Below are 121,896 nucleotides of genomic sequence, written 5' to 3'. Positions count from 1 at the left end.
TTGTAAATTAAGTCTTAAAAAGGTCAGTAAGCAGTCAATATGCAGGTTGACATTTATTGTCGTTAGGTTTTTTTTGGAGGCAGAATTTTGTGATTTTCCTAGAAATAGGCCAGCTGCAAAGTCAAAATGGGCTTTATTGTAAAAATTCATGAAAACAAGCATTTGCTTTTTGGTCTTAAGTTAGGGTTAGGCATTAGTGTGGTTATGGTTATGGTTAAGCTTAGGGTTAGGTTAAAAATCTGATTTTATGACTTTGTGGCTGTACCAGCTAGTGACAAATCTGCAGACTGCCTCCAGAACAAGATTGATGACAAAAAACTGTAACCTGCATTCAGTATGTTTCGAAATACTCTAGTTTGGTGATGATAATTTAGCATTCAATCTCTCTGAAGGATGGGTAACTGGGACACAATGGAAAATAAATCATTGTCAGACTGCTTAAAGAGATTTTATTCCACACAATTCCTGACCAAGGATAGGTACCAGGGACACAATGTAAGAGACGTAATTGTCAGACTGATTGAAGAGATTTTATTCCACACTACCACACACAGCAGAAACATGGTTTTCAGAAGGGTCCAAAACCTCACTCTTCATCAAATCCTTTCTGGATTGTCAGGGAATGTTGTAATGAAAGGAGACAAAGAGAGACAGCCAGTGAGTAGAAATTTGGCATCAAAAGATAAAAAAACATCTATTAAAATATAGTGGAAACGTTGTTTGGCATTTGCCAGGGTCAGAAACCATAGATCATATATTTTACAGAAATTCTAACCTTGGAACCAACATCACGGCTCTTGGCACGCAGCTTGTTGACCTGAGACTCAGCGATGTCGGCCCTTTCCTTGGCCTCATCCAGGTCATGCTGTATCTTGCGGAACTTGGTCAGGTTGGTATTGGCCTGTTCCTCCTGTGGTACAGAAACAAAACAAACATTATGTAGCCTGAGATAATACAGGTGGACAGTACCTCACGAATGAATGCATAAAGTCCACACTTACAGCTTCCTCTGCAGCTCTCTTGTAGGATTTTACTTTTAGCTGCAGCTTATCGGCAAGGTCTTGAAGACTGGCCATATTCTTACGGTGCTCCTCAGTCTATAAATTTCAGACAAAAAAAAGGTTCACCCCATTTGTTATCAGGTCAAAAGACTGGACAGCCAATGATGGAGTTAGTAAAGATACCTGGTAGGTCAGCTCCTTGATACGCCTCTCATATTTACGAATTCCTTTGATTGCATCAGCACACTTCTTCTGCTCAGCCTCAACCTCATTCTCCAGCTCCTCACCTGTCACAACAAAGAAATAACATTCATGTTACAGGGTGCAGTATTACTTTTTGTGTCTTCTGATGTACAGTATGTACATGTACAATATGTAATGTAAAGTTACGCTTACCCTGGCCTCCAGCTTCTGCACCTGCTTCTTGCCCCCCTTCATGGCGATTTGTTCAGCCTCATCCAGGCGGTGCTGCAGGTCCTTGGTGGTCTGCTCCATGTTCTTCTTCATACGCTCCAGGTGAGAACTGGTGTCCTGCTCTTTCTTCAGCTCCTCTGCCATCATGGCAGCATCAGTAATGGCCTTCTTTGCCTTTTCTTCAGCATTTCTGCACTCTTGCACTGCCTCTTCTGCCTCAGTCTGAAACTGGGCGGCGTCAGCCTCAAGTTTCTTCTTCTGATTCAGCAGGCCAGTGTTCTATTCATAGATTTTAAGAAAATAACTGTGTAACAATGTTCAGCTACAGCAGGAAATCCATAATTAGTGATTATACTTTACCTGTGAGTGCAGCAGCTGCACCCTCTCATTGACATCCAGCAGTTCTTGCTCAGCCAGCTTGCGGCCTCTCTCAGTCTGTTCAAGACAGGTTCTTAGCTCCTGCAGCTCTGCCTGCATCAGATTGTTACGTCTCTCTACAATGGCAATGTTCTCCTTCAGATCATCATTGGAACGGAGAGAGTCATCCAACTGGATTTGGGCATCCTAGAGAGAAGTATGGAAGGTTGGAGTTACCTCATTTTGAGCAGTATGTACTAGGCACACCATCTCACTGGGCACACCACGTCATTTCAATGTGGATAGTTGGGTAATATTCGGTTGGGATGTTGATCAGTGAGATTACAAACTATATTCACCCACTCAAAAAGACAGCCAAAAGTTAGTTGAATTTCCATGCTTTCAACCATCTAAAAGCACAACCAAATTCCAATGAAAAAACAATGTCATATTTTTGATTTATGTCTATCATGCTTTCAACCATTTAAAAGCACAGCAAAGTTCAAATGGGAATACAATGTCAGATAGTTTGCTTATTTATACAACCGATCATTATTACTGTGCTTCATCTAGTAGCAGACCAAGTGACCTGGATGGCAGTTGAGATTACATTAAAAGCATATGGTGTAAGTGATCAATGCTGTTCGAGATTCTGCAGCAATTATGAAGATCTCCACAGACCTGTGAAGGCCTATGCATGCTATCTTGAACATGCACGCCTTATATGATTACATAGGAAGAAATGTATATCTACAGTAACCTCAATGTGGCCATGGATGTGCTACCTATTTTAAGGTTGAATGTTACATTAGTATTTAAGATAACTTTAGGCTATTTACTTTATTACAAAAGTAATATTGAATTGTGGTCTGTTGTCAAAGCAACCAAATATCAACATTTGAAGGAGATGTCTTCTGCTTGGATAGTTCAATATGTGCCATTAATTAATTTGTAGACAAACTGGAATTAAAACTCGAATAATTGGCACAGATGGAACTATCCAAGCAGAATAGATATCTCCTTCAAATGATGAAATTTGGTTGCATTGGCAACCAAACACGATTCAATATCACTAAATATCGTTACATTTGAAATAGAGCTTGAAACCCTAGGTCTATTGTATTGTCTATTTTTAGTTGAATTCTGGGTTGAATTGAAACAATAGCTGTTGATGACTTTGCAAATGCTATAAAGGCCTAAATAGTATGGTGATATTTAATTTCCTGTGTTAAACTAACCTTTGGAATGACTTCTATAGCAACAGTGAATATATTTCGTTTTTATGTGGAGATCTCTCAACAATCATTCTCAAGATAGCACATTAGTAATAGTAAGTGATAATATTATAGCTAAACTTGGTTAAAACCCTGGATGAGAGACCAAAGAGTAGCTGTAGATAAATCAATGCTCAAGTAGGAGGTGCTGCCCAGCCTTTCAAGAAAATAAAGTTTTATAGTGAATATAACGTTGAAGATCTGACGTTGTTTGAAAGGTACAAATTCAACATATTTTACATGTTTGATTATGTTGAAATTTGGTTACCATGATGACATAATCCTGTGGTTGAAATTTCACCCTCAAAACTGTTTATGTTGATTACTTTTTCAAATCTAATGTATTTTCCACATAGATTCCACATCACAATATGTTGACAAATTATGTTGAAACAATGTTGATTCAACCAGTTTGTGCCCAGTCAGATGGCAATCTGTTTTAATTTACCTTCAGATGAGCATGAACGCTCTTCATCTGTTTTTGGGCCTCAGCTGCCTGCCTGCAGGCTTGACTAAGCTGGATCTCCATCTCATTGAGGTCTCCCTCCATCTTCTTCTTCAGCCTGAGGGCCTCATTCCTACTTCTGCACTCTGCCTCAAGAGAACTCTGCAGGGTATCAATGTTCCTCTGCAGGTTTCTCTTGGACTGCTCCATCTCCTCATCCTTCTCAGCTAACTTGCGATCAATGTCAGCCTTGACCTGATTTAACTCAAGCTGAATTCTGAGGATCTTTCCCTCCTCGTTCTCCAGGGAGGCCTAGAATACACATCAGAAGATTCAAACTGAAAATGACAGTTGTTGATGTAAAATGGCCAATCCAGACAGAACCAGGGAAGATTTGAAATTGCACTCTTACCTCAGCTTCCTCCAGAGCAGCCTGGATCTCTACCTTCTCTTGCTCCAACTGTTTACGGACCTTCTCCAACTCATAAATTGTCTTTCCTCCCGCACCCAGCTGCTCACTCAGATCAGTTATCTCCTCTGAGAAAAAGGTGTTGCAATGAAGAAATATGAAAACTATATTGGGCACTTGCAGAACCTTGTTTCATAAAAGAGCTGTTTGCTCTTCAGTGCATGGATGCGAACATTGGCAGAGCTGAAAACATTTCAAACAAAGAGCTCCTTGCTCACCTTGAAGGTTCTTGTTCTCCCTCTTCACTGTCTCCAGCTGATCCAAAGATTCTTCATAGGAGTTCTTTAGCTTGAAGAGTTCAGTGCTCAGATATCTGGCCTCCTTTTGGGAGCTCTCCAGCTCACACTGAGACTCCTCATACTTCTGCTTCCATTCAGCCAGGATCTACATGATATAATACATGTAGATATAATACAATTTTATTTCTGCTGTGTAGAATTCAGGAATTCAGATACACGTGTAAATTGAAGATCTGCCTGGCATACTTTGTCAAAGTTTCTTTGCTTCTTGTCCAGGCGGCAGCAGCAGCATTTGACCTCTCCACATCCACCGTGAGATCTTCAATCTCATTCTGCAGTCTGTGTTTGGTCTTCTCCAGGGAGGAACACTTAGCGTTCACTGCCTCCACAGCTTCTTCAGCATCCTGCAAGCGCTGAGCCAGCTTCTTCCTGAGTTGTAGATGAAGAGACAAAGTGGAAAATGTGGCATATCATTTCATAGCTTCTCCAAACTTCAGGCTCACACAAATACTCAAGGGATCGAGTCCAAAATAATAAATACCAATTCTTAAGTAATAGTACATTTACTTAGAGTTGGAATTTATTATTCTGGACTCGATCCATTGAGTATTTGTTCACTATCTGTACAAAGACAAATATTGCTTCTATCTAGCAGGTATTAGAATCCTAACGTATAGCACTCATTCCTTACTTGGCTTCCTCCAGTTCTTCAGTTTTCTGAATGGCATCCGTCTCATACTTAGTTCTCCACTGAGCCACCTCAGAGTTAGCCTTGGACATGCCACGCTGCAGGTCAGCCTTGGCCTCCTGCTCCTCCTCATACTGCTCTCTAAGCAGGTCACAGTCATGGCGAGCAGACTGCACTGCATGGGATAGTGCATTCTTTGCCTGAAGGGAGCAAGGACAGATGGGATTTATTTTATGACGAGGGCATCATCATTTATCAATAAGAAAATGAATGGTCTAAATTACCTTGACTTCCTCCTCCAGCTGTCTCTTTAGATCTTCAAGCTGTTGACCGTAGGAATTCTTTCCTCTGGTCAGCTGAGAGACCAGAGATTCCTTATCTTCCAACTGTCTTCCAATCTCATCTAGAAAGTAAGAGGTTGAGGAACATACTTTATCTTGTTACCTCATTCAGAGTATTTATTGCAATATCCAGAGACAAAAGTTACTCTACCTACCATTCTCGGCTTGAAGTCTGGCTTTTTGATTTGTAATGTCATTGAGGGATCTTTGGGTTTCCTCATACTTGGTCCTGTATTCATTGGCTTGGTCCTCTAGAGTTCTACTCAACTTCTCCAAGTTAATCTTCAAGATGAAAGACAAGAAAAAATCAATTCAAGAGGTTAACAGTGACCAAATGGAAAAAAACGTTGTACTTTCACTTAGATCGATTTTCTTACCTTTGACTTTGCAACATGTTCCATGTTGGAGAGGACATCATCCAGTTCTAGCCTAAGTTCGCTCTTTTCCTTCTCCAGTTTCTGCTTCACTCTCTGAAGGTTGTCTACCTGCTCCCCCAGGTCAGCCACACTGTCAGATTGTTTCTTTCTGAGTGAGGCAGCTGTTGCCTCGTGCTGCAGAGTGGCCTCTTCAAGGTCTCTGCGGAGTTTCTGGAACTCCATCTCCCTCTTCTTGTTCATCTCAATCTGGACCACAGTGGCTCCGCCAGCCTCCTCCAGCCTCTCACTGATCTCCTCCAGCTCTCTGGCCAAGTCTGCTCTTTGCTTCTCCACCTTGGCTCGGGCAGTTCTTTCTGCCTCAAGCTCCTCTTCCAGTGCCTCTACACGGGCCTAGCACAAAATGGCATCATCATGGTAAAATATACAAATGGTTGAAGAGTTAATATCGATTAAGGATGTCATACTTTTTCATTACCTGAAGCTCCTTCAACCTCTTTTGAAGTTGAATTATTATGCCCTGTTCATCTTCAATCCTACAGATAAGATTACCGGTTTCAAAGTCCTTCCTGTGGAATCAGTGGAATAATTCATTGGTAGCTCGTTTATGCATTTGTTTGCAGTAGAATGTAATATTTTGTGATGATTTTAATCTTACTTCTTGAGGCGTTCCTCTAGCTGTTGTTTATCATTCTCCAGGTCCATTACGCTCTCCTGGGACAGCTTTAAATCACCCTCCAGCTTCCTCTTGGCTCTTTCAAGATCCATTCGCACCTTTTTCTCTTGCTCAAGGGACCCTTCAAGCTTCAGAGGATAAGAAGCAAATTACAATTTCTAGCTGATTGTTAGCATTTTTTCCATTTAAAGACCATCTAATCTCTATATAGGATCTCACATCATCAACTTGTTGTTCTAGCTTAGCCTTGGCCTTGGTTAGATTGTTGACTTTGTCCTCCTCACTCTGTAGGTCGTCCAGTGTTTGCTGGTGAGCTTCTTGAAGAGCTTTCTTTTCCTTTGTCAGCTTGGCAATGATTTCATCCAGAGCTGCCATTTCCTCAATCAGGTTCTTCACCTGTGAATAGACAACATGCACTAAAAGTTTTAGAACACCTACTCAAGGGATTTCTACATTTCTACATTGTAGAATAATCGTGAAGACATCAAAACTATGAAATAACACATATGGAATCATGTAGTAACCAAAAAAGTGTTCAACAGATCAAAATATATGTTATATTTGATATTCTTCAAAGTAGCCACACTTTGCCTTGATGACAGCTTTGTACACTCTTGGCATTCTCTCAACCAGCTTCATGAGGTAGTCACCTGGAATGTATTTCAATTAACAAGTGTGCCTTCTTAAAAATTAATTTGTGGAATTTCTTTCCTTAATGCGTTTGAGCCAATCAGTTGTGTTGTGACAAGATAGGGGGGTATACAGAAGATAGCCCTATTTGGTAAAAGACCAAGTCCATATTATGGCAAGAACAGCTGAAGTAAGCAAAGAGAAACAACAGTCCATCATTACTTTAAAACATGAAGGTCAGTCAATACAGAACATTTAAAGAACTTTGAAAGTCGCAAAAAACCTCACACGCTATGATGAAACTGACCCTCATGAGGACCGCCACTGGAATGGAAGAGTTACCTCTGCTGCAGAGGATAAGTTCATTAGACTTACCAGCCTCAGAAATTGCAGCCCAAATAAATGCTTCACAGAATTCAGTAAGAGACACATCTCAACATCAACTGTTCAGATTTGACTGTGTGAATCAGGCCTTCATGGTCGAATTGCTGCAAAGAAACCACTACTAAAGCATACCAATAAGAAGAAGAGACTTGCTTGGGCCAAGAAACACGAGCAATGGACATTAGACTGGTGGAAATTTGCCCTTTGGTCTGGAGTCCAAATTTGAAGAACAAATTTGAGATTTGGACCACAGAGTGAAGGAAAAGCAGCCAACAAGTGCTCAGCATATGTGGGAACTCCTTCAAGACTGTTGGAAAAGCATTCCAGGTGATGCAGGTTGAGAGTTAACTTCCGGCGCCGACTGAGATGGCCGTCTCGCTTCGCATTCCTAGGAAACTATGCAGTTTTTTGTTTTTTTACGTGTTATTTCTTACATTAGTACCCCAGGTCATCTTAGGTTTCATTACATACATTTGAGAAGAACAACTGAATATAAGATCAGCGTCAACTCACCATCAGTACGACCAAGAATATGTTTTCCGCGACGCGGATCCTGTGTTCTGCCTTACAAACAGGACAACGGAATGGATCGCATGCAGCGACCCAAGGAAACGACTCCGAAAAAGAGGGAAACGTGGCGGTGTTCTGGTCAGACTCCGAAAAAGGGCACATCGCGCACCACTTCCCAGCATTCTTCTTGCCAATGTCCAGTCTCTCGACAACAAGGTTGATGAAATCCGAGCAAGGGTGGCATTCCAGAGGGACATCAGAGACTGCCACGTTCTCTGCTTCACGGAAACATGGCTCACTGGGAAGACGCTATCCAGGGCGGTGCAGCCAACGGGTTTCTCCACGCATCGCGCCGACAGAAACATACATCTCTCTGGTAAGAAGAGTGGCGGGGGCGTATGCCTCATGACTAACGGGACATGGTGTGATGAAGGAAACATACAGGAACTCAAATCCTTCACCTGATTTAGAATTCCTCACAATCAAATGTAGACCGCATTATCTTCCAAGAGAATTCTCTTCGATTATAATCACAGCCGTATATATCCCCCCCCAAGAAGACACATCGATGGCTCTGAACAAACTTTATTTAACTCTTTGCAAACTGGAAACCATTTATCCGGAGGCTGCATTCATTGTAGCTGGGGATTTTAACAAAGCTAATCTGAAAACAAGACTCCCTAAATTTTATCAACATATCGATTGCGCAACCAGGGGTGGAAAAACCTTGGATCATTGTTACTCTAACTTCCGCGATGCATATAAGGCCCTGCCCCGCCCCCCTTTCGGGAAAGCTGACCACGACTCCATTTTGCTGATCCCTGCCTACAGGCAGAAATTAAAACAAGAGGCTCCCACGCTGAGGTCTGTCCAACGCTGGTCAGACCAAGCTGACTCTACACTCCAAGACTGCTTCCATCACGTGGACTGGGACATGTTTCGTATTGCGTCAGATGGAAATATTGACGAATACGCTGATTCGGTGTGCGAGTTCATTAGAACGTGCGTCGAAGATGTCGTTCCCATAGCAACGATAAAAACATTCCCAAACCAGAAACCGTGGATTGATGGCAGCATTCGCGTGAAACTGAAAGCGCGAACCACTGCTTTTAATCAGGGCAAGGTGACTGGTAACATGTCCGAATATAAACAATGCAGCTATTCCCTCCGCAAGGCTATTAAACAAGCTAAGCGTCAGTACAGAGACAAAGTGGAATCTCAATTCAATGGCTCAGACACAAGAGGCATGTGGCAGGGTCTACAGTCAATCACAGACTACAAGAAGAAACCCAGCCCAGTCACGGACCAGGATGTCTTGCTCCCAGGCAGACTAAATAACTTTTTTGCCCGCTTTGAGGACAATACAGTGCCACTGACACGGCCTGCAACGAAAACATGCGGTCTCTCCTTCACTGCAGCCGAGGTGAGTAAGACATTTAAACGTGTTAACCCTCGCAAGGCTGCAGGCCCAGACGGCATCCCCAGCCGTGCCCTCAGAGCATGCGCAGACCAGCTGGCCGGTGTGTTTACGGACATATTCAATCAATCCCTATACCAGTCTGCTGTTCCCACATGCTTCAAGAGGGCCACCATTGTTCCTGTTCCCAAGAAAGCTAAGGTAACTGAGCTAAACGACTACCGCCCCGTAGCACTCACTTCCGTCATCATGAAGTGCTTTGAGAGACTAGTCAAGGACCATATCACCTCCACCCTACCTGACACCCTAGACCCACTCCAATTTGCTTACCGCCCAAATAGGTCCACAGACGATGCAATCTCAACCACACTGCACACTGCCCTAACCCACCTGGACAAGAGGAATACCTATGTGAGAATGCTGTTCATCGACTACAGCTCGGCATTCAACACCATAGTACCCTCCAAGCTCGTCATCAAGCTCGAGACCCTGGGTCTCGACCCCGCCCTGTGCAACTGGGTACTGGACTTCCTGACGGGCCGCCCCCAGGTGGTGAGGGTAGGCAACAACATCTCCTCCCCGCTGATCCTCAACACGGGGCCCCACAAGGGTGCGTTCTGAGCCCTCTCCTGTACTCCCTGTTCACCCACGACTGCGTGGCCACGCACGCCTCCAACTCAATCATCAAGTTTGCGGACGACACAACAGTGGTAGGCTTGATTACCAACAACGACGAGACGGCCTACAGGGAGGAGGTGAGGGCCCTCGGAGTGTGGTGTCAGCAAAATAACCTCACACTCAACGTCAACAAAACTAAGGAGATGATTGTGGACTTCAGGAAAAGCAGCATCGATGGAACAGTAGTGGAGAGGGTAGCTAGTTTTAAGTTCCTCTGCATACACATCACAGACAAACTGAATTGGTCCACTCACACTGACAGCGTCGTGAAGAAGGCGCAGCAGCGCCTATTCAACCTCAGGAGGCTGAAGAAATTCGGCTTGTCACCAAAAGCACTCACAAACTTCTACAGATGCACAATCGAGAGCATCCTGGCGGGCTGTATCACCGCCTGGTACGGCAACTGCTCCGCCCTCAACCGTAAGGCTCTCCAGAGGGTAGTGAGGACTGCACAACGCATCACCGGGGGCAAACTACCTGCCCTCCAGGACACCTACACCACCCGTTGTTACAGGAAGGCCATAAAGATCATCAAGGACATCAACCACCCGAACCACTGCCTGTTCACCCCGCTATCATCCAGAAGGCGAGGTCAGTACAGGTGCATCAAAGCTGGGAGCGAGAGACTGAAAAACAGCTTCTATCTCAAGGCCATCAGACTGTTAAACAGCCACCACTAACATTGAGTGGCTGCTGCCAACACACTGTCCAGTGTCAATACACTGACCCAACTCCAGCCATTTTAATAATGGGAAATGATGTGAATATATCACTAGCCACTTTAAACAATGCTACCTTATATAATGTTACTTACCCTACATTATTCATCTCATATGCATATGTATATACTGTACTCTACATCATCGACTGCATCCTTATGTAATACATGTATCACTAGCCACTTTAACTATGCCACTTTGTTTACTTTGTCTACACACTCATCTCATATGTATATACTGTACTCGATACCATCTACTGTATGCTGCTCTATACCATCACTCATTCATATATCCTTATGTACATATTCCTTGTCCCCTTACACTGTGTATAAGACAGTAGTTTTGGAATTGTTAGTTAGATTACTTGTTGGTTATCACTGCATTGTCGGAACTAGAAGCACAAGCATTTCGCTACACTCGCATTAACATCTGCTAACCATGTGTATGTGACAAATAAAATTTGATTTGATTTGATTTGAGAATGCCAAGAGTTGCAAAGCTGTCATCAAGGCAAAGGGTTGCTATTTGAAGAATCTCAAATATAAAATATATTTTGATTTGTTAAACAATTATTTGATTACTGCATGATTCCATATGTGTTATTACATAGTTTTGATGTCTTCACTATTATTCTACAATGTAGAAAGTAGTAAAAATAAAGAGAAACCCTTGAATGAGTAGGTGTGTCCAAACTTTTGACTGATACCGTATAAGTTTTGACCATGACAGTTTACAATCTAAGGTAACACACCAAGTAATTCAGTCTCCTCAAACTTTGACCGGTAGTGTAGGCTGAGCACACTGCTTTTAACCTTTTAAAAAATGTTTTGTGTTCTTCATACAGATTCAACAATTAAGAATTACCTTGTTCTCAGTGGCATGCTTTTCCTTCTCCACTTTAGCCAGAATGAGCTCCAGATCATCAATATCCTTCTTTAACTCAGAGCACTCATCCTCCAGCTTCCTCTTCTTAGCAGTCAGTTCTGCATTTATTTCCTCTTCATCCTCCAGTCTTTCCATCAGCTCTTTGCCTTTGGCCCCAAGCTGGATCTTGTTTTTGATCAGCTCCTCACATCGCTCCTCTGCATCACAGAGATTATCTTGCTCCTGCCAAACACCTCGTAAATATATAGATACAAACAACATACAAACAACATACAAACAACATACAATTGACAGCGCAGTGTAATTGAAGTTGTGTGACATGTCAGTATCCTTGCCGCCCTGTACTGAAAGCTAGCTTTTTGGTAAAGATGTATATACGCTAGATTTTGTAGTAGAGTGCTGAAGACCAACGCTTGATACAACAGTCAGCCACAACATTATAATTTTTGGAAATGTGATTATAAATGTAACTCACCGCCTGGACATGAAGCTGGAGATCATTATTTTCTTGTAGAAGCGAGACCATCTTTTCCTCTAATTCCTTTCTGCGAGTCTCAGACTTGGAAAATGCTTCTTTAAGCTTGATGAATTCTACCTTCAAGTTGGCCAACTCCTTCTCGGCATCAGCAGACTTCAGCAGAGGCTTGATCTTGAAGTACAGCTTCATCCAGGGCCAATTCTTGACCACCATGAATGCACGGATATTCCATTGGATGACAAGCAATGCCTCCCTTGAAGAAAACCATTGGTAACTTTAACATGTTCATGCATGGGACTATATTCCCACACCAGTGCTATGTGAATAAACTGAAAAACTACTTCAGATGTCTACATTTTATAACGTATCAATATAAATACCTGTGGTCAAGGATCTTCTTATACTCCATTCGTGACAGAACACCACGGGCTCTGGCTTGAATACCAGTGATAATTTTGGACAGGCGCTCATCTCTCATCTCCTCTAATAGACCCAGAAGGCCAGCCTTGAAGAACACCTAACAAAAATAATATTTTAGTGAAATGTAATTTAAAAGTCAAGAACAATGCGCTTCAGTACAACGCTCCTAGGATTTCATCCATGCCTTGCTTTGAATCTTACCTTGGTATGTCCAAACTTGTACTGCTGGTGATCGATGTCGAGCGAACCCAACAGTTTCTCAGCTCCTTTCTTGCTGTCAATGAATGTTCCCTCAGGGTTAGCAGCAGGATTCAATATGCGATATCTGTAAGAAGGAAACTGGTAAATAATATTTAAATGTGTTACATGATTAAAAGGGGATAGAACTGTATTATATTTTACAATACCTTTGCCTGAAGTCTCCATACAGGATTCTATTCGGGAAGCCCTTTCTGCAGATCCTGATTCCTTCCAGCACACCGTTACAGCGCAGCTGGTGCATGACCAGAGGATTCTCCATGGCCCCAGGAGTCTTGGTCTCATTGGGGATGATGCAGCGCACAAAGTGAGGGTGAGTAGACCTCAAGTTGGTCATCAGCTTGTTCAGGTTTTCCTGTGGTAGAGAGTGAATTCCCACAGTTACCAAAATTTTACCAGAAAAAAAATGTTAAGGGGGAAGATCAGCTTTAATATTGCAGATAGATTGTGACTTCCATCAATGTAATTTCTGCATAATTTCCAATCCCTCATAGATTTTTGGGGGTGAATATAAATACAGTACCAGTCAAAAGTTTGAACACACCTACTCATTCAAAAGTTTAAAAAAATGTTTACTGCTTTCTACATTGTAGAATAACAGCAAATACATCAGAACTATGAAATAACACATATGGAATCATGTAGTAACCAAAGAAGTGTTAAACAAATCAAAATATATGTTATATTTGAGATTCTTCAAAGTAGCCACTCTTTGCCTTGATGACAACTTTGCACACTCTTGGCATTCTCTCAACCAGCTTCATGAGGTAGTCACCTGGAATGCATTTCAATTGACAAGTGGGCCTTGTTAAAAGTTCATTTGTGGAATTTCTTTCCTTCTTTGCAAAAAAACATAAAGCGCTATGATGAAACTGGACCGCCACAGGAAATGAAGACCCAGAGTTACCTCAGCTGCAGAGGATAAGTTCATTAGAGATACCAGCCTCAGAAATCGCAGCCCAAATAAATGCTTCTGAGAGTTCAAGTAACAGACACATCTCAACATCAACTGTTCAGAGGAGACTGTGTGAATCGGGGCTTCATGGTCAAATTGCAAAGAAAGAAATTGCAAAGAAACTACTACTAAAGGACATCAATAAGAATAAGAGACTGCAGCGATACGCCATCCCATCTGGTTTGTGCATAGTAGAACTATCATTTGTTTTTCAACATGACAATGACCCAACACACCTCCAGGCTGTGTAAGGGCTATTTGACCAATAAGGAGAGTGATGGAGTACTGCATCAGATGACCTAGCCTCCACAATCACCTGACCTCAACCCAATTGAGATGGTTTGGGATGAATTGGACCGCAAAGTGAAGGAAAAGCAGCCACCAAGTGCTCAGCATATGTGGGAACTCCTTTAAGACTGTTGGAAAAGCATTCCAGGTGAAGCTGGTTGAGAGAATGCCAAGAGTGTGCAAAGCAGTCATCAAGGCAAAGGGTGGCTACTTTGAAGAATCTAAAATCTAAAATATATTTAGATTTGTTTAACTCTTTTTTTGGTTACTACATGATTCCATATGTGTTATTTCATAGTTTTGATGTCTTCACTATTATTACCTTCTTGCCCTTTGTGCTGTTGTCTGTGCCCAATAATGTTTGTACCATGTTTTGTGCTGCTACTAAGTTGTGCTGCTGCCATGTTGTGTTGCTATCATGTTGTTGTTATGTTGTGTTGCTACCATGCTGTGTTTGCATGTGTTGCTGCCATGCAATCCCTTTTGCCTTCTGGTAGGCCATCATCGTAAATAATAATTTGTTCTTAATGAAACTCTACCGGATCGGTGTCCCACCCACGGGACCGTTGAGCTAACATAGGCTAATGCGATTAGCATGAGGTTGCGTAAATATGCTAATCTAACTGCACTGTCCAATTTACAGTAGCTATTACAGTGAAAGAATACCATGCTATTGTTTGAGGAGAGTACACAATTTTGAACATGAAAAGTTATTAATAAACAAATTTGGCACACTTGGGCAGTTTTGATATAACATTTTGAACGGAAATGCAATGGTTCATTGGATCCGTCTAAAACGTTCTACATACACTGCTGCCATCTAGTGGACAAAATGTAATTTGCAGCTGGGCTGGAATAATACATTATGGTCTTTCTCTTGCATTTCAAAGATGATGGTACAAAAAAAATAGAAAAGAACAGTTGTTTTTTTCTATGTATTATCTTTTACCAGATCTATTGCGTTATATTCTCCTACATTCGTTTCACATTTCCACAAACTTCAAAGTGTTTCCTTTCAAATGGTACCAAGAATATGCATATCCTTTCTTAAGGGCCTGAGCTACAGGCAGTTAGATTTAGGTATGTCATTTTAGGCGAAAATTGAAATAAATGAGTGGATCCATTTAACTGACTTGCCTAGGTAAATAAATATATATTTTACATTAATATTTTCCCCTACCACCCCTCCCCTAATTAAGGTAAACTAATGGACAACAACACTTAGGCTTCCTCTTCCAGTTTATTCATAGTACAGTATATACATTTTACGGACACAGTATATTTTACAATAGTTATCTTTTGTTTGTTTTTAAGTCCCATCCTTCAGCTACCCTCAACCCCTCCCATCTATCTCTGAAGACCATCCAGTTTTTGATTACTGTATGCCATATATTTTTCAACTGTGCTGTGATTGTTTCACAAAAGTTATGAACCTTTCTATTCTCATAGTTTCTACAGGTTGTAAATTAAAGAAACACATTTTTTACAAGAGTTTTATTATATTATTTGTCGATTGATTATGACTTTTCAAATCACCCATCAGTGCTATTTGCATAGTTAGCTCGAGGTAAATTTTGCAATTCTTCAGCCATTCCTGAACCTGCAACCAAAAACAAACTACATATGAACGGTACCATAACGAATGATCTAATGATTCTGTCTCTGCAGAGCTGGGATGGTTGTATCCCCCATATATATAACATTCTATTGGTTGCAGGAATTTTGTATAATAATTTAAATTGAAAAACTCTAAATTTTTCATCCGGCTTCGTTTTGTGTATCAGTTTATAAACCATGTGCCATGGAGTCGGTAGATCGAAAATCTCTCCCTAACTATTTTGCAATCTATATGGCACAGCTGTCAATACTTTTTTATTTATCAGACTTTTCTTTAAACAATTTTGGTCTTTAATGCACGGCCGACTGACAAGTTCCTTACTTTCTCCCCGTTCCACTTGCCTCTTCCATTTTTGTGGTAATGCTGCAACTAGTTTGTTTTAATTTGGGGTAGAGCAGACATTTATATACATTTTTGTTAGCTTCATGTGTGACATAACTCCACCAGTCCTATTTATGATATAATTTACAAAGACAAGCACCTTTAAAAATATATTTTTTTAATCAATTAGGATATTTGAGTTTAACCATCATTTTTGTTGTAATATTTGTTCTGTCTGTTCTGGTGAATGAAACTGAAATTGCAACAATCTTTCTATAGCTTGTTTTAAAAACAGCAATAATTTGGAGATTATTTCATTTTCAAATAATATTTTGCTGTATAAAACAATGTAACTACATACCCTGTGAAGTGCTGACACCGTTTGGAAAGATGATCCCTTTTTCTTTTTCTCCTTCTTCCCACTGTCAGCTGAAGTTAGAAAATTAAGAAATTAAGCCAGAAATCAGAAATCCTTCAGTCATTCAGGCACCCATGAAGAGTTTATGCTTTACTCTTTATGAAGGTCGGTCTTATTGAAATGTGAATATCTGACCAAGTGTACAATACCTGAGTCTGCACTAGCATAATTGGCAAACAGGATAGCCAGTAACTTCATTGCAGACTTCTGGTACAGTCCTACAACAGTTTCATTTAAGGGATCCTTGTTCTTCATCAGCCAGTTGCTGATGTTGTAGTCCACAGTACCAGCATAGTGAGCCAGGGCAAAATGGGCCTCTGGTTTCCCTTTGATAAGCCTGGGCTTCTGGAAGTTGTTGGATTTTCCAAGATGGTTGTCGTAAAGCTTGGTTTTAAAGGTAGCATCGCTGGCCTTGGGGAACATGCACTCCTCTTCAAGGATGGACATGATACCCATTGGCTGAGAGGAAGAAGGTAGAGGTAAGATAGTTCACTTGACTCTACTGAGAGATTGTTGTCTGATACAATCATATTTAGTAGTATGTATCATATAATATTTAATTTGGTCCATAGATGCAGTTAACGGCTCACTTGCCTTTACAGTATTTCAGTTACCTTCTCAATAAGGTCAATGCAAGCCTGCAAGTCCATGCCAAAGTCAATGAACTCCCATTCAATTCCCTCTTTCTTGTACTCCTCTTGCTCCAGAACAAACATGTGGTGGTTGAAAAACTGTTGCAGCTTTTCATTGGTGAAGTTGATGCAGAGCTGCTCAAAGGTGTTGTACTGCAATTATAGATGGTTAGATAGTTCAGTTTTCACATAAAGGTTCCTATTGGGAATATTACTTGATAGTGTTCTTTGAGAGCTTAAATTGATATTTGATAATAATTGTCTATTTATAAACTCACATCAAATATCTCAAAACCAGCAATGTCCAGTACACCAATGAAGTACTGACGAGCCTGCTTGGTCTCCAATGACTGGTTGATTCGCACAACCATCCACATGAACATCTTTTCATACACAGCTTTGGAAAGGGCACCAACGGTATAGTTCACCTGTTGGACAGTTTGCCCCTTTGTGACCCACTCGTTCCCTACTTTGACCCTTGGGTGACAGAGACCCTTTATGAGGTCAGCAGAGTTCAGGCCCATGAGATATGAGACTTTGTCAGCACCTGGGAAAGAAAACCAGTGAGTTTACCCATGGATTCACAGAACTATTTCATCTCAATGCTTTTGGCTTTTAGCCAGGTCTCACATTCAGTGCCATCAGCCTCTGCCTGCTCCTCACGCTGTTTCTGCTTGAAACTCATGTTGCCATAGTGCATGATGGCACCAATCAGCTTATACACTGAGTTTTTCTCCTCCTGAGTAAAGCCCAGCACATCAAAAGCATTCTGTGGAGGAAAAAAAGAGCAAAGCGAGGTAGTAGTAAGAATTGGTCATTTAAAAACCCCCACTGACATTTCATGATGTAATAACCACTCTACTATAGGGGATATTATTATTTCAAACCATGAACAGGGTAGGCTGCAATGTTTACTTGACAAACAGTACCAGTCAAAAGTATGGACACACCTACTCATCCAGGGGTTTTTCTTTACTTTAACTATTTTCTACTTTGTAGAATAATAGTGAAGATATCAAAACGATGAAAAAACACATATGGCATCATGTAGTAACCAAAAAAGTGTTAAACAAATCAAAATATATTTTAGATTTTAGATTCTTCAAATTAGCCACCCTTTGCCTTGATGACAGTGTTCACACTCTTGGCATTCTCTCAACCAGCTACATGAGGAATGCTTATCCAACAGTCTTGAAGGAGTTCCCGCATATGCTGAGCACTTGTTGGCTTCTTTTCCTTCACTCTGCAGTCCAACTCATCTCAAAGTTGGGTGATTGGGCGATTGTGGAGGCCAGGTCATTTGATGTGCCACTCCATCACTCTCCTTGGTCAAATAGCCCTCACACAGCCTGGTGTGTTTTGGATCATTGTTCTGTTGAAAAACAAATGATAGTCCCACTAAGCACAAACCAGATGGGATGGCATTCCGCTGCAGAATGCTGCGGTAGCCATGCTGGTTAAGTGTGCCTTGAATTGAAAATAAATCACAGACAGTGTCACCAGCAAAGCACCCCCACACCATCACATCTCCTCTATGCTTCACGGTGGGTGGGAACCACACATGCGGAGATCATCCGTTCACCTAATTGGCGTCTCACAAAGACACAGCGGTTGCAACCAAAAGTCTCCAATTTGGAGATATCAGTGGGGGGGTTTAAAGGACAGATTTCCACCAGTCTAATGTCCATTGCTAGTGTTCCTTGGCCCAAGCAAGTCTCTTCTTATTATTGGTATCATTTCGTAGTGGTTCTTTTGCAGCAATTTGTCCATGAAGGCCTGATTCACACAGTCTCCTCTGAACAGTTGATGTTGAGATGTGTCTGTTACTTGAACTCTGTGAAGCATTTATTTGGGCTGCAATCTGAGGTGCAGTTAACTCTAATGAATTTATCCTCTGCAGCAGAGGTAATTCTGGGTCTGCCTTTCCTATGGCGGTCCTCATGAGAGCCAGTTTCACCATAGCGCTTGATGGTTTTTGCGACTGCACTTTAAGAAACTTTCAAAGTTCTTGACATGTTCCGGATTGACTGACCTTCATGTCTTAAAGTAATGATGGAGTGTTGCTTCTCTTTGCTTATTTCAGCTGTTCTTATCATAATATGGACTTGGTCTTTTACCAAATAGGGCTATCTTCTGTATACCCCCCTACCTTGTCACAACACAACTGATTGGCTCAAACGCATTAATAAAGGAAATAAATTCCACAAATTAACTTTTTAATTGAAATGCATTTCAGTTGACTACCTCGTGAAGCTGGTTGAGAGAATGCCAAGAGTGTACAAAGCTGTTATCAAGGCAAAGGGTGGCTACTTTGAAGAATCTCAAATACAAAATACATTTTGATTTGTTTAGCAATTTCTTGGTGATTCCATATGTGTTATTTCATAGTTTTAATGTCTTCACTAGTATTCTACAATGTAGAAAGCAATCAAAAATAAAGAAAATCCCTTGAATGAGTAGGTGTGTCCAAACTGGCTTGAAATTCAACAAGACAACACTTTGTTTTCCCAAATGAAAGAATACCAAAATACCAAAATTCAGGGGCCAGAGTGACGGTGAATAAGTAACTCACATCTGTTGCCATCAGTTCATCAGCGTCATCAATAGACAACACAGTTGTCTCCCCCTGGGAGATGAAGGCGTAGTCATAGGGATTAGCTGTCACCAGCAACATCTCTGTATACCCATGAGGCCGGGGAGAGAGACATAGAAAGACAAATATAGACATGCTATTACTTATTATTACACTACACAAATGAATGCAGTCAATACACCATTGTTATCTAATTATGGTACTGACCCAGTAATTCAGGTTTCTTGTTTGACAAGATCTGATAGAAGATGTGGTAGTCCCTCTCAGCCTTCAGCTGAAAAGTGACACGAGACTTCTCCAGAAGGTCTGGAAAGAAGGTGATTTAGAACAGTAGACAAATACATTTCTTACAGCCACTGTTGACTATTTCTCTCTGATTTTTCAAAGTCTGTTATCTTTGGACTTACATGTCTCAATATCAGCAGAAGCAAGCTTTCCTCGAGTGTCAAAATGAATCCTGATAAATTTACCCTAAATAGAATAGTTTTGTTAGTTTATTTTTAGGTGATTAATGCTGTATAAGAATATCCATCAGAAACTCACAAATCTTGAGGAGTTGTCATTTCTGATGGTCTTGGCGTTACCAAAGGCTTCCAGGGCTGGGTTAGCCTGGATGATTTGATCCTCCAGAGTTCCCTTAGAATGGTATAGAAACACATGTTAGATGCTTAGCTTTACAAATAGCTACAAAATTGCTCAATCATGAAAATATGCATGTCAAAGCTGTCTCAGATTGAATACCTTGTTTTGGGCGGCTGCATCTTTCTTCCCGCCACTAGCTGCAATACTTGCAAAGTACTGGATGACTCTCTTGGTGTTCACAGTCTTTCCAGCACCAGATTCTCCACTGGAAACACAGTAATCTTTTTTAAAAACTGCATTTATCACACTATCTTATGTAACATGACAGATAACACACTTTTTAAAAGCATGTGAGTAGAATGGGTAGTGGATTACTTACGTGATCAGAATAGACTGGTTCTCACGGTCTATACAGGTTATAAAAATGCAATTTTATACAATTATCAGAATTAATTATCATTATGATTCCCTTACATATTTTCTAAAGTAACTATTTTAGTTTACCTGTCAACATGTTCTGATAGGCATTGTCAGAGATAGAGAAAATGTGGGGAGGAGCTTCTTGCCTCTTCTTGCCTCTATAGGCTATGACCACAGATGGATCATACACTGGCAGCCACTTGTAGGGGTTGACAGTGACACAGAACAGCCCTGAGTAGGTCTGTAAAATATATATTCAGTTGAAAGTGCATAACATTTTAAGTGGAAGAATTAAGGCCTAACATTGGAAAGTAATTACTATGGTTTTGGTGGGGATAATTTACATAGAAAAAGTTGTCAATTTAAGATTCAAATTTCGAACTTAATGATGAAACGACTCTCATGTGCTCACATAGATCATCCATGCTGCGTAACGCTCTTTGAGGTTGTACAGAACAGCAGGCTCGTGGAGGAAGGTCAGCATGGCCATGTCCTCAATCTTGTCAAATTTGGGAGGATTCTGTTGCATAATCTGAGAGTCTTTGAAGGTGAGAGTCTGTGAGAAATTAGAGAGATTATGTAAAGACAGTTAAGCCTTGTTCACATTGGCAGTTTGAAGTGACTCATATTCGATTCAAATCTGTTATTTTTCTTGCAGTCTGAACAGCCCAAAATAAAATGGAATAAAATTTTCCAAATCGCATATGAAGGTGGTTTGAAATCAGATACAAATCTTATTCCTGTCCTGGAAAGCTAAACAGCTACCTAGCTAGTTGATGACTGAGGCCAGCCGAAAAGGACTACTTTTGAAAGTTGGATCATCTTATCCTATAATATAATAATAATAATATAATAATATAATAATATATGCCATTTAGCTGACGCTTTTATCCAAAGCGACTTACAGTCATGTGTGCATACATTCTACGTATGGGTGGTCCCGGGAAACGAACCCACTACCCTGGCGTTACAAGCGCCATGCTCTACCAACTGAGCCCCAGAAGGACCACCACTATGATTTTGAACATTCAAAGCAACTGGGAAATGTCCGTGGTAGGCATTGTTGTCACCTTAGCTTGCTACATAACTTCTGAGTTAAATATTCTTAGAAATAAAGGTGCTATCTAGAACCAATAAGGGTTCTTTGGCTGTCCCCATAGGATAACCCTTTGAAGAACCCTTTTTGGTTCCAGGTATAACTCGTTTGCGTTCCATGTAGAACCCTTTCCACAGAGAGTTCTACATGGAATCCAAAATAGTTTTACCTGGAACCAAAAAGGGTTCTCCTATGGGGACCGCTGAAGAACCCTTTTGGAAGGGTCATCCTACACTAATCAACCTCCACCACTGCCAACACACCCATCATTACTATGACAACTAGCGTAGCTATGTCAGCAAACGACTGCTGTCTGAATACACACATCTGATTTGGTCATTTGTAACTTGCTGTTTGGACATTCAGTATTCCAAAACTGATTTGAAAAACAAAAAGGATTTGAGCATTAAGGCCTGCAACGTGAACAATGATTTATTAACCACTTAATTCTGCATGATTTTACAACCTTGTTCTGTGGGGGAAAAGGGAAGCAGAATTCAACTTGGTCATTTGAAGTAAAGCACTGACCTTCCCATTCTGCGTCTGCACAGTGACCAAGTCTCCTTCGCGGCTGGTGACAGACACCTTGACAAACTCCTCCACGGGGTCTGGTACAAAGAATTCCTTCTTCATGTCGAAGGGACGAGTCTGGGCCTCCAGACGCTCCCGGTCAGATTTCCTCAGGTACTGGGCTGCCGCCCCAAACACCGCCATCTCAGCATCACCCATGGTTGCACTGTGAGAAAGAGAAAATGCCAAATTAATTCAAGGTTACTTTATGTTACATTTTACATTTCCACTATACATGTCTCATTACACCACTAATCATTTGTCAAAAGAACAGTAATAAATCCTACAATTAGATTTAAATGTATGTAATAATTATCACTCGATAATAGTTTACGGGGTGTTCATTTACCTTCAACACTGCTAAGAGGTGAAGATGAATGGAGGCTTCAGAACTGTATCCCTGCAATAGCAGAGATCATATTTAACCCCTGTTGGCCCTGCCTTAAAAGGCCAAGAACACTGTAACCCCATGACCCCCCTCCCCACAACACACACACACACATACACAATCCTCACTATCACCCACTGACTCACAAATGACTGTTGAGGGACATGCCACTCTTGCCTAGAGATGAGCATTGTTGTCTGGCTCCATTCCCTTGACCGGGCTTCCACAGCTCCATTGTGATTTTATGGGATAATGTCCAGGAATTTCAAATGTCTTTCCTGTGAGTCATACTTATACAAGCACTCATTACTAAAGCCCCAACACTTCATCTACCACTGTCAAGTTCTGTCTGTTTCATCTTCTTTGTTATCTCTTTTCAATTGGATGTAGGGTTTGTTATAATGCATCTCATTTTGGCCATCCATTTTCCTAGATTTCCATCTGTCTCATCCACAGCACAACTCCCAATTCCCAAGGGGAACGGCAGAGATTGCCATGTTCAAAGGTGAATGTGCTGGTGTAAATCAACATTATCACACTCATCCAACCATTTTTTTGATAAGGTCACATTGACTGACTGAAACACCTAGCTGATCCAACACAAACATTTGCATGAATAGTGTTGCTACGATCTTGTTATAACTCCATATTATTTATAGTCATAGGATTTGGCACATTCCTGTTCCTCTCGGAAATGTGAAATATGAAATATAATTTTGACTTTTGCTCTCCTAATGATATCAGAACTAAGTGGTTGAGCTATAACTTCAAAATAACACTCATTGTTATTACATCGTTAGCACACCAGACATAAAATCTTCAAAATCCAATCATGCCGCCAACCTGTCACGAAGAGTGCCCTTTTGTAGGAACACTCTTCATATCTTGAAAGGTTTATTATGAGTTGGTTAAAGTTTGCTTGGGTCCGATCCACCAGGGTCCGCCAGAGTCAATTCTTCAGAGACACTTTTCATTGTCCTGACAACCGCCTGTCACTGCCCCGTGGGTTCAATGTCAGTGACAGTTTCACCATTTACCAGCAGATTAAAACACTATCTGCAGTCTGAAAGAGAGACTTAAGAGACTTTGAGAATAGTTCATGTACCCCTGTAGGTACCATGTAGGTACATGATTTTGTATTTACAATATACGTTGTTGTTTTTAAAAACTTTTGTCTCAGTCATTATTGATATGTAAATGGCTGTCAAAGGTCTTTTCAGTGCACTTTGGCATGTGCTCTTAAAAATAGCATATGAGCTCAACTACCATGGTCTGCATGCGCCCTGACTCATGTGGGAATGACATGCCACATATCTGCCTCATCCTCCCCTCCTGCCGCCTCCTGTGTCCTCATTTGACAGGGCTTAGGGGACTGGAACAGGAGGACTGATCGCGTCCAGCAGTGCATCTGTTTGCATTGTCAGTCAGAGCCTTACCGGGGGATTCGAGGTCAGTTCCAGTTCCACAGCTGAATGTTCCATTCTCAAAGGCACACAGAGACTCAGAAATAAATGGATTTGATTGGGCCATCACCAAGGACAGGATAGTAGTTGGATGAGCAGTTATTATTTATTTGGAAGTTAATACTGATCAGATTCATGCTTATACTTTAATAGTGATAGTGTGTTCCTCAAGGCATGTTTGTGGTACAATTTATATATACAAAATTGAAATAAACATCACAAATACACCATACCTTTGATGAGATGTTTATGTATCTGTGTTGTCTCAATTTCCTTAAAGACCTTTTAGGCATCCATTCTTCCTGTGAACATAAATAGAACAATTTAGTGAATTTCAGATGAAGACAAAGAGACAGGAATAATCATAGGCATCATCCAGAAACAATAGCTTGGGATGAACGGTGCGAGACACCCAGTAATGCCAAGGGAGCCATAAGGGTAATATTTAGGGATGCAGGAGCCGTTATGAAACAAGTGACATTCCACACATTCTAGATTGCTGACACAATGACAAATATACTAGGCTACATCCAGCACCTCTCTAGCTCTCTGCTTTCAAAACAAACATACAGTACGTACACCCTATGTTGTTGGGGATTCTCAATGTACAACGTTGGGGATTCTCAATGTACAACGTTCATGTGTAGTGCAGCTTTTAGCCACATAGTGGCAGTAACACTACATTAATATAGGCCCATAAACTGACCCAGTTATTCTAGGATTGGGCATTGGAAGGAGCAATGGAGCAAAATGCAATGGAGCAAGTTAGAATAAACCTTTCAGCTGCAGTATCTTTAGTACGTGTACATAAAACATGTTCTTTACTTGTTGGGAAACTACCAGCAGGTACACTCATTCATAGAATATTACAGGAGTTGCCAATAAGACTACGTGGGGAACATTCCCCTGGTAAAATGGGTATTTTGCTGTAGGCCTACATGGTGTGATAAGGGTAATGTTACCACCCAGTGGAGGCTGGTGAGAAGGGCTACAGGAGGATTGGCTCATTGTAATGGCTGAAATGGAATAAATGGAACGGAGTAAAATGGGTGGTTTATATATGTTTGATGTGCTTGATACAGTACATTCCATTGATACCATTCCAGCCTTTACAATGAGCCCATCCTTCAATAGTTCCTCCCACCAGCCATCATGATTACCACCGCCAACCTTTGAAGAGACTGCTCTTTTGCCTGTGGGTGGAAGAAAACTTCACTGGTGTTGATGTTGATTTAATTTGAATAGCCGGTGGACTAAAAAAATGTTTCTACCATATATTTTCATTGGCCATTTCCCATGATTGGGTCATGCTAGTGATACTAATGATTCTTCACTATAACTATATACTCTGTTATTTCGATGCAGGTTAAATGTCATGTTTTGTATCAATATTGGCAAGTGTTAGTTTGTTTATGATAGTTCCCTTTAAGTTTAACATTTCTTTTTGATACTGTCTCAAAGCTAACTAAAAAAAGCACCATTCCCCAGGAGAGGATTAACTTCACATCAGCTCTGATGAATTCATGAACTTCTGAGACAAAATAATTCATTATCATAAGAAAGCAAATTACGAACTCCTCTTTGAATCTGAGTATTTCACCAAAACTCAGTTGTCCTGAGTCAATACAGAACTGCCAGGACCTAGGATCAAGGGAGACACTCAAGTGTTTTAATCCTGTACCTCTCGACACATTCACGAAAATAGTCATGGCCTTCCAGCTACCTACTGGACCCTATTCCAACTAAACTACTGAAAGAGCTTGCTTGGCCCTCCTATGTTGAACACAATAAACGGCTCCCTATCTTCTCACTTCTCACTTCTCAAACTCACTAAAAGTGGAAGTAATAAAGCCTCTCCTGAAAAAGCCAAATCTTGACCCTGAAATTAAAAAAAAAAACTATAGGCTTATATGGAATCCCCCTTCCCCTCTCAAACATTTTGGAAAAAGCTGTTGTGCATTAACTTACTGCCTTCCTGAGTATAATGTATATAAAACGCTCCAGTCTGGTTTTTTACCCCATCATAGTGCTGAGACTGCACTCGTGAAGGTGGTAAATTGCCTTTTAATGGCGTCAGACCAAGGCTCTCCATCTGTCCTCGTACTCCTAGACCTTAGTGGCGCTTTTGATACCATCGATTACCACATTCTATTGGAGAGATTGGAAACCCTAATTGGTCTACATGGACAAGTTCTTGCCTGGTTTAGATCTCATCTGTCATAAAGATATCGGTTCATCTCGGTGGATGGTTTGTCCTCTGACAAATCAATTGTATGTTTCGGTGTTCCTCAAGGTTCCGTTTTAGGACCACTATATATTCTACCTCTTGGTGATGTCATTCAGAAACACAATGTCAACTTTCACTGCTATAATGACAACACACAGCTGTACATTTCGATGAAACATGTTGAAACCCCAGAATTACCTACTCTGGAAGCCTGAGTTTCAGACATAAGGAAGTAGATGGCGGCATTTATTTTTACTTTCAAACTCAGATAAATCAGAGATGCTAGTTCTAGGTCCCAAGAAACAAAGATATCTGCTTATTGATCTGACAATTAACTTTACTTGGCTCATTGCACTCTCCTTGTGGCGGGCATGGTGCCTGAAGCCTGGTTGATTTATTTAGATCCCAATTAGCCAATGCCAATGGCAACAGACAGTCTTCCTGGGATCTGACACATAATGAAAAAGAGATTACAGACAAAAGACTTTACAGTACATACATTTAAAAACATGAACATGTAGTGTGTAGTGTGCATCTATCAGTTACACATACATGTCAGTACATACACACAACAAGTACGTCACATGAAGGGGTATTGCTTTATTTGTTTTTTGAAACAAAGTTTGCTGTTCACTTGTACTACATAAGATCAAGATAAGAATAAACTAGAGCCTGCAGGACTTGCTTTGTGGAGTGTTGTGTCAAAAAAGCAGAGGATCTCTTTATTAGGGACAGACCTTTCCCCATCTTTACAACCATTAAATCTACAGTACCAGTCAAAAGTATGGACATTTCTTCATTTTGTACTACATTGTAGAATAATAGTGAAGACATCAAAACTATGAAGTAACACATATGGAATCATGTAGTACCAAAAAAGTATTAATTCAAGGCACACTTAACCAGCATAGCTACCACAGCATTCTGTAGCGATATGCCATCCCATCTGGTTTGTGCATAGTAGAATTATCATTCATTTTTCAACAGGACAATGACCCAACACACCTCCAGGTTGTGTTAGGGCTAATTGACCAAGAAGCAGAAGCAGAGTGATGGTGCCGCATCAGATGAGCTAGCCACAATCACCCATCCTCAACCCGTTTGAGATGGTTTGGGATGAGTTGGACCGCAGAGTGAAGGAAAAGCAGCCAACAAGTGCTCAGCATATGTGGGAACTCCTTCAAGATTGTTGGTAAAGCATTCCAGTTCAAGCTGGTTGAGAGAATACCAAGAGTGTACAACGCTATCATCAAGGCAAAGGGTGGCTACTTTGAAGAATCTAAAATATATTTAGATTTGTTTAACACTTTTCCAATCCATGATATCTCAGAGGTTCAAAAGCCATAACACATATGTTTTCTCAACAACAGGTTATGGTCAATAATATCAAAGGTTTCACTGAAATCTAACAACACAGTTCCCACAATCGTAAATACTCTGCTTCTGGGTCTGTAGTATTGAGATTGGAATCTGTGATTGTGGGACACAGAGAGAGACTTGGCCAAACTCCTAATCCTGAAAATGTGAGAATTAAACAATATTTCTAGTTTTGAGAATGTGGGAATGGTCAATGGACACTTAAGGGACAGTCATGACGAGTGTGTTTAATTTGGTGATCTCATACATGTGGATGATCTTCTTCATGTAGTGTTTGTAAACACCCTGCTAGGTTGATTAATAACCTGAACCAGATTACAGGCACTGGTTACATTGAAAAGCGTCCTCTTGAGCGGACAGCTTGATGAAAACCAGTCAAGATTCAGGTACACTATCAAGCATTTATTTAGATACTGACTGTTAGCACTTGGTGGCCTAGAGCAACACCCCAAAATAAAAGGCGTTAGATGTGCCAGGTGAACCTGCAACCACAACACTTCAGTAACACTTGACATAAGATCTTCTCTAAGCATTACAGGGATATGGCTCTGAATATATACAGCAACACCTCCCCCATAAGCATTTCTGTCTCTTCTATTAATGTTATATCCTTGTATTGCTACTAATGTATCATCAAATGAATTATCCAAGTCAGTCTCAGAAATGGCAAATATGTGAATGTTATCCGATGCCTTTTTTCTAAGACTACATATATTAATAAGGGCTATTTTCATACCTTTGCTGGGTGGCTTATCAGAGATAGACATAATATGGAAAAGAAAAAACAAAGCAAGTGAATTTTCTTTATTTTCAGCAGTCCATTAATCAGTTGGTGTGTTTGTATGTGTGTGTGTGTGTGTGTGTGGGGGGGGGTTTAAGCTACGTGCCCATAGGCTTGGTTCTCTCAATGTAATGTCTATACTGAAGGGATATCATGAAAATACATCCTCTCATCACATATGCCTAAACCTCTAGATTTCAAAGTGCAAAAACATGGAGAGATGAGTGTCTTCTTACCAATAGATAAAGTTCTGTGGCAAATGATTGATGCTGAGAGAAGGATGTGCAATGATATAATGGGCAAGACAAGTCGACTACATTCATTGGCATGAATAAAATAAATCATGAGCCAGGGGGAATTTTCCCCCACAAGTTACATGTTAGATTTAGACTCTCTGTATATAGGCATAAAGAGAAAATATACAGTGAGGGAAGTCAGTCAGGAATACTTGAGCTAGAAATTTCAGAGTTGGTGAGTGAATGATTGAGATCCAGCTCACTGATTGACAGAGACAGGCTTCTAGGCCTACACCAACAGCTGAGTCTAAGAATGGAGAGAACATCCGTGGATGGGATGGATACAGTACAGAGATTATATATATATATATATATATATTAATAAATAGAAGATAAATGGAGGAGACCTAGTTATTTAGAATTCTACTGACATTTACAGTAGAGGGTTAAAGAAAACAAAATGCACTGTCACAGAACAGTGGGCCAACCATTTCAACTAGGACAATCTTAAGCAGCTCTTGCGCTTACATGAATCAAATATTGTTGCACAACTTCACACTACTTGCTGACTCACTCAATGCATTCTGTAACCCCTGAACTTTGTAAAGGTAATGTGACACCTGCAGCGTGGGGGGAACAGACCAAAGGTGTGAACATATGTCCCACTCTGTTGGTGTTGATGAAAGGGTGGTGAGATGGGAGCTGAAGGCATGGGGGACAGGGGAACTAACTTCAGCTCTAACAGTTTGACTTCACGGTCTACTTTATTGTGGATGAGCAAGTGTTTTAATGCTGCATGAGTAAGAGGTGACTTCAACAATAACAGAACGAACCATGGCAAAATTAAGGAAGTAAATACAGAGTAGTAACTTAGTCAAAGTCAGGATTAAAAGATTTTGAAACGGCAGAAAATAACAATATTTGTGGATACTGAAACTGTGTTGGTTACAGGAGGTTAACAACTGGATTTTACAGTATACATTCAAATAAGTTAGTTTCTGAAACGTAGGACACCTGCCACTATATTCAAGACATCTACACAAGAAGAGTTGAAAGTCACAAACCTGCAGAGGATTGCATCTTGATTGAATTACCAAGCCTTTGGACTGATTCTATGGAAATTGATTTACATCAACTGCAGGTCTTGGTTTATAACATGCAGGAATGGTCACTCCCACTAGCATAGTAAACAATACCGAAATAACCTACAGGATCATTGGATACACAAATAAACTATAGGGGGGTATTTTGTACCCAGTGGAAGAGATATAGGCTTATTTCCTGTCTCAGTTGAGGCCAGATTGTAAGTTGAGATGTTTCTCAATAACTTCCTGGTGGCTGTCGGACTCATGGGAAGTTCGAATTTCACCTGTTGTTGTCATGTCTGATCGTGTTTGGACCCGCCCTGAGCATGTGGGTTTCCAAACACAGCATCTTCACCAAAGGGACTAATTTTCTTCACAGGTGAGAATTAAGACGGGCTCAAACAATAATACATAATTGCCTTATTGGTTTCAAGGCCTTTTCCTCAGGTACGTCCAGTCTGTTTGCATTTTAATTTTTTTAACCAGGCAAGTCAGTTAAGAACAAATTCTTATTTTCAATGACGGCCTAGGAACAGTGAGTTAACTGCCTGTTCAGGGGCAGAACGACAGATTTGTACCATGTCAGCTCGGGGGTTTGAACTCGCAACCTTCAGGTTACTAGTAAAACGCTATAACCACTAGGCTGCCCTACCTATGCCAATCAGCATCTACAGCTGAATTAAAACCACATTCAAACCATCTTGCTATTTGTTCATTATTCAGAGCGTTCTTGCGCTCAGGCTGGGGATGGACCTGCATCTTTGTTGGCCTCTTCTCCTCAGTACACAGATCCCTTTCTGCGACACCTCTCTCGGCTGTGGGTGGGGTTCCGGAAGCTCCTTGATGTCCTTGAGAACTCTACAGGGAGCTGCTACGAGTCCTTCCGTGCTGTAGATGTCCAGCCCTACTACTACAAGAGGCAGCAAGCAGTTGTATGTGGGAAAATGCTATGAGGTCTCCGATGACATCTTCTTGCGGTGTCTCTGCTGCCTACTGTTGGCCAAGGAGGCCGTTCTCAGGCCCTACCAGATTCTGGGTGGGCCTTCGGGGACTCCACTGTAGCGGCTCTTCTTGTTCTTTGTCATCCTACTGGGCCTCTGGGTGTTCTTGCTTCTCAGCGTTCCACACACAGATCCTAGGAGGGGCCCTGAGGTGTCTCAGCTAGAGGGCCCTATATCAGGACTGGTACCACTGTAGACCCAGGTGGTATTGCCATGGACTCTTAACCAAGAAAGGAGAGGGTTAGGCCTGAGTGAAAGAGGGGGAGAAATGGTTGGAGCCATACACACATCTCAAATAAGTGTAGGCATGATTTTTCCTTTGTCCTTTTCATGAAATATAACTAATTAAACCATATTAACAGAATTTCAAGACCTTTTTAAACTGTCAGTTATCTACTTATTGTACTTAAGACATTTATGAACTAGTCTACAATCAGTTTTATAAAAGGCTTCATAAAATTAGTTGGCTGCCTTTCAGACCTGAACATAGAGCACTGATTACATAAGGCTGTTTATTTTTGAACATATGCATGACAGTGCAAGTAATGTAAGTAAGAAGTTCAATTGTGGTTCTGAAAACCAGACTAAATGAACGTGCGCTAAACTTTGCATAAGCACAAATGTTGTGTCACATAATTGGATAATACATACCAAACAACTTCACCATCCTGTCCCCCAAGTCAGCTTTAATAGAATTATTCCAAAAGCTCCAGGCAAAAAAAACTAAAATGAATTACAAGTCTAAAACAAAATGTATATCATGAGAATGAATGAAAAGGTATCCACTGCACTATTGGAGCTAGGAACACAAGCATTTCGCTATACCCACAATACCATCTGATAAATATGTGTATGACCAATAGCAATTGAGTTACCTTTTTGCGTGTCACGACCAAATTCACATAGAAATATGAGTTAGAGCCGTCACTCATTTAAAGCAAGCCTGATGTGTAGATGCTTCACATTTAAGTTTACTTTAGGTACATTAGCTTCAAACACAATATTTTTGGTTATTGAAAATATATTTCACAGCGATTTAGAGGGTACAATGATTCTCTACACCATATATAGTTTGCTTAATTTCAGTTTGACAAAACAAGCAATTAGAATTTTAGCAACCAGGAAATGGCAGACCAATTGCAGTATAATGCAACTTTTAAAATTAAAAAAAGATTAAGCACATGTAAAAGGTGTGATACAAACTGTTGAAATACAAGCTTAAATTGAAGTTTTTAATCTGCAAAAAATAAAACGAGTTACAACTAAAATGTTCTTTCTTCCTGAAAATAAATACAAACAAATCATGTCTGGGAGATGACGACCATTGATTACTTCATTTAATCAAATAAAAAAAATGCAGTTTCTGAATCAAACAAACACACTGCCAGAAAGACTTAGCTATAATTTAGAAGGAAAGTTTAGTGCACCCCGAAAAATAACATTACTTCCATAAAATAAAAATACAAAATGGGAAGGATGTCAACAATATATACAAATGGCAAAGGCAGTAGTGAAGAAACATGCTGTGTGTACTGGTGATAAAAAAAACAAGACATTTTCTGCGCGACTTTACCCTTTTATAGAAGATTAATTTCATACTAAACTCAGAGGACAAGTTGAAACAGATCAGGAAGTGGAAAAAGGCGGGATTTCTGATGTGATGGTATCCAGTGGCTGCCAGTGACAGTTCATGAGAGAATCGTAGAGCTCCTCGCTCCTCTCCATGTATTCTGTGTTCAGTGCATCCACATCCAGCTGAGGGTTGGGGTCTGGCAGGGGGGAAAAAAAAGGAAAAAAGTAAATAAGTAAATAAGCCAACAAGCCAAGGCATTGGTCACAGCAGGGATCTTAAAGGCATTCCTTGTCAATCACCAAACATTACTGTAAAAAAGAAAGAAAATCGATACACTACCGTTCAAAAGTTTGGGGTCACTTAGAAATGTCCTTGTTTTGAAAGAAAAGCAGATTTTTAGTCCATTAAAATAATATCAAATTGATGAGAAATAGTGTAGACCTTGTTAATGGTTGTAAGTGACTATTGTAGCAGGAAACTGCAGATTTTATGGAATATCTATATTCCATAAAAGCTCATTATCAGCAACCATCACTCCTGTGTACAATGGCACATTGTGTTAGCTAATCCTAGTTTATGATTTTAAAAAGGCTAATTGATCATTAGACAACCCTTTTGCCATTATGTTAGCACAGCTGAAAACTGTTGTTCTGATTAAAGAAGCAATAAAACTGTCCATCTTTAGACTAGTTGAGCATCTGGAGCATCAGCATGTGGGTTCGATTACAGGCTCAAAATGGGCAGAAACAAAGAACTGAAAAGAAACTGAAGATCTCGTACAACGCTGTGTACTACTCCCTTCACAGAACAGTGCAAGCAGGCTCTAACCAGAACAGAAAGAGTGAGGCCCCGGTGCACAACTGAGCAAGAGGACAATTACATTAGAGGGTCTAGTTTTTGAAAGACACCTCACAAGTCCTCAACTGGCAGCTTCATTAAATAGTACCTGCAAAACACTAGTCTCAACGTCAAGGAAGAGGCGACTCCGGGACAGGTTAACCTGCTTTGGCTGCGATATGACAGCTACTAGTGAAAATAGAGGGCGCCAAATTCAAACCACAGAAATCTCATAATTACAATTCCTAAAACATACATGTGTCTATCATTTTAAAACTATTCTTGTTGTTAATCCCACCAAAGTGTACGATTTCAAATAGGCTTTTCAGCGAAAGCACTACAAACGATTATGTTGGGTCATAAGACAAAAAGTGCTTTTCTTTCAAAAACAAGGACATTTCTAAGTGACCCAAACTTTCAAACGGTAGTGTGTGAGATATAGGGTGGTAAGTGCACTTCATTCTTCAGTCCTAGCACAGGGAAGGCAAAGTGATCCCATTTTTAATCACTTCATGTGACTGAAAGTAGAACGCCGCCTATCCGGCAGGCCAGGAGGACAAATCAAGTACACCTATAGGCCTAGGCCAATCAGATCACCGTGTCTGCAGTTTCCACGAGCCATAGACTAAAAATAAACCTTGAACGCACAGAAAAGTTGATACCGTGAGATAAAACTTAAAAGCATGACTAACGAGAGACTCAATGAATATAGCAAAGAGCTGCTATTTTTATGGATGGTTATGGTTAAGTTACTCAGCAAAGTGAACACTTATAAGCAATAAAATGCACGTTCTCCCAACTTCCTCTCGCGCTACAACCAGCACTGCAGCCACAATGAATAAGTATAGCAAAGTGTTCCGATAAGCTTGGATTATTATTAGTGCCTTGTATTTTTCAATGTCGAGGAATATTTCACTTTCTCCAGTCATAGGATTAACATGAATTGGTGCATAAGGCAGAAATAATGCAGTGTGACTTGAGTGGAGCATTCAGCTGGAAGACTGTGCCCCCTTTTCTCAGCGGAGGGAGAGCCAGAGAGTCAGTCAATTTCAAATTATTTTCTAACGGTTTGAATTGATGTGTACTGCCTTATTAATTGACATAGAAGTCGTCCATTTTAGCGATGTGGACAATTTATGTTTGAGGCTTTACTGAGCCAGATAAACTTCTCTCTTCGAGGAGAGCCCACCGCACTTCACTCATGTTAGCGCAGATAAAGTATGCATATATTTGTGCAGTCCTGCAAGAAATGGAACACTTTCTTGCTTGCGCTCGCTTTGCATTCCTTGTTGTTTTCCTTATACATAATAACCTTCGACATGTGTGCATTCCTTATTTAAGTTCCTTATTTTCTGTATATCGTGTTGTCGTTTCTACTGTTGGCACATACAGTATGTATGGAGCATAATGTATTTACAGTTTTATTCACGTTTTTCAATTACTGGTGACAAATAATGTATTCCGATTATTGCTTATATTGTAATGGACAACTATGATGTGTGTAAAACACTTTTTGAAGGTTGTACTGATTATAATGAACTAAGCCATTTGCCAGCTATGTGTTGCGCCATGTTTGTATACATTATATAATGCATTCTGGGTGTCACGTAATCGGTCAGACCAAAGATGGTATAATGACTTGAAGGAATGGTTCACTCATCTTTCAGGTAAACTTCCGTTAGTGAATGAAGGAAATGATCGTAGACGAGACACCCCCCTTCAACATGCATACTATAAATAGACCAAACTCATCTGGTCTCCTCATCTTTGGCTGATGCGAGAAAAAAAAACAAGCATGGCGGCGCGCACAAACTAGCCATCGTCGGATTACTTTCGATTTCTAGAAAGTGTTTTACTCAATTATTTTGATCAATGGTGAGCTCACCTGTGATGTGATTAATTATAAGTAGTAATTGCTATTAACTAATTCATTTTGTAGTTTGTCAGCCGAGAGTTATAAAAATGTGACTGGTTGTGTTATTTCAATCTTTCCTCAGAAAGCGCTAGGACAAATGTAGCCCACATTTTTCCGGTTTGGATGATTGTGTTAAGCTGTAGCTACTTCTGTGAATGTCTGAATATTGTATCCAAAAATAAACTGCTCACATTCTGAACATAACTTTGTACGGACTGTGTTTGTGCAAAATGTTTCTGAAAAAAGTGGCCAGCACATCATTCGAAACTGGACGTTCTAAATAAGCGTTCTAATCAGTCTGATCATACGCTACAGGGACCACTGTAGAGCGATCACACCTGTGTGTTGGAACGTGTGAAAAGTTTCAAAGAAACAAATAACTTATCTGCAGCACATTGCATTTTCCTTTAGTACATATAATAGGATAGTGAGGACTTACCTTCTGCTGCCTCTTCTTCAGGCTCATCTGTGGACTCCTGTGTTTGCTAATGGGAAGAACAAGACAACTGAAATTAATCATTGTGAACCGTTGAAGATGACTGTTAGCAATCATTTGACACATTACATTAAGGGATAAGGTACGGGAGAAATTATGAGGGTAAGATCCCAGGAGCTTGTCAGGAAGCCTTACCTCGGAGGAAGTCTGCATGTCTGTGGGCATGGGGGGCATGCCAATGGGAGGTGGGGGTCCCATCATCCCATGGGGGCCTGGAGCAGGGTACCCTCCATAGGGACCATAGCCACCATAGTTATAGCTGTTGTACTGGTCATAGCCCCAATGAGGGTAGTAGTTCTGGTTGGGTTGTTGATAGTACGACTGTTGGTAATTGTTGTGGTAGGAGTTGTGGTTCTGGTTGTTATAGCTGTTCATTTTATGGCTAAAAAGCAAGGAAACATGGGGGGGAAATTATGTTAGGTTCAATTGATGTCAAGTTAGGAGGACAATCATGCATATGAGATCAACTTTCAACAAAGAGTGACCGGCATGACACTAATCAAATAATTTCAACAGTAATAGAACCATACCTCTTGTTCACAGCTATGCTGATCCTGATTGGTTTCGTCCCCAGGCCTGTGGCATTCTGACACTCATCGATGGCTTTCTTCTGTTCGTTCTCGTCCCCAAACTTGATGAAACCATAACCTCTGCGAGACAAAGCACAACACTAAAACCCTGAGAACACATTCTCTCCGGGCTCACCTTATCATGCTTATCAAACACATAATTAATTAGAAAACAAAAATGGTATGGTAGAACTGAAACTTGTTGTTTTACTTTTAATATGAAGTAGCATCACTTCAATTGTGAGTTGCTCTTGCTTACCCTATATGGGGAAAACAATAGTTTTAGCATAAATGTCAGAAACAAACCTTTTCCAGTATTTTGGGGAAAATATACCAGCGGTGAAGATACGCAAGACACAGATATGTCTCCACACAATCCAATTAAACAAACATTGTTAAAAATGTCATGCGATTTTACAAGGAATTTAAGTGTAATGAAATGTCAGATTAATCCATCTGAAGCAGAAATTACATTCAAATTGTGTTCAAATCAGGTGGTGCATTACCAGCATCACCAAATAACATGACTATGTCTGTTCAGCGCTCATACCTGGAGTTACCATACTGATCAGAGACCACTTTCCCTCCTTTGCAGGAAGGGTACTTCTTCAGGAAGAACTGATGGAGCTGGTAGTCATCCACCTCTGAAGACAGATCTCCGACAAAGACTGAAAATTCCAGGCTGAGCAGAGCCATGAGAGGGACAGAGAGCAAGAGAGATAACCAAGGTGTACTAAGTTACCAACAACAATGCATCTAGCGGTTTCTTTTGTTACAATCACTTTTTGTGTAGGTCAGTGTACATAATAAACACACTACTGCAGGTTCCAACAGAAGAATGCCTCAAAATGAGGAAGAAAGTTCAAAAGGCTTACCCAGCTTCTGGCCGTTTCCCGTAAGTTGCATAGTTTAACTTAAACTTTCTGGGCTATACAGGAAGAAAGAACAAGCAATCAAGAACCTTCAAAGACAAATGCATGTAGTAAGGACATATTGCTAGAAAATAAAGAGTATATTAGAAAAGGACATTTTATTTGGTTTACATACCTCCACCACCCAGTACAGGCTTTATCCCATTCGTCAGTTAGTTCCTAACAGAGTTTATTCACCAGCTTCAAACAAAGTAAATTTACAAACAGCCTCAACCACCACCATCAGGAAGAAAACAGAGCTCAGTAACTTGGCTGTCATGTAAATTTTGAGATGTTCCATCAACCTCAAATTAAGGTGGGGGCCAATGATAGTGAAGCTCCGCTATCCACAACACATTTTGCAAAAAGCATCAAACTAAAACGAGAGGGTGGTTGTCCACTAATACATCATCAGTAAGTTGTTTAAATGAACTACGAATATTAGAAATGTCAAGCATATAATGAGTGCTCACCGGGTTTGATCCAGGAACAAGCTTCCCATTCAGTCTGTGAACACATCGGTCAACGCTGGCTTCGTCTGCCATTTCCACAAAGCAATAGCCTGCCGATCCTCTGTAGCACAAGAGATTGTATTAGTGACAATATGATACACCCACATTTTAGAAACAGGACAGAAAAAACCCAATGTAGGGTAATAATATCCCACAAATACTGTATTTTGGAATTTCAGTATCAATTCACAGCGCTGTGGTAAGTAAACTAAGTACTTCACTGGAATTACACCAGGTGGTTCTAGAACAAGTAATGTTTTAGGTTTGACTTTGTAGCTGATGGGGTGCAATTAGATTGTATTTTGATCAGTGACAGATGCACATTTGGGCATGTATTGGCTTGATCTATGTACAATGCCACAGTGTGTATTACAAACTGGTCAGTGGCCTACTTTCAAAGAAGGAAACAAATGCTACACACTAGCCCATTAATATATGCTAACTACCATTAGCGCCTACTGATTAAGGCATCTTCCCCGGGGGACTTTCATTACACTTGCTCTAAATGTTAAAGAGTAGGAAACATGAGTTTTTAATAACCAAAGTAACAGTGTGGTCTGGTTATATTCATTAACCTATGAGGATATCTTTGGAACTACCCACATCAAACTTTTTTTCGACATCATATGGAGGATCTACTCTGTGCTAGTAGATGTGCTACTGAGTTCGTATGCCAGCTAGCTCAAGCTGGCAAATGCTACTCACAACTCATGCTCTTCACAGGCTTGTTATCTAGTGGGAACCTGATAGCATTGCAGGCTCTGGTGCCTTCTTGTTGTGAAAATCATGCCTGATTGCCCTAACTGCGTAACAGTGGTACCTCGTCTATTCTCCTTTTTGTTTTGTCAACTTTTAGGCTGAAAACCCCATGGAGAGAAGGGTTTGAGAGCCAGCTAAACATGATATCACTCACTACATTAAACACGTCTGTGATTAACATACCCCGTTACTCTGTGGGTAATGATCTTAACACCATACGCCGTCTCGCCCATAGTGCTGAAGGCCTGTTTGATGAAATTCTCATCCATGTATGGGTCCAGCTATAAAGAAAATAAAAAAGATTATTGAGTAGTTGCCTGTAAGATATACACGTAAGCAACAAGGCCGGGGGGGGGGGTGCATTTGGCCAATATAACAAGGCTAAGGGCTGTTCTCATGCGCAAAGCAGAATGCATGGACACGGTGCTTAGCAGTGGTATATTGGCTATATAGCCCAAACCTCTGAGGTCACTTATTGCTATTATAAAACTGGTTAGCAACATTAGAGATGTAAAATGAGATGTTTTGTCATACCCATTGCAATTATAAACCAGGTGGTTCAAGCCCTGAATGCTGATCGGCTGAAAGCCATGGTATTTTTAAGCAATAAGGCCTGAGGAGGAGTGGTTTATGGCCAATATGCCACAGGCACCTCATGGGTTTGTGATAGATGGCCAATATATCACGGCTAAGGGCTATGCCCAGGCGCTCCAGAGCTGCGTTGTGACTAAGAACAGCCCTTAGCCGTGATAACGTTATATTGGCCAAATACCACACCTCAGGTCTAATTGCTTAAAATATCCCATTCATATCCATGAAATGTACAAACTCAATCCAGGAAGTTGAGATTAATGTAGAGAGAATACTGATAAATAAGTGATATACCTACCTAGCTAGCCAAAGTGCTAATGTGGCCAAAGAATTACATACAACAAATGTTAACCCACATTTCAGCCACTCAGAGGTAGCAGTTATTAGGTGCTAGTAGTAACGAACTACTAATAGAATATTACAAGGTGCTGCCACAGTAACGTCAGGGCAGCACCAACATAACGTTAACAAGCAAACGTTAACCAAACTGTCGGGAACGTTAACGTTACTTTAGAGAAGTAAACACCTCGAATACACCATTGACTGTATTTCTTAAACCTGTTCTTAAAATTACACCATACACATTACCGTTATATCTCCCAAAAAGTTGTGCGGTATCTAACGTTAGCTAACTAACGTTAGCTAAAATAGCTAGCTAAAACAATTGTCTGTGTTAAAACGTTTGTTGCCAGTAACGTTACTGCAAAATTATTCAAACAGAGCGAACATACATCACCCATCCAAAGGCTTGTCATTCTGTTGAACATCTTGGTGGTTTATTGTCGAAGGGTCTCCAATAAATGCGAATATGTAAGTTAGGTAGCTTCGTTAACGAAAGGCTGGCTAATAACTAACGTTTGCTAGCGCCTCCTCACGAAACTGGCGTTGTTTCAAATGGCTGCGTCGTGAAATTATGCGAGGTTTTCTTCTACTTCTATCATATATCATGACATATGGCGGTCCGCAAACCAACTTTAAGAGTGCATGCCGCCACCTACTGTACTGGAGTGTGGGGTCAATCACAGTTTACAACATTTCTAAATCCTACCTAACTCAATACTTCTGAGAAAATAAAAAAGAGCCCTACTAACTTCTAATAGATGCTCTCCCATCCCCACCGGCTCTGACAGTCGCAGCATGTGGCAGGGCTTGCAAACTATTACAGACTACAAAGGGAAGCACAGCCAAGAGCTGCCCAGTGACACAAGCCTACCAAACGAGCTAAATAACTTCTATGCTCTCTTCAAAGCAAGTAACACTTAAACATGCATGAGAGTATCAGCTGTTCCGGATAACTGTGTGATAACGCTCTCCACAGCCGATGTGAGTAAGACCTTCAAACAGGTCAACATTCACAAGGCGGCAGAGCAAGACGGATAACCAGGTCAGCATACGCTGACCAACTGGCAAGTGTCTTCACTGACATTTTCAACCTCTCCCTCTCTGAGTCTGTAATACCAACATGTTTCAAGCAGACCACCATAGTCCATGTACCCAAGAACACTAAGGTAGCCTGCCGAAATGACAACCCGACCCGTAGCACTCACGTCTGTAGCCATGAAATGCTTTGAAAAGCTGGTCATGGCTCACATCAACACCATTGTCCCAGAAACCCTAGACCCACTCCAATTTACATACCACACCAGCAGATCCATAGATGATTGAATCTCTATTGCACTCCACACTGCCCTTTCACACCTAGACAAAAGGAGAATGCTATTAATTGACTACAGCTCAGCGTTCAACACCATAGTGCCTTCAAAGCTCAAATCAAATTGTATTGGTCACATACACAAGGTTAGCAGATGTTGATGAGAGTGTAGTGAAATGCTTGTGCTTCTAGTTCCGACAGTGCAGTGTATCTAACAAGTAATCCAACAATTCCCCAACAACTACCTAAAACACACAAATCTAAAGGGGTGAATGAGAATATCTACATATAAATATATGGATGAGCGATGGCCGAGCGGCATTGGCAAGGTGCAATAGATGGTGTAAAATAGAGTACATGCAGTTGAAGTCAGAAATGTATATACACCTTAGCCACATACATTTAAACTCAGATTTTTCACAATTCCTGACATTTAATCCTAGTAAAAAATTCCTGTCTTAGGTCAATTAGGAACACCACTTTATTTTAAGAATGTGAAATGTCAGAATAATAGTAGAGAGAATGACTTATTTCACTTTTTAACTCTTTCATCACATTCCCAGTGGGTCAGAAGTTTACATACACTCAATTAGTATTTGGTAGCATTGCTTTTAAATGGTTTAACTTGGGTCAAACGTTTTGGGTAGTCTTCCACAAGCATCCCACAATAAGTTGGGTGAATTTTGGCCCATTCCTCCTGTCAGAGCTGGTGTAACTGAGTCAGGTTTGTAGGCCTCATTGCTCGCACATGCTTTTTCAGTTCTGCCCAAAAATTGTCCATAAGATTGAGGTCAGTGCTTTGTGATGGCCACTCCAATACCTTGACTATGTTGTCTTCAAGCCATTTTGCCACAACTTTGGAAGTATGCTTGGGGTCATTGTCCATTTGGAAGACTCATTCGCAACCAAGCCTTAACTTTTGGGGTGCTTTGCTGCCTCCTGCAGGATGATGCGGCCACTCCCGTGCTTCATGGTTGGGATGGTGTTCTATGGCTTGCAAGCCTCCCACTTTTTCCTCCAAACATAACAATGGTCATTATGGCCAAACAGTTCTATTTTTGTTTCATCAGACCAGAGGACATTTCTCCAAAAAGTACGATCTTTGTCCCCATGTGCAGTTGCAAACCGTAGTCTGGCTTATTTATGCCGATTTTGGAGCAGTGGCTTCTTCCTTGCTGAGCGGCCTGTCAGGTTATGTCGATATAGGACTCGTTAGACTGTGGATATAGATACTTTTGTACATGTTTCCTCCAGCATCTTCACAAGGTCCTTTGCGGTTGTTCTGGGATTGATTTGCACTTTTCACACCAAGGTACATTCATCTCTAGGAGACAGAACACATCTCCTTCCTGGGCGGTATGACGCCTACGTGGTCCCATGGTGTTTATACTTGCGTACTATTGTTTGAACAGATGAACGTGGTATTTTCAGGCGTTTGGAAATTGCTCCCAAGGATGAACCAGACTTGTGGAGGTCTACAATTTTTTTCTGAGGTCATGGCTGATTTCTTTAGATTTTCCCATGATGTCAAGCAAAGAGGCACTGAGTTTGAAGGTAGGCCTTCAAATACATCCACAGGTACACTTCCAATTGACTCAAATGATGTCAATTAGCCTATCAGAAGCTTCTAAAGCCATGACATAATTTCCAAGCTGTTTAAAGGCACAGTCAACTTAGTGTATGTAAACTTCTGACCCACTGGAATTGTGAAACAGTGAATTATGAGTTAAATAATCTGTCTGTGAGCCTCCCGGGTGGCGCAGTGGTTACAGGCGCTGTACTGCAGCGCCAGCTGTGCCACCAGAGACTCTGGGTTTGTGCCAAGGCTCTGTCGTAACCGGCCGTGACCAGGAGGTTCGTGGGGCGACGCACAATTGGCCTAGCGTCGTCCGGGTTAGGGAGGCGTTGGCCTAGGGATATCCTTGTCTCATCGCTCGTCGCTGTTCCATAAACTATACACCCATAATCAATTGTAGTCCTGATAAGAGCGCTATAAATATCCATCAACGATTGTCTGTCAGCACCCAATTCATAACCAGAGACTGAGCGCATAAGATTGACTGCCTTCTTAGACTCTGTTTCAACATTTATGATATGATATTTCTATGTATATCACTCATTGAACCATAGACCCAAATATTTGTTCTTAGAAACCCTCCCCATAGGCTAGCCATACAGAAACAACGGTATATTATCAGCACCTCTTTTATTCGAGAATAACATACAAAACTTCACCACTGACCATTTAAAACCCCAGTCGATCATGTTTCAACATCCACTATAGCTTGTTGAATAGATTTGATCACATGAGAGACATTCCTTCCCCTCTTCCAAATAGCTCCATCATCAGCATATAGGGTAGCCGCAATAACCCTACCTACATTCGAAAACACATCTTTAATCATAATGTTGAACAAAATAGGACTGATAGCACTGCCTTGAGGTATACCATTGTCAACTCCATAGTCATCAGATAAAATGGATCCAATTTTAACTTGAAAAGAGCGATTAAATAAGAAGGCCAAAACCCAGTTATATAATCTCCCACCAATACCAAGTCTTTCCATCTTAATCAATAGGCCTTCTCTCCACATCGTGTCATAGGCCTATTCAATGTCAAAAAAGACAGTAGCCATTACTTCTTTCATGACCAGAGTTTTTTCAACTTCATTGCTCACCTTTACTAATGCACCCAAAGTAGATCTACCTTTACAGAATCCACTTTGACATTGACTCAATAAACCTCTATGTTCCAGGAAATATGACAATCTATTGACTGTCATCTTTTCTATCAGTTTACACAAGTTTACACAAGTGATATTGGTCTATAACTATCAGCACATATTCCTATATCCCCATTTCTCCTTCTCCCAAATCCATTCAGCTGATGTTCTGAAAGAGCTGAAAAATCTGGACCCCTACAAATCAGCCGGGCTAGACAATCTGGACCCTTTCTTTCTAAAATTATCTGCCGAAATTGTTGCCACCCCTATTACTAGCCTGTTCAACCTCTCTTTCGTGTCGTCTGAGATTCCCAAAGATTGGAAAGCATCTGCGGTCATCCCCCTCTTCAAAGGGGGGGGGGGGACACTCTTGACCCAAACTGCTACAGACCTATATCTATCCTACCATGCCTTTCTAAGGTCTTCGAAAGCCAAGTCAACAAACAGATTACCGACCATTTCCAATCTCACCATACCTTCTCTGCTATGCAATCTGGTTTCAGAGCTGGTCATGGGTGCACCTCAGCCACGCTCAAGGTCCTAAACGATATCTTAACCGCCATCGATAAGAAACATTACTGTGCAGCCGTATTCATTGATCTGGCCAAGGCTTTTGAATCTGTCAACCACCACATCCTCATCGGCAGACTCTACAGCCTTGGTTTCTCAAATGATTGCCTCGCCTGGTTCACCAACTACTTCTCTGATAGATTTCAGTGTGTCAAATCGGTCTGCTGTCCGGACCTCTGGCAGTCTCTATGGGGGTGCCACAGGGTTCAATTCTTGGACCGACTCTCTTCTCTGTATACATCAATGAGGTCGCTCTTGCTGCTGGTGAGTCCCTGATCCACCTCTACGCAGACGACACCATTCTGTATACTTCCGGCCCTTCTTTGGACACTGTGTTAACAACCCTCCAGGCAAGCTTCAATGCCATACAACTCTCCTTCCGTGGCCTCCAATTGCTCTTAAATACAAGTAAACTAAATGCATGCTCTTCAACCGATCGCTACCTGCACCTACCCGCCTGTCCAACATCACTACTCTGGACGGCTCTGACTTAGAATACGTGGACAACTACAAATACTTAGGTGTCTGGTTAGACTGTAAACTCTCCTTCCAGACCCATATCAAACATCTCCAATCCAAAGTTAAATCTAGAATTGGCTTCCTATTTCGCAACAAAGCATCCTTCACTCATGCTGCCAAACATACCCTTGTAAAACTGACCATCCTACCAATCCTCGACTTTGGCGATGTCATTTACAAAATAGCCTCCAATAACCTACTCAACAAATTGGATGCAGTCTATCACAGTGCAATCCGTTTTGTCACCAAAGCCCCATATACTACCCACCATTGCGACCTGTACGCTCTCGTTGGCTGGCCCTCGCTTCATACTCGTCGCCAAACCCACTGGCTCCATGTCATCTACAAGACCCTGCTAGGTAAAGTCCCCCCTTATCTCAGCTCGCTGGTCACCATAGCATCTCCCACCTGTAGCACACGCTCCAGCAGGTATATCTCTCTAGTCACCCCCAAAACCAATTCTTTCTTTGGCCGCCTCTCCTTCCAGTTCTCTGCTGCCAATGACTGGAATGAACTACAAAAATCTCTGCAACTGGAAACACTTATCTCCCTCACTAGCTTTAAGCACCAACTGTCAGAGCATCTTACAGATTACTACACCTGTACATAGCCCACCTATAATTTAGCCCAAACAACTACCTCTTTCCCAACTGTATTTAATTAATTAATTTATTTAGCTCTTTTGCACCCCATTATTTTTATTTCTACTTTGCACATTCTTCCATTGCAAAACTACCATTCCAGTGTTTTACTTGCTATATTGTATTTACTTTGCCACCATGGCCTTTTTTGCCTTTACCACCCTTCTCACCTAATTTGCTCACATTGTATATAGACTTGTTTATACTGTATTATTGACTGTATGTTTGTTTTACTCCATGTGTAACTCTGTGTCGTTGTATCTGTCGAACTGCTTTGCTTTATCTTGGCCAGGTCGCAATTGTAAATGAGAACTTGTTCTCAACTTGCCTACCTGGTTAAATAAAGGTGAAATAAATAACATTTAAAAAAAACATGAAGGGTCCTTTCCAGGCTTTACAAAAGGTATTACTGCACATTTCCAACCAGAAGGTATAACCCCCAATTCAAGTGGACTTGCTTCTTCCAGTCATCTTCTTCAACATAGACCATACATCCCCCCAGCTCAGTACCCCTGCCTATTGTAGAGCAGAACTGTCTCCGTGTATTTATCTTCACAGACTTAATGACCCTTTGATCCTTTGGAAATCAACTAGACTCACAGGAGTCATATTCCTATGCAACACTCTGTAAGCCCTATTTCTTTCTTGAATAGCTGCAGTGCACTCTTCAGTACACCAAGGAACCACCTTCCCTTTCTCACCCACTTCACTCACTGGTACATACATATACAGTACAAATCAAAAGTTTGGACACGCCTACTCATTCAAGGGTTTTTCTATCCTGTCCCTCGAAAAAGTGCGACGAGATTTTCTTTTGTCGTTGATTATTCAGGAAGTCGACGTCTACCTTTTCCACCAATCAGACTAACGGATACTATTCCGCCACCATGATTACCTTCTAAATATTTTGAATAAACCAATCACTACAGTGTATTTAGTAATTTAAAGAAGTGTCGTCATGGTTATTTTGAAATGTCGAATTTGACCTGCTGCAGAAAGAAACACGTATCGGTAAAGTTTGTGATGCTAAAGTACATTTTCTCAATAAAAACGTGTGGAATTAAGTCGGATTAAGTAGCGTAGCACACGTTTGTTAACACCAACATTGAATGTTTTGTTGAGTGGAATGTAAATACTAAGTGACTGGGAAAGGCAGCAAATTTGCCAGGTCGCTAACGTTAGCCAGTTAACGTTATCCGTTTAATTTGATGTAACATTAGAACTAACGTCAGTGAATTGAGTTGGCAAAGATTAGCTACATGTGCGTTTTATTTAGCAAAGTAACTACGTACGTTTTTGTTAGGATCGTTTTTAAAAAATGTGGATGTATTATTGTACCCTGCAGGGAGCCCGAGAGGCAGATTCGAACATGGCCCAATATGGATTCCAGAATGGCATTCATAGCATTCTGAAGCTTGATATGCCAATCACAAACGGAAAAGCCATTTCGTCCATGTCTACCAACAGTGCCAACACCAGCGCTCTTTAGCAGGTAGCTAACTATTATGCTTTTCACCTTTGCTCTACTGCATTTGCTTCTGTTTACTGTCTTTCAGCTGTCTATGAGTGTGGCACTGTTGGCTGCAGTGGTTTCACCAATGGTTCCACTAATTTGCCCCTTCTCTCTTTCTTAGGTAAAAATGGGTAAGTTCACAACTTTAAAAGCCAGTGGGGACTGTTTAATTCCCACTAGGAATAACAAACATATGGACTTGGGAAGCTTCCTGCTTTCAAAGGAAAATGAGCCTATGGCCACAAACCCCTCCACAGCAACATTCGTGAGGCTCTTTAACATTGCACATCAGCATATTTTGTTAATGCATTGTAAATCAACAGCTGCACATCTGTCTTTGTAGGAGAACCAGAAGGCTTGGTCTGTCACTCAATGGAGATGACATTGGTGAGGCAAAGATCTTGCATCTGGGAGGAAAACCCTTGAATGTTCCAGAAGGTATGCCTCCCACTGGTAATGATGGTGTGACTTGTCAGTTGATTATTGATATCAAAATCTAATGTTCCATTCTTTTTCTTTGCAGGTTACCAGAACAACCTGAAAGTCCTCTACAGTCAAGTTCCTATCCCAGTCTGTCCCAAAAAGACCAGATGCATATCATCTGTGTCCGACAGTTTCTTAGAAGCTTCTGAACTCCGAAATGATTTCTGTGTCTCCTGCCAACACATCACCACAAATGTCTAAAAACCTGTCTGTTGAGAAGGTACAGAGGGACTTATCCTAGAGGTATATCTTAGAGCTCCTGCCAGCACAGTAAATGGACAGTAACCTACCTACCTGGAGAGTAGTCCTAGCTGTGAGTGAAACATGGGCCTGCTGTTTATGTAAATAACACAGATTTCAGTGGGAAATTTGCACAAAGTGATTAAAGCAACTATCTCAAATTGGGATCTGGCCCTTTCATCTCTACTCTATCGACTTAATTAAATTAGTTGTGGTGGCAGGAGTGTTCTTTAACTGACTTAACAATTTATTTACCTTTCTCTTCCCACAGATTTGAACCTACTGGACTGGAGTAGTCGGAACCTTTTAGCGGTTGCCCTTCACAACAGTTCACCTGTGGGACGCAGCCCAGGGTGACATAGTCCTCCTCGCGCTCCATCTGCAAAGTTCATGTAAATGTCTGAAGTGAACACCCAGTACTCATCTAAATATTTGGCTTCATTGCAATGTTATGGTGTTGGGGAGAATAATTTGATGCTTTCTGTTTTTAATGTTTCACCTGAATTTGACTTACCGTAGTTGTGGGATGTGGAGAACCAGAAGTGTCTACGCAGCATGGCCAGCCACACTGCCAGAGTTGCCAGCCTGAGTTGGAAGGATTATATTCTCTCCAGGTAAAGAATCATGTCTCGAATAGTCAAGTCTCTGTCCTGCCAGGATCTTTGTGATACTTATGCTCAAGATGTTCTATTATGTCTAAACAGGCAGCTCAATTCTAATCTTTTTCCCAATTATTCATCTTTTGACTAATCTGATCACTTAATTTGTCAACTGAGCAAAAATAGCATTAGTGTTTAAACATTTTATGCTTTTGTTTTTTCAAGAGGCTCCAGATCGGGTCACATCCACCACCATGTGAGGGTAGCCGACCACTTCACCCTGTCTGGGCACTCTCAGGATGTGTGTGGGCTGAAGTGGTCCCCTGACGGAAGATACCTGGCCTCTGGAGGCAATGACAACCTGGTGTATGTGTGGTCAGGTGTGCAGGATGGTAGTGGCCAAGGCAGCAGTTCTGTGCACTGCTTCAGTGAGCACCAAGGAGCAGTCAAGGTGAACACATTTTGAACTTTAAAAATATCTTGCTGTGAAATTTGAAACTACGATGTTTTTATTGAAGGAAGGAGTTGTTTGTATTACATGACACTTTGCTGCACACTAATTTCTCTTACAAAAACGATTTAGGCTTTGACCTGGTGCCCATGGGAACACAACATTCTTGCTTCTGGAGGTGGCACCAGAGACTGCTGCATCTGGAACGTCAACTGTGGCTCCTGCATCAATGGTCTGGACACTCAGTCTCAGGTAACTGCACCCACCTTTAACTCTAACAAAATGTACCTTGTCATTACCTCCAGGGCCTTGCTCAGTCATAGCAGCATGTGTATTTGAATACCAGCCATTTTTTAAGTTTTTATTTTCGTAACTGCTATGCCGTATGATCTGAAGTTAACTCGTTTTCTAATTTGCCTTACAGATCTCCTCTTTGATGTTTGCGCCAAACTACAAGGAATTGGTCTCCAGCCTCGGATATTCCCACAACAACGTAGTCATCTGGTAGTACCCCTCCTTGACTGAAGTGGCAGAGCTCAATGGTAAGTGTCAAATCTAATTTTTTTGGTCACAGGCAGTTCTGGCAATGCTTGTCTGAAACTGCTATTCATTCACTATGTGTAAACTTAACGGCTCTGTGCAGTTGTCATTAATGTCAGTTGACAAAGAGCATTGTCTGATGCTGTAAGTCGTAGTCCATCATACTTCTCAAATTCTCCAACTATCAACCCATTCAAATTGAGGACTCGTACCAGAGCTGCATTGGTTGGGAATTGTGAGGAATTCTATGTTTGGGCTGTGTCTCTTGCAGATGGTCTCGGAGCACACATTTCAAACTAACCTTGGATTTATTCAGGTGTCGAAAGTTTGTTTAAAAATGTTTTCATTCACCCCAGGTCATGAGGACAGACTGCTCGACTATTGCCACTGTAGCTGGTGATGAAATTGTCCGGTTCTGGAAGAGCTTTGTGCTGGATCCAGTCAAAAAGAAGGCAAATGAGATGAAGTCCACTTGCAGCATTATACACACAGCTATCCGATAATGGACTTCTGTATTGTTTTAAGTTATGATCGCCTCGGAATTGTGTACTTTTTTTAATTGAAATATTTTCTTGCCTTTGAATATTTTGCTGCCACTTGATAATGATTAACTCGTTATTGCAAATACTGTTAGGGCACTCAATGTTATTTGTAACCTTTTAACTAGGCAAGTCAGTTGAGTTCAAAACCCTTTTCATTATTTTCTAGAGTGCATAATATTGGGCATGTTGCTGACTCAGCACAGTTCCTAGAACATCTCCAATAGCTACTGCAGACAAATTTGGGTATGAGTAATGTTCATTGTCAAAAAATGAATGCAATTTACCAGACATCCACTTTGATTACCCTATGCTGGAAAGCAACGGGTGAGGCCTGGCCTGGAGGACCCTTATCAAGAATGCTGCTGTCTTGTGCCTCAAAGTAATGACTGGGTTGGTCAGTGACAACCACCACCTCTTTGAAAGTAACTGTATTTACAAGTGTGTTCCAGTCAAACCAGAAGAGTCCATTTCAAGCCTGGGTTTGAGGTATTAGTGCCGTACAGTTAACCACTACCCACAATTTTAAAAGTGTGGCAAGTAGGGATTAACTGCCAAGTCCATAATGCCATTCATATTCCATGAACTGCAGATAAATATAAAGTGTTCAGTAGCTAAGAGTATACTTTTTTGGAATCTTTGGCATTTCAGGCTCCTTCAGACAGTTGTCCCCCCCCCCCCTTCCAAAAGGACTAGACTTCCTTCACTTTGCCTATTTGGTTATGGCCGTTGACACGATGTGCTGTCCCGTTGCTATTCTCCAGCGGCTTGCTGTTGATGACCACTGTAACGTCGCCGTTAATAACGGCATTCTGCTTTAGCTTCTCCATAGTTGCCGTAGGCAGCCGTTTCCCCTTCACGTAGGCCTGAATCCAGAAGTTGGAGAATAGTAGGAAGAAGAAGGTGCCGTACATCCAGATCAGGTGAATGAACATGGGCACCTGAAAGTCACACTTCTCCATGAAGTAGTACTGAGAGATGTGAAGTGAGATCAGCACAAACTGGATCTATAGAAGGAAGAACATTTTGATGAAGTTTGCACAGGAGTCACCAATTCACAGCTATCCACAAATGCTCCCCTTTAACATACTTTCTTCCAATAGTACATCATTAAGAAATAACACCCACCAGCTGGATTGCGGTCATGTACTTCTTCCACCAGAGGTATTTTTGGAAGCGAGGTCCGGCAGCGGACAGGCCGTAGTAGGTGTACATGATGACGTGGACACAGCAGTTGACCATGGCATGGAACGAGCTCATTCCCCCTGCTGGAGGTTCAAAGACAGTATTAAAACAAACATAATCTGAGAGTAATTCTTAAATCACAGGGGGATAACAAAATAAATATGTTACTAAATAGATTTTGTTTAGTGTTTTTATTCCCTTGTAAAATTTCAGAAGATTCATTGTGATAAACAACCCCCCCCAAAAAAAGTTAATGTTAAACAGGTTACATGACCAGCTGTAAGCACACTGCATTGGGATGAGGTCAGAGTTCAAGCTTACCAGGAGCAATGGTAATTCCCCACCACCACGTGAAGGGCATGAAGGAGTGATGGAAGACATGTAGAAATGTGATCTGGCTGTGTTTCTTACGCAGCACAAAGAAAAACTGAAAATCAGACAAGAGCTCAAGTTACTTAAAGCAAACATTGTTCAGAAATCTCCATTTGTATTTTACTAAGGGTGTCGGAGAAAGATGCAGTCAGAATATGTACAAAATCTAAATGATTTAAGCTAGCATCAAACATTTTATTTACAAACAATGTTCTGATAGAGAAATCGCTCTTACGGTGTCCAGAAGCTCAGTGAATTTAGAGAACAAAAACCACCAGGCCACTTGAACCATCTGACAAAAGGAGAAAAAAAAAGTAGACAATAAATAGCACATAATAAAAATCACATATGCATATTTGAATGTAAAGTAAAACACATTTCATGGAGATGCAATACAGATTCTCTCAAAAAAACAAGATATATATACCCTTAGAGCCTGTGGGTTGCTTGAGTAATCACACAGGTCACATCTCCAGGTAAAAGTGGTTCCCCATCCTGACATCAAGAACTGCAAAGGCAAAGCACAGAACTCGCTGTCACATCAATTCATAAACACTGGGAAAAGTCTTACTACAGTATAGTATGTCTTCACAACAAGGCTCTTTGAAGAACTTTCATTCTCCTGAATAACTAAATGCTTTGCTCACCTCATAGACTAGGAAGGCGTTTAGGGACACCATGCTGAAGTTATAGATGATCATGGCTGTTTTGAGGTTATATGGCTTGCGGTTGGCCATCAACAGAGGCCCTGCATACAGCGAGAAGAACACATAGCCCATCAGGATGCTGGTCATCTGGAAGGGGGTCCGCATCAACGGGTAGGGCAACAACCGGTGGTCTGAGGACAAGAAATCAAGCAATTCAATGTGAGACCACAATACAGGTTACACCAACAGTATGGTACAAACTGCAAATAGCCAAATTGATGAAAAATTTAATTAAAAATATAAACTCATGCGAAAGCACTCACCCGTTCTCTGCAATACATACTCATAAAACACCATAATATTGGATCCCACTTCTCGCAGCATCTTGATGGCCTCTTTTCTCCTTTATTCAGTCAATCAAAAAAAACTGAAATATACAGACAAAAATACAATTAGCTTGAAAAAAAAAAAACATTTGGTGGTGATAATGGCAGGTTATGCCTACAGGGGATGCAATAATGTGTACTGAGATCTATAGAGACTTAAGATGATGAACAAAGCACTGCTACACGGCCTCCCATGTTCCTCCATATACCTGCTTTGATGACGGACTGATAAAACAATACAACCACTTGCTTTATTGGTCCATTTGCACAGATATACTTTCTTATTGTTGTCACCGTAGTACCCAACATGAAACATCACAGGCTGGAAGCAGCACAGGGGCTGCGGCAGAGCAGCTTCCCTGGTGCACTTAGGGGTAAAGTGCCTTGCTCCAGGGCACAATGCGGTTGGTAGTATAAGGGGATATTGATAGACAAACAAAAGCTTCACGACAATAAAAACAGTTGCAGAGGGCACTTTAGTCCATTTGGCCATGTACTGCATATCAGTCAATGTCAAATAGATCCTACTGGGAATATTCATAGGTAGCCTTTGTAATATTACTGTGACTTTTCTATAATAGCCAAGTGTTATATTCAACTATTAGCCATGGATATAAAATCAGACTTGGGTTCAAATACTATTTCAAATATACTACCATTCAAAAGTTTGGGGTCACTTAGAAAGGTCCTTATTTTTTAAAGAAAAATCACATTTTTTTGTCCATTAAAATAACATCAAATTGATCAGAAATACAGTGTAGACATTGTTAATGTTGTAAAAGACTATTGTAGCTGGAAACGGCAGATTTTGAATGGAATATCTACATAGGCGTACAGAGGCCCATTCAGCATCAGCAACCATCACTTCTGTGTTCCACTGGCACGATGTGATTGCTAATCCTAGTTTATCATTTAAAAAAGGCTAATGATCATTAGAAAACCCTGTTGCAATTATGTTAGCACAGCTAAAAACAGTTGTCCTGCTTGAAGCAATAAAACTGGCCTTCTTTAGACGAGTTGAGTATCAGCATGTGTGGGTTCGATTACAGGCTCAAAATGGGCAGAAACAAAGAACTTCCTTCTGAAATTCGTCAGTCTATTCTTGTTCTGAGAAATTAAGGCTTTTCCATGCTAGAAATTGCCAAGAAACTGAAGATCTGGTACAACGCTGTGTATTACGCCCTTCACAGAACAGCGCAAACTGGCTCTAACCAGAACAGAAAGAGTGGGAGGCCCCGGTGCACAACTGAGCAAGAGGACAAGTACATTAGTGTCTAGTTTTAGAAAGACACCTCACAAGTCCTCAACTGGCAGAGTCATTAAATAGTACCCACAAAACACCAGTCTCAACGTCAACAGTGAAGAGGCGACTCCTGGTAGCGCCTCCATGCTCTGGACACTAAGCTGACAGACACAGCAAACCTTCTTGCCACAGCTCGCATTGATGTGCCATCCTGGATGAGCTGCACTACCTGAGCCACTTGTGTGGGTTGTAGACTCCGTCTCATGCTACCACTAGAGTGAAAGCACCGCCAGCATTCAAAAGTGACCAAAACATTAGCCAGGAAGCATAGGAACTGAGAAGTGGTCTGTGGTCACCACCTGCAGAACCATTCCTTTATTGGGGGTGTCTTGCTAATTGCCTATAATTTCCACCAGTTGTCTATTCCATTTGCACAACGGCATGTGAAATTTATTGTCAATCAGTGTTGCTTCCTAAGTGGACAGTTTGATTTCACAGAAGTGTGATTGACTTGGAGTTACATTGTGTTGTTTAAGTGTTCACTTTATTTTTTTGAGCAGTATAAACACTGGTTTGCTGTGTCTGTCAGCGTAGTGTCCAGAGCATGGAGGCGCTACCAGGAGACAGGCCAGTACATCAGGAGATGTGGAGGAGGCCGTAGGAGGGCAACAACCCAGCAACAGGACTGCTACCTCCGCATTTGTGCAAGGAGGAGCAGGGGGAGCACTGCCAGAGCCCCACAAAATGACCTCCAGCAGGCCACAAATGTGCATGTGTCTGCTCAAACGGTCAGAAACAGATTCCATGAGGGTGGTATGAGGGCCCGACGTCCACAGGTGGGGGTTGTGCTTACAGCCCAACACCATGCAGGATGTTTGGCATTTGCCAGAGAACACCAAGATTGGCAAATTCGCCACTGGCGCCCTGTGCCCTTCACAGATGAAAGCAGGTTCACACTGAGCAAATGACAGACGTGACAGAGTCTGGAGACGCCGTGGAGAACGTTCTGCTGCCTGCAACATCCTCCTGCATGGCCGGTTTGGCGGTGGGTCAGTCATGGTGTGGGGTGGCATTTCTTTGGGGGGGGCCGCACAGCCCTCCATGTGCTCGCCAGAGGTAGCCTGACTGCCATAAGGTACCGAGATGAGATCCTCAGACGCCTTGTGAGACCATATGCTGGTGCGGTTGGCACTGGGTTCCTCCTAATGCAAGACAATGCTAGACCTCATGTGGCTGGAGTGTGTCAGCAGTTCCTGCAAGAGGAAGGCATTGATGCTATGGACTGGCCCGCCCATTCCCCAGACCTGAATCTAATTGAGCACATCTGGGACATCATGTCTCACTCCATCCACCAACACCACGTTGCACCACATACTATCCAGGAGTTGGCAGATGCTTTAGTCCAGGTCTGGGAGGAGATCCCTCAGGAGACCATCCGCCACCTCATCAGGAGCATGCCCAGGCGTTGTAGGGAGGTCATACAGGCACGTGGAGGCCACACACTACTGAGCCTCATTTTGACTTGTTTTAAGGACATTACATCTAAGTTGGATCAGCCTGTAGTGTGGTTTTCCACTTTAATTTTGAGTGCGACTCCAAATCCAGACCTCCATGGGTTGATAAATTTGATTTCCATTGATATTTATTGTGTGTTTGTTGTCAGCAGATTCAACTATGTAAATAAAAAAGTATTTAATATGAATATTTAATTCATTCAGATCTATGATGTGTTATTTTAGTGTTACCTTTATTTTTTTTGAGCTGTGTATATAAAACAGTTTAATCAATTTCAGAATAAAGCTGTAACGTAACAAAATGTGGAAAAGTAACAGGGTCTGAAGACTTTCTGAATGCACTGTATAATACATCTACTATATAGGCTTTAGCATAGTCAAACTAAAATCAATCTGTCCACTTAACTAATAAAATTATATTCTCACAAACAGACAATGATTTATCAGTGACCCAAGCAATGCTCAAATCATCCCCAGCATGTTGTCGTTGAGCTGTCAAGAATCCCAGAAGTGAGAAAAAATTATTGCCCATATTAACATATGTAGCCTACGTAAGTAACAAAGTTCATGAAATCGATAACTAGTAACATAACATTCATATACTGACTATAATACCTTTGATGTATCATCAAGTGGTAGCAATACATGGTTTCAACATCTTCAGAAGAGGCAGGAATGCCAATGGTAGGAGGTGTTGCCATTTATGTTCAGTCATATTCCTGTAAAGCTTAGAGAAGATCTCATGTCAAATGCTGTTGAAGTAATACGCCTACAGGTTCACCTGCCTCACCTGAAGCCCATTCTTGTAGGTAGTTGCTATCGACCACCAAGTGCTAATTGTCAGTATCTGGATAATGTGAAATGCTTGATAATGTATGTAATATCAACCTAAATATTGACTAGCTGTCAAGCTGCCCACCCCAAAAAGCTTCAAATTGTAACCAGTGCCTGCAACCTGGTTCAGGTTGTCAGTGAATCCACAAACAGCATAGGGATGTATTGATCATATCTTAACTAATGCTGCAGAAATAGGCTCTAAAGCAGTATCCAAATCCATAGGATGTATAGATAATAATATAGTAGTCATATCTAGAAAAACCAAAGTGGCATAGTCTGGTCCTAATATAGTGTATAAGAGGTCATACAAGAAGTTCTATGCTGAAGATGTAAAGCATATTTACTGGTCTGTGGTGTGTAATGAGGAGCAACCAAACACTACACTGGACACGTTTATGAAATTAATCATTTCAGTTACTAATAAGCATGCACCCACTAAGAAAATGACTAAACTTCTAAATCCCAGTGGATTGAGGAATTTAAATATTTTATGGTTAAGAGGGATGAGGCAAAATTAATGGCAAACAAGTCTGGCACATCCATGCATAACTGACCAAATAACGAAAGACGAGCATTATAATTTTGCATTCTAAAATGTGAGTGTGGAAGAGGTGAAAATGTTTTGGTCTATCAATAATGACAAGCCACCGGGGTCTGACAACTTGGATGGAAAATGACTGAGGATGATATTGCCAGTACTATTTGACATCTCTTCAATCTAAGAAAGTGTGTGCCCTCAGGCCTGGAGGGAAGCTAAAGTCATTCCACTACCCAAGAATAGTAAGTCCCCCTTTAGTAGCTCAAACAGTGAACTAATCAGCCTGTTACCAACCCTTAGTAAACCTTTGGGGGTGAAAAAAAAAATGGCGTTTGTCCAGATACGCCATTTCACAGAAAAAAATAAAACACATTTTCTGAACGATTATACGAAGGGCATTCAACATGTATGGCACTTACACAAATTATGGATGATTGGCTCCAATAAATTGATAATAAAAAAAGGTGGGAGCTGTTTTGTTAGGCTTCAGTGGCTGACATTATTGATCATAATCTGCTGCTGGGAAAACTTCTGCTATATTGTGGATCAAGAGTTACCCATCTAACAGAACACCAAGGGTGTTCTTTAATGGAAGCCTCTCCAACATAATCTAGGTAGAGTGAGGCATTCCCCTGGGCAGCGGTCTAGGCCCCTTACCTTTTTCAATCTTTACTAATGACATACCACTGAGAAAGCCTGATCGCTATGTATGCTGATGACTTAACATTATACACGTAACACTTAAATAACACTTAAATAGTGTGTTAAACTTAAACAAAGAATAACAACAAAAAATATCTAGTTAACAGAAGAAAGGAAGACAAAATAAGGACAAAAGAAGGACAGAAGAAAAAGGAAAAAAAAGAAAAAGAAGAAGAAAAAGGAAAAGAAAGAGGACAACAAAGTGAAACAGTCAGCACTTCTATTGCAACTTCGTATTTCGTCGTCCTAACGTAGTCTACACTGCTATCTGCCCAGCAGCTAGCTAGCTAGCTAGCAAACGTCCACCGTATAGCAGCACTGTAGAAACTATTACACTCAACTGAACGACTTGATTAGTGTAGTGTTAGCTAGCTACATAGTTGTCTTTGCTGTCTTCGTATCCAAGATAATTGTGTAGTTTAGAGCATGTAGTCTTAGAGTGATTATCTTAATTTACCGAGGTTAGCTAGCCAGCTATTTGTCGTCCTTAACGTAGGAGACACTGCTAGCTAGCCAACAGCTAGCCAACGTCTACTGAATAGAACTTCCGCACTCAACAACCCGGTCGCGTTCCGCTTCGCTCCACAGGTAGTATCACATTTTCATTTCATTTCATTACAGCACAACGGTTTGATTTGTTTGATCGTAGCTAGCTACATAGCTAGCTACATAGCCGTCTGTGTATCAAAGATAATTGTGTAGTCTAGAGTGATTTTCTAGGTTAGCTAGCCAGCTATTGTCGTTCTTTTAACGCAACGTAACGTAATCAACACTGCTAGCTAGCCAGCTAGCCCCCGAATAGCAGCACTGTAGAAACTATTACACTTAACGGAACGACTTGATTAGTGTAGTGTCAACAACGCAGCCACTGCCAGCTAGCCTACAAAGTCAATAACGCAGCCACTGCCAGCTAGCCTACTTCAGCAGTACTGTATCATTTTAATCATTTTAGTCAATAAGATTCTTGCTACGTAAGCTTAACTTTCTGAACATTCGAGACGTGTAGTCCACTTGTCATTCCAATCTCCTTGCATTAGCGTAGCCTCTTCTGTAGCCTGTCAACTATGTGTCTGTCTATCCCTGTTATCTCCTCTCTGCACAGACCATACAAACGCTCCACACCGCGTGGCCGCGGCCACCCTAATCTGGTGGTCCCAGCGCGCACGACCCACGTGGAGTTCCAGGTCTCCGGTAGCCTCTGGAACTGCCGATCTGCGGCCAACAAGGCAGAGTTCATCTCAGCCTATGCCTCCCCAGTCCTCGACTTCTTGGCACTGACGGAAACATGGATCACCACAGATAACACTGCTACTCCTACTGCTCTCTCTTCGTCCGCCCACGTGTTCTCGCACACCCCGAGAGCTTCTGGTCAGCGGGGTGGTGGCACCGGGATCCTCATCTCTCCCAAGTGGTCATCTCTTTCTCCCTTACCCATCTGTCTATCGCCTCCTTTGAATTTCATGCTGTCACAGTTACCAGCCCTTTCAAGCTTAACATCCTTATCATTTATCGCCCTCCAGGTCCCCTCGGAGAGTTCATCAATGAGCTTGATGTCTTGATAAGCTCCTTTCCTGAGGACGGCTCACCTCTCACAGTTCTGGGCGACTTTAACCTCCCCACGTCTACCTTTGACTCATTCCTCTCTGCCTCCTTCTTTCCACTCCTTTCCTCTTTTGACCTCCCCCTCTCACCTTCCCCCTACTCACAAGGCAGGCAATACGCTCGACCTCATCTTTACTAGATGCTGTTCTTCCACTAACCTCATTGCAACTCCCCTCCAAGTCTCCGACCACTACCTTGTATCCTTTTCCCTCTCGCTCTCATCCAACACTTCCCACACTGCCCCTACTCGGATGGTATCGCGCCGTCCCAACCTTCGCTCTCTCTCCCCGCTACTCTCTCCTCTTCCATCCTATCATCTCTTCCCTCTGCTCAAACCTTCTCCAACCTATCTCCTGATTCTGCCTCCTCAACCCTCCTCTCCTCCCTTTCTGCATCCTTTGACTCTCTATGTCCCCTATCTTCCAGGCCGGCTCGGTCCTCCCCTCCCGCTCCGTGGCTCGACGACTCATTGCGAGCTCACAGAACAGGGCTCCAGGCAGCCGAGCGGAAATGGAGGAAAACTCGCCTCCCTGCGGACCTGGCATCCTTTCGCTCCCTCCTCTCTACATTTTCCTGCTGCAAAAGCCACTTTCTACCACTCTAAATTCCAAGCATCTGCCTCTAACCCTAGGAAGCTCTTTGCCACCTTCTCCTCCCTCCTGAATCCTCCTCCCCCCTCCTCCCTCTCTGCAGATGACTTCGTCAACCATTTTGAAAAGAAGGTCGACGACATCCGATCCTCGTTTGCTAAGTCAAACGACACCGCTGGTTCTGCTCACACTGCCCTACCCTGTGCTCTGACCTCTTTCTCCCCTCTCTCTCCAGATGAAATCTCGCGTCTTGTGACGGCCGGCCGCCCAACAACCTGCCCGCTCGACCCTATCCCCTCCTCTCTTCTCCAGACCATTTCCGGAGACCTTCTCCCTTACCTCACCTCGCTCATCAACTCATCCCTGACCGCTGGCTACGTCCCTTCCGTCTTCAAGAGAGCGAGAGTTGCACCCCTTCTGAAAAAACCTACACTCGATCCCTCCGATGTCAACAACTACAGACCAGTATCCCTTCTTTCTTTTCTCTCCAAAACTCTTGAACGTGCCGTCCTTGGCCAGCTCTCCCGCTATCTCTCTCAGAATGACCTTCTTGATCCAAATCAGTCAGGTTTCAAGACTAGTCATTCAACTGAGACTGCTCTTCTCTGTATCACGAAGGCGCTCCGCACTGCTAAAGCTAACTCTCTCTCCTCTGCTCTCATCCTTCTAGACCTATCGGCTGCCTTCGATACTGTGAACCATCAGATCCTCCTCTCCACCCTCTCCGAGTTGGGCATCTCCGGCACGGCCCACGCTTGGATTGCGTCCTACCTGACAGGTCGCTCCTACCAGGTGGCGTGGCGAGAATCTGTCTCCTCACCACGCGCTCTCACCACTGGTGTCCCCAGGGCTCTGTTCTAGGCCCTCTCCTATTCTCGCTATACACCAAGTCACTTGGCTCTGTCATAACCTCACATGGTCTCTCCTATCATTGCTATGCAGACGACACACAATTAATCTTCTCCTTTCCCCCTTCTGATGACCAGGTGGCGAATCGCATCTCTGCATGTCTGGCAGACATATCAGTGTTGATGACGGATCACCACCTCAAGCTGAACCTCGGCAAGACGGAGCTGCTCTTCCTCCCGGGGAAGGACTGCCCGTTCCATGATCTCGCCATCACGGTTGACAACTCCATTGTGTCCTCCTCCCAGAGCGCTAAGAACTTTGGCGTGATCCTGGACAACACCCTGTCGTTCTCAACTAACATCAAGGCGGTGGCCCGTTCCTGTAGGTTCATGCTCTACAACATCCGCAGAGTACGACCCTGCCTCACACAGGAAGCGGCGCAGGTCCTAATCCAGGCACTTGTCATCTCCCGTCTGGATTACTGCAACTCGCTGTTGGCTGGGCTCTCTGCCTGTGCCATTAAACCCCTACAACTCATCCAGAACGCCGCAGCCCGTCTGGTGTTCAACCTTCCCAAGTTCTCTCACGTCACCCCGCTCCTCCGCTCTCTCCACTGGCTTCCAGTTGAAGCTCGCATCCGCTACAAGACCATGGTGCTTGCCTACGGAGCTGTGAGGGGAACGGCACCTCAGTACCTCCAGGCTCTGATCAGGCCCTACACCCAAACAAGGGCACTGCGTTCATCCACCTCTGGCCTGCTCGCCTCCCTACCACTGAGGAAGTACAGTTCCCTCTCAGCCCAGTCAAAACTGTTCGCTGCTCTGGCTCTCCAATGGTGGAACACACTCCCTCACGACGCCAGGACAGCGGAGTCAATCACCACCTTCCGGAGACACCTGAAACCCCACCTCTTTAAGGAATACCTAGGATAGGATAAGTAATCCTTCTCACCCCCCCCCCCTTAAAAGATTTAGATGCACTATTGTAAAGTGGCTGTTCTACTGGATGTCATAAGGTGAATGCACCAATTTGTAAGTCGCTCTGGATATGAGCGTCTGCTAAATGACTTAAATGTAAATGTAAATGTAATAGCTGCAGTCAGTTTCAGAATGGGTGTCAACAAACAAGTTAGTACTAAATATTTCTAAAACTAAAAGCATTGAGACTAAACTGCTTGGGAAAAGCCTGGATTGTAAACTGTCATGGTCAAAACATATTGATGCCACAGTAGCTAAGATGGGGAGAGGTCTGTCCATAATAAAGCTCTGCTCTGCCTGCTTAAGAACGCGATCAACAAGGCAGGTCCTACAGGCCCTAGTTTTGTGGCACCTGGACTTCTGTTCAGTCATGTGGTCATGTGCCACAAAGAGGGACTTACAATTGTCCAAGAACAGGACTGCACGGCTGGCCCTTAGATGTACATTGAGAGCGAACATTAATAAAGATGCATGTCAATCGCTCCTGGCTCAAAGTAGAGGAGAGATTGACTCCATCACTACAGAAGTATCAACATATTGATTGCGCCGAGCGGTCTGTTTAAACTACTACTAGCACACAGAAGGGTCTGAAGAGACAGACACACAATAACATACACACTATACACACACATGTACAAAAGGGAACACCCTTAATGTCTTGTGAAATGTAATGTTTTTTAAAATTGTATATAGCTGCTAATACATTTAATACTAGATGGCAGTAGTTTTACAAAGTGCTTGTTCAGCGGTATTTAACATTTCCTTAGCTACTCCTTAGACAATGAAGTGTTCTCTCAATGACTAACATAGACAGTCAAACAGGTGAGGCAGAGGCAGATAGGTGAACTGGTTTGAACAGCCAGTATGTGGTATGAGGTCACTAGATAGGAATGGATGAGGAGTTGATTGAGAAAAATGACAGGAAGATGGAATGGGATGGAGGTGAGCCGGCAAACTAAGGACAGAGAGAGCGAGAGAATGAATGTGGGACACTACTATTTGTCATTTCCATACAATGCAATAAAACCATTTGCACACATGACAAAGATGGGACAGTGTCATCATATCCACCAAGGGTCTCAATACAAGACCTACAGGTAAAAGGAAAACCTGCCCTGACAGTTTGGGTTTGTGTTATAAGAGTAAAAAAACTTGAAGTAAAGTAAATAGACAGCAGTGTTAGATGAAGTATAACACTGAGCATCACTGGTAACACAAGACTCACCTGCCGAGATGTCCTCAGTACTCTCCCCAAATCAGCAGTCCTTCAGGCACATATACAAGAGAGTCACAACCACTGAGCTCACAATGATCCAGGCCCAGCAAAACAGAAGAGTCAAAGAGAGAATAACTGAAGAAAAAAAAGAAAAGAGTGCTTGTTTCTTCCTTGAAGTCCTCAAATGTTTGATGGTCTAGAAATAGGCCACATAAAACCAGGGCAGATTAAGTCAGAAAGAGAGAGATGAGGACAGCTATATGACTCACTCAACTCAGATTTAAACCCTCAAGGCCAAGCACACTACTTAGTGACAACGCCCACCTAGTTTCAGGACCACACCCTGTTTCAACATCTAGACTCACGCTCCCCTAACCACTACCTCTCTCTGATTGGTTCAGCAGAAAAAGAGGGATTGGCCATTGGTCGTCTGAGAAAGTTGTGTATCTGAAGATTGTAAGTGAGGGAGAATCCAGTAGCGACCTCTTGAGAGTTTGAATGGTCTCTTTGTTAAACAATGGCCCCCCATCACATAGCACACATGTATGTAACAAAAACTAACATCCCATATGTGACAAGAATGACTAATGAAAATGTAAAAGGATTGGAAAATATCTGTCTTCCCATTGCTTGGGAGCTCAACATAAAATTGCAAAGCATTGATATTCAGGAATAATTTGCTAGCAACAATATAATTTGAGGAACTTTGCTCTTAGAATTTTTAGTACAAGTTAGTGATATTGAAGTTTGAGAAAACATCCATTTCTGATGCTCCTATAATTTCCCTGTTTCAATTAGTATCATCATCAATCTTTTCATCATTGTAATTCTGATAATCATAATCATAAAACCCAATCGTCAACCCAGAGTCAGAGCTACAGGTGAATAATTATGAGGCATGGGGATTTGACAGGGAATAATGGGGATTTAATGTGTCCCTACGCTGCCTGAGGGATCGTCACCCAGCGACAGGCACGGAGTTTGCGCTGGTGGGTCCTACATACTGTACACCGCCACAGTATGACAGGTTCCACTATCTCCCAGTAGCACTGGTTCTACCTGTTCCTCAGGCACTGAGAACTGGTGATGGGCGTGGTAGTGGAAGAACGGCCTTGAAATCTACTCACTCATCCTTACACTGGAATTAAAGGGTGACTGGAATGAGAAGAATCTGGAAACGAGCAGTGTACAGGCAAAAAGAAGAACATAAAAAAGGACATTGAGAACCGTGTGGGTTTACACAGTGCTTTAGGACTTTCACTGGGGGAAAGCACATGGGGGGATACTCTGTAAAAGGCCATATACCATCATCATTACATGATATTACCTGGCTGCTTACAGTTCATTTCCACATAACACAATTTGGATAGCTACATTAGCGTTGCTTTCATGTGGGTGTTAGCAAGCAATCAGGCGAGGTAGTGCTAGAAACAGTTGAAGTCGGAAGTTTACATACACCTTAGCCAAATACATTTAAACTCAGTTTCACAATTCCTGACATTTTATCCTATTAAACATTCCCTGTCTTAGGTCAGTTAGGAACACCACTTTACTTTAAGAATGTGAAATGTCAGAATAATAGTAGAGAGAATGATTTATTTCAGCTTTTATTTCTTTCACCACATTCCCAGAGGGTCAGAAGTTTACATACACTCAATTAGTATTTGGTAGGACTGCCTTTAATTGTTTAACGTGGGTCAAACGTTTCAGGTAGCCTTCCACAAGCTTCCGACAATAAGTTGGGTGAATTTTGGCCCATTCCTCCTGACAGAGCTGGTGTAACTGAGTCAGGTTTGTAGGCCTCCTTGCTCACACACACTTTTTCAGTTCTGCCCACAGGATTGAGGTCAGGGCTTTGTGATGGCAACTCCAATACCTTGACTATGTGGTCCTTAAGCCATTTTGCCACAACTTTGAAAGTATGCTTGGGGTCATTGTCCATTTGGAAGACCCATTTGCAACCAAGGTTTAACTGATGTCTTGAGATGTTGCTTCAATATATCCACATAATTTTCCTACCTCATGATGCCATCTATTTTGTGAAGTGCACCAGCCCCTCCTTCAGCAAAGCACCCCCACAACATGATGCTGCCACCCCCATGCTTCATGGTTGGGATGGTGTTCTTCGGCTTGCAAGCATCCCACTTTTTCCCTCCAAACATAACGATGGTCATTATGGCCATACAGTTCCATTTTTGTTTCATCAGACCAGAGGACATTTCTCCAAAAAGTACGATCTTTGTCCCCATGTGCAGTTGCAAACCGTATTCTATATTTTTTTATGGTAGTTTTGGAGCAGTGGCTTCTTCCTTGCTGAGCGGCCTTTCAGGTTATGTCGATATAGGACTCGTTTTACTGTAGATATAGATACGTTTGTACCTGTTTTCTCCAGCATCTTCACAAGGTCCTTTGCTCCTTCCTGAGCGGTATGATGGCTGTGTGGTCCCATGGTGTTTATACTTGCGTACTATTGTTTGTACAGATGAACGTGGTAGCTTCAGGCGTTTGGAAAGTGCTCCCAAGGATGAACCAGACTTGTGGAGGTCCATATATGTTTTCGATTGGTCAATAACGTTGTGCTATTGCAGAGTATTTGCATAAAGTTCAGCTTTCCCCAACTTCGGTCCACCTTGTTCACGCACCCTCGCCCAAGCATGCGTCGCCCCATGGTCCCTCCGCCCACATTGCTTCTCTCTACTGAAAATTAATGGGGCGTGGTTGTGTAAGACATGACAACATCATCATAGGAATGAGGGCTTTGAGTGCATATTTCTCCTACCGAGTTTCTGTGTTCAAATTTAGGCATAGAGCCAGTGTTTGAGACTGAGACGAGAGGATGAGGAGAAGGATGATGAAGTGAGATGGGGTGAGGGGAGGAGGAAGACGCCATCACATCTCTAAAGTGAAAATGTGATAGGAGCTGAAACAGACCAAAGAACATTTCCACCTTAACAAACACAGACAAGGTTAATCACACACACAACACATAACAGTTTCCATTAATTCATTCCCGCATTCTTTCTCAGTCAGATACACCACTTCCCTATGGACTGAAGTTTCAGCCAAATCTCCAGTATTTACAGAGGGCAATCACTTTCTTGTCCCTCTTTTCAGCATTGATATAGATGGGGGATTGACTGGACCTGCAGTCTCATACTGGGTGTAGTTGTCAACCACTATAGGCCATCGAGAACAGGGCTACTTTCTGCTCATGAACAATTGCAACACAAGTTTCACTGCCATCTCAGCATTAGGTGGCATTTAATGTTTTCATCTTAAAAATCACCTACATCCTACCATACAAACAAGAATATACTAGGCCTATGATGTTACCCGTGAGTAAAACAAAAGCATTTTCTATTTTTAAAAGCTGCATAACTTGTTCCAAACCAAATGCAGAGGCCAGAAACCCTTCCACCTGAATTTTTGAATTACATTTTGATCAATATCCTAACCACAAGTCTGAAACCAAGTGTACATTTTCAAAACAACTGACAGCTCCACTCTATTCTACAGAAACCATATTTATGACTGGTGGTGTGGGATGGTTTGCTGGGTGAAAGGTTGTTAGTCTTGTAAGAGCTGAACTAACTAAACAACCTCTCGGTCCTGCTCTAGCCTACAAAATACTTTCTATGAGTATTTACTTTTGAGAAGTAAATCCCATGATTCGAGTTTGAACAGTACACAAGGCAAATTGCTTAAATGGTACACTGGTGGTCAGTGTCACAAAGGAGCATACAAAAACTCCCCCATCTCTTCCTTTAGATGGGCCAGTAATTTATCCACACAGAAAAGGTGTGTGAAGTAGACAAAAAGACATGTACAGCAATATGAATATCATTCCCCATGGGTATGTTCTTTGTTTAAGTGTCTGCGGGTCATTGCCCAACTTCATTGCTAAAGAATGGACAATGTCCACTAGACTAGCGATTCACTCTCGATAATGTCAGTGGTTAGAGCAGGGTACTGACAAAAATAGAGCTGTGGGTTTGATTCCCCCATGGGCCACATACAGAATATGTCACTCACGGTTAATGTAGACAGTTCTGTAAGTTGCTTTGGATGTAAGCGTCTGCTAAATTATCCGATAGACAGGACAGACAATCTAAATACTCTGGGTGTCACGCCCTGATCTTAGTATTTTGTGTTTTTCTTTATTATTTTGGTCAGGCCAGGGTGTGACATGGGTTATTTATGTGGTGTGTTTTGTCTTGGGGTTTTTGTAGGGTATGGGATTGTGGTATAGTAGAGTTGTCTAGGTAAGTCTATGGTTGCCTAGAGTGGTTCTCAATCAGAGGCAGGTGTTTATCGTTGTCTCTGATTGGGAACCATATTTAGGCAGCCATATTCTTTGAGTGTTTCATGGGTGATTGTTCCTCTCTCTGTGTTTGCACAAGATAGGGCTGGTTTGGGTTTCACGGCATGGTTAGTATTGTTCGTTATTATCTTTATTAAAGATGACTTTAAATAACCACGCTGCATTTTGGTCCTCCTCTCCTTTGACGGAAGAATCCCGTAACACTGGGCTTCTGGACTGGAGGAAAAGGTGAGGTCTGTTAATGGTGAGAGCAGAAGTGAGTTACCCAACAACGCAAAGCCACCTCATCCCCAAACTTTTCTTTCTAGTACAGTGACATAGTTGGAATCCTTGGATTGTGTTTCATGTGTTGTAGCCTACATGTCAGGTTGGATTTGATTTGAGGAAATCAGACTCTATTACGTATAGAACATGGCTATACAGCTTTTCAAACCAAACTCTCTGAATTGCTGTTGGTTGTAATTGAATTTCTACGAGAGCCACAGTAAAACAATATAGCATTGATCTTAGCTGAGGTTTTACTTGGTAATATGTTGTGTGCATGATGTCATTAGTCACATACTGCTCTGTATTGTGTACCAGTGCCACAACATATTCAAGGACCTAAAATGAAATTACAAGACTTAAATGTATAGGTCTCTCTACTATACAAGTCAATAGAATAGCCTTTCTGCTTAGATGAACTTGATCTTGTAGCCATGTTTTACTCTTGGAGAAAGAAGGGTGGGTGTTTTTTGAAGAGTGTGACCGTCACCTGGACAGATGATGCCAGTTGGGATGCTGATGCTTGAATACCTGAAGGCAAGGGCACACTGAGACAAATGGCATTGGAATGTCCTATCTTTGCTGACAGTCATGCATGAAAGAAGGAAAATGGACTCGGGTGGCAAGCCAAAGTTACTCGTGAAAGCATAGCTTTAGTATCAGCACACCCATCCCTAATCAACTTTCTTCATACAGCTAAAGTTAACACCTTAGACCAAATCAGTTTCAAGATTTGAAGTAATTCAAGTTCGTTCCAAAGATGCATGCGTGTTGCAGGTGGAAAGAACCTTTTTTTTTTTTCCTGCATGCATACACTCACCGGAGGATTGGTGGGCTGTATTAAATAGCTCCAAGATTGCAGTGCTGAAGCCCTTGCAAATACCCACTAATTAGCCAGTGCTGAACTTTTCAAATGATTTCTAGGTAACTGTAACCTTTTTCGCTACTAAAATGCTCACCCGCCAGCGACGTCACCGTGCGCTTGTATAATTGAACGGAGTGTAGCCTACACAATGCAAACCCTCTTCTGACCAGAAGCTGATGCTGTTTACTACTTCTACTTCTTCTTTTTCTTCTTCGATGCGTTTTAACGGCGGTTGGCATCCAATAATAGTTGCATTACCACCACCTACTAGAATTGAGTATAACTCATGAACTTTACTTGAAAAAGTCAAATAAATCAACAAATACCATATCATCTACCCCTACACTCGTTAAACTCACCACCCTACTCCACTATTTAAACACATCTAGTCACACCTCAGGCCAACAGCCTGAAAGGACGGGACACTACCACTTAATAACACCCCTTCAAATCTCGTACACCCAAATACTTCTCTGCAGCTGCCACCACAACCTCTATTTTCTGCAACGTATGTTCCATCCCTGCAGTACAGTGGATAACCATCACTATGAACGTTAGAAAGGGAAACTTACTGAAGGATATATCACTCTTTGGCCTATCCCTCTACTAATGCAGATCTACTACCATACTCACACAAATCCTCTCAGGATCCCCCCCCCTTGACCCATTTGTTTCAACTTTCTTCACTGCCTCAGCATAGGACACCTTCTGCTCTACTCTTGTAACCTCAACCTGCCTCTCTCGCACCAGACATTTCTGATTCCCAGCCCCATGGGCACCCCTTACAATTAACACATACCACTTTCCCCAATGCTACACATTACTTTGTCTCATGCCCTTCTGCACACGTCTCACACCTAGAAACCTCCCTCCTATACACTGCTGCAACATGCCCATAAGCCAGACATCTGTAACAACGTAATGTATTCGGCAGGTGAATTCATATAGGATAAATGAAGTATCCTTACATCACATTGTCGGGCAGAGACTCAACATCAAAACTCAAAAGAACAGACAATGACTCTTCTGTTTCCCCATTCATGCCACCCTGTCTGCATCGTACCAAACGACAAGCATCACAAACACCGAAAACTTTCCCTTCACTTGGTTCACTTTCACATTTACCGCTACCCCAATAATCACTGCATTCAATGGCACCCTTTTATTGAGAGCAAAACCAGTCGCATCTCTTGTCCCCATTCATTTGGTGTGAAGCACCTGCTCCCTCTGAACAGCAGAAACACAACATTTTCACAAGACCACTTCGGGTTACCCTCACCGATTCCATAGCACCCAACTCCTTTTCACCAACCCTGAAACAACAAATGGATCAACCAAAAGGCAAGGGTCCACTTTCTCCAAAAATGGTCAATCCTACTGTCACAGACTCATCTTTATTTTGACTATCGGTGCAAGCCTCAGGCTCAGAGGACTTCACCACACCTGCCACATCCAATAATTTGCCCTCATTCGCTTCCATTTCTCCTCCAGACCTCGATTCAACATACGGCTCACTCTGCTTACACGTTCTACCATTCTTCTTCGACAAACCATCTCCTTTTTTCTCCATTTTTACATGACTCAAGCTCACCCTTCCCTCTCTCTTCGGCCTCCTCTGCCTCTCTCTTTCCCTCTATTCCTCCTCCATATTCCAAGTATACGTCTCCTTATAATATTGTACTTCTCCTAACATTCATCTCAAGCGATGCCATTTTCTCCTGATGCTGTTTGCCACGTGTTGCCCACTTCATAGGATTTCAATCATTAGCATGGTCATTCCTTTATGCATTGCCTTTCCCAAAAAATATTGGAGCATTTTCTAACCTGTTAGGTGCATAATTCTAACAGGGTGTAAATTTGGAGCCTAGATCAGCTATAGCTCTGTGAGTGAGGGATTGAGCGAGCATAATGGTGAACACTTGAACAGGCCTATAATGTATAATATATTTGTCAAATACAATACGTTTGATGCTTGTACACAATGTCCCCCCCAAAAAATGTTCCCTACCTCCAATTACTTAAGGAGAGCCTAAGACAGTAAGTTATTACGTTGTTGGTTTACCTATGTCCAAGGTTTTTGCACGTCATCAGTGTTGGAGATGGGCTGATCTGCTTTCAGCTTAAGCAAACTGACAGTGACTTGGCCTAATCATTCTAAACCCACGCCACTCGTCATTGTTGTCCATCCCCTGCTATTGAGACCGTCCTAGATGACCATTCACTGAGACAATGTTTCCAAAATATGAATTTGATGGAGCTCATTATCCTTCTTCTGCACATTTTTAATGAACCTTTACATCTGTTCTCTGGCGTATCTTTTCCCCCACCCTAGATATGCATACCTTCAGGCTGGAAGGGTGGAGATGGACAGACAGACAGAGCAGACAGATCCCATTGCCACACAGAAGTTATCATGAAGGATTCAGTCAGCCTTGTTTCACCAAGGGGCCTCTCTCAGCCTAGGCTAATTGGCACTAGACTACTTGCTGTTGATATCTGAGGAACAGAGGGCATCAACTGCTGCAGAAGTTGGAGATGACAATGTAGTGTAATATATTTTTCGCGTCTGCCATACTTCATTTTACACGATCCTAATGTATTTTTTTTGTTATACAAGGGAAAACAGTTTTGATCAGTCACTTCAGGGACAAGTTAGCTCTTTGCATGGTGCCGCTCTCTCTCTCTCTCCATTTTCTTTCTCTTTTCTCTTTCTGTCACACACACAAACACACAGTTGCTCCTTAAATTTTTTTATTACCCTGTCACGTTCTTACAAAGTAATATACTGGCTGAAAGCAATCATGTCTTTCAAGCATCAGGATACTACCACAATGCATTAATATGAGATGTTACGATTAAAGGGAATAAAGGAAACATTATGCAGCTTGAACAGGATATGTGTCACTGTTTCTTCCCTCCCGATAACTTAATTTGTTACCCAACTCTCTGGTGTTAATTCCGCTCACCCTCTGTTGCCATGGATATGCTATTCCTATGGCAACTACGGGCCTTTGTGGACGGCCTCAGGTCCCGACCACCGAGGACTCTCAGAACCTTTTATTACATTCCTAGCTCAGACGTTATCAATGAGTTCTCTCTTCTTCTATCTCTTTCTTTCCCCCTCTCCTTTTATTTCCCTCTATAGTCTCTCTCCTTCTCTCATCCTCTCTCCACCCTCTAACTCTCTCTCGCTTTCTTCCTCTTGCCCCCTCTCTCAACCTCTCTCCTGGTTCTTTTGCATAATCACAAGCATGCTGTTACCTTTCATTTCAGAGCACATTCCACATGTGAGCCAGGGTCTCAAGAGCAGTAGGCAATGTGACTGTGCATGTATGCTTTATGACACCGAGCCTTTTACCACTGTATTATAGAGAGGGGAACTACAGACACTCTGTGACCACTCTCAGTTTAGTCCTAATTACCATCACCGACTGTGCTATCAGTGGTCTAAGTATTCTTGTGGGGGAGAGGGAAGGAGGAGCAGCTGTGATCAGATTTATAGAGTAGTTTGTATATCCCTGTCTGGAGGGTGAATGAATGAATGGTGGCAAAGAGGAACCAGAGCCATGTCTTTAATGATGCATGAGGAGTCTTGAAGAAGGCCAGAGCAGAGACAATGCCTGGCTGGCAGAGAAAGGAGTCCTGTGACAGTGAGAGTGAGAGTGGCGGTGGGTACTTGCAACTAGAGTTGGTTCTGACACAAGTGCTCCAGTTGGGGCTGACTCTCTGAAGGCCCAAGTTAGATCCAGTCTGTTCCAGTCCTAGTCCCTCTGCATGTCTAGGGCCTTAAGCGCGCAGAGTCTGGTGACCAGGTGGGGGGTCTCCTCTCCACCTGTCGAATGAGCGCTGTCAGCATTGGGGGGTACCACGGTCTGCGGGTGGGCTCGGCCCTGCTTAGCATCGTGGCGGGGTGCATCATTATTGGGGTGTCGAGGGAGTGTGATGCGGATGCCGTCGGGGGAATCTTCCTCGGTGCGGGGGGGCTGGGTGAGTACATCCAGAACTCTAACTAGTCTTTGATTTTGATGAGTGCTATGCAATGTACTATGGAATGTTGCATAGCATGTTTTACATTGGTACGTGCAGGGCATAGCATTGTAAGAGGCATGCAGACATTATTTATAGCTACAGTATACAGCTTGCCTACAGAAATGTACTGGTAGCTTATTCAGTTCAGAAACTACTGCCTATTTGATGGTGGCACCACAAGTGGGTCATTTCCCCAATAGAAAACTTCATGCAAATTGAATGTACTTTTTTGAATGTATTTTTTTTTTTTTCACTTCTGTGGTCTATCTTGAAAATATTTACACTCCAGGCTGTCCTTTCTTCAACAAAAACACATCTATCTTTATTCCTAACTGTAACTGAGGGATTTTATACTGCAATGTTGAAACGGTAGACAATTTGATCTCTATCCTAAGGTGTCATATGGGTCTAAGAGGCTTTCCTTTCTCAGGTGTACAAGACCTGCTGCAATGTCTAATATTTGCAAAGTCCTGTAGCAGACTGTGAATGATCAGTGGCCCTTGACATTTTCCATCCACTTCCATCAAACACACCTGGGGATCAGTTGATCCGCTGGTGTAATCTAAGACAGTTGATAGCATCATGGGGAGCAGGGTATTCCACACAACCCAGGAGATTAAGTGCAGTGTCAGAGTAGAAAACAAGTGGCCGGCTTTTGATCTACACTGACTGCAGAGTATAAGTCATTCAAAGTCAACTTGGACCGCTGACTTTGAACATCCCAAAACATTTTTTTTTGTGGCTTTTCCTTGTAATTAAACAACTTATTGCTTCTTAACAAGACAATATGTTAGCATCTTTGACATTTTGTATGGACAACTACGTCACACAGACAGCCCCTTCTTGCACTGCAGAATCAAATGTTTCCTGAAGTGCAGGTGTCCTCCTATTTGCTCCAAAGAGGACAATCACTCATCCAAGTAGGCTACATCTGTGGCTATGAACTGACTGAACAAAACTGTGTTCTTGGGAGGATCTTTTCGCTCCTTGGCCGCCTGGTGAGATGTTCTGACAGCATAGACATGCATCACACACAGGCACACTCAGGACCAGCCACTGTTCAATAGCAGATCTCTCTGTGGTTTAGAAGGGAAATCAATAAGTGTGTTCAGCCTGCCTGCCCAAGGGTAGCTAGAGCTATTTGGATGCATTCACAAGTCATAGTGGGCTCCTGAGACTGCAGGAGGGGCAGGGTAAGAGAAAATCCACTTAGCCTACCAGTAGGCTAACAATCGTATGGGCGCTAATTTATAGTTGAGTAGCACCAAACGGGCATCTGTCTCCTTTTTTCACACTGACCAGGATGCTGATAAACACCCATTTCAGTAAAAAAAAAACATATTAAAAATACATTTTGAAAATGTTTAACCTCATATTCAGCATTTTCAGCACCACCCAACATCAATATGTAAAAATTGTGGTTTCTTATGTTTTCTAGTAAAAAAAGATGCAGGAAGAGAAGTGTTTCCAATGACATCATTGCCTACCAATTTTATACTATGTCGACGATGTCGACGATCACTTATCATTCTGTATCTTCTTTTACTACAAAACATAGAAACACGCCATTGGGGGTGGTGCTGGAGATGATGAATATGAAGTTCAAACATTTTGAAATGTCCCTTTAAAATTAAGTTAGCAGCTTGTCATTAAATACAATATGCATGAGCAGGGAGCAAGTAATTTAGGATTGTGTTTGTTGAGCCACTTCAAGGCAATGTAACTTAATGAGATATGCCCCCTATTTCTCCCCAGTGTATGTTTGTGCTGCCCCTATGTCATTGTAACTTTCTTTGTTTTATCTGCCAATTTGTTTTTTGAGAACCCACAATGAAATATATTAATCAGCGATTTTATTACATCACTAACTCTGGTCCGTGCCTAAGACCAAACACTAGCTTCCATCTGTTTGTTAATTGACATTTACAGTATCCAAAATGATACTTGAAACTACCCTAATATGCTACAATCAATACAAACCAGTCAAAGAAGGTGAACTCATACACTTGCAGTACTACACTCTTATTAGTAGTTCAACACCATGGTCAATTGATATCAATTAGTGTCAACATTGTCTTTCTTTTCCAGGCCTCCTCATCGCTGTCTTCCCCTTCATAAGAGCCTGGCTCAACATTAACAACATTCTCCCCGCCTTGGGCAAGTTATTCATGTCTCCCATTAGATTTTATTTCAAGCAAATCCATTTGTAAGAATTTGTTTCTTAAAAAAAAGTCCTCTGCTCTTCACAGGAAACTTCAGAGTGCACCCTATGCCTGTAAACCCTCCTGGCCCTGAGCAACCAGAGACACTGAAACGAGAAGGTAAATGTCAGATGGCTATGTTTCTAGTTTTTAGTTGCTGTGGTTAAATTGCTGTTGTCCCCAGTGTTGGAGTTAGTTCTACGTAGTTCAAACTCATACAATTAATTGTAGAGAACATTTTTTTGTGAACAAAAGTGACAGTTAATCCATGATACCTTGGCAGAGATCTGACTAAATCTGTAGGCTGGGCCAGATAGGACATGATAATGAACTATGCCAGGAAAGTGTGTGATGAAAGAGCATTCCCATTACATTAGAGAATACTCATCACTCACTCCTTCATACTCTTTGATGAGATGGAGATTGCTTTGAACAACAGCAATTGGGCTGGAGAGTTATGTCTGAAGGATGCTGCACAGGCACCGCAGTCCCTTACCATAGCAGTTTGTCTATTCTATAATAAAAATTATGTGGAGAGATGGCTAGACTAAGTTGTATAAGCCACAGATGGCTAAGGACAGCTGAACCATTGCATAGCCAGTAGTGTTTATTTGGTTATACATTTCTCAGACAGGCATGGGCTAATAATGCATATTTCATTCACATTGTATATGAACATATATTTCGCTTTAGGTAGATGTTGTATAATGAATATGTATACTTCATAGATACTCCGATTGTTAAATGTGACCCAGAGGTTGTTGTTGTGTTCCTTTTCATCTGACAGCGACTCAGAGCCAGCTGAATCTGGATCGCTCTAAGAGCCGGATGGGGACATTTGTTGATGCCGGACCGATGGCTGAGGCCTCCGCAGATGAGGGGTGAGACATGTCAGACAGATGGACATGCAGACACACATAAACACACACACACACACACACACACACACACTTGGACACACACACACTTGGACAGATGCATGTCTGGATATTTCTTCACATTTGAAATATACATGTATATTTTAGTTTCACAGTGTATCCTGGGGAATCCCTTTGCTTGTGAATGTAATCAGCTGATGATGCCGAGCTAACAGCCAGACACCTAGTGGCACTCCAGAGCAATGGAATGATTTGGTTTGCAGCCTGCTTGTATGTATGCTGCTATGCTCCTGCCTGCTTCTTTCTCACCCAGTTCAATAAAGGTGTTTGATCGTCTCTGATTGGACCAGGTGAATGCTAATGGGATCATTTGGAGTCAGTGGCACTGGCAGACTATCCTGCTTTGTGTTGATACTACGTGACCTTCTCATGATAACATTTAGCTATTATGAACAGAGGATAATAGCAGAGGATGCACACAGCGTTAAATTAAATCATAAGGCAACAGTGAGAATAGAGGGTAACTGTTGATGTCGAAAATGAAACAAGTTACACTGAAGCATATAAAACATTAGCATTGCTACCTAACAAATGTATGTTTTCATAGATCAAGTGTGTTTCGTATATATTCTTTCTCCCCCAATAATAAGGAAAAATTATCCGAACCAATTCAGTACAAAGGACCGATATGGCTGTCCTGTCTCCTAAGTCGATTAGAACAGTACTCTAAGTACCAAAATGTACTGAAGAGAAGGAGACCTCTATCCCTTGTCATAACCAAGAAATCAAGATGCTCCGGATATTGTTGCCTTGGTAACCAAGAGACCGCTGATTTCATTCATTGGCTGAGTCTGGGTGATATTCACCAACCTTGCAGGGCATGCATGTCTGATCCAGTTAGACTCACTCGTGCACGCATCCACACACGTGGGCATGCATGTAACATGCGCGCGCGCGCGCACACACACACAGTACCTCACAAACAGAGTACCTCACAAACAATTGTATTCATTATGACCTCTACTAACACTCCCACTATTCTGTTGCAGGACATCCTCAGACATGCCAGACATCTTGTCCAGACGAAAGTTCAAGCAGACCCTTCCTGATCCAGACCTCCCGTAAATTGGTTTTATAGCAGCCACATAGCACACCTCTCGTACACGCCTACTCAGATTTGAGTTCACCCTCAAATGGATTTCACAAGTTGGTGAATCGGATGTTTACTTACTTCAACAATACAATTCAAAAGCTACATACTGTGCCTTCTCCTAAATATCGAGAGGAATACATATTTTCTTCCACAATGTCTCATTTTATTCCAAATATTATTCTCGTGTGTGTAGGACTACTTATAGCTTATACTACAAGTAGTCCTCGGACATTGATTACTTTACTACACACACTTCATGACCATCTTTATATATTATTATTCTCACACACATATACATATACATATGTGTGTGAGAATAATAATATATAAAGATGGTCATGAAGAGTGTGTAGTAAAGTAATCAATGTCCGAGGACTACTTGTAGTATAAGCTATATTATAGAACGTTCAGAAAAGGAAACTGGTGAAATGTTAAACCTAAGTTTCTATCAAACATGATAGTAACATTTATTCACATTGCAACAAAGAATGTTTTTTTGGGGCTCCCTAAATGAACGGTGGTTCATACCTGTGTGAATACACAAACGGGCAAGAGTGTGTGTGTGTGTGAGAGCCTACGACTTAATGGAAAATAAACCTGATAAAATTGCACAGCCTTCACAAACCAATACACGCTGAAAAGATAAAGACACAAATGCATTTGTTAGATACAACAATGCGACTTAATTTTAAAAGCTTCTATAAAAATCTATATAAATCAGAATTTAACAACAGTTGGACTGATCCTACAGCCTTGGTAGGCACAATAACCCTGACGCAAATATCAGCAGATTAAAAAATAATCACAAAAAAAATGAAATCAACCAAAAATAAATATTAGACAAAAATATATAGATTAACTTTGGAAGCGTTCAACTTTCCAGCTGAAATAACACATTTAATACAAATATCATAAAGCAAAAATGTACACAAATATTACATTATCTGATGAAATTGCTTTAGAAAGGGACATGAGACAGGGATGTCCTCCCTCTATACCCTCCTGTTTGCACTGGCAAATTAAACTGCTTGCAGAAAGAATTAAGCAGGACCCAAACGTAACAGTTATCAGTATTGGTAAACATGAATATAAACTCAACTTATTTGCTGAAGATCTCCTGATATACCTGAATCATACAAATTGTAATAATGGAAACAGAAAAAAATAATACCTCGTGCTCTACAGCAATCCTTTCAGTGGACCACAAAAAAATGAAATACTTAGGATGCTTAATAACATATGTAAAGGTAACTTTATCCCATTATTCAACAACATGAAAGCAGAACTAATTAAATGGAACTCTCACCACAACTCTTGCAGGTAGAATAAACCTCTTTAGAATGGCATGGCTCCCAAAGTTTTTATATTTATTCTAGGTAATACCAATTACCCCACCAAAGACATTCTTTAAAGGAGTATTCTTGGCCATAACAGACATCATATGGGCAAATAAAACTCAGAATAAATAAGAAAGTTTCACATGTCCCTAAATCTGAGGCTGGTTTTAACTTTTCAGATTTGGAATTGTATTAACTTGTCACACAAGGCTTTTACTTGCGACATATTGTTAAATATGCTAAAGAGGAACTATGGGTACATATTGAAGATGCACATGCTCGTCCCCAGAATCTTTTCATGTGTCTATTTTCAAAGAATGGAGCTAAGAACATTAACAACTTCATAGTTTAGTACAATATAACAAAATAGAAGAAAGTGAAACAGATTCTACAAGAACCAATATCAATCACTCCCTAAAAAGAGACCTTTATGGAACAATCATTGGATAGCTTTTCAGAATTTACCGATAAATTGGCCCACAAATTTTATAACACGTCATTTCAAGGTGATCGTTTTTGGACATCAAAGCAATGTTGAGTAAATCCTATTTGTGTCAAATGATATTCAATATAATAGGTAAGATATACAAAACCAGATAGCATATCCAACCAACAATCTCTTAGAAACAAATATACATTATTGGAACCAAGACGTACAAATAACTGATATTAGCACAAGATGCAGGGAATGTTGGAACACAACTAAGAAAATTACGTTCAATCCACTATAAACTAATTTATAATACAAGAAACAAAATGCACAAAAGCAGTCACGTCTTAAGTGTAAAACTAACAATGACTCAATAATCCATGCCTTCTGTGAACGCTATAAAGTTAAAGTCATGGGCAGAGTTGGCTGTCAGAAGTATTACAATGTAAATGTACTTTTAATCCATCTGTCTGCATATTTCAAGACCTGGCATATGAGGGTGAAGTGGACTATACTTTACTCTTCAATCATTTTGAAAAAAAACGTCTACATCCTCCATCGTTAACACAATGGAAAAGTCAAATGCTTTGTTATCTAAATGTTCGAAGTGCGTGGGTGACAGAGGGACAAATTTGGTGTAGTTTGAAGCCATGTGGCAGAGTGATTTGAGTTATTGACATGGGGGTGTGAGCTGGTAGGTCTGGGCAGGTCTGTTCTTGATATTTGTGTGCATTTGTTTTGTATTGTTAAAAAAACAGATTCAAGTGGTGATTATGGCTTTTAACAATTAGCAAAAGTTTTTAAAAACAATTATAATAAATGCAACAGTTGGACAATGGATGAAGATACTCACAACGTTTACAATTTGTATAATCCATCAGATATTGACAACATTTTAGTACATAAAACCTTTTACTGGCATGGAAAAATAATGAATGGAGTTCAGTGATTTTGATGGGAATTCAGGTTTTCAATTTATTGTAAAATTTCACTTTTTCTTAGGATGCACTCAAATGTACCGTTTCTTACTGTATCGGGTCTTTTATTATATTTTGTGTTCAATAAAGAACTATTTGTACCTCCTTTGCATACATACACACACTGACTGTATTTGCCTATATTAATACATTAACATACAGGAGAGGTACAATTGAAGTCGTAAGTTAACATACACTTAGTTTGGAGTCATAACTCAATTTTCAACCACTCCACAAATTTCTTGTTAACAAACTAGTTTTAGCAAGTCGGTTAGAACATCTACTTTGTGCATGACACAGGTCATTTTTCCAACAATTGTTTGCAGATTTCACTTAAAATTCACTGTATCACAATTCCAGTGGGTCAAAAGTTTACATACACTAAATTGACTGCATTTAAACAGCCTGGAAAATTTCAGACAATGATGTCATGGCTTTAGAAGCTTCTGATAGGCTAATTGACATAATTTGAGTCAATTGGAGGTGTACCTGTGGATGTATTTCATCGCCGACCTTTAAACTCAGTGCCTCTTTGCTTGACATCATGGGAAAATCAAAAGAAATCAGCGAAGACCTCAGGAAAAATTGCAGACCTCCACAAGTCTGGTTCATCCTTGGGAGCAATTTCCAAATGCCAAAAGGTACCACATTCATGTGTACAAACAGTAGCACGCAAGTATAAACACCATGGGACCACGCAGCCGTCAGACCGCTCAGGAAGGAGATGCGTTCTGTCTCCGAGAGATGAACGTACTTTGGTGTGAAAAGTGCAAATCAATCCCAGAACAAAAGCAAAGGACCTTGTGAAGATGCTGAAAGAAACAGGTACAGAATTATCTCTATCCACAGTAAAACGAGTCATATATCGATATAACCTGAAAGGCCACTCAGCAAGGAAGAAGCCACTGCTCCAAAACCGCCATAAAAAAGACAGACTACGGTTTGCAACTGCACATGGGGACAAAGATCATACTTTTGGAGAGATGTCCTCTGGTCTGATGAAACAAAATAGAACTGTTTGGCCATAATGACCATCGTTATGTTTAGAGGAAAAGGGGGAGGCTTGCAAGCCGAGGAACACCATCCCAACCGTGGCAGCATCATGTTGTGGGGTACTTTGCTGCATGGGGGACTGGTGCACTTCACAAAATAGGAAAATTATGTGGATATACTGAAGCAACATCTCAAGACATCAGTCCAGAAATTAAAGCTTGGTCGCAAATGTGTCTTCCAAATGGACAATGACCTCAAGCATACTTCCAAAGTTGTGGCAAAATGTCGGACAACAAAGTCAAGCTATTGGAGTGGACATCACAAAGACCTCAATCCTATAGAAAATTTGCGGGAATAACTGAAAAAGTGTGTGTGAGCAAGAAGGCCTACAAACCTGATTCAGTTACACCAGCTCTGTCAGGAGGAATGGGCCAAAATTCACCCAACTTATTGTCGGAAGCTTGTGGAAGGCTACCCAAAACGTTTGACCCAAGTTAAACAATTTAAAGGCAATGCTACCAAATAGTAATTGAGTGTATGTAAACGTCTGACCCACTGGTAATGTGATGAAAGAAATAAAAGCTGAAATAAATAATTCTCTCTACTATTATTCTGACATTTCACATTCTTAAAATAAAGTGGTGATCCTAACTGATCTAAGACAGGGAATTTTTACTGGGATTAAATTTCAGGAATAGTGAAAAACTGAGTTTAAATGTAATTGGCTAAGGTGTATGTAAACTTCAGACTTCAACTGTATAACATGATTTGACATAATTTTATCTCTGGCCATTTATCAACGGAAAGCCAATAGAGGTCATTACTGTTTGACAGGGCATTACATTTCTGTGGTTGTAATGTGAACTGGGAAAAAATGACAGGCACACGCAAGAAAGTGTAGCAGGAGTAAAATAAACGCAATCAATACAGTGCAATTTAAGTGACAAGTTGTTCTTGCAATATATAGATGGCTGAAAAAGACAGATCCTCAGGTGGGTGGGGCATCTGCACTGCTACTATTTGAAACTGATGGGTGAACCCTTACATGCTGTCTAGACCGGGGGTGCGCATGTTGATTTTGTACATCCACACCAGATGCGATCCAGACAGGAGGTTGAAATATCAAAACAAATTGTGAACCAACTATATTAATTTGGTGACAGGTCGAAACACATTACATTCATGGAAATGTAGCTAACTTGCTTGCTTTTTCTAGCCTATTTGTCCTGTGATATTTTACCTGAAATGCATAAGGTCCTTTTTTCTGGATCTTTGTAGATTATACAGACCCTGATTTGAATCCAGGCTGTATCACATCCGGCCGTGATTGGGAGTTCCATAGGGCGGTGCACAATTGGTCTAGCGTCTTCCAGGTCTGGCCGGGGTAGGCTGTCATTGGAAATACTAATGTGTTCTTAACTGACTTGCCTAGTAAAATAAAGGTTACATTTAAAAAATCAAATAAAAACAATTTTAGTACCCCCTTTTCGTTATATCCAATTGGTATTTACAGTCTTGTCCCATCGCTGCAACTCATGAATGGACTCGGGAGAGGCGAAGGTTGAGAGCCATGTGTCCTCTGAAACACGACCCCGCACTGCTGCTTGACACACTGCTCGCTTAACCCAGAAGCCAGCCTCACCAATGTGTCAGAGAAAACACCGTCCAACTGGCGACCGTGTCAGCATGCCCACACCCAGCCTACCACAGGAGTCACTAGAGCGTAATGGGACAAGGACAACCCCAGCCAGCCAAAACCTCCCCTAACCCAAACAATTGTGTGACACCTCATGGATCTCCCAGTCACAGCTGGCTGCGACACAGCCCGGGATCAAACCTGGATCTGTAGTGACATCTCTAGTGACATCTCTAGCACTGCAATGAGCCACTCGGGAGTCTTTGTAGAATTCTGACCCATTTTGAAGCACACCAAATCATGTGTTATCTACTCTGACATTTAATCCACAGATAAAAGGGGAAACTAATACATTCTAGTAATCTCTCCTCCTTCAGTGGTATTCTTCTTCTTCTTCTTATTCTGTGGACTTTATATGTTGTTTGGCAACCAACTTTAAGGTGCATTACCACCACCAACTGGACTGGAGTGTGGACCTCAAGTTCATCTTTCAATCACCCACATCTGTATAAGCTCCTAAAAACTAATGAGGAGATGGGAGAGGGGGACTTGCAGCATGTTAAGCGTCTAAAATATAACCCATTTCTTTTTTAGCGCCTGGCTACACAGACGCTAGTTGAAGCGGCATGTTACATAATGAAGCGACGTTAAACCAACACCTAGCAAACTCGTCAAGGGCTTTGGACCTCTTGGCATAATGGTGAAGGCATTGGCTTGACGGCCCCTGGACCTGGGTTTGAGTACCGGTCGGAGCTTCCCCTTGAATTCGCTACAATATGAATATCTTAGACTCTGTAGGGAGATGCACGATTACAACTTGTTTTATCGTCGCTCACATTTTATGACTGAACACCATTTGCTGACATGCTCACTCCCAAGCACATGCACGCACGCACACCACAATGCACCCTCATAGTGAAACACAATGCATTTATATTCAGGAGAGGCAGAGTACATTAGGCAGAGTGACTGCTTCATGCATAGCGGTGTGGGGAAAACGATGTGCTCTGATGTAGACTAAAGCATGATGTGCGCTCTGAGCCTGGGATTGAACAATACAGTATTGTCCTGGCTTCTTGTCTCACTGTGAGGATCTTTAAATCCACAACTTTATTTGAAATCAGGAGTTTACATCTAAGTTATTGTCAACCACAATACCTATTTTCATAGCAGGAGATTGTGGCTGAGGTTTCTGTCTGGTTTGGAAGAAGCCTCTAATGAATATACGTTTCAGTAAGGCTACATTTTACATAATTACAACTAATTTCAAATGCAGGACTTTTCCTTTACAGTGGCCTTTTCACTGAATAACAATGCAAATACTTGGAAATTACTGTGTTTCCATTCCATTGTAGGCATTGAAAGATGATTGCGCTCCGGGTTTCAAATGCTTGAAAGAAGAATGGTTTATTCCCATGTGTTTATAGCCCGAATGCCAGTCTGTTTGTACTATCTTGCCAACTCCTTGTCGCTCATTGTCATGCCAAACAATAATAAGCAATGGAGTTGGCTCGAACACAAACAGATCATGCAGTATCAAGGTGCTCAAAAGAAGTATGGCTAGCCTACTTGCAATATGTTCAGTGCGGTATTAGCATTGAATAGCTAGTTTTAGGACCGGCATCTGTCAACCGTCATCGTCCCCCCTTCTCCACAACACCAAGGGGAGCGGTGAATATCATGGTGTTGTATGGAGGCAAGATACTCGTTATCAATCATAGTCAAATCAAATCAAATGTATTTATATATCCCTTCTTACATCAGCTGATATCTCAAAGTGCTGTACAGAAATCCAGCCTAAAACCCCAAACAGCAAGCAGTGCAAGTGTAGAAGCACATATTATATTGTACTACCCAGTGAGAAAACTAGCTCTAAGTGCTTTTTAAAGATTGGATTCATCGCAGAAACCTTACATAGCCTACCCCTCAAAAACTTGAGCGTTGTCATTCACAAAACTGGCGGGATTATGGAAACGCACTGATGCTTTTCTCTAAAGAGCACCACCTTCTTGAGCAAAGAATATTACGATAATTAGACAGTTCTTATGTAGGCTACATTGTGAACAATGCTGCTATTGAAATGGACATAATCTTGTGTACTAAGATTTTTATGTATCCTATAATTGTATAGGCGTCATGTATCCGACTGCACAGTCACGTGGACACAATATGTCAAGACCAATACCTTCACCTGAATAAGCCTCTCCCACAGATGCACTGCACTACGTTGACTGGCCATTGTTGTGACATTTCATATTGATTGAATGGCTCACTATGATATGATCAATCTGAAAATCAATTCTTCGGCGTCTACAAGTAGTTCCAACCTGACCATCCATGTGCGAATGTTATTCGGATTGAAAATGCGTGTTGGCGATGTAATTCTTCAGGAATCTTCAGGTATTCTGAATATCAGCACAGAAGGTAGGATGAAGCGCTGAAATCTGTTAATTTAAACGTTATATGCAACAGATCAGTACAACTATGAATACAATTATATTTTATGTGATTGCTGGGCGCGTTCTACAACAATGCCCAATGCTCAGATAGGCTATACAGCTACACCAAACATGCCATTTCATTTTTCGGGGTAACAGATAATAGCAAACATAATCTGTATGAAATCATAGGTTTACAAAAATACATTCTAAAACCGTCTATGCACTTGACTGATTTTCATTTAATTTTGGTGGGGTGTATGTATGATGATGAATGAAAAGGGTCTGTCTGGTTGCTACTCTGCAATTAAAACCGTATTCACTTACAAGCCTGACATGAATGCATGCACGCACTGTTCAGTAAGTTTACATATAATATTGTATATCTATGTAAGATACTTCACCAGACAAGTCATAATGTATTTACTCAGTCATTGGTTATGATCAAAATTGTATAGGTCAATGGCTTAAATGTAAATACAAATGTAGATAGGCCAGGGTTTTCCCAATAGGTGCCCTGTTGGTGATTCTATTTGGCCCCCCAAGTTTTCTGAGCAAAAACCATTTTATTTATTTAAAAGTTTGTTGTTGGACATAGGACTGTAAAATCACCAGAATATTATCTCAAAGTGATTTTAATTTAGGATGAATCAGTTCAAAGTTATTTCATTTTTGTTTTTAGCTGTTTCCAAGTATTTACACACATTCATAGAGAAGCATATGTGATCGTGTCCCAATGTAGCCTAATTAAGGTTTGAAATGATTTTGTTTACTATACTGCTATACTGTAATGTGCAGTGGACTGGAGGAGTTGCAGGGGAGTATTCAGTGATGTATGAGCTAGAGACCGAGTTAAGTTAAGCACGACGTGAGCTTCCTGACCAAGGGCCCTTGATGGGTCTCTTGATAGTATTTTAATTGTGTTTTAGTGTTCAAACCAAGGCTAGAATTATCATCATAATGTCATTATATAAACTACAATTATTGAAACACTGTGGTGTATGAATTACACCATCATTGAACATGAGTTCCGAATGCTCCTTTCCAGTGTCCTTGTCCTTTATTTTTTTCCCTACTCTAAATCAAAATCTGATATAACTGAAAACACATGTAACTTAATCAGTTTTACATTTTATTTCCTGCTCTGATTCAGGTGCTTTTACACTGTGAACAGTCAGTCAGCACAGCCATGGCCTCCGTCGGTGGTCTGTTGCCAAGGGGAATAGTCCTGGCTGAAGGATAGAGAGAGAAGTGGAGAGAGAGGGAGAGAAAAGGCAGCCTTGTGGTGCAGAAGAAGAGATGGTCATCACTGACAGGAGCTCCAGCACTCCTGGGCCCAAGAAGAAGGAACCGAAGAAGAGGGCATCCCGCCCTCATGGCCTGCCCTCCCCGGCGCTGTGCTGCGCGTGTGGCTTGTGCATCATGCTGGCAGGCATCAACATCACCCTGGTGGGGGCGTTTGCCTTCAGCACCATGGTGCCCTCTACCAACCCTCCCATCATCATAGGGCCCATCCTGCTTCTGGTGGCCTTCTCTTTCTTCGGGGCGTGCTGTGTCTGCAGCCGCCTGCCCCCTGCCCAGGGCTCCCGGAGGTCTAAGGTGGGCGGAAGGAGCATGGGGATGATGGGGCGTGGAGGTTTAGCCGGGGGAGTGACGTTTGAGATTGAGACGAGTGAGCACACATTGCAGGACACGACAGCAGTACAGCTCAGCCCCTCAGCCTCACCTGGGTCATCCCGGGCATCCAGCCCCGAGCGGGATGCTTCTCCTGACCCTGCACCCCCAGGGACCTTCAAGCTCTTCACCATGGAGACCAATGGCCCCACCTCCGCCACGGCATGCTATTCCGCCTCCTCGGCAGGGGGAGGGGCTGTGAGGCTCAACCTGCCACGTGATGATGTGGCCACCTAACACTACCCTGATTAACACATTGTAGCATGAGCCTCCTGCCCCAAGGGACTGACGCAAAACTATGTAAATGTGGGCTGTGACGGTCATGGAATTTTGGATGACGGTAATTGGCCAGCCAAGTGAGTACGGTCTCAGTAATAACCATTCGAAAAGCAAAAAAATTAAATAAATAATTATACATTTCATGTTGCTAAAAGGTCAGTCAAGTTCTTCCACACCGATCTTGACAAACCATTTCTGTATGGACCTCGCTTTGTGCATGGGTGCATTGTCATGCTGAAACAGGAAAGGGCCTTCCCCAAACTGTTGCCACAAAGTTGGAAGCACAGAATCGTCTAGAATGTCATTGTATACTGTACCGTTAAGATTTCCCATCACTGGAACTAAGGGGTCTAACCATGAAAAACAGCCCCAGACCTCCTCCTCCACCAAACTTTACAGTTGTCACTATGCATAAAGGCAGGTAGCGAATGCCAAGAGTGTGCAAAGCTGTCAAGGCAAAGGGTGGCTACTTTGAATAAACTCAAATTTAAAATATATTGAACACGTTTTTTTTTAGTTACTACATGATTCCATATGTGTTATTTAATAGTTTTGATGTCTTCACTATTATTCTACAATGTAGAATAATTGTGTCGGTGTAAGTTTGGACACACTTTTTTTCCCTTTTTTTAGAACTATTTTCTACATTTTAGAATAATAGTGAAGACATCAAAAGTATGAAATAACATATAAGGAATCCTAGCAACCAAAAAAACTCAGAGCAACCAAAAAAGTGTTAAACAAATCAAAATCAAAATATATTTAATCTTCAAAGTACAGACCCTGGTTTGATTCCAGGCTGTATCACAACCGGCTGGGATTGGGAGTCCCATAGGGCGGTTCACCCTTTGCCTTTTTATATTTTTTAATTTAACCTTTATTTAAGTAGGCGAGTCAACTTTTATTTACAATGACGGGATATCCCGGCCAAACCCTAACCCCGACGATGCTGGGCCAATTGTGCACCGCCCTATGGGACTCCCAATCCCAGACGGTTGTGATACAGCCTGGAATCAAACCAGGGTCTGTAGTGACACCTCTAGCACTGAGATGCAGTGCCATAGACTGCTGCACCACTCGGGAGCCTTGATGACAGCTTTTTACCCTCTTGACAACCAGCTTTGAGGTAGTCACCTGGAATGCATTTCAATTACCAGGCTTGGTTGTTAAATAGTGGAATTTCTTTCCTCCTTAATGTGTTTGAGCCAATCAGTTGTCTTGTGACAATGTAGGGTTGGTAGCCCTATTTGGGAAACGACAGTCCATCATTACTTTAAGACATGATTGTCAGTCAATCTGGAAAACTCCAAGAACTTTGAATGTTTTTTCAAGTGCAGTCGCAAAAACCATCAAGCACTATGATGAAACTGGCTCTCATGAGGACCGCTACAGGAAAGGAAGTTCAATAGAGTTACCAGCCTCAGAAATTGCAGCCCAAATAAATGCTTCACATAGTTCAAGTAACAGACACATCTCAACATCAACTGTTCAGAGGAGAATCAGGCCTTCATGGTCAAATTGCTGCAAAGAACCCACCACTAAAGGACACCAATAACAATAAGAGACTTGCTTGGGCCAAGAAACATGAGCAATAGACATTAGACCAGTGAAATCTGTCCGTTGGTCTGATGAGTCCAAATTTGAGATCTTTGGTTCCAACTGCCGTGTCTTTTGTGAGGCGCAGAGTAGGTGAACGGATGATCTCCGCATGTGTGGTTCCCACTGAGAAGCATGGAGGAGGAGGTGTGGGGGTGCTTTAATGGTGGTACTGGTACATTTATTTAGAATTCAAGGCACACTTAACCAGCATGGCTAACACAGCATTCTGCAGTGATACGCCATCCCATCTGGTTTGCGCTTATCATTTGTTTTTCAACAGGACAATGACCCAACACACCTCTAGGCTGTGTAAGGGCTATTTGATCAAGAAGGAGAGTGATGGAGTGATGCAGCAGATGACCAGGCCTCCACAATCACCCGACGTCAACCCAATTGAGATGGTTTGGGATGAAATGGACCGCAGAGTGAAGGAAAAGCAGCCAACAAGTGCTCAGCATATGTGGGAACTCCTTCAAGACTTTTTGGAAAAGCATTCCAGGTGAAGCTACATTGGGAAGAAAGTATGTGAACCCTTTAGAATTACCTGGATTTCTGCATAAGTTGGTCATACAATTTTGATCTGATCTTCATCTAAGTCACAACAATAGACACAGTCTGCTTAAACTAATAACACACAATTATATTTTTTCATGTCGTTATTGAACACATCGTGTAAACATTCACAGTGCAGGGTGGAAAAAGTATCTGAACCCTTGGATTTATAACTGGTTGACACTCCTTTGGCAACAAAAACCTCAAACAAACATTTTCTGTAGTTGTGGACCAGACCTGCACAGTGGTCAGGAGAAATTTTGGACCATTCCTCTTTACAGAACTGTTTCAGTTCCACAGTATTCTTGGGATGTCCGGTGTGAGGTCATGCCACAGCATCTCAATCGGTCAGGACTGACTGGGTCACTCCAGAAGGCGTATTTTCTTCTGTTCAAGCCATTCTGTTGTTGATTTACTTCTGTCTAATGGGTTGTTGTTCTGTTGCTTCACCTAACTTCTGTTGAGCTTCAATTGGCGAACAGATAGCCTTACATTCTCCTGCAAAATGTCTTGATAAACTTGGGAATTCATTTTTCCGTCGATGATCGCAATCTGTCCATGCCCTGAGGCAACAAAGTAGCCCAAACCACAATGCTCCATCCACCATACTTTACAGTTGGGATGAGGTTTTGATGTTGGTGTGCTGTGCCTTCTTTTTTTCACACATTGTGTTGTGTGTTCCTTCCAAACAACACTTTAGTTTCATCTGTACACAGAATATTTTGCCAGTAGCACTGTGGAACATCCATGTGCTCTTTTGCCAACTTCAGACGTGCAGAAATGTTAGATGTTAGCATGTTCCAGAGATTTCTGTACGTCTTTAGCTGACACTCTAGGATTCTTAACCTCATTGAGCGTTCTGCGCTGTGCTGTTGTGGTCATCTTTGCAGGACGGCCACTCTAGGGAGAGTAGCAACAGTGCTGAACTTTCTCAATTTACAGACAATTTGTCTTACCGTCAACTGATGAACATCGAGGCCATTAGAGATACTTTTGTAACCCTTTCCAGCTTTATGCAAGTCAACCAATCTTAATCTTAGGTCTTCTGACATCTCTTTTGTTCGAGGCATGGTTCACATCAGGCAATACTTCTTGTGAATAGCAAACTCAACATTTTGTGAGTTTTTTTATAGGGCAAGGCAGCTCTAACCAACATCTCCAATCTCATCTCATTGATTGGACTCCAGGTTAGCTGACTCCCGACTCCAATTAGCTTTTGGAGAAGTCATTAGCCTAGGGTTTCACATACTTTTTCCAACCTACACTGTGACTATTTAAATGATGTTTTCAATATAGACAAGAAAAATACCATAATTTGTGTATTTATTAGTTTAAGCACACTGTTTGTCTATTGTTGTGACTTAGATCAGATTGAATTTTATGTCAAATTTATGCAGAAATCCAGGTAATTCCAAAGGGTTGAAATACTTTTTCTTGCCACTGTAGTTGAGGGAATGCCAAGAGCGTGCAAAGCTGTCATCAAGGCAAAGGGTGGCTGCTTTGAAAAATCTAAAGTATATTTTGATATTTTGAACATTTTTTTGTTGGTTACTACATGATTCCATATGTGTTATTTCATAGTTTTGATGTCTTTACTATTATTCAAAAAAAAATAAAGAAAAACCCTTGAATGAGTAGGTGTGTCCACACTTTTGACTGGTATTGTATATATTCATATATATATTTTTACAGTTATGGCAGTTATTTAATGTTCATGACGGTCTTCATCCATAACCGTCGGTTATACCGTAATTGTGCCAGTCCTATGTCTAGAATTGTTTTAAAGTGCCATTTTTCATATTTATGACAAGCTATTAACGGCGATTTTGTTTTTCTTTTGTGCAGCAACCAACCAGTAATTAACATCCAATCCAATGTTGAAAGAACGTGGATGATGGTTCTGTTGGAATTGATGTTCCTACCTCAGAGCTGTTCTCTTCAGCTCCCTCTCTTAACATCCATGGGGAATTATTGTAAGCGGTTTCTAACTGGAGATCAGAATGAGAGAATTTAGGCGTTTTCTCTGTGGCATTCCTGAGGGATAACACACAAAGCGATGTGTTCCTTTTTTTTTGGATCGTCTGGACCTCTGTGCTCGACATTTCAGCCCATTATTCTGAAGCAACTTTTTTGTTGTTGCCAGAACTGAAAGATTTGACACGAAATTGCAACTAGAGTAATGCCATAATTTCAATTCCTATAGTTAAGTTTGGTTTGGCATTACAGTATGTGCGGCTTTGGTCTTAAATTAAATGCAAATAACATATGGTCATGGGTTCGATTGTGTATGCATGACTGTAAATCTCTTTGGATTAAGGAATCTGCTAAAAGGCATTTATTATTATGGGGTCACACGGTTCCTTTGCAATATAATCTCAGCTGAAAGGATCAGCAACAGATGACTAACGTTACTTTCTTCGCATTAAGTTTTCCAAACTGGTTTCCTCGGTCAAAACGTATGATGTATGATATACAATGTACACTGTATGAGTTGGGTTCATAGGGTGAGTATATTGGAGAAACATGGCAGCATCCATGGAGTGTTCATAGTATCACTGAGTGGAAATCTCGCCTGCATTTACTGTGTGACTATTATGTTCTTGTTTTTACCACTCCCCATAGGCCTACTATAAAGAGCTTCATATTAGAGCCAATTGGGTTTTCACAGCACTCACTGACACTTTGACAGAATACACAAACAGCCATTGTGTTTACAAAGGAAAACGCTATCAACACTACGCTTAAAAAAAGGAATGAATAGTATTTGCACATGTGCCCTACTAGCATTCATCATTAACCAACACATTTCTTTCTAAACCTCACTGTATAAGCTTACCAACAACATTATATTCACTATAGCTCTGTTTCCAACATGGGGCTCAAACCAAGATGCAAACGTATTTAATATTTATTCAAAAGGTTGAATTAAAAAAAACTTTCTATACAGAATGATTTGGCCCCCCTGATGATCTGACAGTTACTCCACCGATTCTATGTTGAAGTGTCCAAACATAGCAATCTGGACTCAGGGGTAGATAGTGTGTGTATATATAAATCTGGGACACTCCAATTAGTATAATATGTTACCTTTCCCATGGTATCTATTCCATTGTGGATGTCCATCCTTTTCGTATGATATGTTATGAATTACAATGAATACAATATCTTGTGAATTGCAATTCGTTATGGCTAATGTTAGCTAGGTGGCTAACGCTAATATTAGCTAGGCAAGGGGTTAAGGTTAGGAGTCAGGTTAAAGGCTATGTGTTAGGGGAAGGGTTAGCTAAAATGCTAAGAAGTTGCTAATTAGCAAAAATTCTAAAGTTGTCTATGATAAGATTCGACACAAAACCTTTGGTTTGCTAAACACCTACTAGTGATGCATGGGTTGACTCATAACCTGCAGTCCCCACGGTTATATATCTTCGGGGCTGGTGGGATAGGCCGTGAAATATTGTGTGGATGAAGGGCGGGTGGGTGGCAGGCGAGTTTTAATAAAGAAAAAACAATACCTTAAATCCATACATTTATCATTCTCATGTAATTTATATCTATAGGCTACATTTGAGGTTTTTCTGTAATTATTTTAGGTTATCTGGCATTAGTGTGTAGGCCCTAAAGCTTAGGCTTAACTGTACACACGGCAAATATCCTACACGCCAATCGCCAAATTACTTTTGGGAACGAAGGCAAAAGGGGCCACGTCTGAATTTAATTAAAAAAGATAAGAGCTGCGAAATGGAGAAAGGAGGGCCAGAACTCATGTTTGGGAAAGATTTGTTGATGTGGTAAAAGAGGATGATAGCAGTGCCAGATGTTATGTGTAACGATTGAGGCGCTATGCAAACTTGAAAGTCACAAGATGGGGACTTCAAATAGGCCCGTGGCGTGTCAAGGGAACAGTAGCTTACTGATTAGATGGGTTTGGACACTGACTGTAGGTCTATAACCTCTCACATAGCCTTTCATATTAACTCCTGCAGAATTAAGCATTTATTGCAGTAGACCAAATGTATTTATTGTAGACCAAAAGCATTTATTGCAGTAGACCATTTTACTACAACAAATGTAGTGTGTATTGTGTGTAGTGTGTAAAATGTTGGTTCATTTTCACAGATTTCTATTTCCTTACAAATGGTCAAACTGATGTCATTTGAAAATGTTACAGACAGTCTTTCCTGTTTTATTTTTCAACCGCAAAAGAAGCAGAGATGACAGAGAACTACCAATGTCAACTAGATTGAAACATTCATTCTCGCGATTTATGACATTCTAGTGAGCAAGGGTTTATTCTAGGGCAACATGTCATGACAGAAGAGAAGCTGCATGTATCTATTTATAGACAAGTTGACTAACAAAATGTTAAATTATAAACCAAAACATCTAAATCAGGCCAAAATAATCTGCACCACCTGTCAAATTATAGTTCCGCCATCTGATTGTAGCCTTCAGCAGCATATTAGTTGGTTAGAGTTGGGTGCAGCCATCAGGTTTTCACCTTATCACCTAGTCAGGTGTTTGTGGATGGGTTATTAGCAATTGTGGCTAGGTGCGGCTGAACAAACAGCTTAATCACGCACCACTAACACCCACCCCGACCAACCACCCTACTTTGTTTTTGCCTTAAGTAACTTTCTGTCTTATGTAACCATACCAAACATAACTTATACTAATTTGAGTGTCCCGGAATTATGTTAAGTCTAGTCCTTGAGACCAGGCTGAACATAGACACCTACAGTATCCCAGATTCACTTTGAAAGTAATGCTGCCTTAGACTGAGATCTCAGGATCAAACAAATTAGGGCTATTTTAATGTGCGATGCCATTGTCATTGTCAGCAGCAGGATGATATTTTCAACTTGTCTTTTTTTAAATTCCCCAATATTTGTCCTAAATTGTCATTTGTTTTGAAAACAAAAGTGCCATGCAGAAAATTTTGCACGACACGTTTCCATGTTAATATCAAAAAGAGGGTAATGTCTTTGTAAAGTCATTTATATTTTATGGGAACAACCTCCCCTAAGGAATAGAGAAAGTCATAGTTTGAGGGATGACATGCAGTATGAGCGTGATTTAATGTCCAGGGAGAGAACTTGTTGTAAATGTGTAGTGTCAAGATGTTTGAAAATGTATTCTGTTTTGACAGCATCTTTAACAATGTATTATTTTTGTGATTTTTATTTACTTAATTAGATAACAATACATGTGATACTTGTGAATTTAAACAAATAAAAAATAAAAATATGTTCATATAAAAAGGATCACAAAAAGAAAGAGTTTGTTTGGAGTAAACTGCATGAGTTTCTTTTAAATAAAAAGATAGCAATAAATATTCCTTTGATGGAAGCACAGGCGGTGGTTGGTTACACTTCAATGGTTCCTGCGGCTGCATCTGTTCTTGCTTCTGCTTGGATGACTGGTTGTCTGTGGAATGGTGTCTCTTTTCAGACTGGCTTTTGGGTTCCTCGAGGTAGAGACATCTCCATGTCCATTCTGGTTCACATCCTTGTCAGACCCTTCCTGTCCAGTCGCTTGCTGTGTCTTGGTCTGTGAACGTGTCTTTGTTCCAGCTGTGTGTCCTGGTCTAGCCTCTTCCTTAGTGTCTTGGTCCTCTGTCTGGTTCAGGTGCAGCACAGAGATGGGGCCACTGTAGATGCTAGGGCACCTCTGACCTCGACGTCTGTGCACCTTGGCTGTACTTGGGAGCTGGTCGTTTGGTAGAGGCAACCACATGCCCTTTCTCCTCTTCCTCCTATTGATGAACTTTAGGAACTGCCTCCAGAACTTCCTCAGCTGCTTGATTAGACTGAACACACTGAACAGACTAACCACCAAAGGGGCCACACCAAACACCAGGATCATTCCTATCATGTAGATGATGTAGAAGTTCAAGAGGCTGAGACCGCGTTTGCAGAGAGTCACCCTGGATGAAACAGGTTGGCAAATAGAATCGACCCTCCGAGAGGGAAAGCGTGCCTGGACATCTAAAACAGAGCAGAGGATTTCCATGACTGGTGAGCAAAAAGACTTCTTATTTGCCAGTAAACTGTTTCTACTGTTTCTACTGAATGTCAACTGAAACCAACATGCTACTACTTCAACAGTAAACGCGATGATGCTTCCATAGTGACATTGTGACACATCAATTTCAGCAAGATTCCATAAAGGTATAGAACAATATCTCCATGCAAGATTTGCCCATATAATTAGGAACACTGTCTTTTTTTCTCAGATGAGCCATGCAAAACATAAATATACACATCAATCATACACATCATGACCCCAGCCTCTGGAATGCCTTCCTGGACCACGTAAAGGCACCCCAGACTCTGGGCTCCTTTAAATAGGGCCTAACGACCTTTCTCTTTAGGAAGGTTTCTGTTGATAGCTGTGCTCCATGGTGACCTTGTCCCTTAGATCGTCAACTGGGTTCTTTGTGTAATTTGCCCCGTCTAGTTGTATACATTTTATAATTGTATTTGTTTTATGCTCTTTGAGATTATTCTTTATAATGAAAAGGGCTTTACAAATGTAATCTATTATTACATCAATATTCACATGAATACACTAAAAGCAAAACACAATCATAAAAAAAACAAATGCATTATTCAGTAAAGAGGTAATCAGCCTTTTTCCCTTGAGCAAGCAACCTGGGTCTTGGAGAGAGCCGCAGGAACTTCATATGTTGGATTTAACTGACCTGGAAGACCAAGTGTGTTGTATTTAGACAATCACTGCACTGATCAATAAGCTCAGATGGTCAGGTGGGGTGCCTAGATGGGACAAAATCCTGCAGTATCTGCTGCTCTCCCAGAACAGGGTTGCCTACCCCTACCCTAGAGACACCAATTCATCAAATGTTTGAGATTTTCCCACACAAGGTGCAAAAAGACTAAAAGCAGATTTATTTAACTCAGTGTAGATTGAAGGGATCTCTAGAGTGAGCCATCCCCGAGACTGGGTCTGATATCGCGTACGTCTGTCTATAAGTTAACAATGAAGTAAGGTACAGCAGACGTTTATGCAGGAGGGCAAAAAGATCCACGAGATTCCAAAGAGGGCTAGTCTACTTTCTGTTACAGAATGCACTGATGTGTACTGAACGTATCACCTGTAACAAGCGTAGTGAGCTATGATTAAACTGTGTCCAATGGCTTCAATACAGTGGCAGCTGCATTCATATAGACCATCTCCATAGTCTAGAACCGTTATGTCAATTTAATGATTTGTTTTCTGCTATTAAATGAAAGGCATGACCTGTTCCTAATTAAATAAGCACATTTTTCATTCTTAAAATTTGTAACTAACTAATCAACATGCTTTTTGAAAGATAGCTTTTCGTCAATCCAGATGCCCAAATATGTATTAGCGGGGACACGATTAATGAAGGTAACATCCAATGTATATATATATATATAAATCACCAGATAGATTGTTAAGTGATTTGGAGAACATATACTTAGTTTTACCTGCATTAAGAACCTATTTCAGTTCAGTGAAGGCTTTCTGCAAAGCAATTAAGGCAGATTGAGGCTCCAAAAGAGAATCATTGTATGATCTAAACTTCTGGGAATATATATTTTCCATAAACAAAACCTTTTTTTTGCTATTTGCATGATGTACTAAACCGAAAGTTTAAAAAAATACAAAAACTGAATTTAAGAACGGAAAGCATAGAAATAGTATAGGAAAGATGTACAACTTCTTAGACTTGTATTCTGAGAATGCTAGATCTATAAATCATTTCTATGTGAATTTGGTTAGGTCACCCAAAAAGCTACATATTGCAGCTTTAAGGCTAAATTAATTGCATCTTAACATTTGAGCCGTTACCCAAAACCACCTTTACTAACGTTGCACTTGAATTCGCTCATAATCTAACGCCTGCCTGTTTGTCCTCCCAAATAATTTTACACACCGACAATCTCCGCTAAATATGCAATGAAGATGTTAATCTGTCTCTCTGTGACAGCCGAAAACTTCACAGTTGAATATACACTGAGTATACCAAACATTAAGAACACCTTCCTAATATGAAATAGCACCCCCCCTTTTGCCCTCAGGAAAGCCCCAATTCGTCGGGGCATGGACTCGACAAGGTGTCGAAAGCATTCCACAGGGATGCTGGCCAATGATGACTCCAATGCTTCCTACACGTGTCAAATTGTCTGTATGTCCTTTGGGTGGTGTACCATTCTTGATACAGACTGGAAACTGTTGAGCATAAAAAACTCAGCAGAGTTGCAGTTCTTGACACAAACTGGTGCGCCTGTCACCTACTAACACTCAGTTCAAAGGCACTTAAATCTTTTGTCTTGCCCATTCACCCTCTGAATGTCGCAGAAACACAATCCATGCCTCAAGGCTTAAAAATCCTTCTTTAACCTGTCTCCTCCCTTCAGCTACACTGATTGAAGTGGATTTACAAAGTGACATCAATAAGGGATCATAGCTTTCACCTGGTCAGTCAGGGCTGCCCAACCCTATTCCCGGAGATCTACAGTCCTGTGGATTTTCATTCCAACCCTAATTTAACACACCTGATTCTACTAATTAGCTGCTCAACAAGACCTTAACTAGCTGAATCAGATACACTATATTAGGGTTGGATTGAAAACCTACAGGACTGTAGATCTCCAGGAAGAGGGTTGGGCAGCCCTGGTCTATGTCATGGAAAGATCAGGTGTTGTTAATGTTTTGTATACTCAGTGTGTAAATAGCCTAAAAAGTGTGCAATGTTATATATAATAACTAGAATATTAGGCTTAATATTGACACCACTTTCATGTATGTGCAATAGGATAGACCTACCTAGTATTAAGCCATTAGGCTAAATATGAGCCACTTCAATATTCATATCTATCAGGCCTATAGGCTACTTCTATCTAAACTCACACATTTCAATGTAGCCTAATCTAAAGGTCAACATATTAGATCTGTGGCAACGTCACTTAACTTTCTACTTAATTTTTAAAATCCATTATTTTCCATTATTCCACTCCAGGGTTGTGGGTGTGATTCCCATAGGGGACCAGTACCAAAAAGTATGCAAACATTACTGTAAGTCACTCTGGATAAAAGTGTCTGCTGAAATATAAATGATTTCTTGAGCAAGTATGAAAACCATTGTCATCATATCCTGTTTTTAGGTCACATTGATATTTTCTATAGCAAACAAAGGAACGAGAGACTTTTACTTTATTTATTCTTGCTCACAGTTTACACAAACTGAAGAAATACAGAATTTAGGCCTTCGTAATAAAACAAAGTATGAGAAAACACTTAGAATACATAACAGGTTGCAAAATAATAGGCTTCCAAACACTTAAATACATAAGTCTACAGATGGGAAATCTGTATTGTGTAAAACAAGATGACTTTGAATAGCCATAAATAATTTAAGAGCTACAGCAAGCTCTTTAGCCTGTATTCTGGAATCATTTTCATCATGGGACAGCTCCTGTAAGGACACACTTAAGTTTAATTATTTTTAAGTTCCATCGTTATCGGGAAACGAGGCACTGGTGGTCAACCAGTGCTCTGGGCAATAGCATACAAAACAGTGGCATCTGCATACAGGTGTAGCCTTTATAAATAAATAAAAATCACATAGTAAAAAGTACAAAACCTAAAAGTTATCCTTGTGGGACAATTTTCATAATATCAAGGAAATGTGACTTAACATCATCAGAAACAACACTTTGTGTCCTTTCAGTCAATGATACCTGATCCATACCGATAAGTCAATTAAATGATGGTATAAAAGGTCAGCCATTTTGGAATGGAGTTGGCCAACCATGGTCAGCCAGTGCTGTGATAAAGTATTGTGTGAAACAATGACTTTGAAGATTATCTGCATGGTATGTTTGTTACTTAGTTAGCCAGACAGTTTTAGAGGAATAATTCCATCATTTAAAAAAAACTGCCAATATGCCAACATTCAATGCAAACAATGCAGTCAATCCACAGCCGAACACTGGCTGAAATCAGTTAAGGACTTAGCTAGACAAGTTGTAAATGCAACAAGTACTGATTCTGTATCATATAATAACACTCACAGTGTTCCAAGAAAACAAACGGAGACACTTATGGTCTGTTTACATGTATTTTAGAGGCTATTTATACAGAAAATGTGTATAAAACCCATATAAACTGGATTTATAATTGATATTATATTGCACCTTTTCACATGCAGTACTTTTATTTGCCTGCATAATTAAAAGCAGGAAATGTATCACCTACACTTCTACTACCATTCATTAAATTAAACTGGTTTGGATTTCTCCCTGCCATTTTCAGACCATTCTGGAACTTTGAGGGTTGATGACAGAGCCCCTCTAATAATTTAATTTATATGATTTTGCCTGCATGGCTGTCATGTTTGTAAATTCTATGTATACTTACTACTGTACCAGCAGAGGATGATAGAGCTTCCAAAATGTATCCATACTTCTCAAATGATGTAACAATGTAATTTTCAATAGAGCCAGTAGGTGTCAGCAGAGCATTACAGTTTATGTCAGATTATGCAGACTGTGTGAACGTGGGTGTGACAGTGTCTCATGAAATGTACGTCAAGCTATTTGCACTGGCACAGCATCTCTAAACACAGTGATAATGTTTGATGCCACAAATGTTAGCAACATGTTTATATCTTCACTAATAGCACAGGGGTCTTCTGTCCCAATCATTCACAGAATGTTTTCATCAGTGGCCACTGATTAAACAACATGGTAGTTACTTATAACAGACATCACAAATCACACCAAGATTACATTGATTACCATCTTGTGATATTAATTGTTGATAAGGAGACCTTGTTGTAGATACATTTTGAAGCCCTTTTGGATGCTGCATGGGCTTGATCAGAACCACTTCAAAAAGCAGTCAGTCTTTCCCATTTTTAACACTTCCCTGTGATAATGAGCCTTATTTTTCATAATTTAGCTAGGCAAGTCAGTTAAGAAAAAAATATTATTTACAATGACAGCCTACCCCAGGCAAACCCAGACGACGCTGGGCCAATTGTGCACCGCCCTCTGGGACTCCCAATCACAGCCAGATGTGATGCAGCCTGGATTCAAACCAAGTACTGCAGTGACACCTCTTGTACGGACGGAGATGCAGTGTCTTAGACCACTGCACCACTATTTGAAGTCACCCCTAGGCTTTGTAGGTTATCAACTGTCGATTTGATATGATCAACTGTAGCCTACTGTTAAAGTTAGGGACATAAATGCTGAACAAGCAATGTTTGGCCAAACAAATAGTTCACAGGATTGAATATTGGACATTTTTAAACACTTGCTCCTCAAATTCAACCTTGTTCTCCAACATATCCAATATGATTCCACTGGTGTCATCTCCAACATTGGCCAACATTTCAATAGTCATAGCCGAAAACAACAATCCAGAATTTGTCAGCTATGGGGTTTGGAAATACCTTGAGACAATCTTAATTGACCCTCACTGAGTCTCCTACTTTATGACCCATGTCTGACTCATGTCTGATCAAAAGTGGAAGCCTATTTCCTTATGTAATGCCCTACTCTGGTCAAAAGTTATAAGGAATACACTGCCATTTGGGATGCAGACACAGTTTGCATGTGGTGCCATTGGAAACACATATTCACACCTCTTGTATCTCCTATCTTATGGTCTTGGGCCAACAGGTCCATAAAGAACTATAAATTACCAGCTGAGCTGAGCTGGAGATTAATGTTGTTCAATGATTTACGGCCAGTCAGAAGGTGAATGGGTTTAAGGTGGAAGCTTTTCCGGTTCAACATGTTATATCGACACGTTTCCCTTTGTTCTAGTGGTGACGAGGGGGTCCGGTCGAGGGTCATGGTGAGGCTGGACGTTGATCAGTGAAGCTCTCCTTTACTCATACCGCATGACTAATAATCACTGCAATGAGCAACACAGTGCTGGGCTCGAATTGGGAGGAAGACTGGTAAAAGCTGTGATTATACCCTAGTCTTAGACACACTGCAACACTAGCTATGTGTAAAGCATCGTTTTGAGATGATGAATAAGACTGTTGATGTTCTCTGAGGAAACCACTTCTAATCTATTACGGGAGAGTCAACATCATGTGACACACTGGATGAGTATAGAACATTATGTTCTGATATGTTAGTTTACACGGCATGCTCTTTTGTTCTCTATAATTCAAGGATTAGTCATTTGATGGGGAGTTTTATATGATAATGACATAAAAATGCTGTCAATTAATGTTGCATAACAGCAACCGTGAATATGAATATCATTATATTTGAACCAGTCTCCTCTTTGGTACTTATTCTAGGGCTCCTCCATTAAGTTCAAGCACCCCTGTGTATATACTGGACTAAAAACTCTTTAGTGCCCACAGAGAGTCAGGACACCCGTTTAACATCCCATTTGAATGACAGCACCCTACACAGGGTAATGTCCCAAATCTCTGCCCTGGGATTTTTTTTCGACCAGTGGAAAGCATGCCTCCTACTGGAACTCCAACACTACTTCCATCAGCATCTGGTCTCCCATCCAGGAACTGACCAGCACCAACCCTACTTAGCTTCAGAAGCAAGCCAGCAGTGGGATGCAGGGTGGTATGCTGCTGGTTATTGTCTCACCTTTGCCTACTATTTTACTTCAGCAGTACTAGGAACTGTTTTACAACAAGTCCTGCGTGGCTGTGTATGAGCGATAGAGCCTCAGCAGTTTGAATGAGTCAGGGAGGGGAGGGGGGATGGGAGGGTGTAATCAGGCAGAAGAGATCAGGGGAAGACGAGCTGCTGTGCTGAAGAGAGGATCTACAGTGGTTACATAACCCAAATAACCCAGTTTACTTCGCTCTGCACCTCTCCGCTCTGGAAGGAAGACTACAGAGGAATACTGAAGACTTTCACTTGGCCAATGTTTTACTTTTTGTCCCTAGAAAATATGAAAAACCTAAATCTTAGGTCTATACATTCTATTGCATATTCTTGATGTTTTTTATTCAGTTTGCTTGTATTCACACTGGGATTTAGATTCTCAACTGCTTTATCATCACATTGTCTGTTACTCGAAGGGTCTTGAAAAACAATTGGATTGTTTCTTTTTTTTTCAGTGCGAATGAACGAATACAAGAGGATATAAACACTTCATGACCTAAAGTTGTACATTCTATTTCAGTGAGTCATATCATCTGTGTGATCACCAAAGCAACAAGTAACATACAACATGTCAAAGTAGGAATGACATTCATTCCCAGAGCAAAGCTGATTATATACACAACAATACTACAGAATAATGTACACATGTATGGGTCTTGAAAACAAGCTCAATCAAGCAATGGATGAAACATATGATTTATGAACCAAGGCACAAAACACAGAAATCAATCCAACCCCCGAAGCCCTTAATAAGAGTAGACATGTTTATATTTCAACTCTAAGTTGCTATGATTACAGTATGTTACTGTGCAAAGCAGTAAATACAGCAAACTTCCTGACTGAGTTGTTAAGATGTGGTGATGTTTCAGTCTGCCACAGCCTGGCTATGTCCAGTGCCTGTTGGACTATTGGTCTCCATGACAGGAGCTGTTGTGGGGCTATGTGGAGAAGAAAGACCCCTACAGATCTGGGAGCAGATTGTGATCTAAGCAGCATCAGAGTCTTAATACCAATACCGTGCTGCTGTGAATACTAATGGTCTCCTACAATGCCTCTAAGGCCTCTCCATTCACTCCCATTAAAACACCAGTTACTCAAGTGACCAATGCTGTTGCATAACCTCCTTTTCACCACTCACTCTATATGTTAGACTTTATGTTAGAACCCTGGGGAATGAAAACATATGTAGTTTTGTTTATAAGGGAAAGAACAGAATGTACAGTATTTCCGGAAAAGCAATTTTGACCCCTTCTCTCTGACACAGCAAAATAAAGGCATCACCGTGGAGGTACTTAATGAGCCTGTCAGCGTTGTGTAAACTGCATTGATGCTCTGGTACACAAATCAATTAGCCTTTCATATATTCCACCATTAGCAAAGTCGATCAATCACATTCCGTTTTTGCTCCAGTAAGACACACTGGCTCCCATATACTGCCGTATGTTAACTGTGGTAATGGGAATTCTCGTTTTTATCTCAACTGGGGATCTTTGACCTGGAGCTCCTCTCTAAAAGTTATCCTCCACGGTTGGTGTGCTGCCTACTCAAACAGATCAATATTTTAGCTGAACCAAAATAGTATACTGTTGCACAAATGTCTAAGTGTTGTTAGTGGTGACAACCCTTAGACAACATAATGCAGCAGTGAAGAGAGTCACTTAGATGAATTCTATTTTTAACGACTCTGGTTGTCCTTGTCTTCACATTTAACAGTATAGTCCGATTAAGTATAGTCAGACATATCCGGGTTGTTTTTCCAGTCCTGGATTGAGAAATGGGTCACCTAAACATGTATGAACAAAATGTTCCATTTCCATTTCATGTTTGGTACTCCTGCAGGGGCCATTTTGGGTGCAAAGGCAGCCTGGTAAACAACATGCATTAATGGTCTTCTCCAGCAGAGGCCTCCATCATTCATAGAACTGATGCAACAATGAAAAGAAACATACTTGTTGTGTCCAAAGCAGATTGCTTCAGATCAGTTTTTGCTTTGTGTCAAATAAAAATTGTGTTAACTATCTTCACATTGCAAGTTTATAATGCTGCCTTTACTGAAAAACGAATGTAACCATAAAGCCATTGGCTATAACGTCACATTAGCCAAGGTAGCACCATGTATTCAAGTAAAAAGTAATATGTTATACTTTACTCACTCTATTAACTAAATCATAAAAAAATTCAAGCAGGAACACTATTAAATCATCGATTTCCTTATGCATTGTATTTACACAGCAATGACAATATTATGCTCATAGCACTGCTATGAAGTGCTAATGACGCCAGAGGAGATGGCTGACGTTTTACGATCCCCTAACCAATTGTGCTATTGTGTGTGTTTTTTCGCATTATTTGCAACTTATTTTGTACATAATGTTTCTTATAACCAAAAATAACTTCTAGATATCAGGACAGCGATTACTCACCCCGTACTGGAGGAATACTTTTTCTTTAATGAGTTGGACGGGAAGGATTTACTTCAGATGCCCGACAAGGCCCTCATCCCCGTCATTCGCAGGAGAAAGAGATGGAGATATCGGGGAGAAAGGTCTGGGTGCCTTGTAAGTATCCGACGGTGAGCTGGTAATCTCCCTTTACCATCGGTCCTATTAGCCAATGTACAATCAATGGAAAATAAAATAGACAAACTGTGATCACGTACATCCTACAAAGGGACATTAAAAACTGTAATATCTTATGTTTCACAGAGTCGTGGCTGAATGATGACATGAATAACATACAGCTGACAGGTTTTAAGCTTTTTCGGCAGAACAGAACACCAGCCTCTGGTAAGACAAGTGTGGCGGTCTATGTATGTTTGTAAACATCAGCTGGTGCACGAAATCTAAGGAAGTCTCGAGGTTTTGCTCACCTGAGGTAGAGTATCTCATTATAAGCTTTAGACCACACTATTTACCAAGAGAGTTTTCATCTATATTCTTCGCAGCTGTCTATTTACCACCACAAACCGATGCTGGCACCAAGACTCAATGAGCTGTATATGGCCATAAGCAAACAGGAACATTTTCATCTAGTGGTGGCGCTCTAGTGGCCTGGGACATTAATGCAGGGAAACTTAAATCAATTTTACCTCATTTCTATCAGCATGTTAAATGTGCAACCAGAGGGGAAAAAAACTCTAGACCACCTTTACTCCACACACAGAGACGTCTACAAAGCTCTCCCTCACCCTCCATTTGGCAAATCTTACCATAATTCTATCCTCTTGATTCGTGCTTACAAGCTAAATCTAAAGCAGAAAACACCAGTGACTCAGTCATTAAGAAAGTCAGATGAAGCAGATGTTAAGCTATAGGACTGTTTTGTTAGCACAGACTGGAATATGTTCCGGGATTGAGGAGTACACCACATCATTCACTGGCTTCATCAATAAATGCATTGATGACGTCGTCCCCACAGTGACTGTATGTACATACCCCAACCAGAAGCTATGGATTACAGGCAACATCCGCATTGAGCTAAAGGGTAGAGCTGCCGCTCTCAAGGAAGCTTATGAGAAATCCTGCTATGCCCTCCGATGAAGTATCAATACAGGACTAAGATTGAATCGTACAGCACCGGCTCCGACGCTCGTCGGATGTGACAGGGCTTGCAAACTATTACTGACTACAAAGGGAAGCACAGACGCGAGCTGCCTAGTGACACGAGCCTACCAGATGAGCTAAATTACTTCTATGCTCGCTTCGAGGCAAGGAACACTGAAACATGCATGAGAGTATCAGCTGTTCAGGAAGACTGTGTGATCACGCTCTCTGTCGCCAATGTGAGTAAGACCTTTAAACAGGTCAACGTTCACAAGGCCACATGGCCAGACGGATTACCAGTACGTGTACTCCGAGCATGCGCTGACCAACTGGCAAGTGTCTTCACTGATATATTTCAACCTCTACCTGTCTGTGTCTGTAATATCAACATGTTTCAAGTAGGTCACAATAGTCCCTGTGCCCAAGAACACTAAGGTAACCTTCCAATCTCATGTCTGTAGCCATGAAATGCTTTGAAAGGCTGGTCATGGCTCAAATCAACACCATTATCCCAGAAACTCTAGACCCACTCCAATTTGCATACCGCACCAACAGATCCACAGATGATGCAATCTCTATTGCACTCCACACTGCCCTTTCCCACCTGGCCAAGAGGAACACCTATGTGAAAATGCTATTAATTGACTACAGCTCAAAGTTCAACACCATAGTGCCCTCAAAGCTCATCACTAAGTTAAGGACCCTGGGACTAAACACCTCCCTCTGCATCTGGATCCTGGACTTCCTGACGGGCCGCCCCCAGGTAAGGGTAGGTGACAACACATCCGCCACACAACACGGGGGCCCCTCAGGGGTGCGTGCTAAGTCCCCTCCTGTACTCCCTGTTCACTCATGACTGCATGGCCAGGCATGACTCCAACACCATTATCAAGTTTGTCGATGACACAACAGTGGTAGGCCTGATCACGACTACGATGAGACAGCCTATAGGGAGAAGGTCAGAGACCTGGCCGTGTGGTGCCAGGACAACAACCTCTCCCTCAACGTGATCAAGACAAAGGAGATGAATGTGGACTACAGGAAAAGGATGACCGAGCACGTCCCCATTCTCATAGACAGGGCTGTAGTGGAGCAGGTTGAGAGCTTCAAGTTCCTTTGTGTCCAAATCACCAACAAACTATCATGGTCCAAACACACTAAGACAGTCCTGAAGAGGGTATGACAAAACCTATTCCCCCTCAGGAGACTGAAAATATTCGACTTGGGTTCTCAGATCCTCAAAAGGTTCTACAGCTGCACCATCGAGAGCATCCTGACTGGTTTCATCGCTGCCTGGTATGGCAACTGTTAGGCCTCCGACCGCAAGGCACCACAGAGAGTAGTGCGTACGGCCCAGTACATCACTGGGGACAAGCTTCCTGCCATCCAGGACCTCTATACCAGATGGTGTCAGAGGAAGTCCGTAAAAAATATCAGACTCCAGCCACCCTAGATAGATAGATAGATTTTACTGGGTGACTTTCACTTTTACTTGAATCATTTTCTATTAAGGTATCTTTACTTTTACTCAAGTATGAAAATTGGGTACTTTTTCCACCACTGTTTGGTTCCAGGTAGAACCCTTTTCATAGAGGGTTCTACCCTGAACCCAAAAGGGTTCTCCCATAGGGACAGCAGAAAAACCTTTTATATCCCTTCTTTCTAAGAGTTTAGGATGATCATGGTAATGTAGGAGTGGGAGCAGACTCAGTTGGGTCAGTTTATAACTAAATGCATGGCATCTCCTCAGGCCTCCCAGCCAGTCACCTAGTGTTGCATAACAGGTGCTTGCTGGGCCTTTCTAAGTAAATGATGATTCAGTGATCTTTGGTGGAGTCTGTCTCTGTCTAACTCTGTGTGGTGTAATAAAATATTCACCTCACAACTCACTACTAACCACCTCCCTCCACACAACCTACCTCAACGTCTGAAGGCCCTTTCCTGCCCTAAGAAAATAAAAATTTACTGCGGCACTGGCGGACGGAGGCCACCTGTAGAGGAGCGGATGTGTCTCTGAAAAGTGTCTGACAGGCTGGTTCTTAACGGCACAGCACGGCGGGCCAGGTTGCTGGTTCACCATGGTAGCGCTGGGCAGTCGGTGTCACCACTCATTACCGTCGAGGAGCTCATCGGATCCCTCTTCCAGGAGTCCCTTAGAAAAGAATAAAGGGAGATGCTTTACACTTTAATGACTTTCCCACAGAGGCTCTCTCCAAAACAACAGCCCCCTCCTAGATTGCTCTGCCTTGGCTGAAGCTGGAGGGTAGAGAGAGAGAGGATATTCTTCAGTGGACTAAAGCTGCTGGATGAATACAGGGTCCAGTGTCTGTCCAGTTGGCTGGGCCAGTCAACAGGGGGAATAATCAGGTCTTTATGTGGCATCCATCGGGCTTGCTAGGGACAGCTACTGCATTGTCCCCCCCGTCCTCGCCTGATTGTCCTCCACAGCCAACATGGGGTCACGTTGGGGAACCCCCTCCAACCTAAAGTTGGTGTGTGCCCACCCCCCTGCTGTCCCCCTTCAATAGAAAACACATGGAATGTCCCTCCAGGTCATTCAGCTAATGACACCACAAGGTTTACAAGGCACCACAAGGTTTACAAGGCACCACAAGGTTTACAAGGCACCACAAGGTTTACAAGGCATCACAATGTTGACAAGGCAACTCTTCCTGGACCAGATTTAGGCAGATAAAATGGCTAAAAGGAAGGGGCTGCTTTCAGAGCTGTGATTTACATGGTTGCATATAGGATGCAGGTTGTTGAAATGGAAGCCAACTAGTCTGTTAATGATGAAACATCACTGATGCTGTGTGTCATTAGAATTGCAGAGGAAACGTTCCATAGATTTAATTGCTGCTGTAACATCTATACATGTCGTTAGGGGACCTTACCAGTGTGTGACTTTGTCTCGTCCTGTCCTTTTGGGATAGCACTGAAATTTGAATACACTCTTTTACTGCCTCAGATCTCGATGGGGCTGTTTTTAGCATTAATTATCATACTCTCAGGTTTCTTTTAACGCTTGTTACATAACTTCTCAAAGAACAGTACTTTTTTAAAGTTGTAAGAACAAGGCAGGATCTGTACTCCTCCCCCATGCCAGATCTCTAGGGCTTTCTAGCTTTGTTATTTTATTTGTTACATCACTGTTTTATCTCTCAAAAAATCCTCTCACTTCCTCAGTTTGTGTTGTTTTACTCTGTCATCTACCGGTCAGTGATTGAGGTCAGGCTAGTAAAAGGCTGTCTTAGGACATCTAAGAAACCCAGTATCTAGCCGCTGAACATATTTGTCCTGAAATTGTGCAACAAATGCCCATTCATGTAGGCACATTGAATCAATAGCTACCATAAAGTATTAGGACACTTATTGCTATTATTTTGAACAGAAAGCTGTTTGAAAACTTGGGGAATTACGCAAGATTTTAACCATTTTTCTGCTAACGCTTACACTTAAGTAGCAGTTAGTATGATGGCATGCACCTTCAGCACCAGGAATAACAAATCAAGTTAATAACAAATCACTAATCAAGTAAAAACAATATCTATACTTTTTGCAATCTACCCTACAGTATGCTACCTCTACAAAAGGTTCTATTGAAAGACATTATCATAATTCCTCTCTGAAAGACACCTTGTCTCCTAGCTGTGCTGTGCTGTGCTGTGCTGTGATGTAATGCCATGCACAGTAGGCAGTCCCACTAAAAATATGCTGATCATAGTTATTTAATTCCATGTCTCATCATTGCTCATCATGGAGAATACCATAGTCAGATGTAGCAAGCATGACAGAGATGCTTAACTTTGCATAGTTGCTAGGCAACACATATCACACCCCTGTTAACTGGCTTGGCAATGAAGCTGTGGATAGTTTCCTTTTCAATCAAGGTTTTCAGTGCAATTGATTTACTCTTATTTGATAGAAACTCATCTTTCCATCAATTGGTAATACCTGAAGGTAGGACAGAAGAAGAGTAAGAAACCACACAGAAGCCCATCAAAGATGAATCAAATCAGTATAATAATCAGTAACAGTGTTACCTAAGGCCTGCCTTGGCCAACTTCCTTCTTATGGTGTCCTGGTGTTACACCACAACATCTTTACCCTATTATGTTGCATCAGCTTACTGTAAAATCTACATTAATCTTACAGTAATGTGTGTTATACAATGGCTTACTACTATACACAAAAATGTAGCATTCTAGTTTGACTCTCTACTGAGAACACTATACAGTACTTTAGTTGGATGATGTTTTGTTGAACTGCAGTGTGAAAACATGAAGCTGTTGATGTGGATCAGAGCAAGAGATGGTGTATGTAATACCATATAATCGCATACCAGTTAACAACACTGATTATCCCTAGAGGGATTGGGACATGCAGACCGACGTAGAATGTGTGTGTGTGTGTGTGTGTGTGTGTGTGTGTGTGTGTGTGTGTATGTGTATGTGTGTGTGTGTGTGTGCGTGTGCGTGTGTGTGTGTGCGTGTGTGTGTGTGTGTGTGTGTGTGTGTGTGCGTGTGCATCTGTGTGTGAGTGCTTATAATATAATATAATAATAATAATAATATAATAATAATATATATATAATAATAATAATAATAATAATATAATAATAATAATAATAATAATAATAATAATATATGCCATTTAGCTGACGCTTTTATGTACAGTCATGTGTGCATACATTCTACGTATGGGTGGTCCCGGGATCCCGGGTCGAACCCACTACCCTGGCGTTACAAGCGCCATCTGTGAGCTACAGAAGGACCACGCTTATGTCATACATTACATACCGTCCTGTCCTACTGTGTACAAATATGGCAACACACATACCAATGTATACAGGATGGAACACTGGCACCTAATTCTCACTAAACAAGGTAACACACCCAGTAATGCAATGGCAAAAACAGTCAAGAGTGCCAACTGCCTAATAGTGTAAAAAACAGTAAAACTTTTTGTGTACCATTTACAGTAAGAGGTTTGGTAAATCACCTATTACTCTGTTCCATCTGACTGCGCAATCCACTGTCTCATCAGCCCAGCCAAGCAATTAATAAACTTGATCTCCACTATAAAAAGCATCTAGACATTATCTCATGTTTCTTTTAGACTAACATTTCGTTTTCAACAGAGGAGATTTGTATAAGCCTTGCTGTCTCTCCGACAGACTCTCTCTCTTGCAACATTGTTCAAATATAAAAATTAGATCTCCAGCTATCCCATAGTAATGAACATGTCGGGAGTCGGGACGAGACAGACAGACAGGCAGGCGTCGTTTCTCAACCAGTCGATATCATGAATCAGCTGGCACAATTTTTATGGATATATACAAAGAAATGTAAATTGAAAAAAGGTCAAACGAAGTACAGCTAGTTTGCAGTCTTTCCAACTTCAGTTTGAAGTGATTAGCTGTGTTGTTGGCTAGCTCCTCAGAACAACTGTGTCCTGACGAGTGAGCACATTTTCTATGCCAGGCGAAATCACGCCTCATTAGCTCATTGTTATGGATGCATCCAAATAAATGTCTCTAGAAAACAAATTAAACAAATGCAAATGCACCTACTTGGTGTTATTCTGGCTGCACTTTTTGACGTGACTGTAAGTTAGCCGTAGTTGGCTAGCTAGCGACCAAGGGATAAGAACTTTGCCAGCCAGTATGCAACTGAAACATTTTGAACGAATGACTGGGTCGTGTCCATAGATACAGAGCAAAAAGACAGAACGACTGGGTCACGTCTCAAGCAACCAAACCGATAGAACAAACGACCAGCTGGCTTGGGTAGCAACCCTAGATGTGTGTCGTGACTATACAGTTGAAGTCGGACGTTTACATACACTTAGGTTGGAGTCATTAAAACTCATTTTTCAGCGATTCCCCAAATTTCCTGTTAACAAACTATTGTTTTGGCAAGTTGGTTAGGACATCTACTTTGTGCATGACACAAGTAATTTTTCCAACAATTGTTTACAGACAGATTATTTCACTTATAATTCACTGTATCACAATTCCAGTGGGTCAGAAGTTGACATACACTAAGTTGACTGTGCCTTTAAACAGCTTGGAAAATTCCAGACAATGATGTCATGGCTTTAGAAGCTTCTGATAGGCTAATTGACATCATTTGAGTCCATTGGAGATGTACCTGTGAATGTATTTCAAGGCCTACCTTCTAACTCAGTGCCTCTTCGCTTGACATCATGGGAAAATCTAAAGGAAATCAGCCAAGACCTCTGTAGACAAAAAAAAAACTGTAGACATCCACAAGCCTGGTTCATCCTTGGGAGCAATTTCCAAATGCCTGAAGGTACCACGTTCATCTGTACAAACAATAGTACGCAGTATAAACACCATGGGACCACGCAGCCGTCATACCACTCAGGAAGAAGACACGTTCTGTCTCCTAGAGATGGACGTACTTTGGTGCGAAAAGCGCAAATCAATTCCAGAACAACAGCAAAGGACCTTGTGAAGATGCTGGAGGAAACAGGTACAAAAGTATCTATATCCACAGTAAAATGAGTCCTATATAGACATAACCTGAAAAGCCACTCAGCAAGGAAGAAGCCACTGCTCCAAATCCGCCATAAAATAGCCAGAATACAGTTTGCAACTGCAAAAGAAAAATGTCCTCTGGTCTGATGAAAGAAAAATAGAACTGTTTGGCCATAATGACCATCGTTATGTTTGGAGGAAAAACAGGGAGGCTTGCAAGCCGAAGGACACCATCCCAACCGTGAAGTACGGGGGTGGCAGCATCATGTTGTGGGGGTGCTTTGCTGCAGGAGGGACTGGTTCACTTCACAAAATAGATGGCATCATGAAGCAGGAAAATTACGTGGATATATTGAAGCAACATCTCAAGACATCAGTCAGGAAGATAAAGCCTGGTCGCAAATGGGTCTTCCAAATGGACAATGACCCCAAGCATACTTCCAAGGTTGTGGCAAAATGGCTGAAGGACAACAACGTCAAGGTATTGGAGTAGCCATCACAAAGCCCTGACCTCAATCCCATAGAAAATTTGTGGGCAGAACTGAAAAAGCATGTGTGAGCAAGGAGGCCTACAAACCTGACTCAGTTACACCAGCTCTGTCAGGAGGAATGGGCTAAAATTCACCCAACTTATTGTCGGAAGCTTGTGGAAGGCTACCTGAAACTTTTGACCCAAGTTAATCCATTTGAAGGCAATGCTACCAAATACTAATTGAGTGTATGTAATCTTCTGACCCACTGGGAATGTGATGAAAGAAATAAAAGCTGAAATAAATCATTCTCTTTGTTATTATTCTGACATTTCACATTCTTAAAATAAAGAGGTGATCTTAACTGACCTAAAACAGGGAATTTGTACTTGGTTTAAATGTCAGGAATTGTGAAAAACTGAGTTTAAATGTATTTGGCTGAGGTGTATGTAAACTTCCGACTTCAACTGTATCTTGTGGAAGACTGAAATTGTATGAATACATTTATGAAAATAATGTTTTTAATTAAAATATGTCTATCGTTATTTGAATTAGTCTCGGCCTAACAACACCCATGCCAATATATCCTCCAAACACCGGCTTCTCGGGTGTTATCACATAAATAAAGTAGTGTTCTCAGACACTTTACAGGTTCATGGTACAGAACTACACTGTCTCTGACCTGGCCACTGACAAAGGTTGGTCACACAACTACTCCTTTGGCTGCTGAGTCTCTATTACAGCCTGGGCTTTCATTGTTTCCTCATGGGTAGGCTCTTTCACACAACAAGGTGCTGCTGTGCTGTCCTTCTCACCTGTACCCTCCGTCTACGATCTGATTACATTCACTCCCCCTCTCAGTCCAAAAGCAAGAGAGCTAGAGAAAGGGGAGAAAGGAAGTCAGGAAACCCGAAACCAGACATTATGTTAAACTGGCCATGATTATGACAGAATACGAGTAGAATGAAAGTAATACCACCATTGTATCAACCCCTGTTCACACAGAGGTCAAGCTATAAGTCTAGACTCTACTTACAGTATACTGTATGTGTAAAGTTGTGTAAAATTGTTTGACTATTCAAAACTTTGGTCAATGTGTCATGTAAACATCAAAAAGTTGTATCTCATGATCTCTAATATTAAAATCTTAAAAAGATTAACGTTTGAATCTCTTAATTCCAGGAATTAATTTTAAAAAAATGTTGCTTTGAAAGTTTGCATAGTAGGCTATTGTAACTTAATTCCACCAGATGTCTCTCAACAGTATTTACAATTATTCTGTTCGGGAAAAGTCATTAATGGGTAGCACCGGGCATGAAGGAAACACCTGTTTCCGGGGTTTCCCCAGAATCAGTGCAGGCCACACAGACACAGCTGACTCATGAAAGCCAAGGAACAATAAGTTACCCCTCCTCCTGCTCTGTGACATCAGATGACACATTAACAATACTTCACTGACCTGAGGAAAGAATTTGACTGAGCCATGAAAACACTCCCTTTATCATACAATCTAGGCGGTTGGGTAAATGTCAATTCAAATCAAAGTTTATTGGTCTCTGATGTTATCGCAGGTGCAGCGAAATGCTTGTGTTTCTAGCTCCAACAGTGCAGTAATAACTAGCAATACAAAACAATACATACATAATTCAAAAAGTTAAAAATAAAGAAATTAAGAAATATCAGATCAAGCAATGTCAGAGTCTAGAATATCAATATACAGTATAATGGTTTGTATAGACAGTATGGACAGTATATGAATGGAAAAGCTGTGTACAGTAGTAGTTATATATGACTAGAACACAGTATATACTGTACATAGAGTACCAGTCAAAAGTTTGGACACAGCTACTCATTCCAGAGTTTTTCTTTATTTTTACTATTTTCTACATTGTAGAATAATAGTGAAGACATCAACATGATGAAATAACACATAAGGAATCATGTAGTAGCCAAAAAAGTGTTAAACAAATCAAAATATATTTTATATTTGAGATTCTTCAAAGTAGCCACACTTTTCCTTGATGATAGCTTTGTACACTCTTGCCATTCTTTCAACCAGCTTCACCTAGAACAGGCCCAGATCCACACCTTTTGCTTGAAGAAAATACATTGGAAAAGAGGCAGCAGATAGGGCACCCTTCTGAGAATCTGGAGGCGAGCGAGTAAACTCCCATTGCCTTCCATTTTTCTTACTAATGTGCAATCATTGTATAATAAAACTGATGACCTATGACTAAGATTATCCTACCAACGGGACATTAAAAACTGTAACATCTTATGTTTCACCGAGACGTGGCTGAACGAAAACACAGACAATATAGAGCTGGCGGGATTTTCCATGCACCGGCAGAACAGAGACGCTACTTCTGGTAAGACGAGGGGTGAGGGTGTGTGTCTTTTGTCAATAACAGCTGGTGAGCAATGTCTAATATTAAAGAAGTCTCGAGGTATTGCTCGCCTGATGTAGAGTACCTTATGATAAGCTGTAGACCACACTATCTACCAAGACAGTTCTCACCTGTATTATTCGTAGCCTTCTATTTACCACCACAAAGTGAAGCTGGCACTAAGACCGCTCTCAACCAGTTCTATAAGGCATAAGCAAAGGAGAAAATGCTCACCCAGAAGCGACACTCCTAGTGGCCAGGGACTTTAATGCAGGTAAACTTAAATCAGTTTTACAACATTTTTACCAGCATGTCACGTGCAACCAGGGGAAAAAAATACTAGACCACCTTTACTCCACACACAGAGATGCATATAAAGCTCTCCCTCGCCCTCCATTTGGCATATCTGACCATAATTCTATCCTCCGGATTCCTGCTTACAAGCAAAATCGAAAGCAGGAAGTATCAGTGATTCGCTCAATACGGAAGTGGTCAGATGGATGCTAAGCAACAGGACTGTTTTGCTAGCACAGACTGGAATATGTTCCGGGATTCATCCAATGGCATAGAGGAATACACGACCTCAGTCATCGGTTTCATCAATAAGTGCATTGATGACGTCGTCCCCACAGTGACTGTACGTACATATTCCATACCAGAAGCAATGGATTACAAGCAACATCCGCATCGAGCTAAAGGCTAGAGCTGCCACTTTCAAGGAGCAGGAGACTAATTAGGATGCTTACAAGAAATCCTGCTATGCCCTCAGACGTACCATCAAACAAGAAAAGCGTCAATACAGGATTAAGATTGAATCCTACACCGGCTCTGACGCTCGTCGGATGTGGCAGGGCTTGAAATCTATTACGGACTACAAAGGGAAACCCAGATGCGAGCTGCCCAGTGACTCGAACCTACTAGACGAGCTAAATGCCTTTTATGCTTACTTCAAAGGCAAGCAACACTGAAGCCTGCACGAGAGCACCAGCTGTTCTGGATGGCAGTGTGATAACGCTCTCGGTAGCCGATGTGAACAAAACCATTAAACAGCCGCTGGGCTGAACGTGTACTTAAAGCATGTGCGGACCAACTGTCAAGTGTCTTAACTGACATTTTCAACCTCTCCCTGACCGAGTCTGTAATACCTACACATTTCAAGCAGACCACCATAGTCCCTGTGCCCAAGGAAGGAAAGTGAACCTGCCTAAATGATTACCACCCAGTGGTACTCACGTCAGTAGCCATGAAATGCTTTGAAAGGCTGGTCATGGCTCACATCAACAGCATCCTCCCGGACACCCTAGACCCACTCCATTTCGTATACCGCCCCAACAGATACACAGATGATGGAATCTCAATCGCACTCCACACTGCCCTCTCTCGCCTGGACAAAAAGAACACCTATGTGAGAATACTGTTCATTTACTACAGCTCAGCGTTCAACACCATAGTGCCCATGAAGCTCATCACTAAGCTAAGTAATCTGGGACTAAACACCTCCCTCTGAAACTGGATCCTGGACTTCTTGGTATGGCAACTGCTTGGCATCTGACCGTAAGGTGCTATAGAGGGTAGTGCGTATGGCCCAGTACATCACTGCGTCCAAGCTTCCTGCCATCCAGAAACAATATAGTAGGCAGTGTCAGAGGAAAGCCCATAAAATTGTCAGAGACTCCAGTCACCCAAGTTATAGACTGTTTTCTCTGCTACCGCATGGCAAACGGTACCGGAGCGCCAAATCAAATCAAATCAAATCAAATGTTTATTTGTCACATACACATGGTTAGCAGATGTTAATGCGAGTGTAGCGAAATGCTTGTGCTTCTAGTTCCGACAATGCAATGATAACCAACAAGTAATCTAACTAACAATTCCAAAACTACTGTCTTATACACAGTGTAAGGGGATAAAGAATATGTACATAAGGATATATGAATGAGTGATGGTACAGAGCAGCATACAGTAGATGGTATCGAGTACAGTATATACATATGAGATGAGTATGTAGACAAAGTAAACAAAGTGGCATAGTTAAAGTGGCTAGTGATACATGTATTACATAAGGATGCAGTCGATGATGTAGAGTACAGTATATACGTATGCATATGAGATGAATAATGTAGGGTAAGTAACATTATATAAGGTAGCATTGTTTAAAGTGGCTAGTGATATATTTACATCATTTCCCATCAATCCCATTATTAAAGTGGCTGGAGTTGGGTCAGTGTCAATGACAGTGTGTTGGCAGCAGCCACTCAATGTTAGTGGTGGCTGTTTAACAGTCTGATGGCCTTGAGATAGAAGCTGTTTTTCAGTCTCTCGGTCCCAGCTTTGATGAACCTGTACTGACCTCGCCTTCTGGATGATAGCGGGGTGAACAGGCAGTGGTTCGGGTGGTTGATGTCCTTGATGATCTTTATGGCCTTCCTGTAACATCGGGTGGTGTAGGTGTCCTGGAGGGCAGGTAGTTTGCCCCCGGTGATGCGTTGTGCAGACCTCACTACCCTCTGGAGAGCCTTACGGTTGAGGGCGGAGCAGTTGCCGTACCAGGCGGTGATACAGCCCGCCAGGATGCTCTCGATTGTGCATCTGTAGAAGTTTGTGAGTGCTTTTGGTGACAAGCCGAATTTCTTCAGCCTCCTGAGGTTGAAGAGGCGCTGCTGCGCCTTCTTCACGACGCTGTCAGTGTGAGTGGACCAATTCAGTTTGTCTGTGATGTGTATGCCGAGGAACTTAAAACTTGCTACCCTCTCCACTACTGTTCCATCGATGTGGATAGGGGGTGTTCCCTCTGCTGTTTCCTGAAGTCCACAATCATCTCCTTAGTTTTGTTGACGTTGAGTGTGAGGTTATTTTCCTGACACCACACTCCGAGGGCCCTCACCTCCTCCCTGTAGGCCGTCTCGTCGTTGTTGGTAATCAAGCCTACCACTGTTGTGTCGTCCGCAAACTTGATGATTGAGTTGGAGGCGTGCGTGGCCACGCAGTCGTGGGTGAACAGGGACTACAGGAGAGGGCTCAGAACGCACCCTTGTGGGGCCCCCGTGTTGAGGATCAGCGGGGAGGAGATGTTGTTGCCTACCCTCACCACCTGGGGGCGGCCCGTCAGGAAGTCCAGTACCCAGTTGCACAGGGCGGGGTCGAGACCCAGGGTCTCGAGCTTGATGACGAGCTTGGAGGGTACTATGGTGTTGAATGCCGAGCTGTAGTCGATGAACAGCATTCTCACATAGGTATTCCTCTTGTCCAGGTGGGTTAGGGCAGTGTGCAGTGTGGTTGAGATTGCATCGTCTGTGGACCTATTTGGGCGGTAAGCAAATTGGAGTGGGTCTAGGGTGTCAGGTAGGGTGGAGGTGATATGGTCCTTGACTAGTCTCTCAAAGCACTTCATGATGACGGAAGTGAGTGCTACGGGGCGGTAGTCGTTTAGCTCAGTTACCTTAGCTTTCATGGGAACAGGAACAATGGTGGCCCTCTTGAAGCATGTGGGAACAGCAGACTGGTATAGGGATTGATTGAATATGTCCGTAAACACACCGGCCAGCTGGTCTGCGCATGCTCTGAGGGTGCGGCTGGGGATGCCGTCTGGTCCTGCAGCCTTGCGAGGGTTAACACGTTTAAATGTCTTACTCACCTCGGCTGCAGTGAAGGAGAGTCTAGGACCAAAGGGCTCCTCAACAGCATCTACCCCCAATGCCATAAGACTGCTGAACAATTTGTAAAATCACCACCGGACTAATTTACATTGAACCCCCCACCCACCCATTTTGTACACTGCTGCTACTCACTGTTTGTTTGTTACCTATGCATAGTTACTTTGCCCCCACCTACTTGTACAGATTACCTCAACTAGCCTGTACCACTGCACACTGACTCGGTACTGGTGCCCCGTGTATATAGCCTCATTATTGTTATTGTGTTACTTTTTATTATTACTTTCTATTTTAGCCTACTTGGTAAATATTTTCTTCTTCTTGAACTGGGAACCACACATGCAGAGATCATCCATTCACCTACTCTGCGTCTCACAAACACATGGCGGTTGGAACCAAAAATCTTGAATTTGGACTCATCAGACCAAAGGACAGATTTCCACCGGTCTAATGTCCATTGCTTGAGTTACTAGGCCCAACCAAGTCTCTTCTGCTTATTGGTGTCCTAGTGGTTTCTTTGCAGCACTTCGACCATGAAGGCCTGATTCAAGCAGTCTCCTCTGAACAGTTGATGTTGAGATGTGTCTGTTACTTGAACTCTGTGAAGCATTTATTTAGGTTGAAATATCTGAGGCTGGTAATTCTAATGAACTTATCCTCTGCAACAGAGGTAACTCTGTCTTCCCTTCCTGTGGAGGTCCTCATGAGAGCTCATTTTATCATAGTGCCTGATGGTTTTTGCGACTGCACTTGAAGAAACTTTCAAAGTTCTGTACATTTTCCGTATTGACTGAACTTCATGTCTTAATGGACTGTTGTTTCTCTTTGCTTATTTGAGCTGTCCTTGCCATAATATGGACTTGGTCTTTTACCAAATATGGCTATCTTCTGTATACCACCCCTACCCTGTCACAACACAACTGATTGGCTCAATCGCATTAACCTCTTGAAGCTCAGGGGCACTATTTTTAATTAGGAAAAATAACGTTCCCAAAGTAAACAGCCTATTTCTCAGGACCAGATGCTAGAATATGCATATAATTGACAGCTTAGGATAGAAAACACGCTAAAGTTTCGAAAACTGTAAAAATATTGTCTGTGAGTATAACAGAACTGATATTGCAAGCGAAACCCTGAGGAAAATCCAATCAGGAAGTACCTCTTATTTTGAAACCCTTCTGTTCCTTTGCATGCCTATCCTCCATTTAAAGGGATATCAACCAGATTCCTTTTTCTACGTCTTCCCTAAGGTGTCTACAGCCTTTAGACGTAGTTTCACGCCTATGTTGAAGAATGAGCGTAAACGACCACATTGCGTAAGTGGTGATGGCTTTCAGAGTGATTCTTGCATAAAAGAGAGAGGTACTGTAGCCATTTTCCTCCAGGTCCTACTGAAAAGCCAACTGTCCCGGTTGATATATTATCGAATAAATATTTGAAAAACACCTTGAGGATTGATTATAAAAAATGTTTGCCATGTTTCTGTCGATATTATGGATATCATTTGGATTTTTTTTCGCCATTCATGACCACTATTTCCGGTGGATTTCTGAACATAACGTGACAAACAAACGGAGGTATTTTGGGTATAAACATAATCTTTATGGAACAAAAGGAACATTTGCTGTCTAACTGGGAGTCTCGTCAGTGAAAACATCCGAAGATCATCAAAGGTAAATGGTTAATTTGATTGCTTTTCTGATTTTCGTGACCAAGCTTCCTGCAGCTAGCTGGACATAATGCTATGCTAGGCTATTGATAAACTTACACAAACGCTTGTCTTGCTATCGCTATAAAGCATCATTTCAAAATCTGAGACAACGGGGTGATTAACAAAAGGCTAAGCTGTGTTTCGCTATATTTCACTTGTGATTTCATGAATATGAATATTTTCTAGTAAGATGATTTGACCGTTGCGCTATGCTAATTAGTGAAGTTGCTGACAATTCTCCCGGATCCGGGATGGGTAGTTCCAAGAGTTAAGAAGGAAAGAAATTCCACAAATTCACTTGCACAAATGTTAATTGAAATGCATTCCAGGTGACTACCTCATGAAGCTGATTGAGAGAATGCCAAGATTGTGCAAAGCTGTCATCAAGGCAAAGGTTGGCTACTTTGAAGAATGTTAAATAGAAATTATATTTGATTTGTTTAAGACTTTTGTTTAAGACTACATGATTCCGTATGTTATTTAATAGTTTTGATGTCTTCACGATTATTTTACAATGTAGAAAAACCCTGGAATGAGTAGGTGTGTCCAAACTTTGACTGGCAGTGTATCAAGTGGGTAAAACCGCATGTAAACATTATTTAAGTGACAAGTGTTCAATGGCTATGCACATAGGGCAGCAGTCTCTAAGGTGTAGGTTAGTGTCCCGGGTGTAAGCCCGGGACACAACACTGAAATTCAGGGCAGGGTACTGGGCGGAGGCCAGTTAGTCATGACTGTTTACCAGTCTGATGGCCTGGAGATAAAAGCTGTTTCTCAGTCTTTCAGTCCCAGCTTTGATGCACCTGTACTGTCTTCACCTTCTAGATGGTAGTTTGCTCCCGGTTATGCGTGGGCTGACAGTTGCCATACCAGGCAGTGATACAGCCCGACAGAATGCTCTCAATGGTGCAGCTGTAGACATTTGTGAGGGTCTTAGGGGCCAAGACAAATTTCTTCAGCCTCCTGAGGTTGAAAAGGCATTGTTGCGCCTTCTTCACCATGCTGTCAGTGTGGAGGGACCATTTCCGGTCCTCACTGATGTGCAAGCCTAGAAACTTGAAGCTTTTGACCCTCTCTATTGCGGCCATGTCACCTGTAGTCCACGATCAGCTCCTTAATTTTGTTGACATTGCAGGAGAGGTTACCACTACGACAGGGCTCTCACCTCCTCCCTGTATGCTGTGTCATTGTTGTTGGTAATCAGGCCTACAGTACTACTGTTGCGTCATCAACAAACTTGATGATTGACTTGGAGTCATGCGTGGCCACGCAGTCATGGATGAACAGGGAGTACAGGAGGGAGCTGGGACCGGATGTGTTGAGGATCAGCGTGGCATAGGTGTTGTTGCCTACCTTCACCACTCGGGGTCAGTCCATCAGAAAGTCTAGGAGCCAGTTGTAGAGGGCGGGGATCAGACCCAGGGATCAGACCCAGGGACCTGAACTTCGTGATGAGCTTGGAGGGCACAAAGGTGTTGAAGGCTGTGTTGTAGTTGATGAACATCATTCTCACATAGCTCTTGTTCAGGTGGGATAGTGCAGTATGCAGTACAATGGAAATTGCGTCGTCCATTGGGGCAATACGCAAATTATTTTGGTTCTAGGGTGTCAGGTAAGGTGGAGGTGATATGATCCTTAACTAGCCTCTCAAAGCACTTCATGATGACAGAAGTGAGTACTACGGGGCAATAGTCATTTAGTTCCTTTACCTTCACTTTCTTAGCTACAGGAACAATGCTGGGCATCTTGAAGCAGGTGGGGACAACAGACTGGGATATGGAGAGATTTAATATGTCTGCAAACACTCCAGCCAGCTGGTCTGCACATGCTCTGAGGACAGCTTGGGGTGCCATCTGGGCCGGCAGCCTTGTGAGGGTAGTCAAGAGCAGCACAAGTGCAGCGCTCCACCCAATTTGCTCATGATAATACTGAGTAAATCAACATGAACACTTTGCTTTAAATATATTATGTGGAGAGTGAATAAGAGAGAGAACGTGTGCGTGTACAGTATATCACAAAAGTGAGTACACCCCTCAAATTTTTGTAAATATTTGAGTATATCTTTTCATGTGACAACACTGAAGAAATTACACTTTGCTACAATGTAAAGTAGTGAGTGTACAGCTTGTATAACAGTGTAAATTTGCTGTCCCCTCAAAATAACTCAACACACAGCCATTAATGTCTAAACCTCTGGCAACAAAAGTGAGTACACCCCTAAGTGAAAATGTCCGAATTGGGCCCAATTAGCCATTTTCCCTCCCCGGTGTCATGTGACTCGTTAGTGTTACAGGTGTGAATGGGGAGCAGGTGTGTTAAATCACACTCCCTCCTACTGACTGGTCACTGGAAGTTCAACATGACACCTCATGACAAAGAACTCTCTGAGGATCTGAAAAAAAGAGTTGTTGCTCTACATAAAGATTGCCTGGGCTATAAGAAGATTGTCAAGACCCTGAAACTGAGCTGCAGCACAGTGGCCAAGACCATACAGCGGTTTAACTGGATAGGTTCCACTCAGAACAGGCCTCGCCATGGTTGACCAAAGAAGTTGAGTGCACATGCTCAGCGTCATATCCAGAGGTTGTCTTTGGGAAATAGACGTATGAGTGCTGCCAGCATTGCTGCAGAGGTTGAAGGGGTGGGGTTCAGCCTGTCAGTGCTCAGACCATACGCCGTACACTGCATCAAATTGGTCTGAATGGCTGTCGACTCCAGTTGGAACCTGTGAAGCTCTGGTGAACTCCATGCCCAAGAGGGTTAAAGGCAGTGCTGGAAAATGATGGTGGCCACACAAAATATTGACACTTTCGGCCCAATTTGGACATTTTCACTTAGGGGTCTACTCACTTTTTTGCCAGCGGTTTAGACATTAATGGCTGTGTGTTGAGTTATTTTGAGGGGACAGCAAATGTACACTGTTATACAAGCTGTACACTCAGTACTTTACATTTACAAAAATGTGAGGGGTGTACTCACTTTTGTGATATACTGTATGTGTGTGAGAAAGAAAGAGAGAGAGAGAGAGGGGTGGGAGAGAGAGAGGGGGGTGCATGAAAACATTACACAATAATGTGGAAACTGATGAATGAAATAAGATACAGACAGGAAAGTATTAATGTGTCCTAATTTGAACTCCTGACTCCTGATTCAATGTGAGGGGTGTTGAGGTTTACTGGATTTTAGGTTTTGTTTTACAAATTCACAATACTTCTTTCTATTTAACGTAATTGCGCTTTTTTTTCAACAAGATTTTTTGCTTACGGTGGTATATGTCAAGCACAGTTCTTTGTAGCTCAGAATGTCACAACCCTCCAAGGTCATCTCCTTCCTGTCACACAGTCAATTCTGTAAGCTAGGGTC

General features: G+C 41.6%; 5 protein-coding genes and 2 pseudogenes across 8 annotated transcripts; 4 read left to right on the top strand and 3 right to left on the bottom strand.

Annotated features, from left to right (window-relative positions):
* Positions 1-432: 432 nt before the first annotated feature.
* Positions 433-22,645, bottom strand: LOC118402041 (myosin-7-like; annotated as a pseudogene).
* Positions 22,646-29,935: 7,290 nt separating this feature from the next.
* Positions 29,936-30,953, top strand: LOC118402530 (fat storage-inducing transmembrane protein 1-like; annotated as a pseudogene).
* A 973-nt stretch (positions 30,954-31,926) lies between these two features.
* LOC118402040 (tRNA selenocysteine 1-associated protein 1-like) lies at positions 31,927-47,865 on the bottom strand. Of its 2 annotated transcripts, XM_052476904.1 has the most exons (11): positions 47,726-47,865; positions 47,467-47,590; positions 40,510-40,569; positions 38,464-38,561; positions 37,483-37,582; positions 36,974-37,026; positions 36,649-36,780; positions 36,060-36,179; positions 35,665-35,911; positions 35,473-35,518; positions 31,927-32,477 (listed from the first exon to the last, which is right to left on the bottom strand). In XM_052476904.1, the coding sequence occupies exons 4-11, from the start codon at positions 38,547-38,549 to the stop codon at positions 32,335-32,337; spliced, it is 927 nt and encodes a 308-aa protein (XP_052332864.1). In that variant the 5' UTR covers positions 38,550-38,561; positions 40,510-40,569; positions 47,467-47,590; positions 47,726-47,865; the 3' UTR covers positions 31,927-32,334. The 2 variants fall into 2 exon arrangements, with proteins under 2 accessions (XP_052332864.1, XP_035655769.1); XM_035799876.2 differs by lacking the exons at positions 40,510-40,569; positions 47,467-47,590; positions 47,726-47,865 and adding an exon at positions 39,603-39,789.
* Positions 47,551-50,701, top strand: LOC118402039 (cell division cycle protein 20 homolog). 2 transcript variants are annotated; one of them, XM_052476906.1, is made up of 5 exons: positions 47,551-47,603; positions 47,731-47,825; positions 48,036-48,261; positions 48,394-48,513; positions 48,686-50,701. In XM_052476906.1, exons 2-5 carry the CDS (start codon positions 47,767-47,769, stop codon positions 48,767-48,769), a joined length of 489 nt encoding a protein of 162 aa, XP_052332866.1. In that variant the 5' UTR covers positions 47,551-47,603; positions 47,731-47,766; the 3' UTR covers positions 48,770-50,701. The 2 variants fall into 2 exon arrangements, with proteins under 2 accessions (XP_052332866.1, XP_052332865.1); XM_052476905.1 differs by lacking the exon at positions 47,551-47,603 and having other exon boundaries at positions 47,676-47,825; positions 48,394-50,701.
* LOC118402038 (elongation of very long chain fatty acids protein 1-like) lies at positions 50,033-62,295 on the bottom strand. The gene is made up of 9 exons (XM_035799873.2): positions 62,008-62,295; positions 55,303-55,414; positions 51,868-51,971; positions 51,545-51,735; positions 51,325-51,405; positions 51,133-51,189; positions 50,847-50,952; positions 50,469-50,608; positions 50,033-50,347 (listed from the first exon to the last, which is right to left on the bottom strand). Exons 3-9 carry the CDS (start codon positions 51,926-51,928, stop codon positions 50,033-50,035), a joined length of 951 nt encoding a protein of 316 aa, XP_035655766.1. The 5' UTR covers positions 51,929-51,971; positions 55,303-55,414; positions 62,008-62,295.
* A 4,076-nt stretch (positions 62,296-66,371) lies between these two features.
* kncn (kinocilin) lies at positions 66,372-75,910 on the top strand. Of its 2 annotated transcripts, XM_035799261.2 has the most exons (6): positions 66,372-66,426; positions 66,511-66,547; positions 73,566-73,634; positions 73,727-73,798; positions 74,466-74,559; positions 75,606-75,910. In XM_035799261.2, exons 1-6 carry the CDS (start codon positions 66,424-66,426, stop codon positions 75,679-75,681), a joined length of 351 nt encoding a protein of 116 aa, XP_035655154.1. In that variant the 5' UTR covers positions 66,372-66,423; the 3' UTR covers positions 75,682-75,910. The 2 variants fall into 2 exon arrangements, with proteins under 2 accessions (XP_035655154.1, XP_035655153.1); XM_035799260.2 differs by lacking the exons at positions 66,372-66,426; positions 66,511-66,547 and adding an exon at positions 71,142-71,435.
* A 7,264-nt stretch (positions 75,911-83,174) lies between these two features.
* LOC118401677 (transmembrane protein 275-like) lies at positions 83,175-86,170 on the top strand. The gene is made up of 2 exons (XM_035799259.2): positions 83,175-83,506; positions 84,674-86,170. The coding sequence occupies exon 2, from the start codon at positions 84,820-84,822 to the stop codon at positions 85,429-85,431; it is 612 nt and encodes a 203-aa protein (XP_035655152.1). The 5' UTR covers positions 83,175-83,506; positions 84,674-84,819; the 3' UTR covers positions 85,432-86,170.
* Positions 86,171-121,896: the final 35,726 nt, after the last annotated feature.

The sequence above is a fragment of the Oncorhynchus keta genome, chromosome 23 (genome assembly GCF_023373465.1).
Source record: "Oncorhynchus keta strain PuntledgeMale-10-30-2019 chromosome 23, Oket_V2, whole genome shotgun sequence".
Lineage (NCBI taxonomy): Eukaryota > Metazoa > Chordata > Actinopteri > Salmoniformes > Salmonidae > Oncorhynchus > Oncorhynchus keta.
The sequence above is the reverse complement of the archived record's forward strand: the minus strand, read 5'-3'. Positions and strand labels throughout refer to the sequence as shown.

What these genes read in the sequence shown, in the direction of transcription:
- LOC118402039 (XM_052476905.1), top strand. Translation starts at nt 47,767, where the DNA reads ATGGCCAGCCACACTGCCAGAGTTGCCAGCCTGAGTTGGAAGGATTAT. An exon ending in AAGGATTATATTCTCTCCAG is followed by an intron (nt 47,826 to 48,035) that starts GTAAAGAATCAT and finishes TGTTTTTTCAAG; the next exon opens with AGGCTCCAGATCGGGTCACA. An exon ending in AGCACCAAGGAGCAGTCAAG is followed by an intron (nt 48,262 to 48,393) that starts GTGAACACATTT and finishes AAAACGATTTAG; the next exon opens with GCTTTGACCTGGTGCCCATG.
- LOC118402040 (XM_035799876.2), bottom strand. Translation starts at nt 39,638, where the DNA reads ATGTTCAACAGAATGACAAGCCTTTGGATGGGTGAT. An exon ending in GATCAGTATGGTAACTCCAG is followed by an intron (nt 36,180 to 36,648) that starts GTATGAGCGCTG and finishes TTTGTCTCGCAG; the next exon opens with AGGTTATGGTTTCATCAAGT. An exon ending in TGAAGAAGAGGCAGCAGAAG is followed by an intron (nt 32,478 to 35,472) that starts GTAAGTCCTCAC and finishes CCCCCCTGCCAG; the next exon opens with ACCCCAACCCTCAGCTGGAT.
- LOC118402038 (XM_035799873.2), bottom strand. Translation starts at nt 51,928, where the DNA reads ATGCTGCGAGAAGTGGGATCCAATATTATGGTGTTTTATGAGTATGTA. An exon ending in ACGCCTTCCTAGTCTATGAG is followed by an intron (nt 51,406 to 51,544) that starts GTGAGCAAAGCA and finishes TTGCCTTTGCAG; the next exon opens with TTCTTGATGTCAGGATGGGG. An exon ending in GCAACCCACAGGCTCTAAGG is followed by an intron (nt 51,190 to 51,324) that starts GTATATATATCT and finishes TCCTTTTGTCAG; the next exon opens with ATGGTTCAAGTGGCCTGGTG.
- kncn (XM_035799260.2), top strand. Translation starts at nt 71,288, where the DNA reads ATGAGCGCTGTCAGCATTGGGGGGTACCACGGTCTGCGGGTGGGCTCG. An exon ending in AGAGACACTGAAACGAGAAG is followed by an intron (nt 73,799 to 74,465) that starts GTAAATGTCAGA and finishes TTCATCTGACAG; the next exon opens with CGACTCAGAGCCAGCTGAAT. An exon ending in GAGGCCTCCGCAGATGAGGG is followed by an intron (nt 74,560 to 75,605) that starts GTGAGACATGTC and finishes ATTCTGTTGCAG; the next exon opens with GACATCCTCAGACATGCCAG.
- LOC118401677 (XM_035799259.2), top strand. Translation starts at nt 84,820, where the DNA reads ATGGTCATCACTGACAGGAGCTCCAGCACTCCTGGGCCCAAGAAGAAG.